The 113,787-nt window shown below is 41.0% G+C and overlaps 5 protein-coding genes and 2 long non-coding RNA genes across 11 annotated transcripts; 5 read left to right on the top strand and 2 right to left on the bottom strand.

Moving 5' to 3' along the window:
* The first annotated feature begins 33,544 nt into the window (after positions 1–33,544).
* On the top strand, positions 33,545–42,298 carry rgmb (repulsive guidance molecule BMP co-receptor b). The gene is made up of 3 exons (XM_026187624.2): positions 33,545–34,035; positions 37,625–38,172; positions 39,930–42,298. The coding sequence occupies exons 1-3, from the start codon at positions 33,918–33,920 to the stop codon at positions 40,686–40,688; spliced, it is 1,425 nt and encodes a 474-aa protein (XP_026043409.1). The 5' UTR covers positions 33,545–33,917; the 3' UTR covers positions 40,689–42,298.
* LOC145432373 (uncharacterized) lies at positions 42,261–44,248 on the bottom strand. The gene is made up of 5 exons (XM_080309172.1): positions 44,064–44,248; positions 43,313–43,624; positions 43,204–43,245; positions 43,004–43,109; positions 42,261–42,859 (listed from the first exon to the last, which is right to left on the bottom strand). Coding segments are annotated over exons 1-5 (516 nt in total). The 5' UTR covers positions 44,119–44,248; the 3' UTR covers positions 42,261–42,858.
* A 95-nt stretch (positions 44,249–44,343) lies between these two features.
* Positions 44,344–53,257, top strand: erap2 (endoplasmic reticulum aminopeptidase 2). Of its 2 annotated transcripts, none has more exons than XM_080309171.1 (21): positions 44,344–44,562; positions 45,490–45,857; positions 45,954–46,140; positions 46,214–46,383; positions 46,481–46,619; positions 46,711–46,845; positions 46,939–47,059; positions 47,145–47,299; positions 47,406–47,519; positions 47,605–47,736; positions 47,876–48,007; positions 50,379–50,447; positions 50,566–50,741; positions 50,893–50,972; positions 51,061–51,244; positions 51,382–51,538; positions 51,630–51,814; positions 51,969–52,130; positions 52,312–52,452; positions 52,679–52,760; positions 52,926–53,257. In XM_080309171.1, exons 2-21 carry the CDS (start codon positions 45,688–45,690, stop codon positions 53,070–53,072), a joined length of 2,838 nt encoding a protein of 945 aa, XP_080165297.1. In that variant the 5' UTR covers positions 44,344–44,562; positions 45,490–45,687; the 3' UTR covers positions 53,073–53,257. The 2 variants fall into 2 exon arrangements, with proteins under 2 accessions (XP_080165297.1, XP_026043408.2); XM_026187623.2 differs by lacking the exon at positions 44,344–44,562 and adding an exon at positions 44,760–44,826.
* A 2,351-nt stretch (positions 53,258–55,608) lies between these two features.
* Positions 55,609–73,026, top strand: lnpep (leucyl/cystinyl aminopeptidase). Of its 3 annotated transcripts, XM_026187437.2 has the most exons (22): positions 55,609–56,056; positions 58,064–58,158; positions 58,641–58,843; positions 59,561–59,672; positions 59,788–60,045; positions 60,141–60,331; positions 62,220–62,358; positions 63,017–63,151; positions 63,298–63,418; positions 63,534–63,685; positions 63,773–63,886; positions 63,986–64,117; positions 64,259–64,393; positions 66,245–66,405; positions 66,493–66,581; positions 66,711–66,894; positions 67,000–67,156; positions 68,034–68,218; positions 69,623–69,784; positions 71,304–71,444; positions 71,531–71,612; positions 71,708–73,026. In XM_026187437.2, exons 1-22 carry the CDS (start codon positions 56,029–56,031, stop codon positions 71,837–71,839), a joined length of 3,108 nt encoding a protein of 1,035 aa, XP_026043222.2. In that variant the 5' UTR covers positions 55,609–56,028; the 3' UTR covers positions 71,840–73,026. The 3 variants fall into 3 exon arrangements, with proteins under 3 accessions (XP_026043222.2, XP_080165295.1, XP_080165296.1); XM_080309169.1 differs by having other exon boundaries at positions 63,534–63,886; XM_080309170.1 differs by lacking the exon at positions 55,609–56,056 and having other exon boundaries at positions 58,146–58,166; positions 63,534–63,886.
* Positions 73,027–82,040: 9,014 nt separating this feature from the next.
* On the bottom strand, positions 82,041–91,025 carry slc14a2 (solute carrier family 14 member 2). 2 transcript variants are annotated; one of them, XM_026187776.2, is made up of 10 exons: positions 90,896–90,982; positions 85,839–85,910; positions 85,568–85,751; positions 84,813–85,002; positions 84,502–84,630; positions 83,567–83,759; positions 83,200–83,347; positions 82,908–83,042; positions 82,707–82,756; positions 82,041–82,606 (listed from the first exon to the last, which is right to left on the bottom strand). In XM_026187776.2, the coding sequence occupies exons 1-10, from the start codon at positions 90,917–90,919 to the stop codon at positions 82,268–82,270; spliced, it is 1,464 nt and encodes a 487-aa protein (XP_026043561.1). In that variant the 5' UTR covers positions 90,920–90,982; the 3' UTR covers positions 82,041–82,267. The 2 variants fall into 2 exon arrangements, with proteins under 2 accessions (XP_026043561.1, XP_080165294.1); XM_080309168.1 differs by lacking the exon at positions 85,839–85,910 and having other exon boundaries at positions 90,896–91,025.
* Positions 91,026–91,665: 640 nt separating this feature from the next.
* On the top strand, positions 91,666–94,073 carry LOC113035241 (uncharacterized). The gene is made up of 4 exons (XR_013912651.1): positions 91,666–91,752; positions 92,629–92,700; positions 93,276–93,377; positions 93,551–94,073. It is a non-coding gene; the product is annotated as an uncharacterized LOC113035241 (long non-coding RNA).
* A 2,523-nt stretch (positions 94,074–96,596) lies between these two features.
* LOC113033391 (uncharacterized) lies at positions 96,597–97,495 on the top strand. The gene is made up of 3 exons (XR_013912652.1): positions 96,597–96,723; positions 96,809–96,920; positions 97,001–97,495. It is a non-coding gene; the product is annotated as an uncharacterized LOC113033391 (long non-coding RNA).
* Positions 97,496–113,787: the final 16,292 nt, after the last annotated feature.

The following is a 113,787-nucleotide window of genomic DNA, read 5'->3' as shown; positions in this document are numbered from 1 at the left end:
GGATAACTTTGTCGGAGATGAAATGCGGGGTTGCTAGCGAAGCTCCACATGCTATCCAGACCACCGACAGGTCCCGCATGCCACAGCCGCTCTATCACGTGATGCATACTGCGCCGACGTGCTAACGTTCTGAGGTGAGTTACGGCGTGTTGCAAGTTTTGTGAGGTGCTTTCGTGATATTTAATGGATCGGATTACATTTTTAATTTTTCTCCGATATCCGATCCAGTAATTTAGGTCAGTATCGGACCGATACCGATACGTAATATCGGATCGGTCCATCTCTAGTACAAATGAGCATTTTCACCTTGAAGCATTGTGGCATTGTGGAACAGCTCTGAATACATTTGTCACACAAGCAGCCAATTTTCACAATCACACACTTTCCCCACAACAATGGCGTGCAGGCTCTTGCCCCACTTTTTTCTCCCTTAAGCATAAAAATGCCCACCAATCCAAACATGTTACTGTAACATTGAACATTGTGCCATTTCACGTGTAGCTCTCCTCAGAATCTCTAGACTCACAGCAGCTCCAGGTCACCCAGAGGCCAGCCAGTCACAGAGCTTGTAGTAAAGTCCTCACCAGACCTCCCCCTGGCAGAAACAGCATAACAGTGTATCATCTAAATCAAACGGAGAAGCTGCAGCTATTAGATTCATCTGTCATATGTCTGGGTTTTCTAAATGGTATATATCTGGTAAATTGTGCCTTACACCTTATTTGATCTGAATAATCCTACTCTCAAGGAAGCAAAAAATAATAACAATTCTCCCTAAAGGATGATTTAAGGGAGCAAGTAGCTCTTACAATCCATGAGCCCTACAGCCAGACATCTGGATGTATCCACTCATCCGTGTTTGTGTATGACTGAATGTGTAATTCTGTGTGATGTACTGTAGCAGGCACCTGCTGGTGCACTTTTATGGGATTGACCTCACAGACACACTCGCTGTGCTCCAGACGCAGGTTTAATGCACTCAGTTTGTTGGTGGTAGTGAGATGGAAAAACAGCATGTGCAGCCTGAAGCAGAGCAGTTTGTTTTATTTGACATCATTGTGCAAATAAGTTTACTCGTTCGTGGTTCCAGACACTGATTGTTCTGTTTTAAGGCATTTAAAAGGCAGCGAGGTGCTTTTGAGATTACTGTGTAGCTGTATTGTTTGGGATTTTAAGAGTACTGCACAGACTGAGCAATGTTCTTATACTGTCAATCTTGGGATTGACAGCAGAGTGAAAAGTATCAAAATGAATGCAGGAAAACCAGAAATATTGCCTTTATTAATTCCTGTTAATGTTGTGGTTTTTGTCTACATTAAAATAATAAACTCCCCAGATGGAGAAAGAAACTGCTCCATGATGGTCTAAAAAACACCTTGTTGTTATAATTAGTGGCTAAATTCAGAACAAGTCTAATTTCTGTAACATAAGCAAACTATCAGAAGCTAAAAAGAAAACAAGATTCATGTTGTCCCAAACTTTGATATGAAAAACCAACCATAGCCCCCAGCAACACAAACCTAGAGACTTGTGTCATGAGGGAAAAATTTCTTTTCCCCAACTGGTTGCAAGTCGTTGCTGGCAGTCGCTGTGAAATGGACTGATATAAAGCCTTATTCACTCAAGCCTATAAACTTGTCAGTGACCATATGACAGCCAGTGGTTGTTACAGAAAAATGTGGATTTTGTGACCGGTTGGCAACTGGTTCCTGACACCTACTAGTGTGAAACTAGCTGCAAAGAGGCGCACAAAGCTTCCTCTCTCCAATTGTTTTGATTGCTTGTAGGTTGCTGCAGTCACTTGTATACATGGCAGACTCCATTCAGGTGACACCGACTTGGCTGCAAATGCATTTGCAATAAAATAGTGTGACTGATCTCACCCAGAGCCAGCCAGAAACCTCCAGCAACCACTCGCAGCAGTTGCCAGATGGTCACTGTGTGTATGAGGCCAAAGAGTTGGAGACAATATATGTCAAAGCAATGAGTAACTCTCCTCATTGTTACTCTTACTTTGTTCTCACAGATTTAGAATTGCGAACCTTACATTATTGGCATGCTTTGGTTTGATGTTAAGGGCAAAGCTGTCACCAAATTATTAAGTCCCTTTGTGTTTCTGCTGGATCCAATACCTCAGTGAAAACAAAAAGCATGAAAGGTCAAATTAGACAGCTGTTCTTTGCAATGTTTGTTCCCAGTCTCTCCAAACCTTGTTGCTACTGTCAAACGATTGTAGGAAACATGCTAGTGAAATGACTGCTAGAGAGCTAATGTACATAATCTGACTTAAGGTGATTAAGACTGCTACAAGATGGTTCTTTGTGGTTCTGCAGCTAAAATACTTCTTTTTAAAAGGAAAGAACCAGTCTCAGGGTGTTAGCCATCTCACAATGTAAAGAAAGAAATAAGAAACGTATAGAAAAAACACACATTAGTGTACTCTCCTCAAACCATTTCAGGTTGTAGAGTGATTTTCAAATTTCAAGTTATCAGGGTTTTTTTAAATTTTTTTTTTTTTATTACATGTGAAGTAGTACTCTATAAGCAGACTATGTAAAGTCAGTGAAATCCTCCTTAAAACAAATTGTATAAAGACATTGTTTGGTTTTATCAGTGTTTGACAGTGATTGTGCATTTGATTGCACTTCTTTTAGTGTTTTTTGTATGTGGAAAAACTTTAATAGCAACATTTATCATGAACATGTGCCTTGCGGCGGTTACTTGAGCCCAATCACAGCAATTAAAAATTCTATTATTGGAGGGGAAATTAGTTAGTTGAATCTAATTGGAATTTAATTAATTACACATTTTAATTACTGCCAGACAAAAAATTGGCATGTCAAACTTAAAATTAGCACGATTGTTTTTTTTTTAAAATGCAGCGCTATTACCTTAATGTTCCATAAAATATTAGCCTGAAGGTTTCTAACTGCTGCACAGATGACTACTTTCCAGCTACGTGCTGCTGGTGGTGGCGATATAATTTTCATGTCTGATTAGATATTGTCTTATTTTCGTCGCGTTTCTATATTAATATTTGCATGACAATTGTTAGCTTTAAATTTGTGAGATTTTCTAAAAGACCAAGACAGCCAATTTGTCCCCAGTTTCCTGAAATGTAATTTAGACCTGACCACAGTAATAACAGTATAACAGCATGTTGCTCATTTGTTTTGGGATGTCACACAATTTGCTGTCCTCATTTAACCCATCTGCCTCCCAGTAGCTCTTTCTTAGCCTCTCACCACCCATTTTCATTTCCTTTGCTTGGCCTTTCCATAAATGTTCCCCCTTGTCTACTTCCCTTTCTTTCCCTGTCCTCTGCTTGACTGGGACTCCTCCAGTTCCCTACATTGCTGTCCTCTGTCTGACAGCCTCAGAATGGAAACAAAAGGCAGAGCAGAAGATGGAGGGAGAGAGATAAAACAGCAAAAAGCCAAGTGAAGTCTTACACACACACACACACACACACACACACACACACACACACACACACACACACACACACACACACACACACACACACACACACACTTCCTTCCATTGCCATCCTCTCTTTTCTCTTTTGCTTAATGTTTGAAAGAGCTTTTATTTTGCAAATTCTCCTTGCTCTCATGAATAACACATGAGAATCAACGGCAAACTCTTATCCCCGCCCTGTCCTACTCTTTCTTCCTCGCTAAAGCACACACACACGCACTTCACTCACAGATGGCCTGGTCCAGGTCATTTCCTCTGTGGATGGAGGATAACTGGATTTGCCAGTCTGTTGTGTTCTGTTGTTCTGACAGATCTGTTATGGACAGAAAAACACAAAAAAATAAGAAGCTAATAAACTGTACCCTTGTGTGTGTGTGTGTGTGTGTGTGTGTGTGTGTGTGTGTGTGTGTGTGTGTGTGTGTGTGTGTGTGTGTGTGTGTGTGTATAAATCCCTCAGGACTTTAACTTTTGCAGCCACAGAACCCCTACAGATGATCATACTGCCCCTACAGTTCAGTAATAGTGGTGGATGTTAATAGCGTATCAACCACCTTGTGACAGTATAATGTTTAGTTAATGTGTTTAGCGGATTATTCCATTACGGCCCTCTGTGTTTTCCCGAGAAGGCATAATGGTGTTATTTCTCATTTCTGTCACTGTGTGTGGTTTCCATTTTTTTTCTTTTTTGCTGCAGTACGTACTTACAGTTCCCCATGCACATTACATTACTCTGCTGAAAAAGCTATTTTACCCATCAGGTTTGATAGAGTTTCCAATAATACCTCTGGCCCTGTTCAAAACTCAGAAATGTCACTTTGCAGAAAATGTTTCGCCATGTAAAAAGTAATGTGCCGCATCCCTTTAGAGCTAAATGAATAAAGCTCCCCAGGAGATTTTTCTATCTATTGAACACTTTTTGAATCTCTAAGGGAACAATTTGGCTGCAGTAGCTGAACACTCTTCCATTGGTTTCCGCAGACAGACATGTTTTCCATACTTGAAAAAGGAGATTAGTGTCATATGAGTATCTCAAGACTGCATGACAGTGTGTCACATCAGTACAGCTCTCATATGCCAGTAGTAAAGTTTGGAAGTAACATCTGGCTCGAAGAGACTTTATGTTTAGATTTCAGCATGTGTGTGTTGCTTGTGTGTGTGTGTGTGTGTGTGGTAGATCCAGGTCTGCCCGTGGAAGTAAGCGTCGCACGGAAATAACCGAGTTGGCCAATTAACTGTGCGTGAAGTCATCAGCCCACACAGCCCTGCTGCAGTTTGAATGCCCTCATGCTTCAAAATAAACACATGCAGGAACACACACGCACATACACACACATACACACCTCCAAACCAAACAAACCATTAAGGTTAACTATCCTTCCCCAGCGTGGCGACTGTCAGGAAGTGCTAAAACATAACATATTTCATGTTCTTTGACTTCAGCTGTCAGTCAGCTGCCAGTTTTACTGTAAAGCAGCACCGTTCCAGTCTGAGATCATGGATCAGCTGACAGGCATGGAGGCGCAAAGACGCACCGGCCTGCACTGCCAGAGGTTTTCTGTGTATGATTTAAACAGGGTAGGTGTCATGCTGTGCAAAAGTAATGCGGACATCATAAAGTCAGTTCTTAATATCGTTGAAGTTCTGTGTCCTTTGTCATTTGAGTGATGGGGCTCAGGGCCGTTCGATTTGATGGCTATTTTGTGTGCCAGGTGGAAATAGGGCTGGTTGAAATTAGATTGATTACTATATGTCCTCTGAGCACCTGCTTAAACACGCACGCACGCACGCACGCACGCACGCACACACACACACACAAGTGGATGAATTCCCAGTCCTGTGTTTGAGCTGCATTACAAATGCATACATAGTGTTTAGAGTGGCAAAGAGCCCTTTTCATATGGAGATGTAGCTAACGACTTCAGGCTTGGACCTGCCACTGCATATATGGTACAGCATTACACCTGCAGCCGCCCCCTCTGTCTTCCTCTCTTCCTCCTCTGTTAGGCTGTTTTCCTTTGTGTCTGCTCCATATATATTAATAACAACACGCAGCGCAGAGGAACCTCTATTAATAGTGATGACAGTGATGCTGTCCCAGTTGTTTGCCTTTGTTGGTAGCCTAGATACTAAATTAATGATTCTAAATCCAGCAACTGTGAATAAGGCAGCACGATAAAGGCCTGAAATGTAAATGTGCAGTACAGAGAAAATGAGAAGAAAAGAGGTCCCAGATAGAAGAGCAGACCGCGTTTTTCTAGTCCTTCAGGAGATAAATATGATGGAGATGAATGTCAGCAAGGCTCATTGTTTGGCTGCCATGGGAGGTTTGCGACTCATCATGTATGTCAGTCTGCGCTTTGTGTGCGCGCGTGCTAATTATATGCACGCTTCGAGCTCCAAGTCTGATTGTCAGTCTGACATGTGCTCACCTTTGTCTGAGGGAGGAGCGCAGACGGAGAGCAGCGGGAGCGTGAGAGAGATGAAGATTTGGACGAAGTTTAAGAGGAAGCAGGAGGCTCTGATCAAGCTTTTTCTTTTTTTGTCAGAGATTTGTGTGTCTATGTGTGTGCGTCAGAGACAGAACAAGAGGGAAGCAGCTTTGCCATGACAATATATCCGTTGCTTAGCAGGTGCAGGCTGACCTGCCGCACTCTCCCCACTGCATCACTCTGGTTTTCCTATTTTATCCCCCCCCCCCCCCCCCCCCCCCGACAAACAAAGGCAAGGAAGTCAGTTTCTCCTGATGTCAGGCTGAACAAAGACACAGGATGAAACACTCTTTTGTAGTAGCACTGCCTTTTGTGCACACAGCTTCAAAAACCCACTTTTCCACCTACTTTTCTGTGATACATGCTACCATCGTTTTGCGTCCATGCTGATTTTTATTTCCTAAGTAGGACACTGTCTGAAGTTTTGAAAGCATGTGCAGCATTTTATAACAGCCAAACCCAAGTGATTTTTAACCATGTATACAGTTATATTTGCTCTTTGCCCCACTTACAGGGGAACACACACGACCTTGCTCAAAGATCAGTCATTGATCTTCTCTAGCTCCCCAGCCTGGGCAATTATCTCCCTAATTATTCAAAATCCATCTTCAGCTCAGTGTAGGCCATCAAAGTAGCAGAGTCTGCATATACGTGTGTGTGTGCGTGTGTGTGCGCACGGTGATGTGTCACACGGTAGGACAGAAACTGTTTCCCTAATTGCTTGAAAAAGACAGGAAGCCTGCTTTGGCTGACATTTGCTTGCACCCTGCAAACAGCTGCCTGCAGTGTAAATCAGGTAACAGTGTATGCGCAGGCCTCTCTGTTCATTATACACACATACTCACACATGCACACACAAACACAGGACCACCACACAGACAATATGTCAAGCCTGTCATATTTAGAGAGCCATTAAGGGAGAGTCAGCATCCTGGCTTTTATTAATGATGTCACAGTGGACAGTATGTCGTATTAATGATGTCACAGCTGGGAGTGAGTTACAGCAGCGGGCATTTATCAGCCTACATGTGTGTTTATGTGTGTGTGCGTGCGGGGTGGATAAGAGAAAGGTGGAGCAGTGTTTCATTTGTAACGTGGCCCGACCTTGGTGACTGGAAATAAAGGATGGGGGAAGGGACGAGAGTTGCAGGAGGAGGTGGAGGAGGATAGACAGAGAGGTGTAACATCTCTTTGTCATCACCCTTCTTTTCCGCACGAACCTGACGCTCCGCTCGGTGTGTTTATGGTGGCAGAGGTGTACTTTGCGTGCATGTGTGTGTTTTTGTATGGACAGGCTCACAGCATCACAGCATTCCTCTGCCCTGATTGGGATTACATTATGCAGTCATGCAGGGGAAAGGGAGGGCAGAATAAACAAAAAGCGAAAGAGGAAAAGTTAAACAGGAGCATAAAAATAAAGGTGTCTAATGAATGAATTCACCTCAGCTTCACTTCAGTAACAGCTGAGATAAAACAACAAATATTCCAGCTCTGTAGCATAAAATGTTTAGCTGTGACAAGAAAAAAAATGCTTTGGATTAAATATTTAGGCCTCTAAAAGCGGATGTCAGAGCTTTACATTAGGCCAATGTCAGTTTTGAGTGTTGAGGTCAGGTTGTGAAGACATAATCTATTTATACAGCCACATTGTGTGTGTGTGTGTGTGTGGGGGGGGGCTATTGGCTTTTCTTTTATGGACAAACAGCAAGCTCAGCATGAACTGTTTAAAGCTTGTTTAAAGTTGGGTTAAGATTAGGTTCAAATGTAGAGTTTTGATTAAGAAAGCAGCAATGATGGTTTCCAGTAGGTGATGAATATGAGATAGTGTGAGGGCCTCTAAATGAATGGAAAGTCATCTGAATGGGTGGGAATAGTGCTGGATGTGTATGTTTGTGTGTATGTATGAGGTGATGGTGTGCACATAGGTGCTGACTGCACTGTTTCACGCCTCACCAAGGTGAACGAACACAATGAAGAGTGATTTATGCTTTGATTCGTTACAACTCAGTTTTGTGGCTTTGTCAAAGCTGAAACAACAGATGTAGCACAGGTCTGTTCTTGCCTCCTCTTTGTCTTTATCAGTTTCATAAAAAATATGTAATTTAAAAATGCTTCTGTGAGTTTATGTGCATCAAAGAGAAGTGATGCTTTTCCTACTGCGTGTTGAGCGATTGCCTGACTGGGTCTCACTGCGGTACAGAGCCCCTGCTGGCATCAGTATTAGCATCTGGGGAAACAGTGTGTGTTCAACGTGTATGAGTGTGGGTGTCCTGTAGTCTCAGACTAATGATGTTTTTGACCCGCTCTTTGTCTCGAAACAAAGAGCAGCTTGTGGCCACGCTCCTTGTGGTCACGCACATACTAATACACACTTTTGAAAAGACAGCTCTAACTGTGAGTGTGTGTGTGTCTGTCTGTGTGTATGCCTTTGACAGCTGCGTCCATGTTAAGGACTCTTCATTGAGATGCATTGCAATTATTGGCAATGTTTTCTGAAGCAGCTCTTCAAACAGGCCCCAGACCTCCTCAAATCACCTCTACTTCGGTTCGCGCTTGTTAAAGAGACGCGTGCGCATGTGTATTATTGCACAGAACATGTCTGGGGATGGAATCTACATAAGTGATGACTCAAGAGCGCAGACACATTTTGAGGTAATTATGCCTATTGGTCAATGTTGCCTGCACACACACACACACACACACACACACACACACACACACACACACACACACACACACACACACACACACTCGCACTCAGTGGGGGTCGGCATATGTGCTTCAATTATCTCCCATGTCACAGTGTGCTCTCACAAACCAGAGCTGGAAATACCTCAGCAAATAGCTGTGGACAAACAGATGTGGGCAAATGTCATATTCGCACATTTAGTGAGTGATCAGCTCCAAACATAAGCCTCATTAACACATTTGCATTTGCATACTCACACACACGCTAAACAACTATGTCTGAGATGTAGATATAAAGAGGTGATTTTCTTATTGGGTGTCAAGCAGACCTTCCAGGTCCAACCTGAAACCCAAGTCAAGGTCATTGTTGTTAGCTGCTTGTATACAGTGTACAATGTACATTGTAGCAAAGCACTGCGTATATGGTGCAAGGAAAACATTAACATGTAGGTGAATTGAAATATATTCGTTTTTTAATGCTTGCCTGTTTTATAAATTTAATCAGCAAGTCAAATCATTTCAGAGCTTCCTTAGTTGTTATTCAAACACTGACTTCCATTACTGTCTTCTCAGCCAGTTCCAACAGATGTGTGTGGTAAACTCCAGCTTTCATGCAGCTTGTGCGACGTGACTTGCCAATAGCTTCTGTTTACACCTTTTCACCCAGTACTAACAAACTAATCCAACTCAAAAACAGGTCAGTCAATCGATAAACTTTTTTCCCCCAGGTTTCTTCCCATTAAAAGGGTGTTTTTCCTTCCCACTATCACCAAGTGCTTGGTTATAGAAGGTTGTCTCATTGTTGGGCTTTAGTATTGCAGGGTCTTTACCTTACAATAAAAAGAACCTTGATGTGACTGTTGCTGTGATTTCTGCTAAATAAGAAAATAAATTAATTAATCAAACTGAGCTCACAGAAGCATCTTAGGCTCCTGGAGGTTTTTCTTTATATCAGATATTAAGATGTTATCATGTTGCCTAGCAACCACATAGTAACCTACTCACAAGCTTTGTAATGTTTTTGCACCTACAACACCTGAGAAAAGCATTGTGTCATTTTAATTTCCCAACAGCGACATCTCATTTGTAGCCACAAAACCTTCATTATGCATGATTATATTATGATATCACCACGTTGCCTAGCAATCACCTAACAGCAGTTTGTAAAACTCAAATCAAGCTCATTCAACAGGACCATTTAATGTTTGTTAAATGCAAGGATTTGTAATTGAATATTAATTTGAATAATTTAGTTTATTGAGCTATTAGTTTAGAATGTACCACCACATAAGTTTATTATGATTGATGGCATGTAACGTTGCTCTGTAATAATTTATTTTTTATTTATGTTGATTACATAGCCACACACAGTCTGCTATCACCCACATCTAATACAGGAGAAATGTAGGAGGTGGCTTTACAGTTTGAGCACCTGTAGAAGATTTGACTGGTTCGATGGCAGTTTTATAAGATGATCTAAGCAAATAGTAAGAACTGTAACAAACTGAAATCATCACTTTTGATTGAAGGGGACTATGATCACAGAATCAGAACTGCATTTGGCAAATTTAAGGGTCAATGCCATGCAGTGATATGTTTTAAATGACCAGGGCATCCATAGATGTTGTTTTGCAATGTTGCAAATTTACCAAACGTAAAAATGTAAAATATTTTTAACATTCGATTGCCAAAAAAATAGAATCAGGGATTTCCTACTTGTTACAAAGCATATATTTCACAGTTTAATCAAACCAAACAAGTTGGCTTCATAGGCTAGAATCTAGCTTTACTGTTAAGCAATATACTTTATTGCTCATGCTTCTTTTGTCACGATAATTTCACTGTGTGCACAATTAATTATGCAATGAAATTATCTTGATAAGTACTACTTAAAAGATGATGCAGACTTTTATTGGAGTTGTGTTGCATTGGGTGTGCCGGTTTGGGTTGTACAAGGGCTTCTAACGCACATTTAACAATATTAAACACACACACACACACTATTTTCTTAAGGGTCTGGCAGCTAGTCGCCCATCTGGGACTGAAGATAACCCTCCAGTACCCACTGGTGTAGCAGTGTGGAGTGTATGTGTGTATATGTGTGTGTTTATATGAGCTTGTGTGCACAGCTAACCCTTTCTTTCTCTCCGTCTCTCCCTCTTTCTTTCTCTGTCGTCTGGGGTTGCAGAGGACACAATGTGTTGCTGAGCACCGGACTTCAACATCTGTGCAGAAATCTGTGTGTGTCTATATGTGTAGTCAGGGATAGCTATGGGAAAGGATTAGGACAGCTTTAAACAGGCTTTGTTTAATAAGCAGCACAACGGCTGCTCCGGGTGGGAAACCACCTACTCCCGTACACACACACATATACACACATATGCACACACACACCCATGCAGAACACTACACCCACATAGTAAAGATAAGAATATAGGCTAAAATTTGGACCACTGGTTTCTTATGGTGGAATCTGGGTTATGGTCAGTGCACTGTATTTATGTGTGCATGTGATGGTGTGTGTGTCGGTGTGTGTTTTAGTGTGTTGAGGTTCTGTTCCAGGGATTGGGGTGCCTGGCTGTGGTAATTGGGACCGATGGAGCTGAAAGCAAGGGATGAACCAGGGGATAAAGGATGGATAAAGGAAAGGATGGAACTGTGCACATTGCCCAAGGAGCTTTTTGCTGATTGGCTCAGAGTGACCGCCTCTGTGTGTATTCATGTGTATGTGTGTATGTACGTGTGCATTTTTGTGCGTATGTATCCCTGCAGATGTGCGAAGCTTAGCAATTTTCTCAGCGGACCAATTAGATGCAAGGAGTTTGGTCCCCAGGTGTGAAAGCCTCTTCCTGGTAATTCGGGAGCTTGATTAGTGGGTGTTTTAACTGTGTTTTAACCAATGTGGCTGTGGGTGTGTGAATTTGCTCACGCCCTCCTCTGTGTGTGTGTATAGGAGAGAGATTAAAGTTGGTTTTCAGCAATTTGTGCTTACTTTTGAGGCTAAATCTTTGCGCCCGATTCTAGTCAGTGAAGTATTGCTAATTCAGCTAACGTAGCCCCAAAGAGGAGGAGATGAAACCCATCCCTCTACTTAATGCATGCAAATGGATTCCTCATTCAGAGATTTCACTATCAGAACATTGTTTCTCAACTAGGTCAGTGGAATCAGACAGGCATAGATATGGAGCTAAAGGCATAGAAGGACTTAAAGGAAGAACTGCAGCAGTGCTGTTATCCCACAGAAGCAGCATGCCAGAAACAAGCCCTCGAATAAAGGTAATAGTTAATGAAAGTGTGATGGGGCTGTGTAGGAAAGAAGGAAGAGGAGGCAATGATAGGAATGAAGAGGGCCAGATGAGAGAGGTGAGGCCTGCCTCTGAACACCACTCCTGGGAACATAAATGCTTCTTCTTCAGTAAACAGTGAATAATTCATCTAGTTACACATATGCACGCACACACACACACACACACACACACACACACACACACACACACACACACACACACACACACACACACACACACAAAACTCAAAAATCATATTCATGTCATAGACAGGCCATTTTTACAGCAGACAGACAGCCCAAGTCAGTGTGGAGCTTTTATTATTCACTAGCTCATGAACTCTGCAGGACCCTTCACTTTTTGACTGTCTGCACGTGTGCACATGTGTGTATTTGGGCCTGGGTGTGCGTGTGCACGCGTGCACAATTTGTGTTTGTGCGTATTTGTGGCATGTAGCAGTTCCATTTCTCCACATCTGTGAGGGTGAAAAGGAGGACAGAGAAGAGAGGCACGCAACGTTCCCCTATCCGTAACCCCGAGGCGTGCTCATGCAATACGCGCATGCACGCAGAAATGGCTTCTCTGGCTTCTCTGGCTTTATCCCAGAAGCAAGTATGAACTTCCATTTTGCCAGGACCTCCTGTATATATAACAGCAAAAAAAATATCAATCCAGGGTTCCACAATTTACCCACATATTTCTCACATATGAACATGTGTTCACAAACACATGGCATGCAGACACAAACAGCGCAGAGGCAGCATTGTGAAGGTGGAATTCTTTTGGACACTCAAATACTTTAATTCCAGCTAAAACTTTAATTCCTATTTGTTACATGCAGATAACTTATTGTAATTCTGCTGCAGAATAAAAAAACATTTTAAAAATATCTATTTTATTCCTAACTTCAGTCTGTGAATTGTTGTTATGCTAATGTCGAGAAAATCACCACAGCTGTGTGCTAAGGTGTCAGACTCTGTCTCTTTGCAAAGCGAATGAGGAACACTGTGAGAGACAATAAACGCTAGTGTCTTTCATTGCTTTTTGTTCAGTATTTGATCACAGGAGTATTTCACATTTTAAACTGAACCAAATATGAAGCGAGTGCCTTGACATGGTAATGAGGTACATGAGGAGGAAATGAGTTTGACTGAGTAAGTTCAGTCTTGTCTGTATGTGTGTGTGTGTGTGTGTGCGTGTTGTATAAAATGAGTGATGTGTCTGATCCTAACCTTTGCCCCAGAATGCTATGGACACCTGTCTTCCCACGCAAGATTCTCCAGGACTCTCCTGTCCAATGCAGGCCTGATTTATTAGACCCCAAGGGCTTCCTCCTGCTTGCTTTCTGTCTGTCTCATATTCTTCTTCTTTCTCCCTCTCTGACACACACTCACATATACAGACACACAGACAACCATCATGACAGACCATAGAGAGAAAAGGAGAGAAATGGCTCCTGTCATTTTTCCTCTTTTAACTGGAGCTCTGCAGCATTCTCTGTCATAGAGCCCCTGAGGGGAGGACATCCAACAAAGGGAGAACCTTTCACACTTTATTGTCTTTTACCACAGAGAGCTCATATCTCTTTTCTCACACTCTCACTCCATCTTCCTTCTTTTTCACACTTCTCTCACATTCCTTCTATTCATCATCTTTACCACTTTTCCTCAGTCTCTGTACATCTTTTTCCATATCTATATTTCATAACTTATGGTTTGACAATGCCCTTTGAGTATGCCAGCTTGTCAAAAATACTGAAAGGCCGAGGGGGGGAAAAATGGGGGCAGAGCATAGAGGAAGGCAGAGACTGCAGAGCAGCTAACAAACATATTGAGTTGGAGGGAAAAGAGCTGGACCTCTGTCTCAAACCAAACAGCAGTCTGTCAGATCAGAGGGATGTTTAAAATGCTTATATACAGGTGCAGCTCGAACAGCAATCTGCACTTACAAAGCAAGAAGAACTGAAGTGTGCTCGAAGGATCACACGATAATAAACCTATGGGCTCAAATTGTGGTCATAAATATTTTGTATTTGTAAATCAGTTTTGTACTTGCAAATCAGGATTTGTATGTGTAAAAAGAATTTGTGTGTGCATAAAAAAGATTTGTATGTGTAAAAAGAATTTGTGTGTGCATAAAAAAGATTTGTATGTGTAAAAAGAATTTGTGTGTGCATAAAAAAGATTTTGTATGTGGACTTAGCCCAAAAAAATACGTGTGAAACTCTGCAAGTTGCAAGTACGAATTTTGACCCTACTTTTCTTCCTTTCATCTGATTGGCCAATGTCATGTCAATCACAAATTTAACTATCCAATCAGAGAACAGATGGGGTTGGCTATTGGAGGGGTGCTTTATGGAGCTTCAGGTCCTTGAAGGGAATAAATGCCCCTTTACATGCCAGCCCAGCGTTTTCCTTCATCACCATCACCTTTGGTTTACGTGCCTAATACAGGGACTTCCACAGCCTTTTCAACAGCGCTGCGGAGCGCGGAGGGGGCAGTGTTTTGGAAATGACAGTCGTCACTAGTGGGGATAGTTACAAAGCTTTCTTTGTTATGAATTAGCATACATGTTTTTATTGAACTAGCAAAAAAACCAAAATCTTCTAGAGGACAAAGTCCGAGATAGAAACGACAAGGAGCAGGTGCATCTAGTACAGGTAGAGCTGCTGCAAAAACTCACAGAGCTAGTGATGTTCGATTCGTGAACGAAACGTTCAATGCTCGAGAATCACTTTACTGACTCGTGAATCATGATTCACAAGCGCAATTGACTCACTGACTCATCCCTGTTGCTGTTAGCAAACTAATTCCATTAGTAGAAATACATCTAGCTTATAATTAAAATTGTGGGGGGAAAAGACAACAGCCAGTTTCTTAACAAAAACATTTCTGCTCTGAACTGGAAGAAAAAACCCTGAGTAGAAGCTCACATCAAGACAATAGCTCCTGGGTTCACAGTAGCATTGCTCAGCTAACATGCTAACAGCACATTTGAGTTACTCCCTCCCTCCCTTGCTGTGCTGAATCATAGAGTAAGCGAATCACTCAGGACTCACTCACCCCCTCCCTCCTGGCTCACAGCTCAAACAAGTACGAATCACTGACTCACTCACCCCCTCCCTTCCTGTGCTGAATCGTAGCATAGACCAGGGGTCAGCAACCTTTCACATCCAAAGAGCCATTTGGACCCGGTTTCCACGCAAACGAAAACACTGGGAGCCGCAAATACTTTTTGACATCTAAAATTAAGATAACACTGTATATATTGTTTTTTACCTTTATGCTTTGTGTGAACAACTAAGGTGTGTTGCTTATGAAAACCTTGAAGTGCTACAGAGAAAATTACATTTTATTTATGTAATTAACACATTTTGAACTCTTAAAGAAATATAACAAAAGGAAAGACACCCAGCTGAACTAAAATGATCCAGCAAACAAAAACTGTTGTGAGCCGCCTCCCTCATATAGCCTTTGGGCTTTTGGAGCCTTGACCTGACTTTTAAAAAATAATTGGAAAAAAAGCACTATGCTGCTAAAAGATGAAAAATAGATATTTGCAAAATTCTGCCTAAATATGTATTTTACCTGGTTAATGTGTGTGGCGGGGCGTGGTCTGCAGCGCCGCTGCAGGGGAGGCGACACACCTGAACGGCACCCGCAATCACGCCTCGCCGCCTTAACGTCTGTGCTATCTATGCTGTTGTGTTGGTATGTGTCGGGCTGTGAGCTGAAAAGCTACAACCGGCTGTATGTGTACAGCAACTGTGTGTGAAAAGTGGTCAATAAAGAGATGCTGAAAAGCATGTTCATGCAAACAGCGTCGGGTCTGCCGTAGTATGTTTACAATGGAACTTCTGCTCCTGAACCTGTAAGCTGTCATCTGTGAGGCGTGAGCGGTGTTTGTTTTTAACATAGTTCACGGTGGAGACAGTGGCGTGTCTAGAAAATTTTTGTTGGGGGGGCCAGGTAGGGGCACAGATTTGGAGAAGGGTGGCAGATGTAATTGGCAGATAATGTTTAAAAAAAAAAGTCTACCAACCATTAACCATAATTCAATAACCCTATAAACCTAATAACCGAATGCGCTTTTAACTCTTATTAGAATGAGATTTTAACCACTACGGTGCAAAGTTTTTAGATACTGCGTTGATAAAGTACAAGAGATACAATCAGTGCTTTGTCAGTGTTTACTCAGCATTCAAGGAGAGCAATATTTGCATAGTATTTTTACTGACATATAGTGCACATATGTTTTGGGCAAAAACATTTTTGAATATTAAAATACGAACATTTGTAACAAACAATTGACAAATTAGCCAGTTCCAATGTGAAACTTTATCTGCCTATTAAAAAAAGAAGATAATCTTCTCACAAACTGGTGTTTGATTTTGAAACAGGAAAAAAGTGGGGAAACAACTGAAAAGACTAACATTTGAATAACACCTGAAAGCAAGTAAATACTTTCTATACTGCCTTATGGTAAACTTTGGTAATATTGATAAAGAACAACACTGACTGATGATGAAATACAGTCAGCTGGCATGGTGACACTGCCAGTATTAACCTGCAGGGCTGGACTGGGACAAAAAATCGGGCATTTTGACTACAGACCGGCCCACCAGGTATTAAAGCCATAAAGCCTTTGAATGAAAACAAATGCTGTTGTGACAGTGATGTACAGTCTTGTTGGTATATGTATGATTTCTATACATTTTACGTCAGATAAAAACTTTGGTTGTAAGATTTAGATAATTATTTAATAAAAGCTAGATATTTTAAATGAGAATAAGAAAGAAAAGTATTTCTTTGTGCCCCCCTCTCTCGGTTAATGCCCTACCTGGCCCCCCTGGCAAAACTTTCCTAGATCCGCCCCTGCAACGTTACCAGCTGTCAGCTACATAGAAAAGGATCCTGGTGTTATTTGTCTCTCAGAAACAGTTCATAACTTCCCTTCAACTCATTCATGTCACCTAAAAGGTAAACCTGTTTCTCCATCACCTGTTCAGCTCTGATGATTCAGTAAGGACATCTCCTGGTTTCATCTTCATGTTTCCCTCTCACCACATATCTAAACAGACATCATGACCAGCAGCTTTACAGCTGTGGCTCCAGCAAACATCAGCTGATACTAGAAATTAATATTAAATAAATTCTAACAACAGCTGATCAAGCTTAAACGTGCTGCTGTTGTTTAGCGCGACATCTGCTGGTTTCCTCTTTCTGGCGCAAAGTGGGCGATAAACAAACGAGAGAAAAGCCGATCAGCTGATCATTGATCAGTTTCATGATTGAAGTAGCAACAGGAGAGGGAGGGGGGGAGAATGAGAGGAGAAGAGGCAGCTGTGCAGCATAACGACAGAATAACTCCAGCTTTGTGCCTTTTTTTCATTATAGCGAAAGTCCGGGGACAAACTGTGTTTCTTCTCAGCTCAATACGAAACGCGTAATATTTTCTCTGAATGAGGGACCATTCCATTTTTTTAAGGAGTCGTTGGCAACTCTACTAACTAACCTTATGAATAAAATACCCAGCTGTATAAAAACTCCGTCAAGCTGGCTAGAACGCAGTATGAGTTATTGCAACTGAGGGTAAAAAGTCAGCACAACGAAAATAAACTCCACCTAAACTTGGTTTATATCTGACCCAGATAGACTGCAGGTCATAACTTCTTACCTGAAGTTCAGTTCACCTGACACTCGGACTGGCGGCTGCCTCGGGGCTCTCCTCCTGCCTCCCCTTCCCTCATCCACCTGCTGGCCTCTGTGGAAGCCCCGCCATAGCCAGCACCAAACAACTGAGTTATTTTTACACATCGACCTGCATCTGGCCAATCCACCACCTCTCATTGTTTATGCCGTTACAAAAAAATAAATAAAAAATAAGTCACCGGGCATATGCCTGGCATGCCCGATGGCCAGTCCAGCTATGTTAACCTGCAACCAAATCTGCAGCTCCATACAGCAATGTTATGACTTAGATTATATCTTATAACTCATAACGCATTACCGTCCCCTGGCTCACAGCTCAGTGGACATTTAGATGAGAAAATATATATTTGACACATTTAAGGAAAATACTAATAAAATAAAATAAAAATTAATAAATGTTCCCTTTTGCTTTTCCTTTTTGCTCTATAAAATAATTGTTCAAAATTCTGAAAAACTGCTGTTCACAAACGCTGAACTTAACTTGCACTTTGTTCTCTCCCTGTTAAATACGGCAGCTGGCCCTTTAGTTACTAGAACACTTTGCAACAGACTGCACACAAACAGTTTCTGTGTTTGCTGATGTTTGTTGAGCTGATAAAAATGTTGCATCGGAAAAAAAAAACGTATTTCCTTAACGTTCACTCCTCTTGGGCAGGGCTAGCTAAATGCTAAAGTATCACACAACTTACAGACACCTGCACTCATTCCAGCACACTCTGATCCCCGAGTATAAACGTTATAAATTATACTGCTAACGAGCCTGTATTGAAAGTGTAATGAGTAGAAAGTAGAGATATTTGTCCAGAATATGTAGGGAGTAAAAAAAAAAAAAGTTGTTAGGAAAAAAAATACTCAAAGTATAGATACCTGAAAGTTATACTTGAGCACAGAAACAAAGTTTTTGTACTTCATTAATTCTCACCTCTGACATTATGCTAACACAGACCTGAATGCTCCAGAGCAGCAGCTTCCCAAAACCTCTGCTTTTTTAAGGTGGTCACACTTGCTGATGATCATTAAATCGACTCCATGTGATTAGCGGGGCCTGGCTGCTACTTACCATCTTAATTCCTGTGGAAGCAGTTAAGGTGTACTTAGCTTTCTTTTTCATGACTGTACATGTGGACTCCCTTCAGCAGTACTGCTGGTGGGTGCATGATGTGGACAGCTACTGGCAGCAGCCGAGCAAACAAGCTGTAATGTTGCTTTCAGTGCACTGCATTCAAAGCACACACTTCATGGCACCCATTCAGCGCTGCTTGAGCGAACAAGACTCACGTCATATTCTTCAGTTGCAGACTCTGTTTGTTCAGTTAACCTTTCTCTGAAAACATGAATGAGTTCAATGCGCAGCACTGGCTTCAAGGCATGGCGTGATAAATGGGTTTGTTGATAGCTCTGAATGCTCCCCTAATACACACAAATTCTTGCAGGGCCACAGGTGACCTCATTTGATTTACAGTACATGTTCCCTGATGAAATGCATGCATTTATGTGCATTTTCTTCCAAACTGAAGCTGGGTTGGAGCAGCGTTTACTCCAGTAGAGTTCTTAGTGCACAGCAGGAAATCTGTTGGGCAATTTGTGGACTTCGGTATTGGCTTTTTGTATTTTTTTCACATGGTTATTTAAAGTAGTTCAGTAAAATGAATAATTTATTTGCAGGGATATGGAGGAAAGCACACTGCACTGCTCGAAATTACAGGAAATAATATCCTATTTTGAAATATGAGTCATACGATTGGAATCATCACTTTAAAATCGAACAATTACTCAGCTTCAAATTTGACACATAGATGATTCACTACTTTCATAATGCAGGCTTCCTTTATACATCCGAATTTTCTCCAAGGTGCATAAATAATTTCTAAAAGTTTTCTTTTCAAATAATTTTTTTTGTTTGTTTTGAATTTGAATTTGATAAAATCCAATTTTCATCTTTCCCTTTGTCAATCCAGTTTTTAATCTTTTGTCGGTTTTTTCATTGTCCCGATTTTAGCTGCAGTGCCATAATCTGATCATAGAGAGAACAAATGATTTCAGAAGATAAGTTGCTGAAACAGACAAAGGCAGAAAAAAACAAAACATATTCAAGATTAAAAAGCCTTGCGTGGTAATAATACAACCAAGACTTCAGCTTGTAGCTTTGCAAAAGAGACAAATTCATGTTTTTATCAATAATGTAACATAACTTTTCCATCGTCCACAATAAAATACTGCAAAACTATAAAATAAATATAGAGATCCCTTCATGCTGCTCCCAGTGTCTCCATGCATGAGTGTATACAATTCCTACTATGCACTTGCAAACCAACCACAGTTCAAGTTGTGTACGGTGTAATGTGCGCACACATCAGTGCGCACACACAGACATCCAGTAGGACCAGGGCAGGGGTTAAAAATGGCTCAGAGCGACTTTCATCTGAGGTAACCGTTTCCCTGTGGACTTCTTGCCCTTTTGCAGCCAGCATAATTTCTCTGAGAGAAGAAACTCACAGCACCATTATTTTCATGTTCCACGCAGGAGACAGAGAGCTTCAGGAAGTAAATGGCTTGACACAGCTGGTATCTTCTGGTCTGAGTTGGGGGTAGGCTAATCAATACCACCGAAGGAGATCAATCCCGCTGTGTATCTCTGAGTGGTTTTCATGCTGCGTGTATTTGTGTGTGTAATTTTGCAGGTGGTCATGGTGTTGTAGCTGTTATAAGACCTAATGAGAGACCACCTGACAACAAAGCTTAGGGTCTGCATACTGCCCAAGCAGTTTTTAGTTTTTTTTATTGTGTGCACCATGGATTCGTACGCGGGGGAATGTGAATGTGTGTTACATCGGTTTGTGTTTGCATGTGTGAGTGTGAGAGCTGTACCCAGGTGCACCGCCTGAAGGTTGGTGGGGTGAGCAGAGAATTTGTGTATCCGTGTGTCTCAGTGTGTCTGAAAAGATGACAGGGTACATCAGGGGGATTTTTTTCCCAAAACCCCAGAAGAAGGAGGTCAAATTCAAAATACAGAGTGTGAAGGAAAAAAACGAAGAAAAAGAAAACAAAGAAAGAATAAAAAAAAATGCAGACTGGGGGCATTTTTATGCAAATACTGATCAGTAGAACTGACACTGGAATTTTTACCAAAATTTGTTCAATCACTAGAAAGAATAATCTGTACTGAATATTGCAGGGAGAGAACAAAAACATATAATCAGTATGTTTCTTTGTTTTAGTTTTTCTAATTCACATGGTCATAAGCTTCTCATGCTGTCATTTCTGTGTCAGTTTCCCTCTTCTTAAACCCACAGTCGTGGGTTTTTCCATTGTTTTCAAGACGTGGACTACATTTATGATTTTGAAAAGCGAAGATAATGAGATGCTGCACAAACATAAAGATACAGAGAGAAGGGAGACACCTGCAAGGCCGATTGCCTGCCCTGCTCCATTATTCTGTTTAGCCCCCTGGTGACTGGGCGTGTGTGTGGTTGTGAATGAGCTTGTAAAATAACGGGAGAACACACATGCGCACACACATGCACGTGCATCCTGCAGCTTTACAAAAACATACACTCTTGCAACCATGTGCAGACACAATGGTGTCTGAATATTTCTCAACACTCGGGCCTTGAGGACAGCAGGATAAATCATGTGTGCAGATATTTGGGTCTCAGGCAATCTGAATAAGCAATCAGCGAAAGCTGTGGGTGACGTGTGAACATGCATGTGTCCGTTTTTGCTTTGGCTTCAGTTATATTTGTGGAAATTTATGAACTGAAAGGCTAACCATGTGTTTTTTCTCAAGAAAAAGTCTGAGCGCTCGTGGTTGGTGTCATTTCTGCCCAAATACATGATAATAAGTAGTGTAATAAAATGCAACATGAAACTGTGGGCCAAATATTCAAAATGATGTATGATTTTATAAAAATACATGAACTGAAACTTCAGCTTTTATTTCAAAAAATTCGCTGCCCTCCCCAGGCAGTAAGCTCTCATTTAGTCCAGATTTTACTTTGTGATATAACATGCGTTTCAAATCTGTCTCAATTAATTAAACCGGCTTATTATCATTTTGCCCCAATGCTTCATCCTGATAAATGGTCAGTCCTCAATGCTAATTTATGTGTCTTTTTTTAAAGATGGATTTAAATGAGGAAATCAGACATGAAAATTATCCCTGATGGATGACGCCTTTTGAGCTTTGATCATGGAGCCATTTGCTCCTTTCATTAAACTGGCCTGCTTTCATCTGTCTTGACATAAACACCAAACAACTAAACAAGTTCTGAAAAATGAGACCTCAAGTCAGATTAATGATGTGGAAGTCACACATTGTTTATAGAGGCCATCAATTAGAAAAAAAAAAAGTTATTATTATTACTAAATACTTTAAAGGCGGTAAACAGTAAGACACATTATACATGTTAATTTGATTGCTGATACAAATTTAACCTTAAAATGTTCCAGTGAAACAGGAGGTGTTAGCTTTATCCTTATGTAGCTCATTCAATTTAAAGCAGTTAAATCCAGTTTTTCCAGTTTTATTGTTCAGACAATATCAACATAATCATGGGCAGACAGAATTTTAGATTGAACAACAATCTTAACGACTAGAAGAAAGGACACATTTGTTTCTGCTTCGGTTTTCATGACAGGCGTTCCCCATAGCTCTTAAAGCAAGTCAAGTATCCAGCCAGAATCTCAGTATTGTCTAAACCCAGCTTTACTGTATCAGAATGTTCATTTTTTTATTCAAATATTAATTAAACATAAAAAAATCAACAGTCAGCACTGACCTTGTTGACCGTTTTTAAGGACAGTGGGGCATTTAAATGTGTTTCGGACACCCTTCGCTCCCCACCCTTCGCTCGGCCTGGGTGGGTCTGACTGCGGGGTGCCAAAAGTGGTGTCTGTGGCCAGTGATGTGAATTGACATGCTGTTTAAAAATGGATCAGTCTAAATTATTCAGTCTGTTATTTTAGCATCAGCATTCAATGATGATGTCTCGTTGTCACGGAAACATAGTCCCATGATCCCGAGCCCACAGCTGAGTCCCCTCTGGAGGAGGGGAGAGAAAGAGATGCCCTGTAGCAGTCTCATCATTTCAACAGAAACCGAGAAGAAAACAAATAGTGTAACTATGGTGTCAGTGCCTATATGAAAAAAAATGTCTTTTCTAGAGAGTAAAAGACTATTTATATGTGCCCACTGGCAGCACAGTGCTAGTAAGGCTGACAGAAAATGGTATAAAATATTATGTGGTGTATAGCGTGAGCCACATGTAGAGGAAACACAATACCTGCCTGAAACTGATGAATACATGCAGGTGCGTCTCTGCCTCTGGCTTTTTTCCTCCTTCAGTCTCTCTCATTTAGAGCACACAACACACAGGATGGGTCCCAGGCTGCACTGGTCAAACTTTATGGATCTCCAGCGAGACATGAACACATGGAACAGTCATCTAGTTTCCAGCTGCTAGTGTGGAGCTTTTCTCAACCTCTCGCTAGGATCCTCTCTGTCTCTGCTGCATCTGGCAGCTGGCACTTCGTGCACTGGACATTTCTCAGCGAGGAAGAAATTGTAATAATTGTCAGCAAGCTCTGCATGTGTCTTCGCGCCTAAAAGTCTAAAAGTGCTTTTGTGTGTGTACAGTAAATATTTCTTTGTGTTCGGTTAGGCTGAGAAATTGCTCAGAGAACAGCTGGGGATTCAGACACTGATTCTGTCTTCCTCCTACAGTAAATGCTGGGATTTACACTCTGCCCAAAGCCCAGACACACAGCACTCTTGTGCCAAGAAGAACATGCATATGCATGCAATCATAAGCACATATTCACACAAAGGACTCTCCAACTTCCAAAGCTTGCATCACACTTTTCAGGTGATTTCATCATCTGTTAGTCATTTTTTATCCTAAGCTTTTCACCTTAAACAAACAACCATAATACGCACATTGATTTCAGAAAAAGGAAAAAGTGAGGAGCACAGTCTCTCGTGTAGAAATTGGTTTCTGTTCGAGCAGCTTTTGTTACCTGCTGTTTCAATCTGTTTCTGTTTCACTCAGCAGCATTTTAACAAGTCATACTCAAACCGTCTTCAAACAAGCGTGCAGTATTAGAGGATACTGAAGCACAAAGAGAGGGTGTGACAGCTTTCCTAAATAACACAGACAATTTACTTTAGCTGATGCATAAGCTAATGTTGTGTTCACCATTACCCCCTCCCCCCCAAAAAAGAAGACACCTCTGATAACAGGTCACATTTACACAAAATAAATATTTCACTCGTCATTTGAGATGCCACAAAGCACAAAACTTAAAACCAGTTGGAATATGTTAATTCCCGCTGCAGCCATTTGGAGACACGCAGCCTGCTGTCTTCACAGTGTGAATCCAAATCCCACCATCCCAATCCAGCTTTCATCCCTGACTGTCAGCAGATGAGAGCTTCGTACACCTCTAGCAACTCACCCGGTGTGTGTATTTTTGTATGTTTGTGTGTACCCACCGAGGAGCTTGCTGTGCAAGCATATTCACAGCCAGAATTTCTGACAAGCCTAATGAATCTCCAGAGACCCACTACCTGCTAGCTCTCTCTTGTTCTGTCTTGTCTCCATTGTTCTCTCGCTTAGTTTTCTACCTTCTTGCACCCCCCACCCCTCCTTCCTCTTGCTGTTTGTCTGCTTAAACTGGCGCTGCCTCTCTTGCTGCAGCCGGTTCTGCCTCCATCAGCTAACAAGCTCCCTTCTTCTCTTCTGAGTGTCCACCTTATACTCTCCTCATTGACTCCCACAGAAGTAAATGGCCCAAGAGAGACCTTGATGTTGATGGGGGTGTGACAAATTGCTGAATTTCTCTCTCGTCATTGCCGAATGCGATTCAAACTTCTGCCATGTGTGAGAGGGAACCTCCTTCTAGAAAAGCTTTTAATTATAAGTACCAGTGGTTTATTAGTCATGCCTCAGCTCAGCTTGTCTGCCTAAAATCCATTACCTATGCCTGAGGAGGCCTTGTTAGTTCACAATTGATTGCATAATTACACAGCATTATGATACATTGGCCTCATCGTGTGGTAATCACAGTAATTAGGGAAATAATGTCTACATGAGGTCTACATGGGCAAGGAGGCAGAAGATCCATGACTGTGGAGAACAAAAGAACCCAATCCAGTTGCTCCAACATCCACCTTAAATGTCCCTCAAAGCACAAACACGAATGTGCACACATGTATATTTACATAGACTGCTCCAAAATGTCAGTCAGGAAGTTGTGACAGCGTTGCTGATCTGTTGTCTCACTCAAACTGAGGGGAAGTGAGCGCACACAGAGCATGAGTAATGAAACGCTTCACACTCATTTGGCTTTTGCACTTCAAATGAGATTGGCACAGTGCAGCATCTAAAACACAACCATTAGATCTATAATGACTCCGCAGCCTACTCCCCATGGACTGACTACTCACGCAGACACACACACACACACACACACACACACACACACACACACACACACACAGAACCCTTCCAACCCCCAAATAGTCTATGCATTATGCATCCCACCCATCTGCCACTTTGTGAGCACTCTATCCCAAGGGGAAGAGATGGGAGGAGAAGAGAGGGAGGCACTCACAGCTGGATAGAGGAAAGAGACCGGGCTTTTCCACCCTCTCACCCTCTCTCTCATATCTCCGTCAGGATATGAGCTGCTGGAATGTGAGGGGCTCACCTGTGTTTGGGCTACAGACAGGTATGAGCATATGGCTCGGGTGTGTGAGTGATTTATAGATGCCCATGTCTTTTCTCTCTGTACGTGTGTGTGTTGATGGAGGTTAGTGTCTACCACTCGATGATGTGCACGGCCCAGCAGTAGGTGTAAGCTGTGTGTAAACCACAAGACTCAACATATCTGAGAAGCTTCAGTGTTACACATTTATATTCATGTGTGGAAACCCATCAAAGAAACGGATGCGTGTGGGTGTGTGTGAGACAGGGAGAGAGATGAGTGATATGCTTGTGTGTATATGTGTGTAACGGGATCAAAGTAGTAGAACAATTATCACTATGATTAGATTCACAGGCTTTAAAATTTCCCAGTTTTTGGAAGCGCTGCGCTGGTGTGCACAAAAGCGTGTCTCTTTATCCTGAAATGATTGCTCAAGAATCACAAGGCCTCTGCTTTTTTAAGTCAATGCGAGCTGGCAAACCGACTGACAAAACAAGTTTAGCTGCAGAGCGAGCTGGAGGCGAGAGAGAGGCAGTTTAAATAGCGCGTCTTTGTCTCGCAGCTGCCAAACATTCACCCTGACCCAAACCAAACTGCAACCCCATGATCCTCATCTGCCCTATTACATCCCTCAGCTGTTTCCTCTTCACTGCTCTGCGTGTGCAAATGTGCGTGTTTTTGCCCAGAGAAAATAGAGGCTTCATTGTCACCGCGTCGTCTGATGCAGCTGTGTGGCTTCAGATGTTTTTACACAAAGGATGAAATGATAGATGAGTGAAAGGAAGAGAGAAAATGATGAAGAAAACAGAAAAAAGAATGTGTGAATTTGACAAAACTCTCTTGTTTGTTTATCTGAGGTTTATCCATGACATCTGTCTTACTCCATTTGTGGCAAGAAAAAAAATGAAAAATCACTAGAACAGGCTCGTGTCCCAGCGGAGCAGGAAAACATTTGATAACACGAGTGTTTAGAAAGTCCATATTTCGAACGCCAGTGTTTGTTTTGATCTAAAATTAATCTGGGCTAAAATGCTGATATATTGATTTGAGCTTTAATGAACACAAACTAAGCAGCAGCAGTAGTTGAGGAAATATTTACATCCCTAAGAACTTATAACTTGGTTTAAAAATATCTTTGCCATCTAAGAGTGGCATCCACAGACTTGTAATATGAAATTCATGCTATCTATTAGCGTGCTTATGCATTTTAGGACATTATTTCATTCCACATATTATATTCCCACCAGTAATTTTATTAGTTACAGTATTAGTTACAGTAGGGGGTTGGAAGATACAAAAAGGTGCTCGAAACATCCCTCAGAGATTTTGGTCCATATTTACACGATAGAGTCACACAGTTGCTGCAGATTCGTCAGCTGCACATCTGTAATAGGAATCTCTCATTACACCACATTCAAAAAGTGCTCTATTGCATAGAGATCCAGGAACTGTGTAGGCTGTTTGAGTTCAGTTAACTCACTGTCAACTTTAAGAAATCGGGTTGAAATGATTGGACCTTTTTGACATGGTCCGTTTTCCTGCTAAAAGCAGCCATCCAAAGATTGATACACTGTGGTCATAAAGAGATTAACTTGGTCAGCAGCAATACCTGGATAGGCTGCTGCATTGAAGCAATACTTGGTTTGTAGTAAGGGGGCCGAAGCGTGCCAAGAAAATGACACCACCACCACCAGTCTAAGCCATCGATATAAGGCAGAATGGATTTATTCGTTCATAAATGATAAATAATCATATGTCCATGATTACTACCATCATCACCACTTCCATTATGAGTATGAACAGTTGCAAAACAAAAGGGGTGTGGGGAGGTGAGGCATGCTTCAAATCTAAACCACATTTCAATAGTGAAGGCGTTTAAAGATAAGCTATCTTATCTTTACTTCACATTTTTAATAGATTGATCAATGCCACAATGGCGTAATATTTTATATATACAAAATAAGGAAGTTTAAAAAAATGCTAATAAAGTAAATGTATCTTAAAGCTGTACTTATGCAGAGAAAGCACGAAGAGAGAGCGAGAGAAGGGAAGGCAGGTTTTTTATTTTGGTTTTATGCTAATGCCACTCAGTCAATACACATCAACGGACTGTGCGGGGATAAAGAGGCCGGGGCTGAGAGTGTAAGGAGAGAAGCATCAATGTGATAATCTCCCACTCTGGCCTCCATTAAAGGAATTCCCTCCCGCTGATCTGAGTTCTCTGATGACGTTACATTTCTCTTCAGCATTTTAAAAAGATAAACTTACCCCACGATAACAGTTCTTGCTTTTCTCCACTCTGACACTTTCTGCATTGAGGCACCTGAAACCACCCTCAGCCTCATTTGCCTTTTCTTTTTTTGTGAGTGGGCAGACACAGGATGGTCTGATAAGGCCAACTCAGGTAAAACACAACATGAGTTCGGCCTGGGAGAGAAACAGCTATCAAAAAGGCTATTAAAGGATTTGGTTTCTACTTGCGTTACGAGAGGCTTTGATAGCTGGATTTTATCTGCTTTGTTATCGTCTCACATCAGGAATACAAACACACACACACACCTGTGCGCTCCTCTTACCTTTACCACACATCTATGAGTCAGGAATCAGGTGTGTGGAGCTTTTGTGCGTGTGCTTTGGTGGCTGGCACAGAGAATGAGAAGGGCACAGTTTATTACAATGCTGCGTACGGTGAAGTGGTGGAATGTGATTAAGTCCAATTTTGGGCTACTTGTTCATTTTTTTGTTTTTACATAATGCTGTCTGATTGTGTTTCACAGTGTTTTCATGGCATCATTTGATCATTTCACTGTGTGATACTGTTGTTGTTTTTAATAAAAGAGTGTGATGCCCTCACACAAATTATAATACACTTGATTCCGCTTCCACATTTGACTTTATAATATCCTCCTAACCCCTTCAAAACATGTAAATATTCCAACTCATTAAAAATGCTATTCAGTTTTTCTAAACTGGCTCAGGCTGTAGAGCAGATCAACCTATGATCTCATGTTTGAATGTAAGATTCAAATTTAAATCATATGTAGATGATATGTTTGTGTAAATGGGTGAATTTATGCATGCAAGCACTTTGAGTTTCATCATTCTGATGCTGCCATGTAATGTATGTGTTTCAAGATAAAGTGCACAGCAACACCCTGCGGGTAAAGCACATAAAAATAATCGATAATATATTTATAATATACAGCTGTATTTTTGTGTGTGTGTGTGCTGAAAACATGAGATTTTCATTTTAAACTGTTGAGCTTTTGAAAATAAGGGTTTAATTTTACACTGATGGCTTTAAAAAAAGCACAAGTGTGGGAGTAATTTGATATTGTGCCTTTGATGCGTTTGCAACAATGCAAGCTGTCAAGACTTACACACTCTGGCACACTCACACATGAACACACAGGTGTATTATGGTGAGTGGTGCGAGCTGTTGAATGATAGGCTGTTTGCAGTAGAGAGGTTTAGGGGAGGTATAGGCGGAGGTGGAGAAAGGCAGAAGTGGAGATGGGAGGCAGAGGTGTGGAGGTGAAGACAAGCTGGAAGTTTGGAAACAGATGGCCTTTGTATGTAACACATGCATTCATGGACGGGTGTGTGAATGCATGTGTTACTGGACAAAGTGTGTGTGTGTGTGTGTTTGGAGGGGGGTGAGTTAATTTCGGTGTGCTCAGATCTCTGGTCTCAGCTGTGGTGTAATTGATTAAATGAATTAGTACAGAATATAGAATTAATGTTCATGAATAGGATCCTGTGTTTTGTGTGTGTGTGTGTGTGTGTGTGTACTTGTTTAAACATCCTTGTGAGGACCAAAAATTGGTATGCTACTACATTAGTGGGGACCAAATCCTGCTCCTCATTAATTTAAAGGCAATTTTGAGGTTCAAAATGTGATTTTAAATATTATATGGAGTCCATTTCTGGAAGATTTGAAAACAAGTGTGTGTGTGTGTGTGTGTGTGTGTGTGTGTGTGTGTGTGTGTGTGTGTGTGTGTGTGTGTGTGTGTGTGTGTGTGTGTGTGTGTGTGTCAGATGGGTTATTAGAATGAAATATGAAATTAGTCTTGATGAAAAGCACCAGATATGCGCACATGTAATTGAATTAACCAGTCTGTGCTCCGTGTGTCAGCATAAATGAAATGTTCACCTTGCGTGCTTCATCCTGCTGAGAGGTGCATCACAGACAGACCGGCCAGTCAGGAGGCTGTTCTACTGTCAAAAGCACTGCTTGTTTAATTTCTGTCATAATAGGTATCCAGGATGTACAGCTGGGTGGGAAATTACAGTTAAATAACATTATGGGTCTTAGCAGGATGTTGGACCAGTAGGAGCCCTAAAACAGTTTTAGCCAGGCTCTGCTGGCAGGATGAACACCAGTCTTCCAAAAGAATTCACCTTATTTGGTGTTTTGATGGTAACGAGGAGCGCTGTCTAATGTACCAAGGTATATATGGGCTATAGATGTTTTTAAGTTTTAAAATAATTTGATGGAATTATTTATTTATATATTATAGCCAGCAACTTAACAGCTAACTTAAATAGATTAGCCAACATTCTTTCTCTTTTAAGTTGCTTGTGTTCTTGGGCAGTTCAATCTAAATCTAATGTGTTATATTTTGTGAGTCATTTTTATTCTTGAAAGTGGTTAGGGCAGTTGCCTCACAGTAGTTAAGATTCTTGGTTCAAATCTGCAGACTGGCGTCCATCTGTAGGAAGTTTGCATGTTCTTCCCATGCCTGAGTGGATTCTCCCTGAATACTCTAGCTTCTGATAAAAGATGTATGTCTGCTTAACTAGTGTTTCTCCGTTAGCCCTGCAGGTCACATGTGACAGACTATGACCTCACGCTATGACAGTTTTGATGAGGGCAACTGCAACCCTGAAACGGATAAGCAGAAGAAAGTGGGTGAATGGTGGAAAAGTGCTGTTTGCTTCTAAATATAGTGGAGTAGAGGTATAAAATAGCATCACAACAGCAATACTTGAATTACCATAAAGTACCTTAAAATACTACCACTAATAAATGTCAATGTCAGTGATCATGAAACCATGTGATAACACCTCCTGCTCAAAAGTCTCTGTTTGAGGCTTCTATATCACAGGGATCTTCTGGTACTGCTAAAGTTCACTGCTGATCTGCATCCACTTGTCCCCTAAGAGTTAAGGTTCGATACAAATCAGTGCAAGGCTGTTATGAGTGATCATAACAGTCTTATCTTATGATGTAATATGTCTCTCCTGGTAAGAGTGGTCTCTTTCATAGTGACAATAACCCCATCCACCAGACATGAGGGGGGTCACTAAACGATTTGATGATGATGGAAATCAAGTCAATTAAATGCTGTTTATGTATCACACTCATCACATCTCAGTCGAAATGAGCATCTATGGGATATTTTAAACTAGCTCTCTCAACCACCATCATCAAAACATCAAATGAGAAAATATCTTTTGGAAGATCAGAGACTCAGAAATGTATGACTTCTGGACTCATCTCCAAGGTGAATTCAAGCTTTTCTTCTTACACTTTACATTGCTTTTTCCCCTTTAATTTTTTCTTTAAATATGTATGCACATACTACACATAGATGTATATGCTATTGTGTAGTATGCCAAAATTAGTTAAAAAATATTAGCATACACATACTGCAAAGCAATATGTTACAAGATCTCCTCGGTCATCTCAGACAGCCTTCCTCACCAGCAGCGTGCACGTTATAAAAATCAGACACACATTATCTGCCCTGACCACACTCACTGTAAAATCTTCAAGAGTTCTGTGTTTAGTTTAGAGACGCATTCAGAGTGGCCGTGACTGAATCCGAGTCATGCTACAGCTGCTCTGACACACAGCACATAAAGTAGCCACAGAGCAGGGTTATTTGATGAGTGCTTGCTTATACTCGCATCCATATAAACAGGTTAAAGCCAGGGTTGTCGAGTTTGGCAGAACTTAATAGATAATAGAAGATTACACCAGGAAGCCCTGCACGTACGCACAGAGAACAAACACAGGGTAGATTTGCAGACTTAGTAAAAAATTATCTAACTGTAGATGCTTCGGTGCTTGCTTTGAAATTTACCCAACTGTAAACTTTACGTGAAAAAGCAGGCTTGGCTCAGTTTCAATTTTTTTTTCTTTTTTTGTTGCTATTAAAGATCTTAAATCCACAACCTTCAGAAAGTTATTCATTTATGAATTACAGCTGGAACAATAAAGATAGCAAGGCACAAGTTACTTTGCATATATTTAGTGGCTGTCATTATCTCTGTTTACACTCCCTCCTGAACTTTCGGCAGTTTTGTTCTTTTTACTTTACAGCATTACAATGGTTTCGGTGTGAACATGTTTGGACGGTGTGTTACAGACATCATCTGGGCATTGTGTTTAGTTCTGTGTCTGTCAACATATTTTTATTTTTTTTATTTTTTCCAATAAGGTAAGGAAGGATACAAACTTATTAAATCAAGTTTAATGTACGCTACATGTTTTTCCATTCAGTTTGTTTAATTCTTAGGAAGCACAAAATAAAAACTCAAGCATGGACTAAGCCACTGTGTCACTGAATACAGACTGAATAACAGCACACAAAACATCCAGCTAATTTCACTGATTAATTAATTATTAATTACAATACTGTGCAAAGGCCTTGAGTCTTTAGTTTTTGTATAATTTGGCATACCTCAGCCTTTTCTCTCGGTTTCCCTTTCTTAAGAATAGCTTCTTGACAGCCACCCTTCCACTGAAACCATATCTGATGAGACTTAAGCAAACAGTAGATGGATGGAGTGCAGGGTCAGATGCATCTGTCAGGTCTTGTATCAGGTCTTTGCTGGATTTGTTCCTGTTTCTTAAAGACATGACTTTAGATACTTTTTGTCTGCTGAAGATCATTTTTAAGGTCTTTCACTTGTGCAGTTTCATCAAAAAAAAAAAACCAAATTTAAGGACACACAGCACATCATGTCAACTAAAGAAATTAAAACAAATGCTGTGTTTTTGAATCAAACTGCTAGTTTCCAAGTGTCTAAAGTTACAGTGTAGACACTACACTGGTGTTAGATACCAGTTTGTGCTTGAATGATTCATAGGTCAGTGTTAAGTTGCTTAACAAACAAACAAACAAATGATCAGGTATAAGGACTATACCTGAAAATAAGTGAAAATAAGTAAAAAAGCAGAAAATGTCCAAAACAAATCAAAACTGTGAAAGATCTTTAGAAAGCCTGGAGAAGCATTGCTCAAGACCACTTTATAAAAAATCACAAAAAAGCCTGGAAAAATATAAAGACAGACTTTTGCCCAATACTGTATATCCCCGAGTTTAATAAGTGGATTTATATGATTTATGATTTCTATTATAGCCATGGGGAACACATGGGGTAGGCTGGATATGACTTATGAGATTAAGAGGTGTCCTTTTGGAGTATTTCGAGTGTAGTATGGTTAATTTTCAAACACTTATTTGATGTGGGATTTCAGAAACAACAGACATACAAAATAAAAGGGAAATTGTTTGCACTTACCTGTATTTGTGCAAACTAGAAGTACTAATAATGATATAAATCCTATCAGTACTAAAATATAAAATGTGATTTTATTGTTACTCTTAAGAGGCTTATTTACCTGTGAATGAATGCCATTCTAATTACACCTTGTAAAATCCTTTAACATTTCCACAGCTACTGAATATCCTCCCTTATTTTTGCAACATGTTTGCATTAGTATTTCTATTCCTTTTACATTTTAAACATGAGTTAAGATTTTTTTTCTGAATAACATTTTTGTTCATCGTCAAATGTTCGACTTCCTTTTGTATTTTGTTCTAATGTTCTTGCTGTTCGTGCGCAATTAAATAGTGAATTGAATAAATCAATAAGCTCATTATTATTTTTAGTTTATACAGTGCTGCTTTACCTAGACTTCATAACTTTTATCAGATTTTTATTTATTTGTTTTTGTCCTATTTTATATACTCTCTCTCTCTCTCTCTCTCTCTCTCTCTCTCTCTCTCTCTCTCTCTCTCTCTCTCTATCAATGTGGTATAGGCGGGTTTTCCGCCAGCAGGGTTTGGTTGATTCTCTATTGATTTGCTGGGGTGGGAGAGGAGGAGGAGGAGAAAGTGAAATGGGAGGAGAGCAGGAGAAACCTCCGCCTGGCCGGTGAGGGAGGGAGGGATATGATTGTGCGTGTTCTGGACGAGAGAGGAGAGTGATCATAATCAAGGCAAAAGTCCGGCTTGCAGCGGGAGCGCACTCTAATCACGTGGGGTTTGGATTTGTAAAGGAGAGAAAAAAGTAAAAGTGTCGACGAAGTGACTTCTGGTTGTACTTTGTATTTTCTTTCCTCTCTGTGCCTTTCCACCTCCCCCTCCGCCCTGCATTCCGCGGAGCAGCTGTGTTTTAATGCCCCTGCGCACCCGTGGAGGAGAGGAAGGAGAGAAGAGTGAAGAAGAAGGGGCAGAAGAAGTAGTGAGAAGGCCTGGACGCCACCCGTCCTCGCCCTCTGGAGGTCTGTCCACTCTCCCCTCCTGGCCCTGCATGGACGGGGATGGGGAGAGCCGGATGCTGTTGCCGCGGGGCTGAGCGCCTCACCTCCCCGTCTATGGTGCGCCGCTTCCGGCCGCTTCTACTGCTGATCATCGCTCTGTGCTGCGGTGCTCACATAGGTAACTAATCACACTTGCAACACTGCAACACCCAGAATCTCTTTGGGTCACAGTAGCAACTGATCTGTAATTTATCTACTTTCATATTCAGTGATGAACTAATTACTGCGGACTCCATCAGCTATAACCATAGTAACAACATTTCTTTTCAGTCGCCATCACTTGATGGTGATTGAAACACTTTGTTAGTTATTAAGCATTTGTAATCACTGTGCGGTTGATCCTTGTGTTGGGCCCAGTGCTGCCTGACAATGGCTCTCTCTAAAGCGGCAGTGCAGCAGTCTGAGCACGGATCGAGTTTCTCCTCTCTCCTGGGCCGTCATTCTCCTGTCTGCCTCTTAATGGCTCATGGAGGAGGGGGAGAGAAGGCAGGAGCGAGCTACCTCTCCTCTTGTCCATATAAACCAATTCTTTTAGTGCACTCGTTTACAGAAAAAACAAACAAACAAAACAAAACAATCTATTCCACCGCTGCACATCATAAAATGTAAAAGGAAGTTGTGCTGTGATTTAAATCTGGCCAAACCTAAATAAACATGTAATGTTGAGCTGATGCTGATTAATAATGTCTATTGTAAGAAATAGGATCAGATAATCTAATTTAAGAACATATTCTTGAATGTCCAACATATTTCTCTTTATATTTGTGGATGTTTATCTTTTAAAACCCCTACAATCATCCAAGGCTTGTTAGAAAAACAACAACAACAAAAAAACCCAATGAATTTAATAAATGAAGAGCCTGTTAACTGGACGTTAACAAGGTGTCTGCAAGGATTTCTGACACTAAACTCAAATGTGACAGTTTTGACATACTTCTGTTTTCTGTGGCTTTGCAGAGCTCTTTACTTTTTTGTGAAACTGTTTGCTGGTCTGGTTTTCTGTCTCGTAAAGATACAGAAGCATTTTACATTTGGTGCAAAAAGGCAGCAAAAAAAAAAAAAAAAAAAAATCAAATCTGGCTGAGTCGGAGTGTTTTTGTCTGTGCAGGGGGTCGGCTGTCTGTAGAGCAGTCACACCTCCAGTAATTAGTTTAACACAGCGCAGGCAGTCGGACAAAATGGGAACACAGAGAGAGACCCACTTCACATTAAAGACCCTCTTGGCACCTATGTTGCACGTGCGTCACCTGGAAAGAATGTGTTTTTTTGTTTGTTCTTTTTTTAGTTTGTCCAGCCAAACAGAATGTTTTATTTGTTAAAACTTGTACATGTTTTGGGGTATTTAGATACATTTCTTTGTTGTAAGCCCCATGTGTCTGTTTAGGCAGGGAGGAAGGAGGGTCTGAATTGTTGACTATTGTTCACAGTGTCTGGCCGACGACAGAGAGAGTGAGCTCCTGTAAAGCTTTGCCGCTTAAAGCTATGGAAAGGGTGTTTGTGTGATTTGAGCTCAGCGTGTGAGAGAGTGCACACAACAAGGTGATCAATAAGCACTTCTGGAGCTATTCCCTTGGTTGAGAAATGATCCCAGTAGATCCTTTCCTGATCTCCAGAGATCAAAGGAGTTGAAGGCAGCGAGATTGGGAGGCAAAAAAAAAAAAAAATGCTAAACCGAGCCATTGAGATTCAGCTGGTTGATCTTATGACCTCTGTCTGATGGTAGAGAAGGTGCCTCAGGAAGAGAGGCAGTAAGGAGGTGAGGCTGGCCAGGGAATGAGGCTGAGGGGGCTGAAAGCAGAATAGTGCTGAAGGAGGCAAGTGATTGAAGCTACAAAGGAAAAAAAAGAGAAAACTGAAGATATGAGAGAGAAGAAGATTTGAGTCCTGTGGGATTATATTGAACGCGAGGAAGACAGAGGATAAGGAGCAATGTTGAAGGCAATTTTAAACACACGAGGAGTTGTGTATTCTCCTCTTAATAGTATTTGCCAGCCACCGCAGTATTCATCACCTCGGCTTTACTTGGCAAAAAATATGCTAATTTAGAGAAACTGTTTACAAAGGAGATCACATGAATGTTTTCAGAAGCAAATAAGAAAATTGTGCTTTAACATGTAACGTGTAAATATTACAGACGTTATTAAGCATCATATGGAAATCCTAGTTTTTATTTCCGAGAGGTCAGAGTGCAGGGTCAGCATGGGAGCGACACAGTGGTGTAAACTTCAACAGAAGCTTTCCGTCAGTAAGGTTTTGCAGATCGATGGTTTAATGCCAGAGCCCTGCAGTCAGAGGGTCAGCTTGCTTCTCGCTAAGTTATCCTTCGGAGAAAATATTAGTGAATAAGTGCTTTTTGTGCAGCAGCTCATGATCCTGATAACTTTTGAAAGAGAACAAACTGCTCTGATTAGATTGGGAGTCGCATTTGGGTACTGCAGGCTAGATTGGAGGGAAAGAAGGAGGCTGTTGGTGCACCAGTCAAAGACACAATGTGTCCTCAGTACTCAGACCTGTCTGTGCAGCGGTGGTTGGCATAGGAGGCAGCCTGTGTGTGTGTGTGTCTGTGGGTTGGTGTCAGTATTTAACAGTTAGGAGAAAGATTCTAAAGCGCAGTGTGAGTGAGGGTCCGTACCTGCACCCCGAATAGCAAAATTCAGAGCATTACTGCCCCCATTTGGTGGCATCACACTCCTTCATGCTCTAAAATCAGATAAATCGACAGAGAATAGCGGACGTGTGCTGCCAGCTGGTTAAGTGATGGAGTAACGTTTGAGTGATCGTTTCTGTAAAAACTCTTGCACTTTCGGCCTTTTCTTGGCCATTAAGAGACCATCATCTAAAGATCACCGACTGTGTGTGGTTAACGGAAGTACAAGCAGCATTCTTTCTAAGATAGCTATTGCTGTGTGTGTGTGTGTGTGTGTGTGTGTAGCTGCTCATACACTGCAGAGCCTCTCTCTCTCTGGCCTAATCTAATTGGAGCACGTTGTGACTAATGCATTAGGTCTGGTCTCTAATCTCTTTCTCGCTCTATCTTTCTCTCTCTCTCTCCGATGATCTATGATATAAAAGGCGACTTTGACCCTCGTTACATTTAGAAACGCAGAAAAAGATAAAACATCAGGGAAATCTGTTTCTGATGGCTACACGAGGTGCATTTTTGATTATGTTTTTCCTCTGCAGAAGCCACACAGGATCACTAACACAATTATTCAGCACCTTGCTGACGAAGATTATTAGCTTCAAAAAGTCACTGTGTTGTGTTTGTATTCACAGCACAGCTGCTTTGCTCTGTTCCCTTTGTCTATAATGCTCTATATGCTGTGTGCTCCTTGGCTGTATGGGCACTTTTATCTCACTGCTTGTGGTAAAACATGCTTCGTCTTCCCTCTCTCCAGTTGCTCTTTGGTTTATTACACTTCAGGTTTATTACGCTCACAGAGCGGCACTGATGATTGATCCAGACTTTCAATCAACAGCTGGTTCTTTTTCTAGTTTTATTAGGTTTTTATTAGACTGTAAAAAGACTCATATCACTGCGTGCTTAAAATCAAAGCTTTCTTCACACGTAACCTTGGTAGTCTTGTGTGATTTCACAACCCTTTCACTTCCACTGAGACATAACTGTGTCTAGTTCATGCCTAAATTATCAGACATGTGTGTATTATATATTAGTATTCCAGACTCTATCTGTGTGTCCTCTTCAGGTCAGTGCCAGGTGGCCACACCTCAGTGTCGTATCCAGAAGTGCACCACCGACTTTGTCTCCCTGACCTCCCACCTGAACCCTGCAGTGGATGGCTTTCACACTGAATTTTGCAAGGCTTTGCGTGCGTACTCGGCCTGCACTCAGAGGACAGCAAAGGCCTGCCGTGGAAACCTGGTCTTCCACTCGGCTGTTCTGGGCATCTCAGACCTAATGAGCCAGAGAAACTGCTCCAGAGACGGCCCCACTTCTCCCACACACCCTGAGATTCCCTTTGAGCCATGCAACTATCACAGCCGCACTCAGCATGCCCACACGCAATCCCATGCACACGCTCACTCACACTCACACACTCACAGCCACAGCCACTCTCGGGCTGAGTACCTGTTTTGTGGGCTCTTTGGTGACCCCCACCTGAGGACATTCAAGGACAGCTTCCAGACTTGTAAAGTGGAGGGAGCATGGCCTCTTATTGATAACGACTACCTTTCAGTGCAGGTCACTAATGTTCCTGTGGTTCCTGGCTCCAGTGCAACAGCAACCAATAAGGTAAGGAACCGGAAACTGGCTTTTGGGCTCTTATTTTTCCATTTTTGAAGCTGAAACACTCTTACAAGTGCAAGCAGGGTTAACAGTCTAGTTATATATCTCTTGTTTGGGTTTCCATAATGACGTCCAAGCTACTTTTATGCAGGTCAGAATAAGAAATCTTATCAAAGTCAAACTGGAAAACATGCTCTCCTTGACTCTCATGCTGAGTGTTTCTCGCTCCCATAGACTCACAGGTGTAAGGCAAACAGCCTCAATCTTGTGACTCTTAACTCTTGTGACTGAAGCAGTGTTAGAAACCTAACTTGGTTAATGTCTGCGTACAGCCTGACCTTTAATAACATGAAATGAGATGTGTGAAAGGACCCACTGTTTACTTATGTGTGTGTCTGCAAGCACTTGTGCGTGTGTCTCATAAGTTCACGAGTGGCACTCCTTGCGCTCTGCTTACGGCACTGTGTGTCTTAGAGGACACAGTGCAGAAGACGCTCACTCACAAGCACACACGCAGGCACACACCACTAAATGGATGACGAACCACACAAGGTGATCTTTGTGGTGTTAAAGAAGCAATGTTGTTTCCCCGCGATCATCTGCACTTTCTAGCACAGTCGATAGCTTTAATTATTAAAGGACATACACACCCGTGCATACACTTAGTCACGCACACACTCGCAGAAACACACACACATTAAGCAAATAGTACAGCTGCTACACTTTGGAGCTGTAGGTTTGACCTTGTGTCAGAGGTGGGGCAAGTTATTAGTCACGATTATTAAGGACACAGACACGCACACATACACACTCTTTCACACACATTAACGGCCCTCCAGGCTTAATGGCCTGCCAGGTCTCATTCCTCACGGCTGTCATATGAACAAAGCAGCCATTCACCGGAACTATGATGCTAGTGCTAACCGTAATGCTCACACCACACCCTGCATCTACCACTTCCAGCTTCCACTCACCACTGGATCCCTATGTGTGTGTGTGTGTGTGTGTGTGTGTGTGTGTGTGTGTGTGTGTGTGTGTGTGTGTGTGTGTGTGTGTGTGTGTGTGTGTGTTTCTGCCAGCCTGTGTGTTCGTGTGCGTGCATGTGTAAGCATGTTTGCATAGCTGTGTCAAATTACAACTTGTTAAAAAGTCATTAAGTCATTTCTCAAATGTAGCCTGATGACAGTTGGTGACCTGTGCAGTGGGTGAGTGTTGATATTTGTGAAAAACAGACAGATGGAAATTTCTTCTGCTTGTCATGAGATTTTTTTTTTCTTGATTCAATTATTAACAGTTTAGTGCATAAAATGAACTAAACTGAATAAATTGACTCTTTTTATTTTAGGAACCCCAGGATGCTCAGTTACAACACAAAAAAGGGAAATGTATCAAACATTTGTTTAAAAGGTTTAAACTAATCAGATAGTTGGAATTGCAGCTTATTATTATTTTATGATTTATTAGGATTTTCTGTCTTCCTGATCAACCAAAGTGCAGCTATATTCATATTTTCTGTTTTGTTCAACTAGCAGTCTGCTTGCTAAAGATATTTCATTGACAGGGTCCAAAAGCCACTGAAATTCATTAGGAAATTATTAAATTAGTTGGTGATTAATTTACTTTCAATTTACTTGCTCTATTCATCTTTTTGATTACAATTGTTTCTATCATGTAAAATGAAATTAATGAAATGTCTCAATAACTGTAAACTGAACACATTTGAAGTGTTCCTCTAAGTTACCTGATGCTCTGCTGCTTTATAGATCACCATCATCTTCAAACCCTACGAGGGCTGTACGGACCAGAGGGTCTACCAGGCCGTCACGGACAACCTTCCGGCTGCCTTTGATGATGGAACCGTGAGCAGTGGCGACCCCATGCACAATTCTGCTGGTGCAGACGGAGCAAGCAGGAAGGTCCGGGCTCTGTGGATCTCCGAGCGCAGCCCAGGGCGCCACGTGGAGCTGCACGCTGGCTACATCGGCGTGACTGTAATTGTTCGCCAACTGGGGCGCTACTTGACCCTGGCGGTGCGGATCCCAGAGGAGCTGGCTCAGGCCTACGATGCCACCCAGGACCTGCAGCTCTGCCTGAACGGCTGCCCCAGCGCAGAGCGCATCGACCAGGCGGGGCATCTTCCCCTGCCCGTCTCCCCTCCTGCGCTTGGCCTGCAGCTTCAGCAGCTACGTCGGCCAAGCTACTCCTCACAGACACAAACATCCGCCTACGGCTCCACGCAGGTCTCTGGTGTGGAGGGGGCGAGGGAGCGGTGCAGGGAGCAACTGGAGGTAGAGGACATTTACTTCCACTCCTGTGTGTTTGACCTCCTGACCACCGGGGATGCTAACTTCACAGTGGCAGCATACAGTGCGCAGAAGGATATGGAGAGTCTCCATCCACACCGGGACAGCTGGAGGATCTACCCCCGTAGTTTTGCCACCTCCTCTTTACACTTTGATTCTCAAAATTTCAAACGGCTTGCCCTGCTCCTGCCATGTTTTCTGAGCACTGTGTTGATGTAATAGCGGGAGTCTTTGTGTGCGCCTGCATGTGTGTAGGTCTGGGTATGTGTGTGCACTACAAATAAATGGTTTGGAAGTTTTTTGCTGAGCACTGATACTTAACACTGGCACCTGTTTCTTGCAGTGAGGAACCAGCAGCCTGAGCAGTTATTAGGACTTTAATTTTCTTTAAAGGTGAAAGACCTCCCAGTGGATGCAGGACATGCTGGTGTCACTAACTATAAGAGAATCAGCTCTCTGGAGGTAAAAAATGCAAAATAAAATAAACAAGACGTCACGACGGCTTCTACAATCTGTCTTCAACTTTGGATAGAACGCACCTGACAATGACACAAATGTCTCTGTGTGTTTAAATTGACTGTAAATAGTTCATTTTGTCTTCAGTGCACTGTGTAATGGAGTCAAGTTTGTTTTTGTGCCATTTGATGTGATTTTTTTTGAATACCTCAGATGAGGAGGTTTGTTTTAACAAATGCACTTTATTTTAATTTTTTCCACAAATCCACATCAGTGTTTTTTTGTTTTCTTTCACTTCATGTCCTCCATTAAAACTAGCTCAAACTTTGGAGCTCTGTGATTTGGTTTTGGATCCTTTCACAGTAAAAGTAAGTAGAACAATAGGAGATGTCATTTATTTTTAAGTGCAACAAGTACTAGCTGATTTGCTTCAGCATTTTATTTTAAGTAATGTGAGCTGTTCTGTTGAATGTATTTTGAAACTCGTCACAGCGAATGCCATCAGTACTACTTTGTTTTTCTCATGCCTGACTTTGACTGCTTGTGTGAGTCTGTGTGTTTGTGGGTGCTTCAGTGTTTTTCTTTTAATGTGTCAAAGTGTTTTCATTTCAGCTGATTTGCATTAGAAGAAGTCCCGCCTTTTTGCTAAGACGCTGTGACTTTACAGGCTCGTGTTTTTTACTCGGTCTACTTTTTTTTTATTATTCGTATAATTTGAGCCAAAGACAGATTTTTTTTTTTTTTGTTTCTTGTGCAGCGAAAATCAAAACTCAACACCAAACCAGCACCCTCCACCCTCTCGGAGTCTTTTTCTCCCTAGTTTTTAAACTTACTACTGTAGATTGGTTTTGTTGGAACTGACAAGCTGCTCCTTGTTGGGATACATGTAAAATACTGGAGAGAAAGCAGTGCAAATTACTGAAGAAACCTTATCACGCTAGGCTGTGTTTTCTGCATCAGCGTTGTGTTTTAAGAATTTGATACCTGGTAGAAGTTTCTACCTTTAAAAAAAGCCTGTGAGCCTTTTGAACATGTAACATTCTCTGTAATTACGCCAAATTTGTTTGACGATATTGGTTCATCTCAGTTTTTTTTTGTTGTTTTTTTGGCATTGTGGTCTCTTACAACATGTGTGAGTGAAGAGTGACTGATCAATGTTGAAATACTTAACTTATTTATGAACGTAGTGCCCCGTAGAGGAAGTTAAGCTCCATATTCTTGCTGTTAAATAATAATTTAAAAAATGTCAGATGTGATTGTACTGCCACCTAGTGGTAATCTGTTGATATGTCAGTGTGTTACTCAAGGCTCTCAAAAAAAGGAAAAAAAAGGAAATAAACTGTGTGAGTGTTTTATTTAAAAAAGCGAACAAACATGAAAGTCAACACAGTTCGATTTTACTGTCTATTAATTTTACATTCACAGGAATATAAAAAGAAAAATGAATATACTAATAAAGTAAAACAGTATTAATGAGTAAACAAACAAACAAAAAAAAATGAACAAACTTTGAGCTGAAATTCACCCACAGGAGTTTAGAGTTAAATAAGAGCGAGACTGTACACACACACCTTCCCACAGAAGCATTAAGCCATCTGTCTGTGGTTAGCTTTTGATCAGATAACAGGTTTGGCCTCACAAACACGATCTGTTTTCAACTGCCAAAGGCAGCGACACCTGGATGTCTCTGTGAAAAGGCTGAAAAAGGCGCGTCTTTAAGCGTTACAGCATACTCCTGTCATCCTGGCAATGGATCATTTCCCGTTTAATCCGTCAAACCATGTCCTTAAAATCAACCACGAGTGGGAACATACTCATTATCTTCCAGTGAAGAAAACTCCTCTATGAAGACTTCAGACCAGAAACAGTTATCCTCTCTAGGTTAGTTTCCTTGTCAAGGTCATATGTTGCATGAGAAACCCATTTCCATCGATCTGAAAAGTCAAATACTCCGTTCAGACTTACATAATTAAATAAAATCAAATGAATTACACTCATAGAAATACATGAAGATTTACATACGTATAATAATCAATGACATGCAAAGGTACATCTGTGTACTGCATGATGGTACTTACCACTTAATAACAACATAAATGGTCATCAGAGTGTCAAAGGCGAGGATCTTCATGAGAAGCAGCCTCATAACCAGGATAACCACTGTGTTTGTCCACACATCAATGCCTGAGAGCAAACCATGCAGACCAGTATAAGATATCCTCGTGTGTCAATTTATTGATTTTTTTTTTTTTTTCATTTTTGAGCAACAACAAATTACCTTTAATTTTTTCTTCTTCATGGCACAGTTTGTCTTGATGATCTGAAAAGATAAAATGTGAAATTCCAGCTCCAAATTTACAGATATGGTCACATGAACTCATCTTTACCTGATGAGGTGATGCGGCGTCTCCTCTTGCTTTTTGAGTGTCTCTTGCGACTTACTGAGCAACTGTATGATGGCCAGTCTCTGGTTGTCACAGTGATAACAGCCACCACATTGGGGACATTGTGCTTCCTGGTTAAAGCGATGCTGTATGGCGTGGTGGGCATGTGACCCTCTGACGCTGAGCTCCAGCTGACCTCCAAGTGCCCTCTCCTGAAGTCATTCACAATGCACACCAGCAGGGTCCAACCAAGCCTCTCCCCTGACAGGTGAACTGGAGGTGCCAGTGAAGCCAGCACATCGCCCTCTACCCCTCCTGATTCAGGTGGAGCACAGAAGATCAAATAAAAAAAAAAATCAAAAACAGAGGTAAGTTGTGTGCGAATCTTTGCAGTGATGAATTATTCTCGTTGCTGAGCTCTTATCACACATATATGTTTTATAATCAAAGTGGTGATATGTTTATATGTACTACATGTATTTCTGAATTTGATGTAGTAACTCCAGGAGCTAAAATTAATGTATGCCACCAGAGATGAAGGATATTTCCTACCTGCTATTTTCTGTGTGAATAATTAAACTAACTTTTATTGACTTGCAACAGTTACAGAGGAGAGCTCTTAAAACCAAACTCCTAGAAATCCTTCTTTAAAGTCAGTGTTGTGGACATTTATGATTCATGTGATCATTTAAGACTAATTATTCTTTCATATTGATTCAAAAGATATATTTTAAAATATATTTAAACTTCTTACCTGTCCACAAATAGATGATAGGAAGGTAGAAGAGACCCCTGGATGGCTCAGTCATGTCAGCTTCAGTTAGAGTGACTTTTGTGATTACTGATCGTTCTGTGCGTTAGTGTATGTGTTTGTGTGGCTTGTGTATGTGTGTGCTAAATGGGGGCATGCCATTTGGCTTTGGCAGGAGCATTGCATTGTGGGGGACTCACATGTCTCATTGTTGTGACCTTATACTAACAATGGAACCCCTTTGCCCCCACCCAAATGCCTGCACAAAACCCAAACACATGCACACACAGACACAGGGACAGAGAGAAAGAGACAGGAGGACTGTGTGAGCTTTGGATATGTAAAGCACTATCTGCATTTACAGAGAAAGGACAAAACAGAGGACAAAACGGAGGACAAAACAGAGGACAGGACAGAGAACGGGACAGAGTATTTTGGACAGCAGCAGAGAGTAGCTGCAGTAACTGGAGAGACACACCTGCTCGCAGCTGTTAGATCTGAGGTGAGAAACTGATAATATCACCAAACCCAGAACATTAGACAAAACTCTTGTAGGTTACACCTGCACACACACACACACACACACACACACACACACACACACACACACACACACACACACACACACACACACACACACACACGCATGCATGCACACACGCACACAAAGAGTTTTGTGTCATCACTAGTGGGTGGAAACTTAAAAGGGAAAGTGAAAGTTACAGCAGGGCCTTAAAGGAAGCATGATGAAGCTAAAATGACTGAGGTAACGCATTTTGACATTTCTTTAAAACTTTACATCTGAAGCAGACTTTAGACGGGGCTTTTTTAGCACACTCCAACATTTAAACGCTCTTCCACCGTCTGGTGCATTTCTGGTGAGCTCAGAGGTTGCAGCAAGCAGCCTTACCTTTTCACTATGGTACAGCACAACTAATGTCTCGGTAACCCGATTTGAACTGCAGCTCCTGCAGCTGTTGTCACCTTACAGTTATAGCTGTGTCCTTATTTTGTTTTGTCCACATGGAAAGTCATGTGGCTTTTTTGTCACATGTTGGATTCTCTTTCAGGACGAGACATGTTGTAGCCTAACATCCAGCAGCGTGGTTCAGTATAACACCATTACTGTAAGCCCTTTCTCTAATTGCTGCTTCGCTGTGCGAGGAAGAGAAATTAACATCAGACCAGGGGTTCCAAGTGAAGTCACTTTAAGTCCTGCAGTGTTGAAAAATCTTTTTTTGGTAGTAGAAATAGGTAAAAACCACAGAATTCATCAATTAAAGTTTGTCCAAATTTTACAGCATGCACCTTTGAAACCATTTGCCATATTTGGAAGGAGGACTTTCTTAGACCTCTACAGATAAGAAGAAGAATAAAGGGTTCGTCCCAGAGACTCATGTGTTCATGATCTTTCATTTGTGTCTTTCAGGTTTAAGGAAAGAAGTCCCAAGAGCTTGCTGTTCTTGCTTTTGCTTCCTCAATATCATCATCTGACAGTCACTTCAGCTCCCTCTTATTTTTTCCCTGTGTTCAGGATATGATAGAGTGATATTAACACTATCTGTCAGCCTGTCACGTCAGAGTTTGGCATCTTTCTAATAGGTTGTAGAAATTCATTTAGTCTGCAATGGTCTCTGCCAGGCTGTTGGTGCTGTCCCTCTTTAGCGCGTCTCTGGTTGGGTCTCAGCCCACAGAGAGTTCACAACAGGTTTCAAGCCCTCCTGCTCATCCTGCAGGGGAACCATCTCTGAGTATCGATAACCTGTCCTTCCCCTGGAGTCGCCTTCGCCTACCAAAGTAAGTTCTGCACTCGCTTTTAAATATTGTATTAAAATAAATCAATCAATAACAAGAAAGCTGATGGATATTTGTCAATGTCTTAATTTATCTCAGGTACATCATTCCTCTTCACTATCACCTCCTCCTGCACCCCAACCTCACAAGTCTAAGTTTCACTGGCTCAGTGCAGATTCAGATTGATGTGCAGAACAATACAAACTGGGTCGTATTACACAGCAAGGGTCTTCAGATCTCCAAAGCCACCATATTAGACCAGAACCTCACTCATCTATCAGAACAGGTAGTTGTGAATGCACATCAGCTCTTTTGTCATTGTGGCCTACATCAGACCCATCAATCTCCTTCTGTTCCAGGTCCTCCCAGTTCTTCATAACCCTTCCCATGAGCAGATAGGCATTTTTTCTCCCAGAGTGCTCAGCAGTGGGCAGAAGTATTTCCTGTATATCGAGTTTGGAGCAGAACTTGCAGAAGGTTTCTATGGCTTCTATAAGAGCACCTACAGAACCAGTACAGGAGAGACCAGGTGAGACCAGGTGTACTATTCCACAGCATGGACTGTAAGCTATCTTACACATACCTACAAGTGTCTTTTCTAAAAATCTGATAATATCTATTCTTAGAACCTTGGCTTCAACTCATTTTGAGCCTACGAGTGCTCGAATGGCATTCCCTTGTTTCGATGAGCCAAGCTTCAAAGCCAATTTCTCTGTACGAATTAGGAGACGTCCCGAGTACATTTCTCTGTCCAACATGCCAGTAGTAAGTGTTGCATATGTGCCAGTTGTCACAAATGTTCAAATGAAAACAAAAGAAAACAAAAGTACTTCATTTGAGTTTTTGTGGTTTTCAGATCAAAACAGTTGAAGTCAGCGGTGACTTGCTTGAGGACCAGTTTGCTCCAAGTGTACAGATGAGTACTTACCTCGTGGCGTTTGTCATTTGTGACTTTAAGTCTGTCACTGGAACAACATCCTCTGGGGTGCAGGTGTGGTCTACATGATAATGTCTCGTATGAAATGCCTTCATTTCTTCCTTACTTTCTCAGTCTAAGTGCCTGTTTCTTGTGTTTTCACTGCAGGTTTCCATCTATGCAGCCCCAGAGAAGTGGCAACAAACCCACTATGCCCTGGAGGTTGCTGTTAAAATGCTAGACTTCTATGAGGAGTTTTTCAACATTCGCTATCCTTTACCCAAACAAGGTAATTATTATTATTATTTTTTGCTTTGAGAACAAAGCCAGAAATATAAACTATAAGTATCCTGATCCATGTGCTCTTCTTTCAGATCTGATAGCCATTCCAGACTTCCAGTCTGGTGCTATGGAAAACTGGGGTCTGACCACCTACAGAGAGACCAGTCTTCTCTACGACCCCCTCACATCCTCTGTTTCTGATAAACTCTGGGTTACAATGGTCATTGGCCATGAGCTCGCCCATCAGGTGGGAGTATGACAGTGTATGCATACAGTAATGACATGTAGGTTTAAATGCTGTCAGGCAATCACTTTATTACAGAAAGAGTCAAAATTATAATTCTTGCTGGCAGTGGTTTGGCAACCTGGTGACCATGGAGTGGTGGAACGATATCTGGCTGAATGAAGGATTTGCCAGATACATGGAGTACATTTCTGTGGAAGCCACTTACCCGGACCTCAAAGTGGTATGTGCTTTAATCATTGATTGACAGATTAATATTAAACCTGAGAAAGAAGATTAATATTCATATTGTGTGCTCACTCTTGCAGGAGGAATATCTGCTGCACACCTGCTTTGCAGCTGTGGGTCACGATTCATTGAACTCCTCTCGGCCAATATCTAGCCCAGCAGAGAACCCCACTCAGATCAAAGAGATGTTTGACACAGTCTCTTATGACAAAGTATGTCTTTGTCTTTGCATGTTTCAAAATGTTTCTTTGACAGAAAATCTTTTCAAAACCTTTTTTTTCCATTTTCTTGATGTAAACACTCCTTTGAGCCTCCAGGACTTGTCCCGACCTTTTCTCTCTTTCTTACCAGGGCGCTTGTGTCCTGCACATGCTGCGACACTTTCTGACAGATGAAGTGTTTCAGAGAGGGATTGTGCGATACCTCCGCAAGTACAGCTACAAAAATGCACACAATCAGGATCTGTGGGACAGTCTGGCCAACGTAAGAACCCAAATTACGCTAACTGTGTCAAAAGGCACCGTTTTCTTTTGTGTAAATTATGAGAGATGGTCAAAGTAACACGCAGCCTGACAGAGATATATTTTACATTATTTGGCTTTTTTCCCCATATGTGGTCCAAACTATTTTAGTAGATCATGAAACTAAAAAGGCGACATAAGAGTTTGATTACAGGTAGATGGAACAAATATTCATTGAAAGCTTCTGCTTGTCCTTTTATTTCTGAAATACTCACCTTTTTATGATAGTTTGTCATCTTGACGTTATCATGAAAGAGCAGATCGTGACAGATCCACAGTTATGTTATGTTAACACAACACTTGACATACAAACAGTAACTTTTAAGAAAGTAACTCCAAATTGAATTGAGAAAATAACTTTAAACTTTGGGTTACTGACTTGAAATTTTGGGATGAGAATCCAGAATTTCAATATATAAAAGGATTTTTTTTTTCTAGTTGCAGAGACAAGCTTAAAGGTTTCAGTATAAAAAGATTTGTAGTCTTAACCATAATCGCTGAGAAGAGGCAGGATGAAGTAGAGGAGAGGAGGGACTACTGGGACCCAGAGTACGTGACTCTGTCTCAGATTTTTGTTGACTAATAATACACTACCCTTATAATGGTTTCTGTAACAGCTGGGACTCCATCAGATGATAGTCTTTAGTTTTTTTTTTAATGTAGCCCATAAAAATGTAGGTTTTACAAATAAGCATTTTAAACTTCTGGTAACAGCAGTGTTATAGATCTGTTGTTATTTGTTTTCATTCCAAACAGCTAAGGTTTTCTATTTCATGGTGCAAAAATCGATTAGCCCAGACTTTAAAGTTGCTTAGAGTAGCTAAAGTAATAAACAAAATGAACATTAAATCTGTTTTACTGCAGTCAGTGTTTTGTCTGTGCCTGGTAAAGCTGTAATGAGTGCAGACTGACTGAAAAAAAAAGAATGCATTGCCTTTCCAGGCAAAAATAACAAGAGACAAAAAAAGCAATCACAGTGTACACTGTAATGGATTATCAATGTCAAGCAAATTTAAAATCCCATTATAACAATCACATCCAAAAATTAAATGAAATACATGTCAGGATATGCTAGAGAGAGGTCCCAAATTTACAAGGAAGGCAAAATAAACAAAAAAAGCTGAGATACAGAAAGTCTAATTCGCTAGAAAAAAAAACAAGGTAGGAATCAAAAAGCAGCTCAAGAAAGACCAGAAACAAGAGGTAGAAAAATTAAGGACAAACAATCTGACAGGTGATGATATTAAACACAACTAAATAGGGCGAAACAGTCTGGCATGGCAGAAAAATAATAGGAAGTAAATCCAGAAAATGTGAAACTTCCAGAATAAAACAGTTGTTAACCAAGAAGGCTAATAACTAATGAAACATTAAAACTAACTAAACATGAACACTCACACAGAGTCTGGAACAAGATCAGGGACAACAAAACCCGCAGTCTTAAGCAGTTGAAATAAAGGCAACTGTTTGTGAAAATTAAGTCTAATTGCTTTCATCTTAAAGACTATCAAGCGTTGGATGACTGAGCACCTACTGAGACAACAAAACCCATATATATATATAACAAGAACCATGACTGTAGTGTATTATAACCCGTGTTGGGATTGTCACTCAAAAAAGTAATTTAATAAACATTGCTTGTTACTTTGTTACTTTATTTAATTACTCACAGAAGAAAGTAATTTGTTACACTACTCGTTACATTACATTATTTTCATGTTTCTCTGTAAAATTACCTGAAATGCATTGTCACATAATTACTGGTTAGCAATATAATTCTTAGGCTACAGTCCCACACACCAAGACAAATCCCTATCCTAATGAGTATACACACAAGAGCTTTCTTTTAGTTTTCCTGAATGAACACAAAAAACGACAACCCAAAGCAAAGCTGAAAACCATCCGAAAGAGTTCATAAAGCGAATGCCAAGATGAATTTACTGTAGCGACATTTACCGGTACAAGTAGCAACAGAGGTTACAATGTTACAAGCCTTTCTGTTCATTACTGTTTTTGTTACCTGTGGAAGTTCCGGCTCTGGCTGCTGGACTGGGGTCAGCATGCATTCGGTTTTAACATCGCTCTGGGTTCCAAAGAGCCGAAGGTCTGTTAGCACTATAAAGCAGTTCTTTCTGTCTTGGACGCAGTTGATATTTCACCATTGCACTCTTGTCCTTTCTTTGAATAAAAATAAAAGTAATGTCAATTTCTCCTCGCTCAAAAGCCGTAGACCTACTCCAAAATGTTCCTCATCCTGCACACAAATTTAAATCAGCTGGTTGTAGAAAAATTCAAAGACAGCATAAAATCATCCCTTTCATTCTGTTTTTCAGACCTGCTCAGAGGAGGACTTCATCTCAGGGAAACACTGTTACAGCAGTAGCCAGGCCTCCAAAAATGCAGTGAGCAAACATTTAAAAATAAACTCACTGGGTCGTCTTCGCTGCTTACCTCATATAAATGTCACATAGTTTATAAGATTGTGGTTGCATGTTAATTTCAGTGGACTGTCTCCTACAGTACCTGTTTGCTGGGGAACATTTGAACCTAACAGCCATGATGAACACGTGGACTCTGCAGAAAGGTATCCCTCTGGTAACTGTGACGAGGAAGGGGGCTCGTCTGCTGCTTAGACAGGACAGATTCCTGAAGACAGTGCTGCCCTCTGACCCTCAGTGGTCCACTTTACAGAAGGGGTAAATAAGCACATGCCTTTCTAAAATTTTCTACTATTTAACACATTGTTATGTTACTCTACATGTAACTCCTCTATGTATTACTACCATGACTTCTGTTTAAGATGAAGGATTTGTATCTTTTGTGAGTATAAATTTCTTTTTTGTATAGTTTCCTTTGGCATATTCCTCTGACATATAAGACAGACAGTTCCAGCACCATCCACAGACACCTGATGACATCACCTACAGGTAAGAGGGGAATATAAAATTGAATAAAGCTTTTCTTTGCCATTATCTTGGTCTTTGCTCCAACTTTTACTGTATATGTTTTATTCAGATAGTATACATATAGGAGAGGAAGCCAGCTGGGTTAAGGTAAACTCTGATATGACGGGCTATTACATGGTTCATTATGAGGATGGTGGCTGGGATGTGATGACTAAACTGCTGAGTGAAAACCACACTGCTCTGAGCTACAAAGACAGAACTCATTTGATACACAACGCCTTTCAGTTGGTCACGTAAGTATATGTTTGTGTGTGTAACTGTTTGTGGTTTACGTGAGCTAGCAAGAGGTTTCTGTATAAGAAAACAGCTTTGATTACTAAAAGTAAAATAGAAAACAATAATCTTCTCTTTATAATTATTTCTTCTAAAGCGCTGGTCATCTGCCGCTCAATAAAGCCTTAGACTTAATCGGTTATCTGCTACTGGAAACGCACACAGTGCCTCTCCTCCAAGGACTGGGATATCTAGAAGCTTTTTACCATCTGGTTGAGAAAAGAGATGAGTCAGTTTTAACACATAACCTGGGGGTAAGAACGCAGGACACAGTTTGATTTTTTTATGTCATTATGGCATTAGTTTAATGTGAGTTGTTGTTTCTGTTGTCCTGTGTTTCTACAGGCATACATCTTGCGATTTTTCCGTGCCATCATCGACCAGCAGACGTGGAGTGACAGCGGCACTGTATCAGAGCGCCGTCTTAGGACTGAGGTCCTGTCACTGGCTTGTCACCTGGATGACCCTCCCTGTGTGAAGCGGGCACGTCAGCACTTCAGCGACTGGCTCCAGTCCAACGGAACCCTCAAGTATATCTAAACTACACTTCAACACTCATTCACAGTCAGCAACCACATATATGATTCACATAAACAACTGCTCTTTCCTGTGCTAAGAGAGCTCATATAATCTGATATGTCACCATATCCCTAATATGCACGTCTGTGTTTGTGTTTACTTCAGCCTGCCCACTGATGTGGCAGAGACTGTGTATTCAGTTGGAGCTCAGGATGACCACGGCTGGGCCTCGCTCTTACACACATACAAGATTTCCCTCTCTGAGGCACAAAAGCACAAGATCCTGTATGCTTTGGCCAGCAGCAAAGACACCAGCAAACTTGAAGGGTATTTTGTCTTCATGCTGTTGTTGGAAAATATAGCAGAAATGCTGCCACCTTGTGGTAAATATGGAGGCATGTATGGATTAGTAACCTCAAAGTCTGAGCCTACTTATTGAAGTGTATGGTAAGCTGAAATTGAATTTTAGTTAGTAGTCTTTGTGTTCATGTTTGTGTTTTTGTTACAGCCTGCTGGAGCTGGGTTTGGAGGGAAAGGTGATTCGATCCCAGGATCTGTCCACTCTCATACTGATGGTAGCCAGAAATCCGAAAGGACATTACCTTGCATGGGACTTTGTGAAAAAGAACTGGGACACACTAGTTCAGAAGTCAGTATAACAGAGACTGTCCTAAAAGCGTGCCATATAAATGCAGTTTTTAATGCTATTTTTAACTATAGCATATTCAGTGAAATCTTTTTCCCCCCTCAAACTGGCCTTGTGATCTAGATTTGCGTTGTAGTGTTTAAAAGTACCATATCATACAAGCACCACAGTCTGGATATTCAGATATATTTGTCTTGACCTTCTTGTCTGTTGTCTTTCTGGTCTCCAGGTTCCAGCTGGGCTCATTTTGCATTAGAAACATCATCATTGGCACCACAAGTCAGTTTTCCTCTCCAGAAGAACTCACTGAGGTAAATAACATGGTTTATATTCCACAAAGAAGTTTAGATATATTGATATTCTGAGAGGTCAAATAACTAATATGTGCTAGCCTTGTTGCAGTTATAATTGAACGAGTAGATTTCTTTGAACTTTTTTGTCTGTTTTCACTTAAATAGTTGTGTTTTTGCCCCCAGGTGCAGTCATTCTTTGAGTCCATCAAAGAACAGGCTTCTCAGCTGAGAGCTACTCAGATTGCCCTGGACAATGTACTGAAAAATGTCCGCTGGGTTCAGAGGAACCTGGAGACGCTGAGAAAATGGCTGAATGAGCAGATGCAGTGAAAGACAGCAGGGACAAAGGTGGTGGCTTTAACATACCACAGAGGGACTATCTCACAGTTTTTTTTTTAATTTGTTTTTTATTCAGAAATGTATATGCTTAAAATCACTGAAGGGTTGACAGACTTGTAAATACAAAACATGTGAATTTCAGGGAATTTGTTGATTAAAACAAGAACTAAAAATTACTGGCAGCTAAGTGGTAATGGTTTGTATAAGAATAAGTTTTGTGTTATTTTTAGTGTGTGTGAAACAAAGAGATTCATTCCAAAGAGGCAAGAAACACAGCATAAATGGATGCTTCACCATCAGGGGCGGAGCCCATGGGTGGCCAGGGGTGGCAACGGCTACAACAGACCAAAGTCTGACTACTCACTGCAACCAGTGATGAAGTCATTAGGGAGCCACAAATATAATCAGAATTCACACTGAGTTGGGACTATATATTTTTTTAGTTTTTCACTACAGTTGTTCTCACACAAACAGACTTTGACATCAGCCACACGCAAGTAAAATTTGAGAAGCTGGTAAAAAACAAACAACGAAAAAAGCAATGTCAGCATCAGAAGGGGCAAGTCTGCAGAATTTGAGAAAGATGGGTCACATGACAGTAAACCAAAAGAGGAAAAGAGTTAAACAAGTTTGTCAAATTTAGTAAATACATAAATAAACTGGAAAAATATAGCTAAGATCGGACTCTTATTAAAAGCAAACAGTAGTTAAATTATGTTTTAAGGAATGGAGTTCTTCCTGACCCTCCAATGCACTGCACAGTTCCTGGCTTTACCATATTCTTTATGTGCCTGAACAAGAACAATGAGCAGAAGCCAGTTATCTAAAGGAGTCATATAATGAAACAGAAGCCTTGTTACACATTCACAAACATCAGAATCAAAACAAACGGGTTTGAAGTTAAACACGAACAGTTAAATGAGTACTTACAAAAATCAAATTATTAAACACAACAGTTAATGCACAGCTATGCTCCTCAGTATTCAAATCAAATGCAATGACTTGTTTGCTTTAAGCTGTAATTTTTTTTATATATATCAACAACATAAAAAGAAATCAACTTTGTAAATTTTCAAGATTTTTTATTATGCCCTCATGTGGAAAGAAAACATTACAGCCATGTCATGAAAAAGCAATTAAATGAAGATTGTTTTCCCCACATTTTCACACATGAGAAAAAGAATGCACAACAGTGCCACCACAGTGTAAGTAATAGTTTCACCCTGACCACATCTATACAAATGGCCAGATTCCAACACGGTTCACTACATGGACAATAAAAGAGTTTGTTGTACTTCCTGTATCTGCGTTTTTGTTGCATAAACTGAAACATATCCTTTATGTCTTGAGTGTAGATTGTGTACGCCTATATTATGTTAGGGTCTTGGTATAAATACTTAATGCCTATCATTAGGGTTTAGGCTGTAAATGAAAGTAAAACAATTTAAATAGCATGACAACAAAAACAAGGGAGAGAATAAAGGAGTAGGAAGAAGTATAAGCTTATTATTCCCACCACATCGCCACTGTTTAGTATAATCATCATTGTAACTTCCTATTTAAGTTCTGTCCTATCATAAATCTTTATTTGTTGTTATTATACTAAAACAACAAAAACACACACATAGTCCAAAACGTGGAGCTTGTCAATGATCTGAAGGCAGTTGGGACCACAGTCACAGAGAACACTTTCTGTAACACACTACACTGTAATGGACTGAAATCTTGCAGTGCCTGCAAGGTCTCCCTGCTCAAGAGGGCACAGTACAGGCCGTCTTAAGTTTGCCAGTGAACATCTAAATGATCCAGAGAAGATTTGGGGTCATTTCTGCTAAGGGTACAGGACAACTTAACTACAATGAAGGGTTGATGGACGGCACTGTAAAATCTGGATGAAAACCTCCTTCCCTAAGCCGGAATACTAAAGATGGGTCGTGGATGATAAAACCAAAACAAAACATACCACCAAGTCCACAAAGGAGTGGCTAAAGAAGAAGCAAATTATGATCATGCTGTTGCCTAGACAGTCTCTAGACCTCAGTCCTACAGAAAATCTGTGGAGGGAGCTGAAAAACAGCAACCAAGAACCCTAAAGGAGAGGGAACAAACCTGCTGACCAACTCCAAAAAACATCTTACTGCTGTGCTTGTCAAGAAGGGTTTGTTTTGCTTGGGATCAAATAGTCCCCTCAATGACATGAAAATCAACCTATAACTTTTATCTGTTTTTCTTGATTATAGTTTGATATTATGTCTCTCGCGATTAAAATGAAACTATCATAAAATCTAGGCACTGGTCATCTCTTTGGAAGTCAACAGGGAATGGAATAATTATTTCCCCCACTTTACACAAACATGCATACACATCCAAAATAGAATATAAAAACGCTGTATTTACCATATACACGAACGTCGTCCTCTCAGGAGAACCAAAAAACCTATTTTGGTAGGGGCGCAAGCATCCGTCGTGCACGTGGCCCCGCCTCCCGGTGGGAACATCCAATCAGATGTGAGTATTGTAATTTGACGGGAGGTCGTCAACAACTGATCGGAGAGGAGGAAAAGTGTCATTTGCTCGTGTGTTTGTTGTTTGCCGAGCGTTTTAGCGAGCAAGAGTAGTTCATGTGTTTTTAGCTCAAGGTGTATTAGTTAACGACAACCGCCCCTTACTCGCTTTTTAACTTGAATAAACAGCTATGGGCGATAAAGTTATGGAAAGCGGCTAACGTTAGCTAACTGAATGTATTTCAGTCGGTTACAATTGTCAGAAGTTGGCTAGTTTCAGGCTAGCTACTACGTAGTTAGCTACCGCTAGTGTAGTGTCAGGGAGCCTGCGGTGGGTTGTTGCCAGCGATAAAATCATTTCGGCTGTCTAGCGTCTTTGAGAGTGCAGAGGTTTCCCAATTTTTTTGTTTTGGACGGGACAAGATCTTTTGAGATATCTTACCATGGATTTGTTTGACAGTAACAGTTCAGGTAAGTAGACACGGGCAGAGGGTACAGTAAAAGAGCAAGCTAACAGCAGCAGGCCAGCTAATAACTGTCGGGACATTTGGCTGGGAGTGACATTCACCCGAGGACACATGCTGCGATTGACTTTTTAAAAACTGTATTAAAGCAGCTTTGTCTTTGCTGCGTAATTTCCTTAATTTTACTCTCAATCGATCTTGTTGATTGTTGATAGTCCTACCGTGACATGACACTTAGATTTGCATACGAGTTTCATTTCCCCATAAGCATCAATCAGTGGGCTGCTTAAATATTTTAACTGAAATAAAGATAGTGAAACACATTTCTAACAGCTTAAGAACAGAGGTTGTGTTAACACAGCACCCTGTTACGTTTCAAGTTATCTGTAACAGCATAGCAGCACTGTTCGCTCGATATAAGTGTGCTTGGTTTGATAGCTGCTGTGTTTTCTCCTGACGTGGAGCGCCGATAAGTCACGCTCCCAGCCGCTCATGTTGTTTATAACCTCTGTTATGGTCCCAGGACGTGCATTGTTTTATTAGAGCAAACAAAAGAGAGGGCTGTGTACACACTATAACAGCTCAGAGGAAAGTAGCAGCAGCAGCAAAATCACTGTAGTTTGACTTCCTGTTTTTGTGTATCTTTGCGTGTAAGGAGGTTTGATTGTGACTTGGTGATTTTCTGAGACCAAACTTGTATTTCGTAATCACATTTTCATCAGATAATGATGTTAAAACGTTTACATATTCTCCCTTCCTATAAACTTTAAAGAGTGAGCCATTTTGCAGTGTGTTTTCTGTGTTTTATTACTTGGGGACACACCTGCCAAACACAGGCACATATTTAGCTGTAGTTCTGTGAGTCTGCTGTTGGGTTTGTACTTGTTTTGCATAAACAGGAAAACCCCAGTTTACCGATAGACTGCTTTAGTGTATTTACACACAGACCTGTGGGTGTTTTACATTTATCCTGCTTAATCATAACCATCACCATAACCACTTCTCTCTTCTGAGAATGTCATTTTGCTCATATGAAATATCTGTTTAACGTGTTTAGTCACTGCTATTCTTATAAACCCTTGTAGACCTTCCACTTTGCCCATTGCTTAGCTCCTAACCTATTTATAGATATTCATCATGCAGCAGTGTGGTCCAGACAGGGAGACTGTGTCGACCCACGCTGTCATATCAGAAACACTGTACTGAGCACACAAGGAGCAAAATAATTCACCTCTGACATTTCTGGTCTGCTGACTTTCTTTGGGAGTTAAAGCTCATCTTTGTTTGCTGTAGTTGTTTTTGAGTGAACACTTTAGGTGTTCAGTGTCTTTCTGTGCTTTCCACTTACAGCCATGAAATGGAAAGTGAAAACTGTTTAGGCTGTAAAACCATGAATGGACTGTGGGGCTGAAACTGCAGAGTTGCACAGTTCATCATTTTAATACTTTAGTTATTGAATTAGGAAGTTGAACATGCCTCTGATTGTTTCAGGAATTACTGTGGGGAAAGTCTGGCTTCCAGGCAGTGACTTAAAGTTTGTAAAACAAGGCCTTCTCTTGTCATAAAGCTGCATATGCAGGTTAGTTTGAGGAAATGCACGCCTTTAAAAACTGCATGTGACATGGTCTAGTGATGAGTAGTCTTTGCTTTAGCGTTTTCCTATTTGGGGACTTTTTTCACTTCTTTTCCCTGTGGAGAAGAAGTTATTCCAGGTTTGTAATGTCTGCAGTTTAGTCTTTCAACAACCTGATAAACCTGTTCTGTGTAGATAAAAGAAGCAGGAAATACTGAAGAAGGTGTTCTAACGGGAAATTGCAAAAACTCTGTGAGCACTTTATGAAACGTGGCTTTGTGTTGAAAGCGCATTCAGTGACAACATTGCTCTTTGTGCCAGATAGTCTCTTCTGCTACTCTGTAATTCTACATCTTAATTCTGTTACATCTCTCTCCTTTCAATCATTTCCCTTTTTTTTTAGCAGCATCTGTCTGATTTCTCTTCCTCTTTGTGCTACAGAGCGTGCCAGCCTGCCGAGGAACATGATTGAGAACAGCATGTTTGAAGAAGAGCCCGATGTTGTGGATTTAGCCAAAGACTCCACAGCCTTTCCGGTATGCCGGTATGCCAGTATGTCAGGGTTGATAATGTGAGCGAATTGGGGCAAATAGTTGTAAGCTGCTTCTGTCTGACAATGCTATCTCTTCATCATGGTAATACTTCATATGCAGTTTTAGTTTTCAGTCACCGCAGTGATGCTGCATCATACAGCCTTATAGATAAAGTCTTTACACTTTCTCATTCTCTAATAGTCACCAAATCCTCTCTTAAAGCTCCTCGATCCTTTTGCAGCTGCAGAAAGGACAGCTACAATCATTATTAAAACACATCTTCTTTCATTACCTGTTATCTGGACTCTTCTCTTACCTGATTATTGTTTTTATCATTCATTTCTCTGCACTCAGTCTCGTCACCCCCTCTACATATGACATTTTACCCCGTGCTAACTAACTTACATGGAAAGTCTATACAATGAATAGGAATCTGCATGATTTAACCAGAGGATAATAGAACCTACTGGATATGCTCTCTCCAGACGTTTCCTGCTCTTGATCCAGATGAAGTGACATATGAACCCCGTAGTTCACGGTTACTTGTGCGAGGCCTGGGGGAAAACGACATGGATGACGATGAGGAGGACTGCGAGTCTTCAGCACGTTTGTTGGGCATGTCTTTTATGAACCGAAGCTCTGCTCACAGATCCAACTCTTCTCCTTACACCAGACAGGCACCACCAAGGTAAAGTATGGGATAATGTGCAGCAAGTTTACTTAAAAAATTATTTTTTCTCTGTGGCATATAGGGCTTCATAAATACTTTAGTATTATTATATGATCTGAGTATTTTTGGAAAACAAATTTTGACTTAGTGAGTCGGAAGATAAAAGTACAGCATGTACAACAACATTGGTAGTCCCTGTTTGCCCAGCAGAGTTGTTAGTACTGTTGAAAAACAAATATATATTTATGAAGAGACATGCTGTTAGGAGTCCTGTCAGAAAACTTGTGGCTACAATTCCAATTTTGTTTTAAAACTATATTATGTCATTGTGCCAAGAATGAAATGACAGCAATGACAACACAGGCTAAGATGGTCTAAGTTTGAGTTGTGCTTCCGGATCAAAAAAGTAACCATTAAATATAGCAAAGTCATAGTTAAAATAATTGTGCAGGTTAACCTCAAAGTACTGTTATTGACTACATAAGGTAAATGTTAAAAAAAGCTGTATGCAGATACCACATCCTGTCACATAATAAAAAACTTTCGCATGTGAAGGCTTCAACTTTCACCGGCAAACTGTCTCATACTGAAAGATGATCATTTTTATACTCGCTGTCTAAATGCCGGTTATGAAAGCTCGCATTAACCAAAACTTGACAATCAAGTTAGCAGAGAGATCCTCTTCATATTTAAAATGAGTTAGTGTAAGTAATGTTAATCTCGTTTTGATTTCAGGTCATGTTCACGACCCTCATCACGTACCATAGTTGTATGTGTGTTATTCCTCGTGATAGTGGCCTCAGTGACCATGGTATTCTACTTCCTACCTGGCTGCACCTTTACTAAAGTAAGGAAAATATTAATTAGTCTTCAAGAATATCAATTTCAGAGCAAAAACATTTTATTTTTCTCCATGCTCAGTCACACATTCATTGCTCACTCCAACTCTCTATCCTCTGCAGGCAGGTTGTCATAAGCCAAACAAGACCAATCCCATTGAGCCAGTCTACCCCATCTCCACAAATGGTGAATTGTTTCCATGGGCACAGCTCCGACTCCCTCAAAGCATAAAACCTCTCAGCTATGACCTCACCCTGAACCCCGACCTCGACAAAATGACCTTCACGGGCAGAACTGTTATCAGCATGTCTATACTTCACAGCACAAACCGCATTGTATTCCATGGTGCTAATCTCAACATTACCAAAGCAACCTTCAAAGTGGGTTTGAAGAGAATTTTTTGTGTTCTGATGAATAAATTTACTTTTTTTTTTTTTTGTCTGCTAGTCTGTGACTAACACTTTCTCTCTTCCAGTTGGGTGATGGGCAGGCCAGTGATGTGACTGTACTGGAATACAAACCCAGACAGCAGTTAGCTGTTAATTTCTCAGAGGAGCTGAAAGCAGGCCAGTACTGTGTTTTGACAATGGAATATTCTGCCAACTTCTCAAACGCATATGATGGTTTCTACAAGAGCTTCTACATTGATAAGGATGAAAACAAAAGGTACCCCTTGCTCATTGGCTGTTTATTAGCAGGCTACTTACCACAAGCTTTTAAGGTGGCGGTAATTAAGGCATTACTTAAAAAGTTCTTATTTGTTCCAGCTGTTGTAACTAATTATAGACTGTTTTTAATCTTCCTTTTAGTTCAAAGAATCTTGAAAGACTAGTTAACTAGACTAGTTAATCAGTCAAGATTGAGAGTGCATCATAGCACTGAAACAGTATTAGTGAAGGTTATGAAACATCTTCTAATGGCCTTTGGCAATGAACTCATATCTGCGTTTGTCCTGTTAGACCTCAGTACAGTGTTTGCTACCACTGACCACAAGATTTTACTACAGATATTAGAACATACTGTTTGTATTAGATGAACTGTGCTGCAATGGTCTGAGTCATATCTGTTGGATAGATTTCCAATTAGTTAGTCGTGGAGTTCTGTGCTGGGACCAATACTTTTTACTTTATACTTGCTTCATTTAGGCAACCTTATAACAAAACACTGTATACAGTTTTATTGCTATGCAGATGATGCACAGCGTTATTTATCCATGAAGCCAGGTCATGCAAATCAACTAGTTAAATTAAAGGGATGTCATAAACACATAAAGGCCTAAATTACTTCTAAATTCAGATGTAACTGAGGTTATTGTACTCAGCCCTAAAAATCTAACAGGATATTTACTTCAGATGGCCTCATAGTGTTACCTTTAGTAACACTGTGAGTCATCTTGGAGTCATTTTGACCAGGATATGTCCTTCAGCGTGCACATCAAGCAAATATATAGGACTGCCTTCATTCATGTGGACAAGATCTTTAAAATTAGAATCATCCTGTCAGAATGATGCTGAAAAACTAGTTTATGCATTTATTACTTCTTGCTGGACTGTTGTAATGCATTGTTATCAGGCTGTCCTTAAAAGTCCACGAAAACCCTTCATTTGATTCTAAATGCTGCTGTGAGACTAGAAAGAAAGACCGTATTTCTCTTATTGGCACCAGAATTTAATTTAAAATTTTTCTCCTTATATACAAAACCTTGAATAATCAGGTCCCACCTTATCTTTAAGACCTCTTAGGACCATATCACCTCATTAGAGCACTTTGCTCTCAGATTCAAGGTTTAATTTTGGTTCCTACAGTTTTTAAAAGTAGAATCGGAGGCTTCATCGATCAGGTCCGTGTATTTTGGAACCAGCACCCAGTTTGGACTTGAAGAGACAGACGGCTTCTCCCACTCTACTTTTACGTTTTAAGATTAGGTTCAAAGCTTTCTTTTTTGATAAAGATTACAGTCAAGCCTGGGTCTAATGACCCTGACTCATACTGTACTAAGCGTAGGCTATTGGGGGCTTCCCATGATGCACTGACAAGTTCATCTTCACTCATTTCTTTTCACTCCCTGTGTGTTTATACACTACTAGTGCATTTAATCATTAGTACTTATAAAACTCCTGCCTTTTCTCTTATAGTTTTCCTTTTGACCTGTTTCTCTCTGCTGTCTACCCTTTCCCTTCACTCTCAACTGGCAGATAGTTGTCATTTCCCGAGCCTGGTTCTGCTGGAGGTTTCTTCCTGTTAAAAGGGTTTTTTTCTTTCCTACTGTTGTCACGTGTTTGCTCACACGGGGATGTCTTGTTGGAGTTTTTTTCTAATACTGTAGGGTCTTACACTTAAAATATACTTCACATTAAGGCGACTATTGTTGTGAATTGGTGCTATATAGGAACAATTGAATTGGTTCTGCCATAAGTACAGACTATGGAGTCAGCTCATCTCATCGCCACAGTCTAACAAATGAGTGCTTTAAAAATAACAAATACAGAAAGAAAATGTTTTATGGAGTTTAAACATTTCCAGCATGGTCATGTTCACCCCCTCTTTTCCCCAGGGTCCTAGCAGCAACACAGTTTGAGCCGCTGTCGGCCAGGAAAGCCTTCCCTTGTTTTGATGAACCAGCTTTCAAAGCGACATTCCTGATTAAAATCAGCAGAAAAAAAACCTACATGACTCTTTCAAACATGCCCAAGGTAATTTAAAATGAATGAGTTTTGCTTTATGATACTAATGGTTGAAACATTCTACTCAGTGTTTTATAAGGCTTCATTCATATGTGGTTGAATTATTTTTATTCACTTGTTCATTTGTTATTTTTGGCAGTATCCGACTAGATTTAAATGTATGAAAACTGACACAAGGTTTGAATTACATTTGGTTACAGTAGCATGAGAGTTTAACATCCTAATAGAGGTTTGGCTTTTGAAGAAGTGATTCTTCTTTTTTTGTACAGATGCTGAATGGTGACAATTTTAAATTAATGCCAGCTGTTACATACCGGCTTGGATGTACAAAATGAAATATGCTTTCTTCTGAGGAGGCTTACATGATGGGTTTGTCCACTGTATTATAGAGTTCACAGAGTTTCGATTTTTTAAGATACTGTCAGTTGCAGTAAACTTACAATTGTGCTTTGTCACTATGTAACCACAGTTTACAAAGCATAATTATAATAATATCCTGTCCTGAAGACTTTGTAATTCTTGTAACCACTATGGCTTCTCAGGTCACGGTGGGGGTACAGTCAATACTACCAGATGGTGTGCTGCACTGCTGTATTCATCCACAATAAGTCAACAATACTGATTTATTGCAGAGGACTTCAATACATCCTTGTTTTGTGTATTTCAGGCAAAATCCACAAATCTCTCCAATGGCCTTGTGCAGGATGAGTTTGAAAAGACCAGTGTTAACATGAGCACTTACCTGGTGGCCTTCATCGTTGCTGACTTCACCCCTAACACCAAAAATGTTTCAGAAACCCAGGTAGGTCTAGCAGAGAAATATTTTTCTGTTTCAGTTCAGCCTCTGCAAATATTTTTTTTTAAATGTATTTTTCAGTGAGGCTGTGCTGTTGTTGATAAACTATATATATGTGTATACATATAAATACCTTTTATTGTTTGTGTTAGGTGTCAGTCTACTCTGTACCAGAGAAAAATGGGCACACTGAGTATGCTCTGACCATAACCTCTAAACTGCTGGAGTTTTACAATAACTTCTTTGACATTAATTACCCTCTCAAAAAACTAGGTGAGTAAACCAATGGATATTTAATTATACACACTCTGTGCTCTATCCTTGTGTAACTGTTCTCCCCCTGTCCCGTTTTTACACAACCCCATATGCTGTCTTTCTCTGGTGTCAGACTTGGTAGCTATTCCTGACTTCCTGGCAGGAGCCATGGAGAACTTGGGGCTAATCACTTTTCGGGAAACCACTTTGTTAGTGGGCAAAGAGTCTTCTCTCCTGGAAAAACAAGTGGTGGCTTCTGTCATAGCACATGAGCTTGCTCATCAGGTACTTTTGTTTGTGTTTGTATCTGTGAAAAGAAACAGTGAATATGTTCACATGTCCAATGTTTTTTTGTTTTTTTTTGTTTTACAGTGGTTTGGAAACCTGGTGACTATGACATGGTGGAATGACCTGTGGCTCAACGAAGGCTTTGCCACTTACATGGAGTACATGTCACTGCAGGAAGTGTCGCCCGACCTGGAAACTGTACGTTCTGCCGTGTAGCTTGCCAAATTATTTGTCATAGTTTTAAATCAGATAATGTTATGTGCTCCTACATATGCAGTATGTCCTGTTTGTTTGCAGGGTAATTTATTCCTCTCAGTGCGGTTCAGAGCCCTAGACAAAGATGCACTAAACTCCTCGCACGCTGTGTCGACAGACGTTAATACAACAGAACAAGTAGAGGAGATGTTTGACTCTGTCTCTTATGAAAAGGTAAACTCTGACTTATAAGTACATCACATGCTGTTCATTAATTCACTTAACTTTGATTTCTAGCTGTTCATTTAAGGAAATAGTGACCCTCACATGAATTCTTGATAGTTTATTGCTAGTTTATTATTCTTTGTCTTCCAGGGTGCATCCATTCTTCTAATGCTGAATGCTTCCTTCCCCGGAGATCAACAGTTCAGAAAGGGTATCATTGAATATCTCAAACAGTTCAGTGGATTAAATACAGACACTGATGACCTCTGGAACAGCCTCACACAGGTATTAGTGGTGTGTTTTTTATGTTCATGCATATGTGTGTTTTTACTGACACAGTGGCTGGTTATTTTTTCCCCTTTGTGAAGTGGGATTGTGGCAAAATGTAGCCTTGGTAAAATTTACCATAGAGCTTGACCAATACAGTATTTTTAAGACCAATACCAATATTTGTTGATTTAAAAATCAAATTTTTTTTCTTTCTGTCGCACAACACCTATTTATTTACTCATTTACACTCTCCCTAAATCTGCATGGATCAGCTGGTTGTTGTGTTAAAAGATGTGCATGACTAATTGACTAGAAGTTCAAACGTTGCTGCTAGAAATAAGAGTTGGCTATATGTAGCATTCTTATTTTTTTAAATGGAAGATATTGTCAAAGATGTTACACAACCGCTGGGCACTGTCAGACTGCAGCCTTTACAGTTGGCTGCACACACCTCTCTGTGTGTCCGTGAAAGGAAATTGTAAATGAACGAGGGAAAAGTAGAACAGATGGCTGCCAGAGTGCTGCCTGCGCTTATCTGTAGTACTTTATAGTAAAGCATGAGCAGCCGTAGGTTGGTTTTGCCAGAATAAACTGGAGTAAACTGGAGTGTAGAAGCTAGACAGGAAGAAACTGAGGCTACTGCTGCTAGTTCTGCTATGGCTAGCCAAAGGCTGTAAGTTAATCTGATATTGTGCATATTTACAACATTATACAGAATGTAAAGTGCCGCACCTTTAAGCAACATTTAAAACATGATTGTCTAATAAGAAATATGATTAATGGGTTCATATAGCCCTTAAAATACAAATGAAATATTTGTAAGAAGGTTCTGACCTTTGGGCTCGTTGAGTAAACAAAGTTTTTCTCTCTCATTTAAACGGCTAGAAAATTAGTCACCAGGATGTATCCTAGTTCCAAACACCCATGTTACCAAAAAGGAAGATGCATAGTGCCCTCTGGTGAACAAACTATGTAACACCAACACTCATAACCTGGTTAAAGAGTGTTTCTCCTGTCCCTGCTTTACTTTTTTTTTTTTTTACTTGTCATCTATCAACATTATACTTGCTGATATCAAACTAGTAAATAGATAATGCCTGATGGGCTCTAATCTACTGTAGCAGCAACTACAAGTGCTTTATCTGTACTATACTGTTTACGTCTTTGCATATAAGGAAAGATTTTGTTAGTGGATAGCATTGCAACTATGCAAGATACAGATGATTACATATGAGTCCTGAGTAGGCTCTTATAAGGCCTTTTGAAAATAGTCCTGTTAAATATAGATATGTTATATTACCTTGTTTTCTAACTTGGTAAATAGTCTCATAATGGAGATTATTTAGAACTTCTTTTTTTAAATAGATATTTTTATTCTGTTTACTCTTTGCTGAGGTATTGCAGTCAATCTATAATTCAAATGTAGCTAATATGCTCTACATAGAATGTTCCCTTGCTTGTTCTCTTGCTTATTCCCTTTTGATGGCAGAGCACAAGACAGATGCAAAGACTATATAATTGTGACAAGAGTGTTTCAACCTAATGACCTCAGTTAAAGTTGATGCTTTCATTTGCTTAGTCATCTTATTGTCTGCCACAATGCTAACAACTTGATCAACAAGTCTCTCATAGTTTAGAGTTTATCTTTGATCTGTTCATCAAAGAGATCTTTTTGGATAGATTCTGTGAGTAGTGTACACTTTGTTGCCATTTGGATACTAGAAATTGTAATTGTTTGCACAAATTTTGAGAATATAGCTGCAAAATATGAGTCCCCTTCTACACTAATTCTCATGTGTGGAGAAAAAATGAAAGCGTGACATTTGGCTGCACACACAGATCAAATATTCCCCTTCCTATCCTCAGACCGATAAGTCCACGCACCACATGAATGTATCGCAGATGATGACATCGTGGACATCACAGAAAGGCTTCCCACTGGTCACTGTGAACCTCATGGGAAACCAGGTGACACTCGCACAGGAGCACTTCTTGCTCACATCTGACAATACCACGCATACGTCAAGGTGGGTTACACATTACTACACAGACAGACAGACACACATAAATCATAAGGACACCACCGTGCTAACTGTAGTGTGCACTCTGTTTAGCTTGTGGCATATTCCAGTGACGTACGTGAACGACAGCTGTAGTTTGGCCCCTGAGTGCAGACAGGTTTTCACTCTGAAAAATAAATCAGGTAAAAGACTAAAATAGAAACCTATTCTAATTGTCCTTGGCTGAGCTGCTCTCGAATGAAAAGTTTTAAGTGTATTCATGTGTTTATTTGTTTTGTTTTGGGGTTTGTTTGTTTTTTTTGTATTTTCAGACACATTTAAGCTGTCAGAAAATGTAACTTGGCTGAAGTTGAACTACAAAAATACAGGCTTCTACATAGTGGACTACGGAAAGGATGGCTGGTCTGCTCTTGCTCAAGCTTTGTTCTCAAATGTCGGCGTTCTTACACACGAGGACCGTGCTTCACTTATACATAACATCTTTGCTCTCTCCAGGTATCAAAGTCTTTTAATTGCATTTAGTGATGAAAGTCTTTTTTAAATTTCTTCTGCTTCATTTTGATGCTCTGCTGTTCCTCGTTTGTCCCGTGTCGTCACTAGATTGGGACGTGTGTCCTTCCTGCAGGTCATAAATCTACTGAAATATGTCTCAGCGGACACTGAGACTTCTCCTGTGACAGAGGCCCTTTTACAGCTCAATAATATCTACCGACAGCTTGAAAAAAGACAGGAGTCTAATCTTGCATCCCGCATGAAGGTATTGAACTCACACCCAAGAAATTAGATTTTCAGAAAAGACAGAATTTTTAAAGTTTTGCTTCTGACTCCAAAACAATGGATTTTAAATCAAACTGCCAAGATGTGATTGAAGTGCAGACTTGAATCTTTAATTCAGGGGGTTTAATAAAAAACTTTACATTAGCTGTATCTAGGGTAGTTTTCAATACCTGGCTAAAAGTCCTTTGCAGTCCTGCCTGAAGTCTAGGACTCACAGGTATCCCCAGTTGGTGTGTTTTCTCCCTTAAGATGTTCTGCTAAGCCTTTACTGCAGCCACCTTCAGCCGCTGCTTATTTGTGGGTCTCTCTGTCTTCTTTTTCAGTTTGACTGAAAAGTTGCTCTATTTGATTGAGATCAGGTGAATGTCTTGGCCATTGAAGAATGCCTCGTTTTTCTTGGACTGATTTTGCAATGTACTTTGGTTTGTCATACATTTATACTGTTAAGAGTTTTCTGATCAGTTTTGCCGCATTTCTCTGGATCTGAGCAGAGAGTATAGCCCTGTACACTTTACAATTCCTCCTGCTTCTTCTAGCAGCAGTGACTTCAACAGTAAACACGATTGACACAATTGTTACATTTCACAAAACGGCCAGTATGACGTTCTTTAATTTCACTATTAATCTACATCTTTTAACATTACTTCTTTTTTTTTTCTTTTTTTTTTACGTCATATTACGTGATAAAACTTTAATTTGCTAAAAAAAAATCTGACTTTGATTTGACACTTAACACATAACGTATCTTTGATAAGGTCAGAGCAAGTCTTTTTCCTAGTTCATCTGCGTTTTGGCTTTATCATGCTAATGAATGTGTTTTGTTTTGGGGTTTGTTTTGTTTGTTTGTTTTTTGACAGAATTTTATTATGAGCACATTTCGTAATCTGACGGCCAAACAAACATGGGAAGAAGAAGAGAATGTGTCCAAACAGGAGCTGCGCTCTGCTCTGCTGGAGATGGCCTGTAATCTGAATGATGAAAACTGCACCCAGCAGGCCACGTCCCTGTTCAAAAAGTACATGGAGTCAAATGGTACCCTCAGGTACGTCCAGAGCACAACAAACATTTCATTGTCTTACTCTGCTTCGTTTCAAGCTGGTAACACGGTGAACAGTATTAGTCAAACATCATTTTAGAAATAGAGATTGACAGACCACGTGACTTTTGCGCATTGTATTGTGGGTAGGAGTGGCAACAAAATCAAAACACTGCATCAAGAGCTAGTATTTCCAGCATCATTAATTCTGCGGTTTTAATCCCTACTTGCATTTTATTTGCCCCCAAAACTGTTGTGTACAAAACGACGGTGAGTGTATGCACTCACAAAATGTTTAAAAACTTCAGATCCCTACAACAAGCCCAGGTCCAGTTTACTTTGGTGATTTGGACTATTCCATTTCACAGCTGTTGTTACATTTTTTTCTTTATCTCCTGGCCAACGCAATCTATTTGTCATTTCAGGTTGTAGTATTACACAACATTTTCAGATCTAATAGAAATAAAATAAGAATTCATTCAATTCAATGTCTCTATTTATAACTGGCATTATTGTTTCATTCTATTATAGAATCTTACAGGAAAGACGCAACATTGTATTCCATCATGCTTTATTAGCTGCTTCGGTGAAAAACAAATCAACAATGCCAAAAAACCATATTAAAACAACATATTGGAAAACAGTTATTCATCACTTGATTGCTTCAATACAACACTTGGGCACATATATGTGGGACTTTTCATGGCTGTTTTGAGCTCTCTCTCTCTTAACCGATCAAATCCCGCTGTGGTAGCAGCTTTAAAATCAGTATGACCCAGGTTGATAGAGGGTGCCCAGTCTGTATTCCAGCATTTTGTAGGCTGGTTTTCCTACAAAACACAACAAACATTGGCCCGCAAAGCCACAGTGAACAAAGCAGCATAGCGTAACGAATTCATTTCAAATCAATATAAGACTTATTTGTAACCTACATCAACAATCATGTTAAACAGAAGACTTACCTTTATGGAAATGCTTTGAGCAGACTAACATGTGAACTGGAGTGTTCTGGGACATTATATTTGGTCTTCGAATGGCTGCAATCCAGGTCATCCGTCGGCTCTTTGTTACTTCGGAAACATGGCTTAAACAATTTCTCTTCCACAACGTAATCCGATAACAACTGATCTCTTTACCGGTCGGCTTCCCGTGGCTGGTATGCGACCGGCTATTGCAGTTAATAATACAACAGCTTCTTGCCATTCTTTCTGTTTCTTTTTATCACTGTGTGACTGTTTTCATGTGAAAGCCTGCGTGTGCTAGTACCGCTTGCCACTCGTACCCATAATCCTTTGCGGTTTTACGCCACATTTTCAATCTCTATGGAAGGTGATGGGACCTAATGGAATCAGAAAATTAGAATTGAGTAGCAAAAGTAAAAGTCTGTTTCTTTTGTATTTATTGTCATAGGATTCCTGGTGATCTGCAGCAGACTGTATTTACAGTGGCTGGCCGGTCTGATGAAACCTGGGACGCTCTTTTCAACATATATGTACATGCCACGTACGATTCAGAGAAGCGGAAAATGCTAAAGGGCCTAGCATCCACTCAGAACCCACAACGTTTAGTACAGTAAGTTTTTTTTTGTTTTGTTTTTGCATTTGTTAATTATGCGCTATTTTAACAAAGTCCGTTTCCCCGCCCATTAATTTCATCTGCAACTCAAAGTCCTGCGATGCCATTAAAATGACTTCACTTGATTCCACCAGAGCAAAAGTTTGACATACTCAAGGTCTCACAGTTACTCACCTTGTCAGTGCTGTAGTTATATTACTGTAGTTTACATGTAAAAATTGTTACTGACCCTGCGAAGTATTTATAGTTTGTTTTTTGTTTCTGGCATAAGCAATCTTGATGTTTACTGACTCAGCAGGTGGAAAACTGTTATTAAATTACTTCAAACTTGTTCTGCGTTTGGGGCATCATTATACTGTAATGTATAATGGTGCCCCACACATCTAAACAAACTGATCTTCAATAAGTTGATTAGACTGCATTTTGGGGATGCTAGATTATGTTAGAATGTAGCTGATGTCTTTTTCAGTAAGTCCATCCATTTATTTCCATCCATGCGGGTGTGAATAAACAGCAGCCTACGCAGAGAAGCACAGACCTTGCTCCACCAGCTCTTCTGGTGTAAACTCAGTTGCTCCCAGATGTAATCTCTCCAGCATGTCCTTGGTCTGCCCCAGGGGCTCTTACTGGTAGAACAGGCACAAAACATCTCATCCAAAAGGGGCCCAGAAGGGATCCTAGTCACCTCTGCTGGGATCTTTCAAAACAGAGGAGTAGCAGCTCTACACTGAGTCCTGTCTCCATGGAAGAGCCCAGACAGCCTTCAAAGAAAGATCATTTCTGCTGCTTGCATCGGTCTTATTCTTTTGGTCACTACTCAGAGCTTGTGATCATAAGTGAGAGCAGGGACATAGATCATAGATTGATGTGACTGGTGAATCGCAACATCTGCTAGACACTGCCCTGTCTCTCTGTACATCTGCATTTATTTATCATGGATATTTAACAAGTCGTGAAAATGTTGTTATTAAAAGGTTGAGATTTGTATATTAGAAGTTATTTGTTTTAAAACCTGTTAATATAATAGTTATAAACCTTTGAGATGTACGGCAGTGGTGTCAAACGTGTGTCAAACACCAAAGGGTCCAATTCGACCCACTGGATGGCTTTACAGTAAAGTCATTAACTCCCCTGAATTTTCAATAGGATGTATTGTTAAGCCTTTTGTGATAATACCAGCATTAGTATACAGGAGTGAAAGTATAAAAAATGTTTCTAGATTTCAACAAGAAGTCAGCAAATGAAGATTTTGTGCATTTTCACATTGATCTGGGAATTGTAATGACCACAGACTTCCCAGTTATTTTGAAGTAATGCTATGTTCTGTTTTCTGGCACATTTTTAAGGGAGAGCGGCAAAGAGCATTACACTTTGGTTTATGGCTTCAGTTTTTTAAAATTCTCCTCTATCTCAACTTAAAGCTTTCAAAATGTACTTCTTTATACTAAAGATTGTTTGATCCCCACGCTGTGTAGTTACAATCAGGGTCCTTTTGACATGTTTGGTTTCTTTCTAGGATTCTGTCGTTTGGTCTGAGGGGAAGTCTCATTCAGACTCAGGAGTTGCCTTTGGTTATCAGCACTATGTGTCAGAGCTTTGCTGGTTGTTTGTTTGCCTGGGACTTCATACAAGAGAACTGGGACCGCCTCATAGAGAAGTAAGTTAGTCTCAGAGTTTCCCTTTGTATAGCATTTTGAGATAATTTCACCTGAAAATTCAATGATTTTGTCTTTTGGGCTGCAGGTTCCCTATTGGCTCCTTTGCCATCCAGGCAATCATCAAATCTGTTACCTCCCAGTCCTCCACACAGGCACAACTTCATAAAGTATGTCCTTAAGTCATTTCTTATGAGAATGCATTTGTTTGACTCTCAGTGTACTTGTTTCGTGAGCTGAGCTTGTGTGTTTTGATGTCTTATAGGTGCAGGCTTTCTTCTCTGGTCTGAAGGAGCGTGGCTCTCAGATGAGGAGCGTGCAGGAAGCTTTGGAAACCATAAAGCTGAATCAGCGCTGGATGGACAGGAACCTGCCTACACTCCAAAAATGGCTGTAACACGGATGCTCCAACAAGTCTCCACCCCAGTAACAAGCAACTGGGCTGTTTCTTTGAGACAACAACAGTATTTGCACTATCTTAGGACTGTGTCCTTTACCTCCCCTCATCCAGACCAGAGCGCTAATCAGTGGTTGTGCTCTAGCTGGTTGGACAGGTTGTTTTAATTTTTGAGATTGGTCCTGTAAGTTGTACATGATAGCTCAGGGTGGATCTGATTGTGTGTGTGTGATTGTGACAGGGGTTCGTCAGATGCAATACACACTCCTCATGTTTTATGCTGTTGACCAAACCTCTTCCGCAGTTCTCATCTAAACCTCACGCCTGAGCAGACAATCATGCTTTCACCCACACTCCTTTGGCCCAACCACCTCTCAGGCACCTTTCATCGTGAGCTGTAAAACGGCCACTTTAAAATAAACTCAATAGTATGATTAATGTCAATATTACTGTGTATGTGAAGATGCAGCTGTCAGGGATTTCTCAGCAATGATGAATTTAAATTAATGTTACTTGATAGATAGGATTATCCTTAGAGTTAAAGTAACCACGTGTCTTTTTGTTGGAAGAATATCTACCTGTCAGCCTGTACTAATTATTCATGCGATCCCAAGTGTTTGCTATACTAGTCATGGTTGGGCTACAAGATTTGTTCGTTGATGAGTAGATGCCAGTGTGTTGGTATTGAATGAATGTACTGACAAAAATATCCCACTGTGTACTGTAGATGATGTACAAAAAATAGTGCAGGTTTAAAATGATAGCCATTGTGTCTTAGGTGAGAGCAGGCAGTGCACACTGGAGCTAAACATTCATTTCTTCCTTCCTTTCTATCTCTCCCCCAAACTTTAATCCCAGCCAAGCTTTAATCAACAATTTTTTAATTTTTTTTTTTTCTTTTTAAATTTGGATCACTTTCCTGCAATGAAGTCACTTTACAGACTCACTCTTTGGCTTTTTCCGCTTGTAAAGTTGTAATTATAGTGTAGATATGCTCAACCCCAAAGCCTTTTCCCTTGCCGTTTTGGATGTACCATTTTAAACATCTAAACTTTAAACATTTTAATAATTAGCTTTCTCGTGTGTGTGTGTGTGTGTGTGTGTATGTGTGTGTGTGTGTGTGTGTGTGTGTGTGTGTGTGTGTGTGTGTGTGTGTGTGTGTGTGTGTGTGTGTGTGTGTAACTGTACACATCTACCTGATCAGGAGTCTTGGTTAAAGTGTTTTACTGCATCTCTTGATTTGAGACAACACCTGGAGGACATTTGCTCATGAATGTTGTGTTTTAAGGGCTAATGTGCATATTTAAGTATCCAAAGTATACAGAAGAACAATCCATGTTGATAGTTTGCTCAGTAAGCTGTTACTTGTCAGCCAAAAATAGGAATGTTTAAAGTTGGTCCAGTGTTAACCACCTCTGTATGTTCACTATTTATTGTCTTGAGATAGCTCCTCCAGTTTTGCAACAAGATGTTATTTAAGTACAGCTGTACCCTCAGCCAAAGCGGTACTTATTCACTCTATTGCTTGCCATGATTGGCAGGTGAAATGTGATCATCATTACATTCAGGAGGCCTGCATCTCTTTTTTGGTGGTCATAATATTGTTTGTTCCATTGGTTTTGTTTTTTTGTTTTTGTTTTTTACATCAATGTCCAAAACAGTAGTACAGACTGTTGTTACAAAGGCATCTGTGCACAGTTGCTGGTAATGGTGGCCTTTTTTTTATTTCGGAGAATGCAACTATTCCTGTGAACAGGTGAGAACGATGGTGTACGGCACTGTGAAGAACTGAGATGGTACCGATTTGGTTACACTTTACCAGTAAAGTTTCCCCCTTTATTTATTCCATTATATCTATAATGACTTTACAGAAATATTTTGGAATCCTTGCATTTTTATCCTCCTGATGATTTTGGCTCATTTTCCTTAGAAAGGCCTTACTATCTTGTTACATTAGCCGGAGAGTTTGATTTTCATGTCTCATTTTCTGTCAGAGTCCTGGCAATCATAGTATGTGATGATAGGGCTACTGTAGAGGACCACATGTGCAGTAAAGCCAGTCAGACTGTCTTTGTTTTTGTTGCACATTAATGAAATGCTGTAGATGCTTTTATCATTTTGTTGCTCTTCATTTGAATAAAAATATAAATAATAAAGGTTTTTTTTTTCTTCCTCCAAAAGGTTTGTATAGTTTATATACTGCTTAAAAACGTTTAAGAAACACTTTGAAAACACATCAGATCTCAGTGGTTAAAAAGAAAAGCATGCTGGATATCTATGCAGATATGGACCGGGTAATGTGTTAGTAATAAAAGGATACCAAATCATTACATAAAGTCAAACAACCAAAACCAAATGATACTCAGAAGTTTTTATGACAATCAAAGGATTTCATCCTGAAACCTAATGGCAGACAGGGTGCTGGTGCCTAGCCTGCAGAGGTCTGTGCATCCTTCTGTGAATACGCCTCTTCAGACCATCACTGACAGCCGTAGTGAATTTAATTAAAGTAACTCTATGAAATAAGCTTGCACCATTGAGTCTTACGTACATGGCTTAGGTAAAAGAGAATCTCTCAGTTTAGGGTTATGTAGGGACAGATCCGAATAGAATATAAAATCGCACTAAAGCTCGCTCAGTATTAAGAAAAGTATAAGATCTGTTTACAGTCAAACTTAAAGTCTGCCCGGCGACCAGGAAGGGTTTGTGGATGAGCAGAACATTGATCTAATTGGTTTCTGAGTCAGTGCATGTTCTCTGATGTGCAGACGAATGGCAGTATGAAAACAGCAGGCACTAGAGCAGCCTGGAAACCTGGAAGCTTTAAACAACCGGAAGTCATCAATGATACTTCTCCGCTGCACCACCAGAGGCCATCATAGCTCTGCTGTAAATGTTTCTACCTGCCCTAATTCATGCTCTTACAGTCCGAGATTGATTGATACTGATACTGACTATGTTTGGACGTATTCATGTAAAACCCAGATGCCCGATCCTTACAGTGGGAAGGTAAAACAGGACTGTTTGGTTGTTTGGCTCCATATATAAAATAACTGGCATAAATCCAGCTATTCAAACTTCAGTTGTCATTTTTATTTTAAATCAAGCATTCTTCGAGAACTTGGTGTACCTTGCATATCGATATACTGTGTGATACCGATTGAACTGAATAGGTCCCAAACTCGCAAATTATAGGTATGTTTTTGATTTTAGGGTAGTATAAAGAACACGTGAAATGCGGGTTTGACAGTGTACCCAGTTTGATAGGATTGAGGTTAATCAGGTCACATGACTGTAAAATCTGCATACCTACAGTGCTTGTGTTGAAGCTACTAGTGTTCCAGTTTGTTCTCTATACAGCAGTACTCATACCACAAATGAAAAGAAGCTTAAGTGTTTTAAACAAAACAGCTATCACTGCAAAGTTTTAGATTTGAAGTATTTCTGTGTTATACAGTCATGGTTAAAAATAAAATGCAGCTTCTGTCATTTTTGTGGTTTTATATATCAGAACATAATGAAAAATGATCCATCCATTACCAGGTCTAACAGTTAGACAAATGCAACTTCAGGTGAACACATGTCACACACTGTGTCATTATTTCCATCCATCCAACAAGCCCAAAGACACAAAAACTAAGTGCACCCAGTTGTTTAGTGGCTTGTAAAACCATTTTTGGCAGCGATTACATGTAGTAATTGTTTTCTGTATGACTTTGTCAGTGTCTCACATTATTGTGCAGGATTTTTGGCCCACTCTTCTACACAACGTTGCTTCATTCATTGAGGTTTGCGAGCTTTGACTGGCTCATGGTGTTGTTGGAATTGAGCTGTCAGACACATGACCAAACATTTGACTCTAGAATATTTTTGTATACTGAGGAGTTTATGGTCAACTGCAAAGTGCCTAGATCCTGAGGCTGGAGAATAAGCCCAAATCATCATTCCTCCACCACCGTGCTGATATTTAGTATGAGGTTTTTGTGCTGACACGCTGTGTTTGGGTTCACCAACATTTCTGCGGTGCATGTAGGAAAAACCTCTCCAAGTTGGTCACCTCTATAGGAGGGAAATTGTTCCAGAAGTCTCGTTGTTTTTTTCTTATGCAACTCTGTGAGTCATGCTGTCATGTCCTTTTTTAGACAAAAGAAGCTTTGTCATGGCAACCCTTTTAAACAAGTCAGACTCGTTCAGTCTTTTTCTAATTGCACAGTCATGAACTTTAACATACTAAGTAAGGCCTGTAGAATGTGAGATGTAGTTGCTCTGAGCATTGTAAGGCCTGACGCTAGGGTGAATTTGCTGGAACACCACTGCTGGGAAGGCTGCAAATTGTCTTGAATGTTTTTCACTTGTGAAAAATCTTTCTTTGATATATATATATATATATATATATATATATATATATATATATATATATATATATATATATATATATATATATGTCTTGAATGTTTTTCACTTGTGAAAAATCTTTCTTTTATATATATATATATATATATATATATATATATATATGTCTTGAATGTTTTTCACTTGTGAAAAATCTTTCTTTTATATATATATATATATATGGAAATTTCCATATATATATATATATATATATATATATATATATATATATATATATATATATATATATATATGGAAATTTCCATATATATATATATATATGGAAATTTCCATATATATATATATATATGGAAATGGCCTTGTAACCCTCCCCAGATTGATGGGCAGCAACAATTGTTTCACTAAGTTCACTTCTGATCTCTTTCTGGGCGTTGTGTTAACACACATCTGAAAAAGCTTTTATAGAGGCAGTTGATACGCTCAACCTAGATGCTTTTTACCCTCCCGATGTCTATGGAAGCACTGAGGTTGCACTTATTTGTTTCACACACTGCTTTTGCATTTTGGCTTATTAAATTATGTAAAAATTTAAGACCCAGGTGGGCCAGGTGACTTTTTTTTTGTTGATGTTTTGATACATAAAGTGCAATCAAAGCATCTCATTCTGTTTACTCAACATATGCACAGATGCAGACCAAAGATGACTATCAGGTCACATGACCACATATGTTTCATTTATTTAAAAGGTTATCTGATCTTTCAAAAGCACAGCAACCTTGTGACCAATGACGCCCAACTGAGGACAAGGAGAGGCTGATGCAGTCACCGGATCAGCGTTACACAAGTTCAATCAGCACTTCGAAACATTACATAACTCACGAGAAAACATTAGATAAACTCTGATCTCTTGTATGATCTATGAATGCGGAAATGTGAGTGACGTGTGCAACACAACGAACTGATCAGAAGTCTATCAAGCAGACACGTTCAAACTATTGCTAATTATCCAAACTTCTGTTCTTTAATACCTGCATCTATTTGTTTTTCTTCTCAGTTGCTCTTTTCTGAAGAATTTGTGACTGCTACTGTTTTTATGTTTAACAAGTGAGCCTTATCCTCTCACAAATATCTCTTTATTGTCATTGTATATGTACAATGAATTTGTGAGTGTTCCACAGCAACTGTGCAGGAATAAAATATAAATAGTAATACAGAAGGAATAAATAGCAAACCACAGGAATATATACAAAATTATATGTATATGTACAAAACAATAGGAATATACACAAAACAAGGGGAATATACACAAAACAATAGAAAAGGCACACATTAAAAGGAAAGGGTTGCGAAGTGCTTGGAATTAGTGCGAAGAAATGACTTGATCTGAATGGACACATGCAGGTGGTGCAGGTGCTGCTGTGCCTTCTTTACCAGGGCCATGGTGTTGCCATGATGCCATGAGGAGTTCTTTCATTTTGCGGACGTTTAGCTTCAGGCCATTTTCTGAGCACCAGCAGGACAAATTCTCTACCTCCACCTTGTATGCTGTCTCATCTCCATCAGAGATGGGCCCAACTACGATGGTGTCATCGGCATACTTGAAGGTGGTGTTGGTTGGTTGGATTGGTGTACAGTCATATGTGTGCAGGGCAAACTGCAGGGGGCTGAGAATGCAGCCCTGTGAGGATCCAGTGCTGAGTGACAGTTGGTGAGGAAATCAAAGCAGCAGAGATGCTGAAAGTTGCTGAAAGCTTTTGAGAATGTAAAATGTCATCAACCGGGGATGCAGGTGCTGCAGGTCCTCATTCAGTGAGACAATGGCAAAGACTCGTCATCTAATGTGGGTGTTTGTCTAAACTGCCATTTTTGGTGTCAGATCACTGCTGAATAATGGCGATATGTTGTTTTTCATGAAGAACTGTACATGTGAAGCTTTATGTTGGTATCTGGGGACTTTCATTGACAATTATGTAACTATGCCGCTCTTCATATCAGTCTAAATTGATGTGTTTCTAAATGGCAAATTAGCACATTTAATAAGGTAGAGTAACAGAGACAAAACTATTTTAGATTTCACTCAGTCACTAGGTAGAGCTTGCTAGTACTGGATTGAACCCCATTTTCAGATTCAGATAACTTTATTAATCCCAAAGAAAGGCAATTTGCTTGGAGGTTACCTGCACAACTTACTCACACAATCTAGAGTCCTTAGACACCAAGCAATAACTACTGTAGCATGTCAAGGCAAAGCTCAACAAACAATAATGTTTAAAAAAGAATAAAAATTAACAATACAATAATTAAATAGAATAACAAAAACTAAAATTGAACAAAGAAGGTGTTATAGCCGAGGGAATGAAGGAGTTTTAGCATTTCTTTGTTCTACACTAGAGTACAAGGAAGCAGTGATCTGAGAGCAGCTTCCTGAACTCAGATGACACACATGGTCAGGATGCAATAATAATGTGTTTTTATGAGAAGGTGTTAGCAGATGCTGTGGGAGGTTTTACCCTGAACAGGCAGATGAAATAAAATGTTAAAAGCCTTTCAATAAACTGCACAATAAAAATGACAGAACTGCTTTAATCAAAGATAGCATAGATTCAACAGGGAGCATTCCTTTTAAGACTTTGGCCCATATTAAGATGATACCATCACATAGTTGCTGCAGATTGGTCAGCTGCACATTCATAATGGGAATATCCTGTTCCACCACATCCCTAAGGTGCTCAGTTGGAATGATATAATCAGCCATCAGGAGATTGGTGAACTGTAGGGCTATGGGTTTAAAAACAATCCTCATTTGGTATCCAAAAGGGATCCAATTTGTGCCAAGAAACGATGGCACAAATTGTGTGAATGTGTGTGTGAATGGGTGAATGACTGGATGTAGTATAAAGCGCTTTGGGGTCCTTAGGAACTGAGTAAAGCGCTATACAAATGCAGGCCATTTACCATCGCACCACCATCAGCAGCCTGAACTGTTGATACAAAGCAGCATGGATTCATGCTTTCATGTTGTTTACACTAAATTGTGACCCTGCCAGCTGAATGTTGCAACAGCAACACCTGGTGTGGTCTTCTGCTGCTCTAGCCCATCTGCTTCAGAATTTGACATTCAGAGATGCTCTTCTGCGTACTTGGTTTTATCTGACTTACTTTTTCCTTCTGATCAGCTCAAACCAGTCTTGCCATTCATCTCTGACCTCTGGCATAAAAAGAGAGAACTGCCACTCAGTGTATATTTTCTCTTTTTTTAGGCCATTCTCTGTAAAACCCACAGGTGGCTGGGTAGATCAGCAGTTTCTGAATTACTGAATTACAGTCTAGCAGCAACAACTATGCCATGTTCAAAGTCACTTAAATCACCTTTCTTCTTCTTTTTGTTGCTTATTTTGAACATCGGCAGATCATCTTGACCATGTCTAAATGCCTGCATGCAGATGCTGCTACATAATCGGGTGACTAGATATTTTCTTCAAATTGCAGCTGAACAGGCGTACCTAATAATGTGGTGTAAAGATTCTGTTTTGGTAAGCAAATACATTTTTGTGCATGCCATGTTAACAGTACATTAAAATAAAAAGATTTTAATGTTCAGATCATGCCGTGCAATTACACTGACAAACACTCATTTGTCATCTAAAAGACACCCGGAAATGTTGTGGAAATATTCAGTAGATCAGATGAGCAAGAGCAGTCATTTCAGATCACAGTAATCATGTTCCACATCAGATAAAATTATGTAATTACAAAGTCACGAGGGCTGTTTTTCAAAACCCGCATCACAAACACGCTCAGTCACCTCTAGATAGTTTCACTTTATGTAGAGTAACTCATTCCAGTAGTAGTTACTTTTGCAAAATCTTTAGACAAAAGCGAAGAAAAAAAAGACAAACAAACAACTGTTAAAATACTACGCCGATTGAGACTGCACAAGATTTTTTTTAAAGTGACAGTGCGATCACGCCATGATGTAAAACATTACTTTGAAATCACAAATATTTAACAGAAAACAATCCAGTCAAATCTTCCTGAGATGGTTTTGTTCGTCTCATATTTGGCTCCACTGAATTTGAGATAAGGGACTTGGCACTTTTGTTATCAGTGTTCTGGACCGACTGCTGAAAGGATCCGAGTAGGCATACATGCCTACAGCTATCTGATGTTTTTTTAAGAACTATCTTTATTTTTGATCTCACATTCTTGGCTCGAGGAAGAACGCACCAGAAGCTTCTAGAAAGGTTAAAGTTACATAATCTCAGGTTAAACGAAAGCACACCCTCAATAAATTGCAGGGTTTTGCTATCAAAACAAAAATAATACTACAAAAGTACAATTAAATTAAAAAAAAATGTAATTAGGTAAATACAATCTCAAGCAAGTGTAAACACAGGAGTGGTATAGCCTTACTACTTCCATAGGAATTAAGAAGGTTAAGTAGCAGACAGTTTATTCTTTTAGAAAAAGGCTGTTTTGGAAGGGTTGCCATGAGAACGCATTTTCTCTCTAAAAAGAAATCTCATCATCACAGAACCATGTCCTTTGGACAGATGAGACCGTGTTTGGTGAAGACGAAACGCACCATATCTGCAACTATCAAGCATGGATCTGGAGACCTTGGACATGGTCACCTTGGAGTTGACCATGAGCTCCTCTTCCTATCAAAGTATTCCAGAGTCAAATGCAAGGTCATTTGTCTGACAGCTGAAGCTTAAGACTTGCCAAGGACCAGGTTATTTTTCTCATATTCTGATATGTAAAACTTTAGAAATAACTGAAGGCATACTTCTCTTTACCTTGACTGTAGTTTGAAATACTACTTAGATTTTGCGACCTTACTCATAAAAAGTGTCGTAAAAGTGATCCATGGTGGTAAATAACTTCCTCATTGGAAGTTATTTACCACCATGGATCAGTCCACCTTTTTCTGTTATATTTTGCAGCTGACTTTTCCCCTCCCCCTTTTTCCCCTCATAAGGACATTAATAAACCACCTTCAATTAGTCTAGTCTTAATAGTGTCAGGAAATTAATAATTTACTTATTTATTGCTTTGACTGGCCCAACCAGCAATCCTACATGGGTTCTGCATTAACAGATTTGCATTAATAGACATTTTACCAGGGTTATAACCAGTTGCACCAGTACCTCTGTCATTTAAATCACGTGTAAGTGCAACATGCTGCGTCCTCAGATCAATGGAGATTTTACTGTCCAAGTACAACAGTCCAACACAGGAACTGCAAGCTTCATTAAGCTCTGGAATGCTTAAAGCTCATTATGTAACCCAATTACATAAGCAGACACGAGATAACAGCAAATCCACAAATCTGCCGTGAACCCTGGAGATCAGCGTAGCCTTTACTTGCTCTGAAACTAACATTAATGTGGATATTTAACTTAAACCTAGATAACTCCATTAAACTTTAAGAGAGCAGAGGAAGTGCTTTGTGATAAGAGAGTAGTTCTTATCACGAAACGCTGGAGTACAGTTCAAACTGATCAAACACACTACTCTAAAAAGCTGAACTCCAACAACTGTTGTATGAAAAACAGCTTTTTTATGTCTGCATAGATTTTCAGTCATCTAGATCATTGTAGTCTTAACAGCTTGAAATGAAGGTGGGTGAACTTCTTTACATTATATTAAAAAAGGAGAAAAATAACTAAGAAGTCCTTCTTTTTAACAGCTTCGTTACTTGACCAATGTATTTAGCCAGTTGGGGATTGACCGATGCAAAACCTGAGTATATTTGATGTGACTTTAGGGCGTTTTTGTCTGTTTTTATTAAGCACTGAATGAAACACACACACACACACACACACACACACACACACACACCAGGTTTTTAGTTTAAAAAAAGGTCTTTTAAATATATAAAACCACACATATTTGTATAAACATTGCAAAGAACCACCAGAATATTGAAACATACATTATCTCTGAATGAAATTTACCGCATATTTACTCATACATTACTCATACATAAATCTAGCTTTAAAGATAATCAGTGAGCGTGACCTCGATCAAATCATTTTCCGTGTTTCTTTCATCTCCAGGTCCCTCGGCTGTCTAAGGTACTTCAACTTCCGTCAAGTCATTTTTAACCTCTTGAGCCTCATTTTCTGTTTTCCCTTGCTCCATTCTTTCTAGCTCTATCTTAAGTTGCTCTTTCTCGTTTATTATCACTTCTTCCTCAACAGCTCTCTGCTGCTCCTCTCTCTCTTTCCTCTCTTTTTCAGCCTTTTCCATCTTTTCCTGCTTCTTCAGCTTCCAGAAGAATCTCAGGTTTTTCTCAGGGTACGTCACTTTGACCAGTGGCAGCTTAAAGATTCTTTCGGTCCCCGTGGTTAAGAGAAGGAAAGTCAGGGCAGACAGGCAGAAAGGCCAGGTGCAGGCTGGAAGACCAAACTGTGGATTTAAAAAAAAAAAAAAAAACAGTTGTGAAACATATTTTAATGTTTTTTTAACAGTTTTTATAAAAATAGGAGTGAGAATAAAATGTACTTACCCTGGACATGATGTTGGCGATGGCTGAGCCAAGGTATGCACAGAAAAAAGCTGCAGAGGAGGAGGGAAAAATTGTTTGATGTAAATGATAAAGTGTGATTACAAATAACTGCCTTTGTTTGGTAAGGTTGCACATGGTTGCTTGTCATTTGGCCTTATTTTGTAGATAAGAGAATGCATTTTTGTAATTTTTTTTACTCACCACATGTGATAGCAAGCAGATGCACTTGCCAGGTGAGAGCATAAAACATTCCTCCAATAGCAATGCAGGCTAACACACAGTTGTACCCCCAGAGGCCAAAGTAAATGTCTCCAAACGGAGCCGCCAGGGCCAGACCTGCAAAATATTTCGTTACTGTTACCAGAGAAGAGTTCACCCAAAGATTGGTTTATCTTAGTAAATTAAAACCCTCCTGATCAGAACAAGTTTTACATGGCATGTCCTTTTTTTTACAATATCGGATGCCTGGTTAGACACTGTGACATCCTCTCACCTGAAACCATTCCCACTGCAGATCCCAGGACAGCATGAGCACAGGTGATGGGGGAGGAGATAAAGAGGGAGATGATGAAGATGCCTCCAGTCCAAGGGTTGTCACAGCCATAGACCTGGCCTATTCCTACTGGCACTGACATGAAGAGCTGAAAGTGTACAGGCAGAAATGTAAAGCCCGCTTTATTGGATGTGCAGCTGTATTTAACTTGTGAACAACTTAAAGTTGCATATATAGTTAACAACATAGGTCCACATTATTTTAACTTGTTAGCTGAAAGCATGTGCTAAAACCTCGGCTACAAGACCATGACTTCTGAAGTTAAAAAGGCTGCGAAATCTGCATGTTATCATTTCCTTTCAGCTACCTTTGCTACGTCAAGCTCAGCCCACGTGATGTTGGGCAGCTCCGAGCGTGGCTGAATGAGGACTTGAGGGAAGTAGTTGTTGTAGTAGCCGGTGGCGACCATGTGGAGACACACCAGGATGTTAAAGGGCAGGGTGAAAACAGGAAGATCCCAACGACTGTTGATAGATGCCAGGGCGCTGGACACAATGGGGCTGGACATGAAAAGGCATCACATCAGAAATCTGCTCCACATTTAACTCACATTTACAAAATAACCCAAGTACATCTATGTTCAATCCCACCAGTCTGCGCTAATGTTAAAATCACGGAAAGGCAGCGTAAATAACACCTGTATTGTTCTTCTGGAAAAACCTTGGGTCCTGGCCTTCATACCGCCCACCAAAATATTGTTGTAGATGGAGCACACCCTGACAGGAACACCCTCTCACTGCAGAACAATGCACCCCACTGCATTATAGAAACTACTCAGGAATGCTTTGAAGAGTTTGACAAAGATTTTGCACTTTGATCAAACGTGATGCCCTGGAACAAGCCCGATCCATAATACCAGGGAGTGCTCTTAATATCCCAGTGCTAAATACTACAGGAGGCACCCAGACATCCTGTAGTTTTATTGTTATGACTCATCGATGTAGATCAATCATTCTTTTTACACATTTCCAGCTTTTAGGAGCAGAGATGACAGATCTGTATATGACTGATATGGTCTCTTTTGTCTACTTAACTACAGCAAATAATTTGTATTATTTATTTATTCATTCATTTGTTTGCTTTTATTACAATGTCTCAGAACAATACGTAACCTATTATGACACAGAAAATGACAACTGATGGCATTCATGATTCGTGACTGGCTTATCTACTTTTCTTTATCTACCTTTCACTTTTTATGATGCAAACCTAGTGCACAGTTTCACCATTTCTCGGTCTTACCACATCATGGACATAAAGATGTTCGGCAGAAGAAGCCACCAGTACCAGTTTCCTGCGTTAGAGAACACGGCCATCAGCAGACCCACCAGTATCCCGTTGTAGCCGTACAGCCCTGCAGCTATTGCACCCCTGAAGGAAAGTTTTTTGAATCAATTTTTTTTTCTAGCTCAAGCCAAATGATAAATTTTCTTTTACTGCCAAGCAGATAATCATCAAGAATGACTTCTCGGCCCGCCTTCTGGCATTAAGACTGACAGTATTTAAAGATAGCATCAGTTAGGGGGGGAAAAAAAACACCTCAGTGCTCACACCTGTTCTGTTGCAATAGGAGAGCGGAAATGGTTGCAAAGAGCGTGCCCACAAAGCCATTTAGGGCCCACCAGTAGTTCTGCAGGATGAGGCCGGCAAAAATGACAAGGCCACTCAGGGGGTTGTTGACAAACATCACCTGGGCCGCGCCGCGCAAGACCCAATCCAGCAGCCGCAGCAGGAAGAACTGCTCTGAAAGATGCGACAGTGAGAGATATTTGACTGCCAGCAAACACTTCACATCTTCAAAGGCTGTGAAAGGGTTACTAACATAATCATCTTCTTCTATGCAAACTCTCACATGTATGGAGGGAAATAGTTACACATTGTCTGTAGTTACACATTAAACTCGATAGTGCTGCTTGTCTCAAGGGCACATTTTCAAGTTCCCGTCATGATTTTTGCCACTGCTGGGGAATACTGTCATACATGGAATTTCATGGTAGTGCTTTATTGATGTTTTCTGATTTAAGTACTTCAGTTATGCCAGTTGGTATTTTTCACTATTTTAGAAGCTAACTGGGTAATCCTACCAGTTTCAACACCCACACGCTGATTAACTGACTCATGCACGCTCCTATGAAAAGGCGGCATTAGCAGTGAGAAAGTTTTCTACAAAATAGCATGACCAAATTTTTTTTTACTTAACACAACTATCTTATGTCCCAGATTGTTATACCACCTGCACTGTTGGCAAAACTACTTTCTATTTAGTTCCAAACTTTAAATTTGAAGTAAGCTGCTGATGTTAACCTACTTTCCATCCATTTTCCAAACACCTCCATGTCTCCAGAGAAGTAGGACACTCCTTTGAGGAAACGGGCCCTGGCTTTCTGCAGGGCTGTTGCTCCTGCAGGTTGCACTCGGTCCTCTTGCCTGTCCTCCTGGGAGTTCCCATTCTGAGATGGTAAGTAAGGGTGTGCCATCAGGGGCTGGAGCTCCTGCAGTCAGCAGCATGTTCAGTAATTAATTTCAGAATTACAGTTTGAGTCATGATAAGTTGAGGTGAAATATGAATATTGACTAACAGTGAAGGTGGTGGCAGAAACACTGGAGGACAGCACGTCAGAACTGGAGCTGCTGGTAATCTTCTGAACTTCCTGACAGTGCAGAGATGTAGCTGTTACTCAGGAGCAAACACACTCTTCCTCCATTTATATATAACAAGGTACACCATAGGTATACATACTGACCACTCGTGAATGTGTTTTGTTTTTCAGTATGATTACTGTTGTATTGGTGGCGGTCACGTTTCTGTGCTTCAAAGTCATTCTACATCATTATTAAGTGTGGCCTTTGAAATATCCCCTGAGGGACAATAAATGATTAATTACTGTGTCTGTACCTTTGTTCTATCAAAACATGTAAAAAAAGAAAAATGCAATCTCATATCTTAGGAAATTTTAATATATATCAATGCCTTCTTTCCTTACATGCTCGATTAAATGCAGCCCTTTTAACCCTTTATTTTAAATTTGTATTTAAACTTGAGTGTTACTGGAGGGGATTACAATACTTTTTTTTGCAGTGTCTTTACTTTTGTGTCAAGGTCCTGAGTCTGACGACTCAGTGTTTTGTGTTTCTTTATGCTTTTGTTTATCCTGAGTATGTATTCTGTTATGATTTACAGTTTGTTAGGTTTCTGTTCTTTGCTTACCCTGGTCCCACTTCTGTGTTCTGTCTGTTTATGGCGTCACACTGTCTGTTTGTGAATCTGTCTGTTTAGTTCGTTCAGTGTCTTGTCTGGTTCTGTGTCTGAGTTTCCTGTTTTATTCTGAAGGTCCCTGTCTCGTGTGAGTGTGTTCAGTTTACGCTTCCCCTGTCCCGTCACCTCTGACTTCTTCCAGGTGTGTTGTCCTCCTGTCTCTCATCCCCTGATTACTGCTGTGTGTATTTAAGCCCTGTGTGTTCTCCTGCCTGTTGCTGGTTCGTCTGTGTTCCACGGTGTCCTGTTCCGCGTCTGCCTCACTCCCTGTTTCGTGTGTTCTCAGGTTTATTTAGTTTTTTCCAGTTTAGGTTTGTTTAGTCCCTTGTCATCCCTCACTGCCTCTTTGCCACTACACCACCCTGTAAATAAACATCACTCGAATCATCAGTCATTGCCTGCATTTTGGGTTCTCCTTTCCTCCAACACCACACAGCCCGCCTCAGCAGCCGTGACAGTAAGAACACCTGTTCTGACAAACCATCCTACTTTGGCAAAACGTCCTACCGTAAGTAGTTTACGCACATTTCTGCTGTCACAGAGTAATTCTAGCACCAATTTAAGTAGGTATGATGGGTTGCCACTTAACTTTGCCCATCAGAGTATGCTTGTAGCTCATATGCATACAGCCAGAATGGTTTGCCACTTCATTTTGCCCGTCAGAGTATGTGTGTAGCTGTTATTAACAACGGTAGGATGATTTGCCACTGAATTTCGTGTTGTGCGCGTGCGCATGCGCAGAAACAACAGGTAGGATGGTTTGCCAGGTAGGATGGATTCCCAGAACACCTGGCACAATGGACCCAGCAGCATTCAACCTGCCCGAGGAGCTCCGGGAGGATATTATTTATTCTGTGGACAGTTTAATTAATTTATGGCTGGAGCATGAGGAGAAGAGATTCCGCCAAGCCATAACTAATCGATTGCAGCGACTGGTTTCCGGTCTTACCTGGCTGTTCAGCTCACTCCACCCACTTGTTCAGAATTTCTTTCTGAACGAGCTGCACCTTCACCCCCCTACCGCTCGTCTGCTCAGCCCAACTGAGGATATGCGGTCCGGATTGCCGGATATGGAGTTACCTGGCCCGTTGGAGCAATCTCCGAGGAGGAAGCAACGTTCGCGTCGTAGGTAGGGATGGGTACCGGTTCTGACACAAATGGTAGTAACCAGACCGAAAAGCAGCGCACATTTCAGTGCTTTTTTTTTTTCCCTGAGATGTCATACAGTTTGGATTCCAGCCAATCATTTTACCTTCGCGAGCGTAGTAGGCGGGCCCAGGTACGTACGTTCTTTTAGAGCAGAGCTAAAGATTAAAAATGCCCAAGACAAAGTGGTCAAAGTCTGGCTGTACTTCACAGCAAAAGATTCAAACTCAGCAGCCTGCAATAAGTGCTTTAAGGTGATACTGTGCAAAGGAGGTAACTCCTCGAATCTGATGAAACACCTGGCGACATATAGCATTTTGTTAAAAGCCGAGAAATGCGCCGTATTTGATAACTTGCTGCGAGACCTCACACTGCGCACGTCTACTGCGCGTGGGTTGCCTGTTATCTGACCTGGAGTTAGCAACATCCCCCAAAAACCCGAAGAGTAGAGTCCTGGCCCCTAGCCCTGCCAGTCTAGCACAAATGATGACCGATGATGATCGCAGCAGCAGCCGTTCTTCTCTGCGTGAGTAGCTTAATGTTGTTCGTGTGTAATTTACGTTGAGTAGGCTAACCACGTTATTACATTAATGCATGTAAGGTGAACTAGCAAACAGTCGTAGTTACATGCTGCTGACTTCTTGTTTGATGGCAGGTACTCCCTTCACCCTGGCCAAAAAGGCTAAGATGGCCAAAGAAAAAGAGGGAAACGGCTAAACATGAGAGGTTTTTGGATAAAGTTTTTTTTTTTTTTTTTTCCCATGGTTGAAGCACTGCTTCCAGCCAAGAGTGATGCCATAAATCCCCTATAGCTGTGGAAAAGGCTAACATTGTTATCTTTTTACAAAAAACAGCTAAACATAAGAGGTTTTTGGACCAATTTTGTGTTCTCCATTCTTTAAGCACCGGTTCGAGCACCGTTTCAAAAGTACCGGTTTGGTACTGGTATCAGATAAAACCTAAACGATACCCATCCCTAGTCATAGGCGCCTCACCCCACAGCCGGATGGTGGGACCTCAGAACTGCCGGCTGTGGTGAGTGAGAAAGACACTCTTTCTGTTTCACCAGACTTTGGGACTGTTAATTCTGGGGCTGTGTTTATTCTGTTAGCCGCCCGGCCTGAAGCCCAGTCGCCACCTCCACCACATTCAGCCTCACTACCCATAGCTCAGTTACAGTCACAGCCAGACTTACTACAGACTATGCTACAGTCCATAGCCCAGTCTGTAGCTCAGTTGGCAGAAGATCGATAGTATCGATCCCAAGTCGGGATCGGTATCGGATCGATACTAGCCTGGTTAGATCGATTCTTTACTTGGAGTTCTGCTTGTTTGCTATGCTGTGCTTTCGGCAAAAACGAAACAGCCAGGTCGCTGGACTCGCCGCTCCTGTGTCAGCGGAGAGCAGGCACACTTTGCTTCCCCTCCCCTCCCCCCCCTTATGTTTCGGTGTTGCGCTGACACGTCACGTGACTTAGACACTTTGGGGGTTATTAAGTTTACATATTAAATATATTTTTACCAATTGTTTTTGTTGTTGAGAATTTTAATTGTAATTTTTGTATTATAGTTTATCAACAGTATTTGTTTTAATTTGTTTACTGGTTTGCCTGCACTTAAGATTAACAAAAAAGAGGGGAAAAAAAAAAAAGAGCGCCACCACGGCAGACCCCATGGCATTTTCATGCTTCGCCGCATCATTTATTCTTACAATAATCACACGGTTGCTGTAACAGTACATTCAATGGCTGCAGCTCTCCCGCTGGCAGCCGTACACATCAACACCAAAAACAACAACAGCACAAGCAGCGCACAGGTTTTAAGCCGGTGAGGCATGATTGTAGATGCAGTGAAGGTGAGTCCATCTCATCTGCAGCAGCATCACAGACCACGGCCCGCCACAATAATAAAGCATTTTTTATTTAATTATAAATAAATTATTTCTCCTAATTATGTCCTGGGTTTTAAGTAATTAATAATACAAAAGGAAAAATCACAAAAAACACTTAAAGGCATGAAAATTAATTGCAATTTAGCAATTCAATGAGGCATCCACTTTATTTATTGAAAAGTATCGGTATTGGTATCGGCAATACTGGCCCGAATTTACTTGGTATCAGATCGATACCAAAATATGCAGTATCACACACCACTACTGGCCAGATCTGAGACTGTGATGCACTCCAGGGCCTCCCCAGAGGCTGGGTTTCAGCCCCCAGCTGACTCTGGACCCCTGGAACTTAGAAGCCAGCTGAGGACTGCACCCGGCTGTCGCTGCCTGAGCAGAGTCAATGCTCCGCGCAGCTGCAGTCTGCTATGTGTTTGCCAGAGGCCCGTGTGCCTGCTGGTTCTGATCTGTTCCTGCCAGGGGACCCGAGGAGCCCGTCCAGCCTCCTGCTGACTGTCATGGTCCTGAGTCTGACGACTCAGTGTTTTGTGTTTCTTTATGCTTTTGTTTATCCTGAGTATGTATTCTGTTATGATTTACAGTTTGTTAGGTTTCTGTTCTGTGCTTACCCTGGTCTCACTTCTGTGTTCTGTTTATGGTGTCACTCTGTCTGTTTAGTTAGTTCAGTGTCTGGTTCTGTGTCTGAGTTTCCTGTTTTATTCTGAAGGTCCCTGTCTCGTGTGAGTGTGTTCAGTTTACGCTTCCCCTGTCCCGTCACCTCTGACTTCTTCCAGGTGTGTTGTCCTCCTGTCTCTCATCCCCTGATTACTGCTGTGTGTATTTAAGCCCTGTGTGTTCTCCTGCCTGTTGCCGGTTCGTCTGTGTTCCACGGTGTCCTGTTCCGCGTCTGCCTCACTCCCTGTTTCGTGTGTTCTCAGGTTTATTTAGTTTTTTCCAGTTTAGGTTTGTTTAGTTCCTTGTCATCCCTCACTGCCTCTTTGCCACTACACCACCCTGTAAATAAACATCACTCGAATCATCAGTCATCACCTGCATTTTGGGTTCTCCTTTCCTCCAACACCACATGGCTCGCCTCAGCAGCCGTGACATTTTGTTACTTTTTACCACATGATTCGTTGTTCTTTTGGCAATAAAAGTGCCTTTACATTGCTATATTTCACATTCTGTTCAAGAGTTTGTGATCAATTTTGTCTTATAATTAATGAAATGGACTGAGCTAACACTAGACCTCTAATCTTCCACAGATATTTGTTAATCTCATAAAGAAAAATCATTAACTGCCCTGCTGGACTTCCAGAGGCTTTGCTAAACACCAGTGCCCCTACCTTTGTGCAGTTCGGTCCAGGCATTTGTCCCAGAAAAGGCAGAGGCAGAGACGGCTCCCAGCTTCTCTAGAGCTGCTCTAGAGATCCTTCAGCTGAAGGCTTTTATACTGTAGTTACAGGCTCTAAAGAAAACTCCACCTCATCTCTCCCTCACATCCACCTCTTCATCTCACGTGCATCCTCTGCAGGAATCATTGGAATTCAGCAGTGATAGTCACCGCCTCACTCATATCTTCCTGGACATGCTTAAAAACAGTCCTCAATTCCAAAGGAAGAAAAACTCTGTAACATTTCCACAATAAAAAAACAAAACTGTTTTAAGTCACAGTACTCCACCTTCCTGAATGACTGGCAATGGGCCATAACACACATAAGAGATCATTCTGTTAAAAGTTAAGTTAAAAAACAAGAGTTTGTAATGTAAAGTAATTTAAGGATAAGCACAGCACGACTCCCACTGTGCTTGAATTGATTAAGTTTAATCTGCTACACTTTAGCGCCGTCACTGCACTGTAAAAACTGTGATTGGGGTTAATTAGAATCTAATAGGAGAGTAATAGTAATTATTACTCAGTAAAAACGTGTATGAGTAGTTTTAATCAAATCTAAGCAAAATTCAACAATTTTGAGATGTTCAGTTATTTAAATTTACACAGTTTTGTTTGGGGTAAATTCAGCAATGGTTTGTTGAGTAGATTTAAAAAAAATGTTTGAGTACTAAAAAAATTTAAGAAATCTAATAGATTTAACTGATGAAAGCATTTTCATTTTAATCATTGTACACTTCCGCCCATAATCCTTTGTGCCACGTGCAGGACACACGCGCTTCATGAGTGGACGTCTCCATTTTGTCAGAGGTAAGACTTCTTAATTTGTTCAAATATAAGACACGGTTTAAACAATAACGTATATCGGTTTTGAGTAAAGGTTTTAAACAGTATGATACGTCGAAATTTTATTAATAATCATCACTGTAATGATAGTATCGTATTTTTACACAAATGGCAGTTAGTGGACTGCTAGCACAAGGTCACTTTCCAAGCCTTCACGACTGTGTTACTGAACAGCTTTAACTAACCACATGTTTTACCGTATTAAAAAATATCAACGGTATATTCCGATGAGTTTTAACGTCTTTCATCCACGTTTAAAAGTTCATGAAAAGGTTTTGCGGTCAGTTGTGAGTGATTTTGTCAGCCACAGTCAGTTTTTCGAACTCCAGTTTCCAATAATGGCGGCCGCTACTAAGTTTTAAAATTACTCTTAGTAATCTTTCTGGGTCACAAAATAAACTTTTAACATATTTTCAGGCGCGAAAGTAGCTGTGTAAACATCAAATATCTGCTCGGTTTATCAAGATATCGCATGTTTGCAAAAGTGCTTCGACGTTTTCGGAGCATCTGCTACCCACCAGCTCGATAGCAAGCCGGGAGCTCGAGTGTCACTGAAGCCGCTGAGAACGGCACAACTCCCCGCACATCATTTTCAGATCACCGCGGGGTTTCGCTACTCAGTTTAAACGTAATGTATAAGTCACTTAGACAACCTAAAAATGTTATTGTTTGGTTTTTTTCAGTGTTTTATTTGTTCGTGAGTAAATCGGTTTGGCTGAGATTAAAGTTATTAGATTAGATTAGATAAAATAAAACTTTATTAATCCCCCAGGTGGGTTCCTCCTTGGTTTTTACACAGCTGACTAAACGTCAAAAATGATAATGTTGCTTTCCTTTCAGGTAATGGAAGATCCCTCAACTTAAATTCACCTGATCAGCATGGGATTGAAGTTGCAGGCTATCATAGCCAAGGTATTTTCCACAGACATTTCAGCTTGGAATTTTATTTAAAGAATTTTTTTGTCAAATTTCATTTGCATGGTGCACAGCTCCACTAATTTGTTTGCATGTTTTTGTCAGTGCAAGAGGACGCCAGGACGTCACTGATATAATTAACAACACAATTATGGGTTTCATGTTTTGTATTTTAAATACATGTCTATTCTTAGTAAAAAAAACAAACAAAAAACAAACAAAAAAACACAAGTACAGGTATTGCTGGGTTTTTGTTTTGTCCCAAGAAGGAAAAAGCCTTTCTGACGAACATAAACTAAATTAGATAAAAAAACTAAATGACTAAATTAATGTAATTTACTAAAACGACACATTTAAAGATTGAACCTGTCAAGCATGTTGACAATACCTTTGTGTTGACTGTCAGCACCCAGGCATGTGCATTAACATCAGCTAATTATCGCACATAATGCTCCATGTGATGATAATTTGATATTTAACAGTTTTTTTTAATACTGCCAATTCTCACAGTTTTGTCTTAATAAATGGTCACTTATCTGATGGTAATTTTTGGAATTCTTGCTCATTTTCAGTCACCAAGCAATCCTAGCAATAACATAACCAGAAATCTGGTTATTCAGTGCTTGATGGTGTACCTTGGGGAGTCCATTGATCAACTGATCAAAGAGTACAGTGTAAGTGTTGAAGTAGAAACATTATTCTGTTTTTGTTATTCATATGTGTTTGTCAAGTTTCAAATAATTTGAGGCATTATCATGTTTTATTTGTCATTCAGCTACAGGATGTGTCCAGGAAATATTTCATGTGTGCAACTACAGTCAGAAAACCCATGTGTTTGTTGTTTCAGGATGCTGATGAGGATGGTGTGTCACAAGATCTTTTCTGAACAGAGGATGAAAATCTACAAAATCAAGGCTGTTGGATCTGAGGAGGATGACATTGGCATTGTGCTGGAGGGTGTGAGAGTTATGCCTGCTCTGGGCAATTTTCCAAGAGCATGCGCAATGCTGGTTGGATTGACATATGCAGTCGATCTTGCCTATCCCAAAGAGCTAAAATACACCTTGGAAGTATTCCAGAAACTTTTCCTTGAACTGGATTGTGCTAAGCTCTCACCAAAAGTGAACAACCTCAAGAACAAGTTATTGGCTTAAACGAGGACTCTGAAAGAATGAAAGGGAAGTAAGCTCACTGAAAACCTTTGGTTTGTCTTTGTTAGATGCAGCTATCTTTTCAGTTTTTAAGTTAATTTCATCTTATTCATATCTTACCCAAATGACCTGCAATGTGTCAGGCTGTATTTGTGCTCTTCATTTTAATTTTGTTTTTTATTACCTACAAGTTTCTTAGGAATATTCTGTTTGAAAGGCAGCAAATTGGAGGAATCACTAGTGAAGCTTTTCTTTGTTTATAGTGTATGTTACTATAAAACATTGGTTTAAAACAACTTTAAAATTTAACAGAAGTGCAGTCCTGTAGCTGTAGAAATGTTACTTCCTCTTACATGTGTCTTAGATTTTCTCAGGTTAAACATCCAAATTGGGATAAAAGGTTGATTTACATTATTGATATTCCATGTACATGAGCGTAAAAAACCTTTGTTCTACAGTTATATTGAGTGATTCAATTTAACAAAAGATTGACAAACTAAAGTTTTTGTTTGTCAATCATAAATAAGTAACAGAGATAAAGGAAACGGTAAAGGATATTCAAATTTCAGGTTCATGTTGATATTACAGTCTAAAGATTAATTTCTTTTTTACAAAACTGGTTTACATTCATTTTATGTTGCTGTTGCTCTGTACACAAAGCTGTGTGATAAACTGTTTATGACACTAAAACAAATTTACAGCAGAGGAATGTATTTAGGAGATCAGGAGATTGTTGATGAGAATTCAGTGTATACGAGCAGAAAAATGTTATATTATAAATTACTGTGTTTTATTTTCCACAATAAAACAAATTACTGTTTTGATGTTTTCTTTGTGAAATTGATTCATTTTACTCAGAAAATAAGTAAAATTCATTTCATTTTCTCTTATTATTCAGTCATTATTTTTAAGGTTTATTTGGAAAATTATTGAATCCAATTTGAGTTTTACTGAAAAAACAAGATTTCATTTCTTTGTAATGGATATTTTAGGAAGTTTTTACTAAACCTTTGCCAGATAGTTAGTAAATTCAAAGTAATTTTTCTCAGAGACTTATTTCATATCAATTATTTTTTTTGGTAAAGTTGGGCAATTTCAACCTTCAGTTTGAGATTTTGACCCTAAATCCAACACATATTTACAGTTTAATTCTATTAATATCTACTTTTGTTTTCTATTTGAATTTAATTAACATTTTCTCTACATTTTACATAAATCTTTTGAAATTAAAATCTACTTAATTATTTCAAGTGTCACTTTGTTGCCATAACTTTTTTAAGTAACCTCTAGTCACAGTTTTTACAGTGTGCGTATCCAAGTAGCATTACTACAACCAGCTGACACACATACACTTAAAGATGAATGATGGAACTGAAGATCGGTTTGTTTGTTTGTTCCTTCAGCATTTATTTTGTCATTAAACACAATTATGATGTAATTGCAGAGATGATTAGCAGCCCTGATTGCCGCCGCAGAGTTTTACGCATTGCTGGAGATGAAAGACGAGTTTGAAGATGAGGGCATGAATGAACAACAAACAGGTTTGGTAAAATATTTTGGTCAAAACAGAACACACTAGAACTTTCCAGGAATGGTTATTCAAATGCTCGTTTGGTACTTTTTTCTGATATAGGCTAATCTTCTAATCTAATGCCAAAAACAACAACAACAACAAAAAAACCTGAAACTCTGGCCAGTCCACCCACAGCTGCTTCTACTATTTCCCACCATGTTAAAGTAGCTCAATGTTTTTCCAGCTCTGAGCTCATTGAGTTTACTCAGACTAAATGTTCATATTGAATGAGTAAGGTGACATTACAGGAATCTGTGTCAGCAGTAGACAGATCACCCTGTTCTCCATCAGTATCTCATCTGTCGTTTCAGGACCTGTTATTGCATGTACTGTAACGGCTTCAGTGGGCTGTGACAAGCAGGTCAGCATGATTTCAGATTTACAGGACAGTCGACTTGTGGTACACGTGTTTATGTATAGGGAAAAAAACGCACAACTTAGGGACCAGGGCCCTGTTTCAGGAAGCCGATTTAGTGCCAAGTCTGACTAAGTATACCCTGAGTTAACGAAAACTCTGGTTTTTCGGTTTCACAAAGCGAGTTCAGCTGAAGCCTGAGTGAGTCACTATGACGACACACTCCGTGAAGCTAACCTGCCCCCTAACAGGTTTACTACAACTAACCCTGACTGTCCTCGCCTCTTTGTCGGAAACCTGACAGTAGGAAGTGTCAGACATGGCGTGTCCCTTCCTTGAAGAGCCAGTAGATCTTGAAGCCCAAATACTCCGCAGAGCTCTCCGCCGGGAGAGAGTGATCAGAGCGCGTATGGACATTTTATCATTACCTGATGATTTCCTGTGCGAACGTTACCGTTTCTCAGCACAATCAACAAGTTATTTGGATAACATCCTCAGGCCATATATTGCGCATGTGACACATCGCGGACATGCGCTCAGTCCATTACATATTCTTTGTACCGCACTCCGTTTCTTTGCAAACGGGAGCTTTCTGTACAATATTGGTGACGCTGAGCACGTTTCCAAGGCTACCGTCTGTCGGGCAGTCAGGAATGTTACAGTTGCACTGAAACGTCTCCTGTACTGGTTTGTGGTGTTCCCCGGTCATAGACCCACAAGATTTATCAAAGAGGGATGCCACAAAATTGCAGGTATCAGGATGACCAAAACTTAATTTATGATGTGGTGATGCTTGGACTACTACATAAATATTACATTTATTTTCAGGGTTCCCAGGCGTGATTGGCTGTACAGATGGCACTCACATTCCAATCATTGCTCCTTCAGTAAATGAAGGAGACTATGTGAACAGGAAGTCTTTCCACAGCATTAATGTACAGGTACATAGTTCCCTGTAGCATTTCAAACTAACAAATTATTTCATTATAGTAATGGATGCTAATTTGTGTTCTCTGCACTGTGAAGATCATATGTGATGCTGCCAACATTATCACAAATGTGGAAGCCAAGTGGCCAGGCTCTGTCCATGACTCACAAATATTCCGTGAATGTACACTGAGCACAAAATTTGGACATGGTGAGTTGAAAATACTTTAAAATATATAAAGACCAATTGCTTCAGGGACATTTGAACTGAAGTGTATCCTTCTGTCTTAGGAGAGTTCACTGGCTACTTGCTTGGTGATAGGGGTTATCCATGTTTACCCTATTTGCTTACCCCTTACCCTGACCCTGAACCGGGCCCACAGCAGCGATATAATCTGGCTAATTGCAGGACAAGAGCCAGAATTGAAATGACTATCGGAATGCTTAAGGCCCGGTTCCAGTGCCTGCAAAGACTCAGGGTCACCCCAGAAAGGGCATGTGACATTATTGTGGCATGTGTGATTCTTCACAACATTGCCACAATTAGAGGAGAACACTGTCCTTCTGAACCAAACATCAGCAGTGATCCAAACCATGAACATCCTGACCCTCCCACGGACATACAAGATGGAAGCGCAGTCAGAGACACCATATGTCACAATCATTTCTTTTGACCCATCACCTCAACATGTTGAAAGACGAATAAACAGATTTTCTGTTCAACTGGCTTTATTGGTCGCCTGTATTTCCTGTACACAAAGTATTAAAAGATGTAAACCTCATAAAGTGTCTCTGTTGCTTCCTCCTCTGTAACAGCTGTCAATGTTTCTTCATTATTTTCCTGCAGTAAAGAAATAAACAACATTGCTGTTCTACTGTAAACTCATATAATCTGTGGAGTATTACTCACAACTGCATGTTGGTCTGGCTCAACAGGAGGCTGCACCAGATGCAGTACACCACCACCATCAACTGATAGAATATGAGGTTTATACAGGTCACTTATAACTTACAAGGGACCAAATGGCAATTAACAAACATATAGCACTCAGCTTACACTTCATTGTCATTATGCTCTCAAAGACAACCAAGACTGAGGGAAGGCAAAATCAGTAGGAAAATAACTTCACTACAAACAAATTCATTATGGTGAAGAGTTTATCAAATGAATGAGCAGCACTGCAAAGGTGACTGTGAAGAAAGGATGTACGCACATCATGTATTATTTTGAATTCACCCCCTATGTAGGCACTTGTGTCTTGCGGGGTTATTGACTCAGAGGATGTCCCCACAGAGATGCCTTCGGCCACAGGGCGCCCACTGTTTTGGCTGAGGGCCAACTGCTCAGCCTCTGTGAGTGGTGGTGGTGGAGGACCCCCACCTGTTTTTCGGGCCTCCGCTTTTTTTCTGTTGGCTATAACGGGTCACATTTGATCATACAGAGTAAGCAAATATGTACTTGTAATGTGCTCAGATAATTTCAATAAGTGCTTACAGAAAGAAAATTAATGTAGCCTCTAACTGCAATTGATTTACATCGGACAAACAGACCAAGCACTATGGCTCATAATACAATTACACCTTACCTGTTTGGACTATATTTTTATATTTCATTTTTACTTGCTGCCAGGAACGTTTGGGGCCTGTTGGGTTCCACCTGCGCTCACATCACATCACAACATAAAATGTATAAAATAACAAATAAAATAACATATGATAAAATAACGTGTTAAATGGGTGGAAATCCCTAGATCAATGTTTATATTAACACTCACGCATTGACTCTGTCGGCTTTGTTTTGCCATGCATGCTCCCTTTCTTTTGCAGCTGAGGCTGTGTTACCTTTTTTTCTGCAAAATTTGCATATTATCAGCATATGCTGCCATCAGAATTTCGGCCTCAAGCGCTGTAAAATACATTGACCGCGCCTTCTTTCCCTCCGTCTCCATGGTGACTCGCTTACTCTGTGCTCCGCTTATCAGGGCTTTATGTATCCTCGTGTGCGCGCTTCACTTGGGGTTAAAGCAACTCCGCGTTGATTGAACTAATTGTTATCAGCCTTTCTGAAACCGAATATTCCGAGTTGGACAGTTCGGGGTTACTCAACCCTGAGAATCGTTTTTCACTCTAAGTTTTCTAAACCGGCTTCCTGAAATAGGGCCCAGGCGCCAATTCAAAATGTAATGGTAATCTATCTTTGTCACTCGATAATGGAAACCTAAACTAAAACTAAAACTGAACTCGAAAGATATTAAAGTGTCAAAATTTGCGGATGGAGCATTTGGGAATGGCCGCGCCATAGAGAGTCTCTGACCCCCGTCGACCCTACATTAGTTTTAAAACGAAGTAAACGCTCCCAAATAATATATTTCCTCACTGCGGTGACTTGCTAGATCAGTGTCCTCGAATTTATTGAGAGACATGGCCACAGGAACTAAGAAGAAGAGCGTGCAAACCCGAATCTCCACGGTGGCGGCGGGGGAAAGTAATGCTAGCAGTGCCAAGGTTAGCCCTGCTAGCCAAGAAGAAGGGCCAAAGATGGATATAAGCGGCCTGTTTGCCGAAATGACTAAGCTTGGAACTATCCTAACTAGTGTTGCGGCCGATGTATCTCACATCAAGTCAGACGTGGGCGAATTTAAAAACGCTATGAGTGCAATCCAAATACGGATGACCGAAGATGAGGGCCGCATTTCAGATGTGGAAGACAAAATGAGGAGCATAACAGAAGATAATGGCAAAAACGCTAAAAAGCTTGAACAACTTTGGGCCCAAGTAGACGACCAGGAAAACAGAAACCGCAGAAAGAATGTTCGGCTTATCAGTCTGGAAGAGGGCCTGGAAAGTGGTGGCAGCATAAATGATTATCCATCCATCCATTCGCTTCCGCTTATCCTTTTCAGGGTCGCGGGGGGCGCTGGAGCCTATCCCAGCTGTCATAGGGCGAGAGGCGGGGTACACCCTGGACAAGTCGCCAGTCTGTCGCAGGGCCAACACACAGGGACAGACAACCATTCGCACTCACATTCATTCGCACATTCACATTTAGTGACAATTTGGATTATCCAATTAACCTATCCCCACAAGCTGCATGTCTTTGGACGGTGGGAGGAAGCCGGAGTACCCGGAGGGAACCCACGCAAACACGGGGAGAACATGCAAACTCCACACAGAAAGACCCCGGCCTGATGTTGGAATTGAACTCAGGACCTTCTTGCTGTACGGCAACAGTGCTAACCACCGTGCCACCGTGCTGCCTCATAAATGATTATGTGATGAATATACTCGCGGATGGCCTAGGTCTACGAGGGGAGGAATATGAGCTGGAAAGATGCCACAGAAGTACGAGACCACGGCCGAGACCTGGTCAGCCACCTCGAATCGTGCTGGTGAGATTTCTCCGTTACACTGCACGACAAAAAGTTCTCATGACCGCTAAGCAGAAGAAAGGAATACTGTGGGAGAACTGCCGCTTGTCATTTTATGAAGATATGACCGCGGAGCGAGCGGCGCTGAGGAAGCTTTTCTCCCCAGTAATGAAGAAGCTATGGCAGCATCAGATAAAGCACACCCTGGCACATCCAGCAAAACTTCGATTAACATGGAAAGGCCAACAGAAGAGCTTTGACAGCGTTGAGGCGGCAGAGAAATTCGTGCGTGAGAACTTTAAGGGGTTAGTAAGCTAAATTATGTGTATGGGAGCGCATCGTTAATAATTTCATAAGATGGGGCGGGCTCCCTGGGGTGTCGACGGGACAGCAGGAGGACAGCAGTTCACTGTCCACGGGACCATCACGGACCAGAGACGGTTTTGCCCACGGGGCTTTTGCTCTGTCATGTTCCTTTTTTAGACGGCGCTATTTCTTTTGTTATGTTCGTTGTTTTTTATTTTTTTGGTAGAGATTCTATAGGTGAGGTACTGTTCTTGTTTAAACTTATGTTCTGGTTCAAGCAGGGTTATCAGCACAGGTTAAATGGTTATGGGTTGTAAGATATAAGGCTTATAGATACCTTAACATGGCATAGTCATGGGGAATGTGGACGTTAATATTGTGTCATGGAATATAAATGGCTGTGGCACACCAGTCAAAAGAAAAAAAGTGCTTAGCTACCTCAAGTCTCATAATGCTTGTTAAGAGATATATTCTAAAACACTTCTTCAGCAGAGAATCAGAGAGGAGAAACACACAGGTTTTCTTGCTAGCAAGGGCAGTCACCAGAGTGCTCGCACGAGAGAGTGAGGGCTCAGAGACTCGCGGCCCTGAGACTGCCCTGGTCTTTATTTATACATCAGTGGGTGTTTGTTCCTTACATTGGAATGTGGAGGTGCATATGTATGTGTGTGTGTGTGTGTGTGTGTGTGTGTGTGTGTGTGTGTGTGTGTGTGTGTGTGTGTGTGTCAGAGTGTGACCCCATAAACGACTTCCCTAAACCTGCTGGTCTGGAAAATCCAACAGTTCATCTATATGTAAAAAAGGCACTTAGACTAAAACTGACATAGCTACGTTAATCCTACCGTAAAACAATAAAAGAGGGTACAACCTTTCCCATGCTCCCAGGATGTGGGTGTGAATGCCAGAGCACTCTGGAATGCACACAAAGCCTTTGCAGACTGTTAAGGATCGCACATCCTATCACTACCATATGCAAATTTATATTATTAAAAGATTATACTGACTACTAAGTACAATTTTCTATTGACATTCCCTCCTGTTGTCAGTATAACTTTTAGTGAGATATCAGTATGTAACACCTTGTACATTTTCTGTCACATCGTCATTAATCACACAAAGTCTTCATGTTTCCATGGATAAATAAGGCCACTCGTTCAGCCAGACGAGAGTGCAGGAAGGCTGAACGTAAGTGGAAAAAAGATGGGCTGCAGGTGTCCTTTCTCATGTTGAGAGACAGTCTGTACAGGTATCAGGACATTGTTAAAGCAGAAAAGTCAAGGTTTCTTTCTAATGCTATTGAGAATAGCTCCAATAATCCTCGGGTTCTTTTTTCAATTATTGACTCTGCTCTGAATATTTCCCCAGCTTCTTGTATTAATAGTTCCTCAGACACCTGTGAAAGGTTTTTGAAGTTTTTTATCAATAAGATAAAACAGCTTCGATCTATGATCGCCCTGCCCTCACATGACGTGTCTAAAATATTCACCTGCTCTGCTGTTTTTGATCAGTTTGAGCCTGTGTGTCTTGATCAGGTGGAGGAAGTATGTAGTGGCACAAAGACATCATCGTGTCCAAATGACATTATTCCAACACATCTTCTAAAAAAGATTTTTAAGGTTGTCAGTTCTGACATTTTAGCTATTTTTAATAGCAGCCTTAGCTCAGGTGTTGTGCCAGCCTGTTTTAAACATGCTGTTGTACAGCCTGTACTTAAAAAACCTAATCTTGACTCCTCCGTCCTCACTAACTTCAGGCCTATTTCAAAGCTCCCCTTCCTTTTCTAAATGGACACAATGTTCTTGAGAGGTTTCAGTCTGGTTTTAAAACTCTTCATAGCACAGAAACTGCACTTTTAAAAGTTCTTAATGATCTTTTATTAGCCACTGACTCAGGTGACTCAGCTGTGCTTCTGCTTTTAGATCTGACCGCTGCCTTCGATACTGTTGACCACAGCATTTTAATTTCACGGTTGGAGCATTGTGGCGTAAAGGGCACCCCATTAGAGTGGTTCAGGTCATACCTGTCTGACAGGACCTTCTCTGTGAGCTTTGGCGATTTTATCTCTTCCTCAGCTCCCCTTACTTGTGGTGTTCCCCAGGGATCTATACTGGGGCCAATATTGTTCTCCATTTATATGCTGCCTTTAGGTCAAATTTTTAGAAAATACAACATTTGTTTTCATTCATATGCCGATGATACTCAGATCTATCTTCAATTGAAGGGAAACAGTCCTGCCTCACTAGAACCCTTACTTCAGTGTCTCGGTGAAGTTAAATCCTGGATGGCCTCTAATTTCCTTAACTTTAATGAGAACAAAACCGAAGTGATAATTTTTGGACCAAGCGGTAATCCCAACACTTCTAATTTTAACCTGCACAGTTTTGAGCCTTTTGTCAAATCACATGCCAAAAATTTGGGGGTTATACTTGACAGCAATTTCACATTTGAAAAACAAATTAGCTCAGTTGTACAGCGGTCTTTCTTCAAACTGAGGCTTTTATCTAAGGTGAGTTCATTTTTATCTTTTAAAAACTTTGAACGAGCGATTCATGCTTTTATTATATCCCAGCTGGACTATTGTAACTCCTTATATGCTGGAGTCAGCCAGACCTGCCTGGCAAGGCTGCAGTTGGTCCAGAATGCTGCAGCTCGTCTTCTGACACGTACTAAAAGATGTGAACACATTTCCCCGGTACTTGCCTCCCTTCATTGGCTCCCTGTCCGCTTCAGAATTAATTTTAAAATTTTATTGTTGACTTACAAAGCCCTGAATGGACAGGCTCCCGGGTATTTGTCTGACCTCTTGCAGACTTATACCCCCCTTAGATCTCTTAGATCAAGTGATCTTTTGCTTTTAGCTGTACCAAGGTCGAGGCTGGTTCATAGAGGTGATCGAGCATTTGCAGTCGTAGCGCCTAAGCTGTGGAATAATTTACCCCTACACATCAGACAGGCTCCTACTGTCAATCTTTTTAAATCTTATCTTAAAACGCATTTTTATTTACTGGCTTTTAATACAGCATGAGAGTTATTTGTTATTTGTTAATTCATATTTGGTGTTTGCTTTTAATACTCTAAGTTGTTTTATTATGTATGTTGTATTCTTGTACAGCACTTTGGTCAACGCTCCTGTTGTAATTAAATGTGCTATATAAATAATTAAACTATTAAACTAAACTATTAAACTATGTTTCAACAGGTCGGAGTCATCATTTGTCACGGCTATGTATGCAGCAACAGTGGAAAATATTATGCAGTTAATCATGAGTTTTAGACATGGCAGGATACATGTTACAAAGACACAAGATAAAAGTAAAAATGTTCCAACTCCAATGAGTAGTCTTTTTAGCACCTGTAGCCAGGAGCCAGTGTAAAGCCAAGAAAACCAGTCACTTGTATCACTTACTTAGTCCTGATTTTGGGCCTGCTGGATCTCTCTCAAGGCATTCAGGGCGTCAGTCATGTTTGATGAGTGCATATTGTCTGGTATGTAAGTGCAGCAGGTGTTGTTGAAGAGGACACAAAGTCCCTCTTTCTCTGCTAGTATCATGGAGTGGTTCTTCCCTGGGAGTTGGTCCAGGAACACATATAGTGTGGGGTGTGTTGACGTGCTGGGCATATGAGAACAGACATAACAGTCTGTATTTGCCGATTCTGCCTCTGTCCTGTCGTGGATATAACGGTACCAGGCATTGTTCATCCACGGATGGATGTGGTCTTGTGTCATGTCTCTTAGGTGGGAGTTGTCGTGTGTCCATCTTTTCTGTCTGCCTTGTGGTTCAACGGTTTCCGGCATCAGCTGGGGTCCTGTAAGGGTGAGCGTCGTAGTCAAGGTAACCAGGAGGGTCCACCTTCCCATGGCTACGTACAGGTCCGTCACACCCTACTACTTGGTTACTCTAGAGTTAGCCAATGGCTGGAGGTTGAAGTGCAAGCAATGCTCAATCAGCATTTCCCCCTCACCACTGAAGCAACCAAGTGAGGGTGAAACTTTCCCCTACTAGTTGATTTCTGTGGAGGAAGTGGAATCCTCTGGGACCTCAACCTTTTTGCAGTGGCTCTGATGTATCCAGGAGGGTCTCTCCGCTATTTTGCAGGCAGTTGGAGTGGTCAGAAGCACTTGGTATGGCCCCTGGCACCGTGGCGAGCTCCAATTTTCCTTTGGAGTACTCTGACAAGGATCCAATCACCTGGCTTCAACCTTGGGTATTATGTTTTTGGCAGGTCATACATGTTCTCACATATTCCTTTGCTGAAGTTTCAAAATAAAATTGTTGATTTATTATGGAGATCATCCCTCCGGTTGAGACATGGCTTAAACCATGGCTCACTAGAGCAGCTGTTTTGTGTAATGATTTGGGAAGAATGGGTTTTCCTGCTATTTTCATTATATCATCAGTGTCTAGTACTGCTCCGTGTTTTAGCCATTGCTTTTGTTCTTTTGATGGTGCTGCTTTTTGTTCGTCCTCGAGCTCCCCTGCGCTGTCGATGGAGCTTGGCACGCTCCCCTCATCATCCAGGTGCCCGTCTGTCGTCCACAATTTCCTCTGTTGGCCTCTGGAAAGCTCACTGGCACAGCTCTCATTCTAACGCAGCTTCATTGTCCTTGCTGTGGCTCCGAAATCTGATCTCATGATGAGCCCAAACAGCTTGACCTTTGACCTCAACCACTGCCTGGGCTGTCAGCTATGGCTGGAATGATTCTCGCTTCTCACTGGGCCTCTGAAGATTTCTCAGGAGATTCCTTTCAGCAATATTCTGACTGCTGCACCTGTATTTCCTTGCTAGGAGGAAAAACTTCTATTTGGAAAGCATGTCAACAATCATCAAACCATATTCTTTAGTTCAATGAACTTCACTTATAGGCCATCAAAGCCTTATCAAAACATGGATGCACCACTTGTATAGGTTTAATACCCGTTAATGAACTGTTAATCACACAAATCACTGCAACAACCATAAAAACATAGTTTAGAAAACATAGTTTTATGTAATTCATGTAATTCTGGACCCCCTCCTCTTGACGCATGGACACTCCCATGAGTCAACTCATCAAAACCAGATTCCTGTCTGAAAGAAAAAGGTTAGCTAGATCACATCCCAGGCAACATCAGGGAGTCTCCTCCTCCAGAGCAGCACCACCCCGGACCTACAATCCTGCAATAAGAGATGTTAGTGTCTTTTGCATATTAAGTTTGCTTAAAAACTGGTTCCGCCAGGAGCCTGCATACACACCATCATGGCCTGGAAAACAAGATTTGGAAGTGAACTTCATGCTTATAAACAATTGTATCATAAGAGTAATAAAGTATTCAGCACTTCTGATGGCTCTTTTGCCATCAGAATTGTTGTCTAAAGGCAAAGAAAGATGCCCAACGGATTGACTTTACCAAATTGACCATCCCAGCCTTGCTGTAATAGTCCATTTGATTCACCTTTTATTGTTTATTTTATTTTCACTTACTGAATACGGGACAGAAAGAGGGAAAGAGAAACAGCTGAGAACAGGGACGGGGGAGAAGGGCAAAAACCAAAAACCAACAGAATGGGCAGAAAAAAAAAATGGATATATCAATCACCTAGATCACCTGCTGAGAAAGAAAAAAGAAAACAAGCAGAAGAGAACAAGAGTAATAGACTAAACAACATCACAATGATATATGGGAATATGACAGTAAATACTAAATATTAAACATTATTGTGCAGCACATAAGATCAACAGAACACAGTGTGCTTTGAGGTAGGAGCCAAAAAGGGTGTAGTTTGTGGGTGTGATCACCCGTGTGTACACCTGTGAGCATGGACGCGCTTGGTTTTTTTTTGGTTTTTTTAAAGGTTCCTTCATGTAATGATCTGCTAGAGGGTGTGGGGGGGGGGCACAGCCCCGTCCTCCAGGGCATGAAGCAGGTATGGAGGAGATCAAAACTCCAGACATCCAGAGGCCCCCAGAACACAAGAGACCAAGGAAGACCAACAGAGGGGCAACCGCGCCACTGTCCCAGAAAGAGCTGAAGAGAGTCCCAGATGAGGGCTCACTCAGCAGCCGTGGAGCAGAAGCCAGGGGGAGTTGCAGTGACGCGCCCGTGAGCTCCACCGGCAGCCAGCCGTGCCTGAGTGACCGAGCCCCAGGCCGAGAGGCCGGGGGCACCCCACCTCCGAAGTGGCCCGAGCGAGCCCCAGGCTCCAGGCCCCGATAAGCGGCCGCCAAGGAGTGAGCCGGTGTGTACCCGGACGCCCATCCCTGGACACAAAGAACCACCAACGCACCGATGTCTGAGGGAGTCCGCCACTGGCAGGGGAAGTGGTGGTGGGGGGAGATAGGCCTCCAAACCTTGGAGGGCCTAAGATGTCCCCAGAGAGGTGGCGCCTGACACCCAACCTGATATATAGACACAGAAATACAGGCACACACATATACAAACATCCATTCCCACCCTCATGCTCTCATATGCACTTACTCCACACTCAACCAACGTGGAGACAGACATAAAGAGACGCTGTACACACGATCACACTCCCCAAGCGTACTCTACGAACCGGGTCTAGGTACCCTTGCCCCTGGAGGGGGGAACTGCACCCAGACCCAGGTGGTGTTACCCTTTTCCCTGCGGTGGGGGGAGGCAGACCGCCCCGACTCCGCAGCAGCAGGGAGGCCCCACACTCCAGACCGCAGTCGGACGGCCAACTCTCCTCCTAGCCCCCCCACTCCAGCAGGTCGCAGAGAATGGGGGTGAGTGAAGACTCCAAACCTCCCTCCACCCACTCATTGCAGTGTTGATGCATGTGTGTTCTAAGGTGCATTTAAAACCCAGGAGGGCATGGAGCTACAGTGGGGCAAAAAAGCATTTAGTCAGCCACCGATTGTGCAAGTTCCCCCACCTAAAATGATGACAGAGGTCAGTAATTTGCACCAGAGGTACACTTCAACTGTGAGAGACAGAATGTGAAAAAAAAATCCATGAATCCACATGGTAGAATTTGTAAAGAATTTATCCGTAAATCAGGGTGGAAAATAAGTATTTGGTCAATAACAAAAATACAACTCAATACTTTGTAACATAACCTTTGTTGGCAATAACAGAGGTCAAACGTTTACTATAGGTCTTTACCAGGTTTGCACACACAGTAGCTGGTATTTTGGCCCATTCCTCCATGCAGATCTTCTCGAGAGCAGTGATGTTTTGGGGCTGTCGCCGAGCAACACGGACTTTCAACTCCCACCACAGATTTTCTATGGGGTTGAGGTCTGGAGACTGGCTAGGCCACTCCAGGACTTTCAAATGCTTCTTACGGAGCCACTCCTTTGTTGCCCAGGCGGTGTGTTTTGGATCATTGTCATGTTGGAAGACCCAGCCTCGTTTCATCTTCAAAGTTCTCACTGATGGAAGGAGGTTTTGGCTCAAAATCTCACGATACATGGCCCCATTCATTCTGTCCTTAACACGGATCAGTCATCCTGTCCCCTTGGCAGAAAAACAGCGTGGTTCTGGGATCTTTGCTCACCGTTCTCATGATCCTTTTGACCCCACGGGATGAGATCTTGCGTGGAGCCCCAGATCGAGGGAGATTATCAGTGGTCTTGTATGTCTTCCATTTTCTGATGATTGCTCCCACAGTTGATTTTTTCACACCAAGCTGCTTGCCTATTGTAGATTCACTCTTCCCAGTCTGGTGCAGGTCTACAATACTTTTCCTGGTGTCCTTCGAAAGCTCTTTGGTCTTGGCCATGGCGGAGTTTGGAGTCTGACTGTTTGAGGCTGTGGACAGGTGTCTTTTATACAGATGATGAGTTCAAACAGGTGCCATTCATACAGGTAACGAGTGGGGGACAGAAAAGCTTCTTACAGAAGACGTTACAGGTCTGTGAGAGCCAGAGATTTTTCTTGTTTGAGGTGACCAAATACTTATTTTCCACCCTAATTTACGAATAAATTCTTTACAAATCCTACCATGTGAATTCATGGATTTTTTTTTCACATTCTGTCTCTCACAGTTGAAGTGTACCTCTGGTGTAAATTACTGACCTCTGTCATCATTTTAAGTGGGGGAACTTGCACAATCGGTGGCTGACTAAATGATGACTTGCTCTTAGCCAACACCCTTAACGACTTCTACTGTCGTTTTGACGAGCCATCAGGCAGCCTTCACACCTCCAACGGCCCCAACAATAGAGACACTTTGGACACTAATTCCCCCACCTCTCCCCCCTCCATAGAGCCATCACCACCTTCAAACCGTTCACCTACAACACCCCCCTCCTCACCCCACACAAAAGAGGATTTCACACCACCTCCTCCCACCACAACTCTTCATATTCATGAAGCAGATGTGAGGAAGCAGTTTAAGAACCTGAATGCTCGGAAAGCTCCCGGCCCAGACGGCGTGTCTCCTGCCACCCTCAGACACTGTGCAAACGAGCTGGCCCCAGTGTTTTCTGGCATTTTCAACTCCTCACTGCAGGCATGTCATGTGCCTGCCTGCTTCAAGTCCTCCACCATAATCCCTGTCCCCAAGAAACCTAGGATCACTGGACTAAATGACTACAGACCCGTGGCTCTGACATCTGTGGTCATGAAGTCCTTTGAGCGCCTAGTTCTCTCCCATCTCAGGACCCTCACGGCCCCCCTCCTGGACCCCCTGCAGTTTGCATATAGAGCCAACAGGTCTGTAGACGACGCCATCAACATGGCCCTACACTTCATCCTGCAGCATCTGGACTCCCCAGGAACCTACGCCAGGATCCTGTTTGTGGACTTCAGCTCTGCCTTCAACACCATCCTTCCAGACCATCTCCGAGACAAGCTTTCCCAGATGAATGTGCCTGATCCCATCTGCCGGTGGATCACTGACTTCCTGACGGACAGGAAGCAGCATGTGAGGCTGGGAAAGAATGTCTCGGACTCCCGGACCATCAGCACCGGCTCCCCTCAGGGCTGTGTTCTTTCTCCTCTGCTCTTCTCCCTGTACACCAACTGCTGCACCTCCACCCACCAGTCTGTCAAGCTAATCAAGTTTGCAGATGACACCACCGTTATTGGACTCATCTCGGACGGGGACGAGTCTGCCTACAGGAGGGAGGTTGAACGTCTGGTGTCCTGGTGCAGCCACAACAACCTGGTGCTGAATGCCCAGAAGACAGTGGAGATTATTGTGGACTTCAGGAAGCACACAGCCCCACTCCCCCCCCATCATCCTGACTGACACCCCCATCACCTCTGTGGACTCATTCCGCTTCCTGGGTACCACCATCACCCAGGACCTGAAGTGGGAGCCCACCATCACCTCCGTCATCAAGAAAGCCCAGCAGAGGATGTACTTCCTGAGGCAGCTGAAGAAATTCAACCTGCCAACACGGACGATGATGCAGTTCTACACTGCAATCATCGAGTCCATCCTCACCTCCTCCATCACCGTGTGGTACGCTGGAGCCACTATCAGGGACAAACAGAGACTGCAGCGTGTTGTGCGCTCTGCTGAGAAGGTGATTGGCTGCAGACTCCCATCTTTGCAGGACCTGTACACCTCCAGGACATTGCGGCGTGCAGCTCGGATCTCAGCTGACCCTTCTCACCCTGGACACAGTCTGTTTGACCTGCTCCCCTCAGGCAGGAGGCTCCGGTCCATTCGCACCAGAACCTCTCGCCATAAGAACAGTTTCTTCCCCTCTGCTGTTGGACACATGAACAATAACCATATGACTGTCCCCGCCACTAACACATGACCCTACGCTGTGTTCACTGCATCATTCTATGTTTGGCACTGATCACCACCTGCACTCATGTATATATCTTTCAACGTAGCACTCTTAATTCTTACTCTCATGTATATATCTCATGTATATCTCATGCACATATCTTTCCACGTAGCACTTTTAATTCTTATCCCCACTTTTATTTTTTCCATGTCTATTTAAGTGTTATTTATGACATCATGTTTGCACTGAAGCACCGCAGCAATTTCCTAATGTTGTAAACCTGCTCAACATTTGGCAATAAACCCCTTTCTGATTCTGAAATACTTTTTTGCTCCACTGTACCTGCCAGAGAGCAGCAGGTAAGCGCATGGTCCCTCCTGCTAGCCCTCAATGTCTACGTGTATTTAACCTTGAGAGGTGGGCAACAACGCCAGGGGTGGGGTGTACACCCTGATGGTACTTTGGATTCCGTGTATCGTGCCCACCCCCAAGATCCTATATGTATGTGTAATGAGAGTGTGAGTAATGTGAATGTCTAAGTTGTGGGATAAAATTGAGGCAGAGGCAGCCAGAAGGGGACAGAGGGGGGGTAGCCTCCTCTGCACCCTGGTGACATACCCCTACTCCAAGGTCCTGCATGTGTGGGTGGTTGTGGTGGAGCGGGAAGAGGGAGGCAGCTGGAGATGGGGAGGGAAGGAAGGGAGGGGCACGATAATATGATAAAAGATTTTCTTTGGAAGGGTGGTAAACCCCGTATTAACATTAATCGACTGTCCCAACCTAAGAAAGAAGGGGGGCTAGCCCTGCCCAATATAGAGTATTATAGCATCTCTTTTGAAATGGCTAGATTAGGCAAACATTGGGCAGGGAAAAACAATATAGATTGGATTTTATTAGAACAAGAGCTTGCATCTCCATTCACACCAATTGATATTTTATCACAAAAAGTGAATAATCACGGTAAGACGCAAAACCCTATTTTGAAATTGTCGAAAATGGTATGGTTGGAGGGGAGGGGCATAAGAAATATAAACTTGTGCCATATGTACAGAAGTATGCCCCCTTGTGGTATAATCCTAGAATTAAAATTGGTAAGCAGACTGTTTACTGGACACAATGGCTAAGAAGAGGTATCAGAACTGTTAGTGACCTATTTGAAGGGGGTGTTTTCATGTCATATAAGGATATTAAAAATAAGTTTTGTTTAGAGGGTAACAGTCATTTCTGGAAGTATTTACAAATAAGAAACTATTTAAAAGGAGGAGTTACAATAACATGTGAAAGTAACCCGATAGAGAATTTTATGCTACTACCCCCATTTCTGTGCACAGCTGCGAAATGGTATAATATTTGCCCATGAATTAAAAATAATATAAATAAGAGCCTGAAAAAAGCATGGGAAAGTGATCTAGGGCGTACAATGGATGAAGGTACATGGGATTCTACATTGTCGAACAATGGATTATACATTAGGGAAGTTTTGTTTGTTTGTTTTGTTTTGTTTGTTTGTTTGCGTCTTACTTTTGGTTGCTGCATCTTTGTATTTGCTGTTATAAAATGCAAAATCTAATAAATACTTGAATTATAAAAAAAAAAAGTGTCAAAATTTGCTGTTTCTGAGATTAAAATACAACTAAATAGCACATGTTAGACATCATCCAAATCCATGGACAGTACCAAACTATCCCCCAAATCTTTTACTTTTTACCTAACTGTGTACAAAATCTTTTATAAAAGGACTCATTTAATGAGAAACACTCACACTACACACTTAAAGAATTCAACCTGGTGACTGATTAAAGCAAAAGACAGAGTGACATTGACATCTAGTGGAACCAAGTTGAATTACACATCAGTCCTTCGTTACTCTACCTCCTCCTTCCATTATGATTATTTGACCTGGATGCTTCACATTGCAACAACCCGGCACATTCCTCTGCATTCATTCAACCTGTTTAACTTTGGTCTTGTTTTGTTTTTTAATTGTATAAACACTCAAAGAGAAAAATAAACATTTCTCTATTATAACTAAATCTACCATTTTATCCTAATGTCTCTACAGACAGGTCTTAAAAGGTTACAAGAAGCAGCAGTTCATGATTTTTGCGCATTTTTATCTACACACAATGGTGTGGGCTGTGTTTGCACGTGTTTATCTCTTCTTATTATTTTCTTTGACTTATCTCTGACCCGCTCTCTCTCTGTGTGTGTGTGTGTGTGTGTGTGTGTGTGTGTGTGTGTGTGTGTGTGTGTGTGTGTGTTTGTGCGTGCGTGCACGCACTGAGGTGGTGAGGGGGCTCCAGCCTCAGCCAGAGTCTATGGAACCTGATACTTGATGACTCCTCATCACAAGAATGTGAGTTTCCTTCTCTCGGAGCGTCTGGCCCGACGCCCGGCCACATCTCCATCTGTGTGTGTTTGTGTGTGCATGAGAGTGTTACTTGTTACTATTTTGCCCCCTTTTCATGAGTGGCCCCTTCAGCACAGGGAGACATTCTTTGTGTGATGCTTGTTCGATTTGTTTTTCTTTTGTTTAGTGAGAGCTGTTCGCTCCTGATCAGATCACTGAAAATGCATTTTAATAGTAAGCATGAACAGGGCCTCAGTCTTTTGCTAACACACTGTCCCTTTTATTTGCAATGCTTTGGAAGGAAATTAAGCCAAATAGTAGAGTTGTAGCGACAAAACAGACTCTTGATGGCTGAGAAGAATTGAGAAGAATTCCCTTTAAAAGGTATGTAAGTGTTATTTCATGGTGAGAGGTATGGCAGTTTTTAAATTATGACTAAACAGAGGACTAACATAAACAGCCATATTCATACTTTATAAAATATTATTGCAGGCCTCTATTGGTTCTGTCACCTTGTATAAAGTGATGCAACTTCAAACTTAAAGGTTATTTCTATTTATTTTGTAATTTTGTTTTTAAATCCTGTGCTGTCTGGCAGCTTCTGCAATCACAATTATGATCTGAATGCACTGTTGTGCCAAACATTTTGCTTTTCCAAGATCAGCTCTATAAATTCTCTATAGGCTTCTCTTGTTCAGGTGTTTCTTTTATCTGTTTATTTCTTCATTTCTCTTTGTGTTGTTTCAGTTATTACATTATATGCAGTATACAGTATGACAATGTCCAAGGAAAGACAGGCAAGGAGAGAAAAAAGGAGGGGGTAGGAGAAGATGTAATAAAAGAACGGAGTACAAATAGAAATGCACAATATATCACCATCTGCCGCACCTGTAAGAAAAATAAACAACACCTGGAACACAACAATTTGAAAATGCAGATGTACATAAATCAACAAAGTTACTGTGTGTGTGAGTGAGTGAGTGAGTGAGTGAGAGAGACAGAGAGAGAGTAGAGTGTGAGTGTGCTTGTGTCTTTGTCATGAAATGTATTTGAAAAAAAAGCTGTGAAGCTGCAGAGGCAGACAGACATGGATCCAGGAGAACCGGGTCATCCACAGCACCCAAGACTACCGAAGACCTGCGGCCACATATCTTGGTGTCATCTGTGCGCCCATCCCAGCAGGAGAAAGAAGGAATCCCCAGATGGTGCAGCCACAACCAAAGGGTGGGACTCCCAGAAGACCAGCGGCCATGGGTAGCAATCTCCACTAGAGGCCGGCCATACCAGTGTAATTCGAGATCAGGGTCCCGGGGTGTCAGGCAGCCCAGTACCCTGCACAGCCACCCCCTCTGACATGGAA

This window comes from Astatotilapia calliptera, chromosome 12 (assembly GCF_964374335.1).
Source record: "Astatotilapia calliptera chromosome 12, fAstCal68.1, whole genome shotgun sequence".
Taxonomy (NCBI): domain Eukaryota; kingdom Metazoa; phylum Chordata; class Actinopteri; order Cichliformes; family Cichlidae; genus Astatotilapia; species Astatotilapia calliptera.
The sequence above is the reverse complement of the archived record's forward strand: the minus strand, read 5'-3'. Positions and strand labels throughout refer to the sequence as shown.

Excerpts from the sequence above, each read along its gene's own strand:
- rgmb (XM_026187624.2), top strand. The coding sequence starts at position 33,918 with ATGGGGAGAGCCGGATGCTGTTGCCGCGGGGCTGAGCGCCTCACCTCC. Across the intron at positions 34,036-37,624 it reads GTGCTGCGGTGCTCACATAG|GTCAGTGCCAGGTGGCCACA; the intron begins GTAACTAATCAC and ends TGTCCTCTTCAG. Across the intron at positions 38,173-39,929 it reads GTGCAACAGCAACCAATAAG|ATCACCATCATCTTCAAACC; the intron begins GTAAGGAACCGG and ends GCTGCTTTATAG.
- LOC145432373 (XM_080309172.1), bottom strand. The coding sequence starts at position 44,118 with ATGACTGAGCCATCCAGGGGTCTCTTCTACCTTCCTATCATCTATTTG. Across the intron at positions 43,625-44,063 it reads TATCATCTATTTGTGGACAG|GAGGGGTAGAGGGCGATGTG; the intron begins GTAAGAAGTTTA and ends CACCTGAATCAG. Across the intron at positions 43,110-43,203 it reads TGAAGAAGAAAAAATTAAAG|GCATTGATGTGTGGACAAAC; the intron begins GTAATTTGTTGT and ends GTTTGCTCTCAG.
- erap2 (XM_080309171.1), top strand. The coding sequence starts at position 45,688 with ATGGTCTCTGCCAGGCTGTTGGTGCTGTCCCTCTTTAGCGCGTCTCTG. Across the intron at positions 45,858-45,953 it reads AGTCGCCTTCGCCTACCAAA|GTACATCATTCCTCTTCACT; the intron begins GTAAGTTCTGCA and ends AATTTATCTCAG. Across the intron at positions 46,384-46,480 it reads ACCAGTACAGGAGAGACCAG|AACCTTGGCTTCAACTCATT; the intron begins GTGAGACCAGGT and ends ATCTATTCTTAG.
- lnpep (XM_080309169.1), top strand. The coding sequence starts at position 56,029 with ATGGATTTGTTTGACAGTAACAGTTCAG. Across the intron at positions 60,332-62,219 it reads GATAAGGATGAAAACAAAAG|GGTCCTAGCAGCAACACAGT; the intron begins GTACCCCTTGCT and ends TCTTTTCCCCAG. Across the intron at positions 63,152-63,297 it reads AAAATGTTTCAGAAACCCAG|GTGTCAGTCTACTCTGTACC; the intron begins GTAGGTCTAGCA and ends TGTTTGTGTTAG.
- slc14a2 (XM_026187776.2), bottom strand. The coding sequence starts at position 90,919 with ATGCCTGGACCGAACTGCACAAAG. Across the intron at positions 83,348-83,566 it reads CTGAGCTTGACGTAGCAAAG|CTCTTCATGTCAGTGCCAGT; the intron begins GTAGCTGAAAGG and ends GTACACTTTCAG. Across the intron at positions 82,607-82,706 it reads TCGCCAACATCATGTCCAGG|TTTGGTCTTCCAGCCTGCAC; the intron begins GTAAGTACATTT and ends TTAAATCCACAG.